This window comes from Dromiciops gliroides, chromosome 1 (assembly GCF_019393635.1).
Source record: "Dromiciops gliroides isolate mDroGli1 chromosome 1, mDroGli1.pri, whole genome shotgun sequence".
NCBI lineage: Eukaryota > Metazoa > Chordata > Mammalia > Microbiotheria > Microbiotheriidae > Dromiciops > Dromiciops gliroides.
Window position 1 is genome coordinate 427764520 of NC_057861.1, and position 144179 is coordinate 427908698.

At 40.7% G+C, this 144179-nt stretch overlaps 2 protein-coding genes across 5 annotated transcripts in view; one reads left to right on the top strand and one right to left on the bottom strand.

Annotated features, from left to right (window-relative positions):
• Positions 1-6832: 6832 nt before the first annotated feature.
• On the bottom strand, positions 6833-65597 carry THBS4 (thrombospondin 4). Of its 2 annotated transcripts, none has more exons than XM_043975244.1 (22): positions 65278-65597; positions 61260-61463; positions 44507-44754; positions 41545-41653; positions 38975-39057; positions 38411-38462; positions 36559-36743; positions 34346-34483; positions 33094-33162; positions 29836-29988; positions 24854-24958; positions 24142-24249; positions 23768-23927; positions 21017-21135; positions 20058-20110; positions 16736-16929; positions 14804-14982; positions 12576-12624; positions 12229-12425; positions 9985-10157; positions 8136-8275; positions 6833-7040 (listed from the first exon to the last, which is right to left on the bottom strand). In XM_043975244.1, the coding sequence occupies exons 1-22, from the start codon at positions 65363-65365 to the stop codon at positions 6979-6981; spliced, it is 2868 nt and encodes a 955-aa protein (XP_043831179.1). In that variant the 5' UTR covers positions 65366-65597; the 3' UTR covers positions 6833-6978. The 2 variants fall into 2 exon arrangements, with proteins under 2 accessions (XP_043831179.1, XP_043831178.1); XM_043975243.1 differs by having other exon boundaries at positions 38975-39060.
• A 66094-nt stretch (positions 65598-131691) lies between these two features.
• Positions 131692-144179, top strand: part of MTX3 (metaxin 3) — a 13499-nt gene continuing 1011 nt past the window's right edge. Inside the window, exons 1-9 of one of the 3 annotated variants that reach the window (XM_043966564.1) lie at positions 131692-131806; positions 132618-132687; positions 133198-133274; positions 135547-135639; positions 136095-136277; positions 136430-136506; positions 137167-137324; positions 138405-138493; positions 141701-144179. The exon at positions 141701-144179 is cut by the window's right edge and continues 1011 nt beyond it. In XM_043966564.1, the coding sequence (XP_043822499.1) occupies positions 131726-131806; positions 132618-132687; positions 133198-133274; positions 135547-135639; positions 136095-136277; positions 136430-136506; positions 137167-137324; positions 138405-138493; positions 141701-141811 (939 nt within the window). In that variant the 5' untranslated portion in view covers positions 131692-131725 and the 3' untranslated portion in view covers positions 141812-144179. The remainder of the gene's footprint in view (positions 131807-132617; positions 132688-133197; positions 133275-135546; positions 135640-136094; positions 136278-136429; positions 136507-137166; positions 137325-138404; positions 138494-141700) is intronic. The other 2 variants (XM_043966581.1, XM_043966572.1) reach the window with 2 other exon arrangements.

The window sequence follows — 144179 nt, forward strand, 5'->3', positions numbered from 1 at the left end:
CTTATTATAGATAGATGACTCCTCAGGAGCCATTGTGGCCCTCTGAGTTTCTATTTGTTTCCAAATCAAAATCTACAAGAAGTCTTGTGTCTGTCCATCCATAGGAGCCTTGGAGGCCTAGAAGACAGAAGAAACCACGTCAGCCCATTTACACACAACAGAGGGGCAGACTGTCTCTGTTACTTTCCCAAGGCCCAAACATAAGGAAATGTTTTCTCCATCTCCCACCAATTATCTCCAAAGCCCAGGTTAGAAAAAGGGAAGGGGGGGGGTGGGGCGGCTAGGTGGTGTAGTGGATAGAGCACTGGCCCTGGATTCAGGAGTACCTGAGTTCAAATCCAGCCTCAGACACTTGGCACTTACTAGCTGTGTGACCCTGGGCAAGTCACTTAACCCCCATTGCCCTGCAAAAAAAAAAAAAAGAAAGAAAAAAGAAAAAGGGAAGTGGGACCTTCCTTCCCCCATGCTTGGGTATTTGTGGGCTGTTTAGTCTAAAAAGGGGAATGGTTTGGTTTAGCTCAATACTTAAGGCCAGTGTTTGGACTGGAAACCAGCTGCCTAGTGACTATGAAAAGGGGAAGCCTTGTATTTGTTTGCATCAAATAATTTAGCCCTTTCACATTTGCAGTTTTGTTCTCAAATTGCTTCACCACTGTATCTTATCTTCACCAACAAGAAGTACATTTCCCAGAGGCTGTTCTTCTTTTATTTCCACAGAACCTGGGAGGGTGTTGTCATCACTATGGATTGACTGGAAATGACTTCCATTATGTCATGGACCCATTGCTTTCTCTTCCCCTAGCAGTTTCATGGTCTGCCTGCAGGAGAGAATTTCCTCCTCCATCAGGCATCATATACTGTCATGAAAGGGAGATTCAGGATCATTTGAAGGGTCTTTGGCTTGTCGAGTCTGAGGTCCTTATATAGGAAAGGGATAGATAGGGAGTGTACCTATGGTTTCCTTGATAGAGGCACTCCCAGAGGAGAGGATGGCATCTTATCTGCATCTTAGAATCTTAGAGCCTTGCCCAGAGAAGTCTGTTGGCTTGTCTAGGGGTCAAAAGCTGGCTCCAAGTCACCTCCTCCCCGCCTACATTAGATCTCTTCAAGAGGAGCCTATATGTATGTATGTATACATATATGTGTGTGTATGTATATATGTGTGTGCATATGCATATATGTGTATATGTATATGCATATATGTGTATATATGTATACACACACATATATATACATATATATACACATATATATACATATATATATATATATTCTGCTTTCTTTCTACATATCCTTAGTCTTTAGCACAGTGTGTGGCACATAACAGACACTTAACAAATGTATTGACTTTATTAACTCTTTTTTTTTTTTTAGTGAGGCAATTGGGGTTAAGTGACTTGCCCAGGGTCACACATCTAGTAAGTGTTAAGTGTCTGAGGCCGGATTTGAACTCAGGTACTCCTGTCTCCAGGGCCAGTGCTCTATCCACTGCGCCACCTAGCTGTCCCGACTTTATTAACTCTTAAGAGTTACATTTATTTATACATCTCAGACTCCCACCCATTCATCAGTGCATTTTCTTCATATGTGTGTGTGTGTGTGGTCGATGAATTCTATCTACACTAATACATGATTAACTGCCTTGTGCTCTCAAGGGGAGGGATTCATTTTCTAGCACCTGGATATATACCCTCTCTTCCCAGCAGGTCTAGTTAAGCACCGACCTTCTAGGGTTTAAGTAAATATAATTGAAACATAAAAAAGGCAGTGGGTATGTTCTTTGTAGGCACAGATGGCCCTGCTGAACCCACCACCATTTGGCAAGGTGGCCTACCTCCACTGCTGGGTACCCATCTCTAAATAGTGGAAAGTCAGAATAAGATTAATCTGTAGGACTCATGTAGGCAACTGCAGGTCAGCTCTGGCTGTAGCTTTCACTCATTTATTACTCCAATTTTGGTCCATGGTGTGAGCTGGCCTCTGGAACAATACCAGCTATCCAGACACTAGTAAATCCCTCCATTCATCTCAGTAACAACAAAGTGAGAGGTGCATGCTCACTTGTCAAGGGCACTCTGCCTGCCCGCCCTCACTCAGTCTCTCCCCTACACCCACTCCTCTCAGTCACATGCTCTTTCTTACCATCGGGTCTAGGACATTTTGACCCTTCCCGGTACTTGGCTCCCTTTCATGGAAATCAGATGCTTCTCAGTTCAGTTTTTCCCTCACAGTGCTTGTTCTGTGAGAGCATCCCAAGGGAATCTACGCTGTGTAGAACAATGCAGCTTCTGGGATTTTCTCTCCTTCTTTAGTCTTTCCACTGTACTGACAGTATCCTCCATCTAAGGACCATCCAACCCCCTTCTTTTGGAGAGGAGGGGGTGCACCTTGCTCACTTCATGCCTCAGGGAAGGAACTGGTTGAAGTGCTTTCCTCCTTAGCCCATTAAGCAGCTGCTTGTCTACTTCTCTTCTTGTCAGCTGCCCTTATAATTTGTAGTACTTTTCTGTCCAGCACTCTCTGAAACTTCTTTCTGTGGATTTTTCTTCTCTTGAAATCTGGCTTGTGCAGAGGGCTAGTGCTAATATTCCCTCTTCCTTTATTGTACCATCTGTAAAGAATTAATTGTTATTTGAGGTTTTTATGGCCCCATCTTTTGCCTAGAATTTAAAAAAACCTCGGCACTGGTCTGGGGCTCTGCAAACCACGCAGTGCTCCACCCACTGGTTGTAGCCATTGCCATGGCACTGGCACCTCACGTCATCACCACTCGCCAACCCCTACATGGGCCTGGCAAAATTATAATGATTGGAAGCCTAGTGAGGGCAGTCATGTGACTGTCAGAGTGACCAGCCAATTGGCTGGGGGCTGGGTGTGATCAGCCTGGGGTCTGCTGGGAAGAAGGGAGGTTTTTTGCCATTCTAGCTTGAAGCTGGAAGGCGGCAGGACGCTGCTGTGTGTTCTCAGCTGATTCCTGGGTGGTGGTGGTGGTGTTCAGGTTGTATTATTTCCCTTTCCCCATTTTATTTCCTTTCCCTTAATCCTACTGATCCTGTTTGTGGGGGGGGGGGTTTGTTTGTTTTGTTTGTTTGTTTTAGTGAGGCAGTTGGGGTTAAGTGACTTGCCCAGGGTCACACAGCTAGTAAGTGTTAAGTGTCTGAGGCCGGATTTGAACTCAGGTACTCCTGTCTCCAGGGTCGGTTCTCTATCCACTGCGCCACCTAGCTGCCCCATGTTTGTGGTTTTTTAAAGTTCGTTTCTGTTAAATAAATCCTGCTCTGTTTTGAGGGAGGCCGTGGGTCTCCTTCCTTGCCCCAATATTGCCTAGCTAATACTCCCCAATTAAAAATTGGTCCCTACACTTCAGAGATTTGCCTAGAAGTAAAATAGAGTGACTCCTTTTATTTTTTCTCTTCTTGAATTTTTCCAACCTGAGGCAGAAACCTGAGTTCTTAGTCACTCTCTTCTCCAACCCCTCCAATTCCCATATACAAGGCTTTTTAGATCACCCACTTCAGGGCAGAAAGAATGCTGAGCAACAGTTCTAACCCACCCACCACTGGGACCCATCTTGGTACCTTGCAGTCTCCCCTCTCCCCTCAAGAGACTATGGACTTGGTAGGGTAGAAACATGGGAAGCACCCCCCCGCCCCCTGCTGAGTCAGTCTTGGGCCAATTTCTCCTCCATGGATCCCAGAAGAAGGCAGGGATGCATGGCTGATTTTCTGAGGTGGTGAACCTTAGCTACAGAAGAAGTGATAAGGAACATGAGGGGCACAGGGCATTCCTGCTGAGCTGTCAGTCTTCATTTCTAATTGCTGTGATCACTCCCTATACTCAAGCACTTCTCCTAACAGACCGTGGGGTGACAGAACAGAGGTAGTGTGAATGACCTTAGGGTAGTGGTTGTGTGTCTCCTATACATGCTGGCACCCTTCTCTGAGGAGGGGAAAGAGTCCTGAATTTGGACTTAAAGGACCTGGGTTTGAATTCTGGCTCTGCCGACTTCCTACACATAGGACCTTTGGCAAGTCATTTTGACTTCAGTTTCCTGATTTGTAAATAAGACCAGATCATCTCTAAGGTCTATGCCCACAAAAATGTGGGATCCTATGAAATCAGGTATAAGCTCTTGCATACAGTTTCATTCTCTGTGGGCACTTTTTTTTTTTTTTTGCCGGGCAATGAGGGTTAAGTGACTTGCCCAGGGTCACACAGCTAGTAAGTGTCAAGTGTCTGAGGCTGGATTTGAACTCAGGTCCTTCTGAATCCAGGGCTGGTGCTTTATCCACTATGCTACCTAGCTGCCCCACTGTGGGCACTTTTAATTCTGGTATAGAGCCTATATGGAGCATCCTTGAATAATGGACACCTGTCATTGCCAGGACCAAATACCACCACAGACCATTGTGTCTCTTGGCCTCAATTAGCCTCAATTACTCTCTTTTGTAGCAGGGATGATTAGGAGATCCTTGATGAGTCTCCTCCAATCCACTCGATGCAATGACAAAGCATATATCTTTGTCAAAAGGGAATACTTCCCATTGATCTAGTCATGTGCCCTGGTCCCTTGCTGAGAGAATTCTGGGAACTTCAAAGTGGTCCCTGGTGTCTGAAGCTGCCTTGAGGATGGCTGGCAACGGAGAGCAAGGATGACAGACTTTTTGGTTTTTTTTTGTGGGGCAATGAGGGTTAAGTGTCTTTCCCAGGGTCACACAGCTAATAAGTGTCAAGTGTCTAAGACTGGATTTGAACTCAGGTCCTCCTGAATCCAGGGCTGGTACTTTACCGACTGTGCCACTTAGCTGCCCCCAAGGACAGCAGACTTTTGAAGGGGAAACCTTCTTCTTCTTTAGTCTATAAGAATGAACTATAGAAAAGGTTTCAACCCCATGGGACTCTTTTTTTCCCATTTCTTCTCCCTTGGATTTTTATTTATTTATTTATTTTTTGTGAGGCAATTGAGATTAAGTGACTTGCCTAGGGTCACACAGCTAGCAAGTGTAAAGTGTCTGAGGCCAGATTTGAACTCAGGTTCTCCTGAATCCAGGGCCAGTGCTCTCTCCACCGTGCCACTTAGCTGCCCCTCCCTTGGACTTTCAGATTGGAATATATAGCAAGGGGAGGGGGGGAGGGAATTTCCCCTCTTCTCCCCTTCACCCATCATCAACAGCAACTTATAGCAGAAACAGCACATGGCAGTGAGAGATACTTGCTTGCCCAGCATAGCCTAAGGTTGGAGTTTCTTGGACTTTGAGACCCTGATTTCCTTCTGTCCTTCTATTTCCTTTTCTAAACAAACACCAGCAACTAGTGATCTTGAGAAATAAACATTTACAGCCTTGGGTACTACCTCATGAGTAATCCTGATCTTGAGGGCTCCTGATTTTGACAATGAGACACCAGCGGCCCAGAGGGAGGTTTCTTGGAGAAGACCATTCCTAGAAGTACCTTGCAGAGTGGAAGACTGAAATCATGATGTAAGGGGTCGGGGGACCTGGACCTTGCCAACCTTCCAGGATAATTATTGTGAGTTGTTCTGAAAGTGCGGGTTTAGAGTGAATGGGAAAGGGTCTCTCCCTTCCAAAGTGTGAAATGAGTGGAATGGGTTGTTGGAGAGTTTTATGTTTCTGCATATGTTCATAGGTACATCTCTTAAGTCTTAGCCAGCTCTGTGGTAGAGGAAAGAAAAAGCTGTCCCATCCCTGTTACCCACGAAAGTCTGTATGGGAATTGGGGATCCTATTATTCAATTCTGGGGAAACCCTAGACCTGAGCAGCAGGTGTAAATTTTGCCTTAGACATTTTCCTGGAGAAATCCAGGAAAGGTTATTGATGAGCCAAAGCGAAACTTGAGCTCGCTGGGGTGTCAAGCCCCCAGGATGAAACCCAGGTCCATGTCAACCCAGAGTCTCCTGGACCATGGAGTACATTTTTCTTCACTCAATCTACTCATAGATTTTCTCTCACCTTTGTGTGATTGCCTGTTTTCAGGTAAGAGGCACCAGCCAGTGTGTTCCCCTTTAACTTGCTCTCCTAAGTACCTTGGTGGAAATGCCAAATTAATCCACTAATACTCAATTCAATGTTTCCTTCAGCCTTAGGAGGATTTCAGAGGAATCTCCTATGTGGAATACATGGCATCCTCTTTCACCTCCACCCCTCAATTAGACCTTTGTCTCATTTATTGCTATCCTTGAGAGGGAATAGTTTTTGTTTTCTAGTAGTAGTGAGGGGTTCGTGTAGAGTCATCCACACTCTTTGGTCTGGTTTCTCTGGGCAAGGGCTCTTAACTTGTGATTCATGAACTTGTGTCTTTTGAAAAATACATACATTTTGCTAACTGTATTTCAACATAATTTATTTCCTTTGTAATGCTATGCATTTTAAAAAGATTATTCTGAAAAGGGGTTTATAGCCTTCACCAGATTGCCAAAGGGGGTCTGTGATACACAAAAAGCTGAAGAACTCTTGTTCTAGGACCTGCTGGCATGTGTTTTTCAGATGGTAGATCCCAGCTAGAAGGCACTCTGTAGCTATGGAATAGTTTTATTCTCTGTAAATCTAAGTGGATTGACTGAGGAGCTGACTTATGATTTAGTTACTTATTATATCCAATAGAGCAACTTGCTTTAAATATAAATACACACACACATATATGTATGTATATATATGTGTCTGTGTGTATATGTATGTATGTGTATATGGAGAACACAGAGATTTGAACTTGGATCCCTGGATTCAAAGTCCAGAGTACCAATCAGAACACTATAAAAGAGCTGAGCAACTCCTAAATTATGTCTGAGACACAAGATGTTTAGAAATGACTTAATCTCCTTTTTATTATCACATTTGTAAGAGAAATCTTGACATATTTGCAGTGTTGAGAAAAAGCCATGGCAGGTACCGAGATATGTAAGGTTTAAAAATATATTGCTTTAATCTTTAGAAAAGAAATTGTGGTTTGTTTCTTCTTGCTCAATTATCTATGCGATCAAAATTCTGAGTCTGAAATTCTTGAAAGTCCTCAGGGATGGTATCTGCAGGAAGAAAATGAAGGAAAGGTTATTATGGCTCCTACAATTCTGTCCCAGGAGCTCATGGGGGAGTCTGTAGAGGTCACTGGTGGGGAGCTGGAGGCTCCAAGCCATCTTGGTAACTAATCGCTACTTGAAGTCACAGTGTGAATTGCAGGCCTATAGCCCAGGCAGGTTTTCTTCACCTTCCTGGGTCTCTGTTTCTTTATCTTTAAAATTAGATTGTTCTAAGTTATTAGTTGAATTAGATGGTTCCCAAAGTCCCTTCCTGCTCTCTAGCCTATGAGTCCCTAGGTGGGTTTTGGTTGACATATTAGGAGGAAGAGGGTGAGACTGAGAATTAATCATGTGAGACTAAAGGCTGAGACACTCACATAGGAAATTTAAATATGACTGAATTCCTCATTGATTCTTAGGCTAGAGAAGTTCTAACCAGAAGTCTAACCCAATTGGTTCTCAAAGTGTTGTCCAGAGACCCTTCAGGATTCCTGACACCCTTTTTGGGGTCCATGGGGTTCAAATTATTTTCTTAATAATACTAAGATTTCTAATGTGTTAAATACCAACAGATACAACCTACATATAGAAAAGTTCTTTGAGGAGGTGGTCCTCAAAAGTTTTTTTTTTGTTTGATTTTTTGCGGGGCAGTGGGGGTTAAGTGACTTGCCCAGGGTCACACAGCCAGTAAGTGTCAAGTGTCTGAGGCCAGACTTGAACTCAGGTACTCCCGAATCCAGGGCCAGTGCTCCATCCACTGTGCCACTCAGCTGCCCCCCTCAAAAGTTTTTAAGAATTTAAAGGGGGCCTGAGACTAAAAAATATTTGAGAACCATTGTCATAACTTAAGACCTTAGGTGAAACTCATTCATTTCTTTTTTTTTTTTTTGAAACCCATTCATTTGTAGGAGCCTTGATTTCCTCATCTATAAAGTGTGAGAAGTGAGATCAACCTTTGCTTTCCTTACAAAGAGGTTGTGAGGTTACTGTGAATTAGCATTATGTCAATATTTTGAGCTTTTTGGAGGAAGAAACAGTATCAAAATAAGTCAAGGGTCATTTGGGACAACAGCAATAACAACTTGGTAACAAGAAGTTTACCATTGCATCGGTATTTGAGGTTGGACCAGATGATGTTCTCTTGAGAGAAACAGAAGACTCCCAACCTGCCGCCACGCATGGTGGTGTCGATAGTCACCCCTGAGTCAGCCACCAGCTCAGAGCCCTCAAAGAAGCGTACCCTGTGGAGAACACAGTCATATGCTTCATGAGACTTCAGAAGGGGGAAGAGTAGCACCGACCCCTGGCCAGCAATGGTGCACTGGCGGGACCCCAGAAACAATTACAGGCACAGAATCATAGAAGCAAATGTGTCAAGAGGGGCTTGCCACCTGGGGACCTGGTGTCCCCCATCCTTGGAATGTTCTCCCTTCTTCCTTCCAGCTTTCAGGATGAGTAGTTCTTTTCAAGGCTCAGGTCAAGAGGCACCTACCTCCTTCAAGAAGTCATTCTTGATTTTCCCAGTTGTTAGTGCCTTTCTCCCACCTTCCCCTGCCCCATCACTGTCTATTTATTTTATGTATATCCTGTATTTTCTAGGAGGAATAATGGATCAGGAATCAGGATGACCTAGATTTGAATCCTCATTCATACTTAGTAGCTGTGTGTCTTTGTATGTGTCACTTAGCCTCTTTCATTCTTAGTTTTCTCATTTATAAAATCTGCAGAATGGGAATAATAGTAGCAGCTACCTCAAAGGAGTGTTGTGAGGATCAAATGAAATAATTCATGCAAAGTGTTTAACACATTTTAAAGCACCACATCACTGTTAGCTGTTATTATCATCATTATTATTATACAGGCTGTATTTCTTTAGTAGACCATAAGTTTCTTGAGAGCAGGGACTGGGTCACTTTTGTATTTGTATCCCTGGCGCTTATTAGGGTGCCTGACACATAGTAAGTACTTAATGAATACTCCAGACACCAGAATTCCTTAGTTATGGCTTTGATTGCCCCATATGGTGATTGATCAATCAGTTGGTCAACAAACAAGTGGCACCTTCAGTCAACTTGGGGATCAGTCCAAACTCATCCCAGCCTGTCATCTAGTGGCTTCTTACTTTAATTATTTGTGTCAACTAAGTGCTAAATTGTTTTTATGCTGCTGAAGGAAGACAAATGATTTCAATGCCCTCTAAATTTGACATACTGGGACAAAGCCCCAGTAACTTTAGTTATAGCTTTGGGAGCAATGTTTCCAAATGCCATGGTTTCACTGTGGCCTCAGGATATATGGAGGAACAGGGAGACAAGGTATAAATTTCAAAAAATAAGGTCCTCTACCAACTCCTCTTCAGATAAAGTCTTGTGGTAGGGACTATTTATCTATGCAGAATGATTATAAAGTCTTGATGGGATCCACCTGACCAGTCTCTACTGGTACCCCATAGATGTTATCCAGAGTCCTCTATTGTCTCATGTCCTTTTGAATAGTCTTGTAAAAATAGAATCTCATATCAAAGCACCAAGACTAGGGCCAATCTTGAAATTCAATCTGTGCTGATATTATCCCTCAGGTTATAAGAGTGAAGGGTCCGATTGGACACTGGGAGAACTTCCCATTGCCTCTTCCTTAGAATCTGTAGCTTGTATGAGAACTTTTAATCTACCAATTCAGAGGAATCTGAATATGGACAAGATCTGAGCAGTGAAGATACTAGAAATGCTGGAGAGCATTTCAACTTACTTTAAATTGAATAAACATTTATCAAGTACCTACTATGTGTAAGGAACTTTGTTAGACACAGATATAAAGACAAACCCCCCAACAGTTTCTGCCTTCAAGGAACTTACATTCTAGTAGATGGTATTTGAAGAACAGGAAGAGAGAGCCAAGTTCTGGAATTATAGCCCCTTCTCCAAGATCTTTCTATTCTTCTTCCTCTTACCTGATGTATCCAACCTGGGGCCGGTGCTGCAGGAACCATCTGTAAGACACCTTGTCTTTCCAGCCGACATTCCTGGAGTCTTTCCACAGCAGCCTCACCTGGTCACTGGTGTCCCCAGTATGCCACAGGGAGTTCCTGAGGTGTTCCCCTGGTCCTGTCTTTGACTTGACGGCCTGATTATAGACATAAGAAAATCATAAGATAGAAGGCACAGCATGCTTTTCCTGTCTTCACCCGAGAGCCTTGAGTAAGGAGAAAAACATAGGTCTAAGAGATCTGAAGTCAAGTTTATAATCAGACTATCTTGTCCTTTGGAAAACAACAACAAAACAGATACAAAAAAAAAATTCAAGCTATATGCACGACACTTGTGCAGTGTAGTGGATAGAGGGGTTGGTCTTGGAGTTAGGAAGACCTGCATTCAAAGCCTGCCTCCAATTTATACTAGCTGTGTAAGCCTAGGCGAGTCACTTAATCTCTCAGTGAATAAGGCAAGTCTCTAAGGCTCTAAGTTACAGAAGAGGGGTAGTTGCTAGTATTGCATCAGTGGATGGAGTTTCTACACTAGGTGTTCCACCACATCAATGAGGTAATAGAAAGGGAGGTGGTGGTAGAGGAAGAAATTCAAATGCTGTTTTGTCTCATGTTGTCTCAGTCCTTTTTTTTTTTTTTTTTGGTGAGGCAATTGGGATTAAGTGACTTGCCCAGGGTCACACAGCTAGTAAGTGTTAAGTGTCAGAGGCCGGATTTGAACTCAGGTCCTCCTGACTCCAGGGCCGGTGCTCTATCCACTGTGCCACCTAGCTGCCCTGTCCCAGTCCTTTTAAAATAAGCCTTGGCAGTACTAATCTATCCCATTGGGCAAGCCAGGGGGTTCAGTGGCCATAGTACCAGGTCTGGAGTCACAAAAACTTGAGTTCAAATTCAGCCTCAGACACTTACTAGCTGTGTGACCCTGGGCAAGTCACTAAACCCCTGTCTGCCTCAGTTTCCTCATTTGTAAAATAGAATAATAATAGTATCTATTACATGTTTGGAAAATGGGATAATAATAGCATCTACCTACCAGGGTTATTGTGAGAATCAAATAGGATTAAAATTGTAAATCAGTTAGCATATAGTAAACAATATATAGATGTTAATTGATATCATCCCATTCCATTCTTTTCTTCCTATTAATTACACATATATGAACCAAGGACCTTATTAAGATAAAGATTTTTTTGTTAAATGGCAACAGTGTTATATTGTATATATGTTTTAGATTTCATTGAATGCCTGTTGATACTCCCCCTTCTCCCTCCCTCTCCTGGAGAATGGAAGCTCCTGGTTTTTGCTTTTGTTTTTCTAGCCCTTGTACTTAGTACAACAGGTGGCACAGAAAGTGACCTGGCAATCCTTATGAACTGGTAGTGTTAAATGAGTCCATTTACTTCAATTCAACTTAACCAGTAATTATTAAATTCCTACTTCATACAAAAGTATTGTGCTAACAAGCTATAGCGATACAAAGACCAATACGATACAGCCATCCTCACTTTACCTTAAATGTCCCCAGATGGCTAAATTAAAGTGATTTAGATGTAATGTGAATTTGCCCAGGGAAGGGAAGGAGGGAGGTAGAAAGGGAGCTGGCCACAATTTGAGAATATGCTGGGGCTGGGACAGCCACATGGGGGCCTGGTCAGAATGGCGAAGAAGAAAAGGTTGAGGGCAGACAAGGGGTGTGTGGGGGATCCCAGACAGGAGAGGATGGGTGACATTTGGGGGCTGTGGATGGATGGATAGACAAGGGTGGGGTGAGGCAAAGGTTTCCTCTTTCCATGGGGAAGGTCTCAAGCCAAGCCCCCATCTCCCTTTTGGAGGTGGTGATCTTTCCACATCCATGTTCTTCTGCTGTCACTTGGAGGGTTTTGGGGGGCATGGGGGGAGTGGGAATGGGAGGCCAGGAGAGAGAACCATACTGTACAGCAAAGTTAACAAAGGTGTTTTTTCAGAATGTAGATTTCTTTCAGAATTATTTATGTAAAGTCAAGTTTGCAATGCTAATTTCCATAAAGCTAGAACTGCTTGTACAATCCTTTTTCTTAAGATGCTCTTAATCTAGAAGGAGAGAAGAGGCATATACACAAATAACTATGGAAAGAGGGGCATGTGCTAGGTATGTGTGTCTGAACTGGGTGTCTGGTGAGGAAATAGGAGGCCCAGGCCCAGATTCCTGGCTTGGAGGTGGAGAACTGATACCTTGAGCTGAATGCCTGGCTCTGCAACAGCCCGGAATGGCGTGGCTTGCCAATAGGTCTGTTCTGTCTGCTTCCACATGACTACGTAGAAACTGGAGCTATCTTGGTAACCAAAGATAAAGCCAGCATAGTCATCATCCGTCTGGGTATTCACATGGAAAGTGCCTTCGAAGTCAACACCATTGAAAGCTGTATACCCTGAAGAGAGAAGAAACTATTTAAAAAGATTGTGGTGAGAGGGAAGATATACATGTCTACTCAAGTGTCATTAGGGAGACATAACTAGATCATGGGCATTATTCAATGAATCTTTACTACACCTGGTAACCACTGCCCCTCTGGACTTACCAACCGCTAGGCCAGGATCACTGTTCATTGTCTGCACAATTTCCATGCCCTGTAAAAGGAAGATTCAGCCAGTTTAAAGCAATCCTAGAATTGGTGGGATGAGCTCATGGAAGTCCACAACTCCAAATGCTGTGTTGTATTGGCATGTTGAGATTTAAAATACTATGTACTACTGAGTTCACCCATAAGACCATTTCAGTGATCTCATTAGGGACTTTGCTTAGCTCAAAGAGAATGAATAAGGATGTAAAAATTTCATACAACAAACATTAAGGATTCCACAGGGCTGATGATAAAGAATGCTGTCTACCTCCTGATAGACTAATAGGGAGAAGGAGACACACGTTTTTGGACATGGTCAATATGGGGAAATTTTTTTGCTTGACTATTTGTTTCAAGAGCTTTGCTTATCTATTTTTTTTTCCAGCATGGGGGGGTGGGGAATTGCGGTAATTGGTATACCATATATCATCTACCCTTCATATGCCATTATTATTTGAATGTTGGTATATGAAAGTAAAAATATATTGTGCTATAAGAAATGATGAGATGGATGGTTTCAGAGAACACTGGGAAAATCTCTATGAATTGATTCAGAGAATTAGGAGAAGTATTTATGTAGTGACAATAACACTGTAGAGAAGGACAACACTGAAAGACTAGAATTCTGATTAATGAAATGATGAATAATTTAACTCTTGCCAGAGAGTTTAGGAACTTAAAATGCAGAAAGAGACATATATTTTTGGGGCGTGGTAAATGTTGATAGACAATATATGTTTATGATAAGGTTTTAGGTTTTTTGTTTGGTTTTTGGTTCAGTGACAGGGGCTGGGATGGGGAGAGGATATTGAAAGGGACAGATTACAAATGAATGTAAAAAATATATATTTTTTAAATGGAAGGTTTAAATTTGGGATTTGAATATGGTCCCTCTGACTCTAAGTCTATGGACTGGGAGTCTGGAAGCCTTGTTTGTAATCCTAGTTCTGCTACTTTGTAAAAAAAAAGTCAGTAAAAATCTGACAGTCAGGTCCTGTTAGGCCTGGCTGAATTCACATTAGGACCTTTATTTTTTTGCCTCCTCTCAGGGTGACAGGAGATGATGCAAACACAGAAGATACTCTGCATGTAGAATGTACATTTGACTACTGGACCAGATTTGGTGTCTGAGGCCTTGCCACTGGACAGGGTCCCAGATTAAAAGTTGAGCAGGATAAATAAAGTGGGCACCTAAGTTTGAAAGCATAAATGTTAAATTTTAAAATAACAATAATAGTAATATAGTATTTATATAGAGCTTTAAGTTTGCAAAATACTTTACAAATATTAATTCATTTAATGCTCACAATCACCCTAGGAGGTAGGTGATATTTTTATCTCCACTTTACAAGTGAGGAAACTGAGGCAGCTAGGTGGCACAGTGGATAGAGCTCTGGGCCTGGAGTCAGGAAGACTACTCTTTCTAAGTTCAAATCTAGCCTTAGACATTTACTAATTTTGTGACCTTGGGTAAGTCACTTAACCCTGTTTGCCTCAGTTTCCTCATTTGTCAAATGAGCAGGAGAAGGAAATGGCAAACCATTCCAGTAACTTTGCCAAGAAAACTCCAGATGGGGTCACAAAGAGTTGGACATGACTGAAGTGACTGAACAACAACACAAACGGAGGCAGACAGAGGTTAAGTGATTTGCTTGGGATCATACAACTAGTAAGTGAGGCCAGATTTGAATTCCTATCTTCCTGAACCAGTGCTCTACTTACCTAGCTATATGCAGGTAGGAAAATGAAAAACTGTTGTGTGACTCTGGGCATACTACTCAATCTCTCTGTGTTTCATCTTATTTATTCATTGGGAAGATTCTGCCACCTTAAATATTTTTCTTTTTTCTTCTTCTTTTTTTTTTTGGAAAGGGGGCAGGAGGGGGAGGATCATAAATGCAGTAACATTAACAATAGTAAGAGTGGGTCATGGGGTAGCTAGGTGGTGCAGTGGATAAAGCACTGGCCCTGGATTCAGAAGGACCTGAGTTCAAATCCAGCCTCGGACACTTGACACTTACTAGCTGGGCAAGTCACTTAACCCTCATTGCCCTGCCCCCCCAAAAAGAAGAGTGGGTCATTACCACAGAAACATAGGTAAAATCAGAGTACTAAGTACTCCTAGAGGGGGAAGACAAGCATGGCATTACATCACCTCCTCCCAATAAACTCAAGCACAGACCCACCTGGTTCAGAACCACCCAATTAGGATCAATCTGGGCATCGCCTTCAGGGTCCAGGACAACAGTCTGGTAGGCTCTGAAATCTGTCAGGGTGACCTCAGCATTCTCAGGGCAGACATCAATCCGATCAATGACCTGGTCTTGGTCAAAGTCTGTTTCACAGATATCCCCCACACCGTCACCTGGAAGCATCAGAGAAATAGGAGAAAGGGTTGGTGACACTAGTACCCACTTGTCTCTCCTGGACAAGGACAAAGATGAAATTAGACAATAAGAAAGAAGTCGCTTCCTGAAGGTCCATTCTCATTGTGCAGCATCCCAAGAGTTGATCTGCTTTCAACCTCCAGGCCAAGGACAATTCCTTCAGCAGAAACTGCCCCAGGTGGCACATGTTGCTATCCCACCACCCCAGTGAGGAATCAGCTGGTCTAGCTCTTGAAACAGAACTGGGGGATCACTGGCAGATCCAGCTAAACACTCATGTCCCACCCTTTATTCAGGACTTGCCTCAAACTGGCCTTAATATGAGAACCGAATGAAGAAGGGGACTCAGGTATTACATCTTGCAACCTTGGCTGGTGTACTCAAAACTCTCTGGGGCCATATTTCCTCTCCCCACTCCCTCCTTAGCTTGGTTTTGGGGACTTCCCAGTGGAGAAGATGCCAGAGCAGGCAGTGGACTCTCTCTGTCATCTCTGATCTCCTCAAGGACTTCACTGTCAACACTGCTCCCTCTTCCCTTCTACCCTCACCTCCCTTCATCAAGGCCTTGGTGATGCCCAAAGTAGCCACTCTTCTCCCTTTGTAGATGCTGTACATTATAGTATTCTGTTCCAAATTTTTTCTACATACATAGGTATGCCAATAGCCTGGACTCTTCTCTCCCCTTTCAACTGACCTTTGTGGCTCAATTCATAGGGATTCAAATGCAGGCCATGGGAATACAGAGAAATAAACTTAGTTATGAAAGCAGCATATCTGAGACAAAAACGTCACATCCAATTTATACTGAGTATCCTTGGAAGAGTGAGTGTGCTGCTATTGTAAATAGGAAAAAACTGCAAAGTAGGTAACTATTGACTGAGGAACGGATGAATAGACTGCTATGGAATCTCTTTGCTCCATAAGAAACAACGAATATGAGAAATTCATAGAAATAGAGGAAGAACTGATATATATATATATATATATATACATATATATAACTGATAATTGACATATATATAACTGATAACTGATATATAACATATGATATATATAACACATATAACTGATATACACACATGTATATATGTGTATGTATGTATGTATGTGTATATATATACATACATACATACATACACATATATATGAAAGAACCTGATAGAACAAATAAGTAGAATTTGAAAAACAATAAGTACAGTGATCACAAAAATATAAATGAAAATAAGGCTAAAATGAATGCTGTGTAACTGTAATGACCAATCTTGGTCCTGGAAAAGAAACGAGGAAATGTTCCACCTTCCTTTCATAGGGTAGGTCAGGGACTATAGGTGAAAGATACTGCTTATGCCATCAGATGCGGCTGATTTGGCTTAAATGTTTTCTTTTGTTAGAAGCCAAGGCTCACTGAGTAGGCAGGTTGGCTCATATCTAGAAATTTTTGTTTTGTTTTGTTTTGCGGGGCAATGGGGGTTAAGTGACTTGCCCAGGGTCACACAGCTAGTAAGTGTCAAGTGTCTGAGGCTGGATTTGAACTCAGGTACTCTTGAATCCAGGGCCAGTGCTTTATCCACTGCACTACCTAGCCGCCCCTAGAAATTATTTTGATGTAAAAACAAAAGGCACTGGTGAAAGTTCATTTTGAAAAACAAAGTATTGGTGTGCTGATGTGATCATGTCCATGTATCTGGGTATGTCCCTACATCATAAAGGCTGTGGACTCTGTTGTCTTACTATTGAGATCTTCCTGCGCTGGGTTTGGGACTAGTCTGCAGTTGTCAGGGCCCGGAGGGACAAGGTCTGGGATTCCATCGTTGTCATCATCATCATCACATTCATCTCCCAGTCCGTCCTTATCTGTGTCCAGCTGGGAGCTGTTAATGACGGTGGGGCAGTTGTCGGTGCTGTCCTGGTGTCCGTCTCCATCACTGTCGAGAGATGACAAGAGAGGGGGAGATAGAGTAGATCTTTCTGGCCACTGTGCCTCAATCTCCTGACCGGTCTTGAACACGTTGTCATGAGAATGTTGTCTCAGGGAGGATTGAGGGCTGGCTGTCACGGCTGAAAACTAGGGGGGGTGGGGGATATCAAAGAGATCACCATCATGTTTTTTTCTCTGGCAGTTGCCTTTTTCACTTAAAGCAAACACATCAGTTTTGCTCAGATACAAATCACTGGTATTTCCTGCTTAGAAACTCTTCTTACCTTGAAAAGGGATTCTAGGAATATGTTTATAGCTGGAAGGGACCTTAGAGGCCAAAATAATCCAACCATCTCATTTTACCAGACAAACACAGGGAGGTTCAGAGAGATTATGTAACTTGTCCAAGGTCACACACATAGTTAAATGGCAAAAGTGGTATTTAACCCTGTGCCTTCTGACTCCAAAGCCACCAAGCTTTCTTTAGTGTCATTTCTGTTGTTTTGGTTACAAGACATTTATTAGCATATGTTTAATGTGCGTTTGATCGTATCTGTTGTGACTTTGGATAAGTCACTTGGCATCTGTGAGCTTCAGTTTCCATAGTAAACTGAGGCCATCAGACTAGAGATGTTAGGAGACAGTGTGGTACAGTGGAGAGAGCACTCACAAGCTCTGGGGTCAGATAACTTGGCTTTCTATGCTGCCTTTGACATATACTACTTCTGTGACCTTGGGCAAATCAATTCACCTCCTTCAGCCCAAGTTTCCTCATCTAGAAAACAAGGGCTTTCAACTAGATGACCTCTAACATCCTTGCCAGATCTAGAGATAAGCTTCTATGTGTCTATACTTCAATTCTACTATACCAGCTAAAAATCCCATGATTTCATGCTGGATTGAGAGAAGACAAGATCCTTGGCACAGTAGATAGAACGCTGGACCTGGAGTCAGGAAGACCTGGGTTCAAATGTGGCCTCAGACACTACTAGCTGTATAATCCTGGACAAATCACTTAACTTCTATCTGTCTCAAATTTCCCATCTGTAAAATGGGTTGATAACAATAGCGCCTATCTTCCAGGGTTGTTTTAAGGATCAAATGAGATAACATAATTAAAGCACTTTGCAAACCTTAAAGTGAAATACACATACACATACACACATACATACATATATATATATACACATACATACATATATATACATACATATATGTATGTATGTATGTATGTATGTATGTGTATATATATATATGTGTGTGTGTGTGTGTATATGTATATGTATATGTATATGTATATGCCAGCCGTGTATCAAATAGGAATTCCAAGATGAATGCTGTGGGGAAAGAATGACAAAGGGAATGATGACCCTATCCCCTCCTTTAATTCTGAGGAGGTGGCTATGGGTTGGTTCTGGCCTAAAGAATTTCTTCTTTCCAAGGATGCCCAGGGTTCAGGTCCATTGCAAGGTAAGTCTGGGCTTCCTCTTTCATTCAAGAAATCCCCAAATTGACCCTGTCTTCTAGGGAGTTTTCCCGAACTGGGCCTGATCTAAGACAGCTAATGCCCATTTTGTTCCCACATTCCTAGCTTAGTCTGTCCCCCTAAACCAACCTCCAGTGTTAGAGGAAAGAGGCAGGGGAGGGGAGGGAGGGAGGGAGCCACTAGATTCCAAGATGAAGCTGCTCACTGCTAGATCCACTTAGTAAGCAAGCAGGAGATACATGGATCTGGAGAATGGAAAACCATTCTAAACAAGCATGAAGTCACATGACCTAAGTGATAGAATTTCCTGTTCTGAAGTTGTTTTAGAAAACCGTTAGGTTGGGCTATTTCCATCAACAGCCTTTCTATATCTTTGAATAGTTTTAAGCAAAAATCAAGGGATTTCATTTTCTATAGGTTTGGGGGTTTGGGGAATAAAAGTATAACTGGATGAGTCATGTTCACCATACTCAGGAGAGTGCAAAAAGATACTTTAGGAATTCAGAAAATACATGATTTGGTATTCCTGCAGCACATAACAACAACCATGACTTACTTTATATATTTCTTTATGTTTGACAAAATGTATTCCTTTCACAATTATAGTGTAAGCTGCTCTAAAAACGATAGCTTTGATGTAAGGTTTAAAAAATTTTTTTATTTTTTGAAAATTAAATTTTTTGTTTTTTTGAGGGGCAATGAAGTGATTTTGCCTAGGGTTACACAGCTAGTAAATGTCAAATATCTGAGGCCAGATTTGAACTCAAGTCCTCCTGAATCCAGGGCCAGTGCTTTATCCACTGCGCCACCTAGCTGCCCCTAATGTAAGGTTTTCTGGGCAATGACCCTGGGCCTCCTGTGTGGGCCCATGAATGCAGACAGGGAGGCTCCATTTATGAATCTCTCACTGATTGCCCCTTTCCACTCTATAGACCTAATGGAAATGAAGAATGATACACAGATGCAGAGTGGCAATATGGCCTAGCAGGGAATGTATGGAATTCATTCCCTCTCTTGTTCCTTTCCTGGCTTCTGTAAAGATTTCCTAAGGAGGTAGAAAGACTAAGACTAATAAATTATTTTAACTTCCTTTAGGGAAGAGACTGTGATATTTCTGTCTTCATCTTTCTTTCTCTGCCTCTCTCATTATGTCGGTCTCCCTCTTTCCCTCCCTCTGTTTCCTTTCATCCCTGCCTCCCTCCCTCCTTCTCTATTTTCTCTCTCCCTGTTTCTCTCTCTTCCCCTTTTCTTTCTTTCCCTAGCCAAAAAAAAATACCTCCTGATCCAAGCCCCTTTAATGAAATCCTGAGGTTAATGAAACAGCAAGTCAGACACAATCTGCATTGTTTATAGTACACTGAGACTTCCCTTGAGCAAAGAACAATATCTAAATTTCTTGCACTGGAATTCTTCTCAGATGCTCTTTGGTGCATCACTACAGGGACAAGCCTTCTCTCAGAATTTTTAGGGCTGCTTCTAAGGCATGTACTTTTCCTGACTTTGGGCTGGGCCCAGAGAGAGATTCGTTGCTGGCTCCCTGTCATCAGGAAGGATCTCAAAGCAGGGTGGTGGCAGAAAGCTTGGAAAGCTAACACATTCCTCCTGCTTTTTCCTTTCAACTATTTTTATAGCTGGGAGGTGCACCGTACCTGTCCTGATTGGTGTCACAGGAGTCCCCAACCAGGTCATTATCCACATCAGACTGCAAGTAAAACAAAATACTGTTAGCACAGGACCGTTCCATCAAGAATGTTCCTCAAATCCAAGCCTGGCCCACGAATAAGTCTGGGGGGAATATGTCCGGAATTGATACTCTGTAAAACTGCAAAAGGACAATGCCATATTTGTGTAGGCACATGGTTGGATTTTAAAAAAATCTTTGAAAATATCAAGCTATGTGGCTGGGCTACCCACACACCAGATGAGCTAATTATAAAAGGGCTGGGAGGTAGGTAGCTGGGTGGCGGCTGGGGGGTGCTGTGGAGCCAGCCACCAGCCCTGGCTCTGGGACAGACATCCAGCACCATGCAAGGGAGGACAGGGCCAACGGATTTTGCATCACTTTTGTATTTGGAAGGGATCCAAGGTGATGAGTCAATGTTCGCCCATGGCTCCCTCTTCTCTAAGCTTTAAAAATAAAATGCCGCATCGTCCCAAATTATTTAGTCAAAGAGGGGGAGTGAAAAGGAAATTTAGCAAGTAAGTAATGGTGCTTCATCAGAAAGGTCCCTGTGTGGGCCCGGCTGGGGGTGGAAAGACTCCTGGGGGTGAAATTTTCATTCTATTCAAAGGGATTCTGGTTGATAAGCAGGAAGGTCACTTCCCTGAATGAACAGGCCATTTACAGCCTACCTGTCAGGGAGGGAGTAAGGAGGACCAAATCCCAGAGGGTTTTAGGGCTAATCTAGTTCCATTTTTCCCCTTTTGAAAACATTTGTGTTTCATTGCTCAGAGTCTCCAGGAAATAGGTGAAGGGAGATGAGCTGATTCAGGCTCTTGGGTGTTTTCTTTGATGCTGGCCCTGAATGAATCTCTTTACAGAGAAGCTACACTTAGAGTCTTGGATTCCCTAGAACTGTTCATTCTCAAGAACTGGTGTCCTACCAACCTGGTTAGGGTTGCTGACATCAGGACAGCTGTCACAGGCATCCCCGACGCCATCGTTATCTCTGTCCCTTTGGTCCCGGTTGGGAACCTTTTGACAGTTGTCCAAAATGTTCTTAATTCCTGGGGAAAAGAAAGTCTCTTTGCATCAGCTGAAATGACCTCAGGGGTTTCACAGGATCACAACCAGAGCAGGAAGAAACTTCGGAGGTGATCAAATCCAGCACCCTTATTTTACAGTGGAAGAAATTGAGGCCAGGAGAAATTAACTGACTTGTCAAAGGCCACAGACAGAAAGAGACAACGGTAGGATTCAAATCCAGGTTCTCTGCCCACTGTTCCACAATGACTCTTGGTACTTTCTAAACTACTAGAGGGGGTGCGTATAGCATGATGACATTTAGACGTCACACTGACAATTGCATATATGACCCGAGTTATGCCCCGGTGCCAGAGGAACAAATAGAGTCAGATGCAGCAGGGAATGGTGGGAGGAATGCTAGATTTGAATGAGAGGCCCAGCTTTGCCACTGACCAGCTGTGTGATCTGGAGCAAGCTGAGCCTCAGTTTCCTTCCCTGTACAATGAGAGGTTTAGGTTGGTTGACCTCTACGGTCCTTTCTATCTTAGACATTCTGTAATGCTATTGAGAAATTCAGGGTAAACCACTACTCTGCAGCAGTTTGGGGTTTGGAACAAATTTGAAAAGAGAGATTTTGAGAGAATCCTAGATTTAGAGCGTCAGATGGACCTTAGAGGCCAGGAGGCCAACTCTCATTTCACAGATGAAGTGAGTGGAGAGGGCTAAGCAAACTCACCAGGGTCACACAGCTAGTAAGAGTGTCTGAGACAGAATTTGAACTCGGGTCTTTCTAAATCCAAGCCCAGCAGAATAAGCCTCTGTATTACTTAACCGCCTCAAATCACATAGTTATTATGCATCTAATCAATGATTTGAATGAAGCAACTAGATGTTGTTCTGATAGTCAAGTGAATTGGCACTGGGTTGGAGGAACTCATGGGAAACATCACAGTGCATGGGAAATACATTAGCCCAAGGGTCAGGAGAGACCTGGCCCTGGCATTAATCAGATGTGTGATTGTGAGAATTTACCTGTAAATATGTCCAGAAAAGGAGTTGTGTGATTATTTAGAGAAGTCACTTCACCTCGATGATGAATCTCAGTTTTCTCATCTGTCAAATGGGGCCATCTAACTAGGTTATCTCTAAGGTTTCTCCCAATTCTAAGGTCCAAGGGAACCAGAGTATGAGAGGTTTGAGGTCACTCTGGGTTGTCTCTTGGACATCGGAGGCATGTGGTGATAAGCAGGGTTCAAGGTGTCTATAAGGGTTCTTATGAAATCCTCTAGGGCTGCTTGAGAGATCTAAAGCATCCTGGGCCTTAAACAACCTCTTCCAGGACCTTGTGATGCAGCACTCTTGGAGAAGAAAGAGCAGGCTATATTATATGTCACCACCTTTCCTTCATGATTCACACTTTAGGCTTGTAACAAGAAAAGTATTCAGGGCAGACTACCTCCTCCACTTCCAGTGACGGACTATGTGGAAGAATGTCCACTGATGAGAGGCCCCTATTGTTTCCTCTCCATGATATTAATACAATTTCTCTTTCCTTGCTGTCTCTCTCCAATAATGTTAGAAGGTGGGTGGCAGAAGTAGTATCACCCTCACATTACAAACGACAAAAGCCAAGGTCAGAGGAAAGTGCAGTGACTTGCCTAAGGTCATAGAGATGGTAGGGGGTAGACTTGGGACTGGAACCCAGCTTTCCATTCCAAACCTGGGGCTCTTTCCATTCTATTCTCTTGCTTCTCTATGTCCCTCGAGGCCCCCTGAAAGATGCCTAATCATCCTCTGAGATACTTTAAATCCAAAGACATTGCATTAATATCATGCTCCCATTTTTGCTGAAGGAACCTGATTTTAAACTTCTTTCTCTAGCTCCTTGAGGTAAATATCTACACTACCTACTTTATATATCAGTCAAAATGGTCAATACCTTCTGTTTACCCATTGCTTGGAACATTTCTTGTAATGTCTCAAGGGTATAAACACAGTGAAAGGTGTTAAATAGAAGGATATAATATGAAGTTTTCCTCTTTAAAATAGGATTATTAGATGTGGAAGGGACATTAAATTGCTTAACAAATATCTCATTTTATCCTTACAACCCTGAGAGATTGTTAATATTATTATCCTCATTTTTTCTTTTTTTTTTTTTGTGGGGCAATGAGGGTTAAGTGACTTGCCCAGGGTCACACAGCTAGTAAGTGTCAAGTGTCAGAGGCCATATTTGAACTCAGGTCCTCCTGAATCCAGGGCCAGTGCTTTATCCACTGTGCCACCTAGCTGCCCCTACCCTCATTTTTGTTTTTGTTTTTGTTTTTTGCAGGGCAGTGGGGGTTAAGTGACTCGCCCAGGGTCACACAGCTAGTAAGTGTCAAGTGTCTGAGGCTGGATTTGAACTCAGGTACTCCTGAATCCAGGGCCGATGCTTTATCCACTGCGCCACCTAGCTGCGCCCCCATCCTCATTTTTAATGGATGAGGAAACCGAGGTAGACAGAGGTTAAGGGATTTACAGGTAGTAAGTGCCTGAACCTAGATTAGAACCCAGGATTTCCCACTTCCAGGTCCAGACTTCTATCCACAGTGCCACCTAAGTGCCACTAGGGGCTTTAAGAACAATAAGATATATAAGGTGAAAATCAAGGAACAGATAAAAATAATTAACCATCTCCATCCATGTCATCATCACAGGCGTCTCCTTTTCCATCCCCATCAGTGTCTTTCTGGTCATTATTTATGACAGTTCGACAGTTATCACAAGCATCTCCAAAGATATCTTGGTCACTGTTTCTCTGGTCAATGTTGTGGGTCAGGACACAGTTATCCTAAAAAAAAAAAAAAGAAATGCAAATTTTCTTGGCCTTGTTATGTGTGTTGGGGCTATCTGAATCTCACAGATAGTGTTTTTACATTGCATACATGCTAACCCAAGTTGTAGTTCTGTATATGAATCCTCTAAAATATTGCCATAAAACTGCAATTTCCCCCCAGAACTGCTGGGTATTGCAAATGCACATTCTCTTGGAAGAAAACCCTTACCTGTTCATTGTTGATCCCATCCCCATCAGCATCTTCATCACAAGCATCTCCAATGCCATCTCTATCTGCATCCTCTTGACCAGAGTTTGGCACATATTTACAATTATCCTAAGTGGGGAAACATGGCCTAACATTACATGTAAGATCAAGGCTGTCAGTGGTTCTTAATACTTGAGGTAAATCAAGTCTTAGGTACTGAAAATTAACTTTGAAAGTTAAACAGAGCCAGAAAGAAAGAGAGAGGGCAGGAAAATTTGGACCTTGGGACCCAAGATCCCATATGGGGAGAGACTCTAGGAGATCCAGACACCACTGCTGGGGAAGTCACCTCCAAGAGAGTAAGCAGGGTGAGGCATCACTGGGAAGGAGCTTTTTCCAGTTGTGGAAGTGCCATACAACATCTCTATGCTGATAAAAAATCACAGACCCAGTCAAAAAAAAAAATGATTACTAACTATGAGCTAAGTTTAGTAATTTCTTACATTCTATCAGTGCCTCCAGTTGTACCACCCTGGGTAAGCTCTGTTTGACATCTGTCTGAAAGACAGAAGATTGACCTACCTTGTTGTTAATGGTACATTTACTTCATTTGAGGTGGAATTATTTGGGAGTGCGTAACAGAGGGGATATTTCTGTTGAAGACCCTTCCTATCCAGGATGTGGTTGTGGTTGTATGAAAGCCAGAGGTACTTCTTCCTCCCACCCTACTTACCTTTTTGCAATTCCTTCCAGAGCATGGCAGTTCCTCGTCAGGGTAACTATCAATGTCAACATCCTTTCCACAGATGAATCCATCGCCAGCCCAACCAACACCACACTATGAAGAGAAATGCCATTAGGGATTGAAGGCTGAGTTGATCAGTGATGCTTGGTGCCAGTTGGGAAAAACTTAGTTCCTGGGTAACCCAATCCTGAAGCGCCAGGAATCCACACAGATTTATTATGTGGGAATCTCTCACCCCATTCCTAACTGCTCTTCTGACAGTGTACTGATGGGCCTTAGATCAAGTCACTCCTCAGAATATAACAATCATCTAAACTGGTTTTTACCAGAAGAAAAACTTTCTGAGGCCTGAGTACTGACTCAGTCTCTTGCTTTTAATATTAATCAAGCAAGCAACAGACATTTATTAAGCACCTATTATATACTTGACACTGGGCTATGTGCTGAGGATACAAGTTCAAAGAATGAAACAATCTTTACAGCATATTCTATGAAAAGAGACAACAAGAATATTTATGTATATAGGACAGCTGGGTGGCACAGTGGATAGGGTGATGTGCCTGGAATCAGGAAGAAGTCATCTTTTTGAGTTCAAATCTGGCCTCAGACACTTGCTAGCTCTGTGACCCTGAGCAAATCACTTAGCCTCAGTTTCTTCATCTGTAAAAATGAGCTGGAGAAAGAAATGGCAAACCACTTCAGTATCTTTGCCAAGAAAACCTCAAACAGGGTCACAAAGAGTCCATCATGACTGAAAAATGACTCAACAACAACGCAAGTATGTATACATATACACATGTGTTTGTATATATATGTATGGATTGTTTATGTATGTGTGTGTGTATATATAATAAAGTTAACATATACAAGGTATTCTGGGAGGGAGGGCAATAGCACTTGGAGTGGGGGTGGGGGTCTGAAAATGCTTCAAGCAGAGGACGGTATTTGAGCTGCATTTTGAGAAGGATTCTTTTCTTTTTTTTCTTGTAGGGCAATGAGGGTTAAGTGATTTGTCCAAGGTCACACAGCTAGTAAGTGTCAAATGTTTGAGGTCACATTTGAACTCACGTCCTCCTGTCTCCAGGGTTGGTGCTTTATCCACTGTGCCACCTAACTGCCCCCTTTTTTCTTTTTCTTTCTTCCTTCCTTCCTTCCTTCCTTTCTTTTCTTTGTTTTTTTTAGGAGGATTCTAAGAGGGAGAACATTTCAGGCCCGAGGGAGGCCAGTGCAAAGGCAGGAGACAGGAAGTGGAGTATCTGTGTGAGCAACAGAGGGAAGCTCAAGCTTGTCTGAATCAAAGGATATGGGGCGAGGAAAAAGGTCAACGAGGCTGGAAAGATGGTTGCTATGAATTCACCTGCTTCCTGGAATTTTCGATGAACCACAGTATCATAATAGTTAGGAGTCAATGTCCTGAGTTAGCAGTTGCCTCTTCTGAATATCTGCCTGTTCAGGGTCTTCCTCCCCTAGTCTCCTAGTTCTACATAGCACAGCTAAAAAAATGACAGCCAAGGGAAGAGAGGGAGGACTATCGGCTTTGGTGACCTAGCTCTAAAGAGTTCAGGGGCTCAAGCCAGGCTGCAGGAGGAGGCCCCTGGAGGGAGGAAAGGGCAGTCAAGCAAGAGAGAAGAGTGGTCAGGGTATATGATTCAGGGGTAGGAGACAAGGAAAAATAGGAGGAAAATAGTAAAACTAAGAGAAAAAAAAAAGAATTGTAGAAAGACCAGGGTCAAAGGAGAGATATGGAGGTCAAAGGAAAAATAAAGAACCCATTGAAATAGAAATGGAGTCAAAGGGAAACAATTGGAGTTTGATGATAATTTTTATGGTTCTTATTCAAATCCAGAGAAGTCAATTTGAGACCAAAGACTCTACTAGCTGGAGACTGTTTCTTCTCAGTCCCCAGAGATGGCCATTTGAAACTAGGGGATTTTGAGGTATTCGATTCTAAGAGTGACATTGCTCTCCCATCTCCCCCCCCCCCATCTGTGCTCAACTCCAGCCCAGAGTATTCCCCATAGGGGCCCCCAAAATCTCAATGGTGCTGCATGGTTGCTGATTTACTTTAATGAAGAAAGGGCCCTCTAGGAACAAATACATTTTTAATGAGCCGTTTTTTGGCAGATTAAATTATTTTAGTAGTCACATGAAGCTTATTAATCCTTTGCCATCTGCTGCTGCCTCTCATTACACATTCAAAAACACATTAAAAGTCCCACCACCCACCATCCCAGTTCATCCTCAAGTAGGGCACAGGGAAATGATTTAGCTCCAGAGGCAGGCTGCCTACCCGGTGATTCTTCTTTGGAGAGAAGGCAGCACAATGAATTAGGGACATTTTTTTTTTAGACTAATGCACTGACTCCCCCAGTGCCCTGGTCTTTCCGCAAGACCTCGGGATTAATTGCTTTAAGGGCTTCCACACCAAGTAGCTTTGCTCACCATCCTGGTGAAAAGAAATCCCCGCAGGAAGGGTACGGCAGGGAGGCGGGTGATGCTCCAAGGGGAGACATTTAAGAGGTCTGCTGACTTGGCTCCTAGAGACCCGAAAGTGCTTGTAAGCCCGAGGTTTGGAGAACTTTTAGCAAGGAGCCCGCCTCCAGGAACCCATCCCGTCACTCCTTGTGCTATTTTTGGTTTTTTCCCTTCTGCTGGGTAGGCTTGTCAGTTTGGAATGCTGTTATTCCCTGAGACTTTTCAGCTAGGAGTCATGGAGGAGGAGGTTCAGGGGTGGGGGATGTTTCTGAGCTATGATACAGCAGAAAATGAGCTCGGTTTCTAGTAAGAGGACCTGGGTTCAAATTCTGATTCTACCACTTATTATTTGAGTGACTTTGGGAGAGTCCTCATGTCACCTCTCCTGAAAGTCAGTTCCTCAACTGTAAAGTGAAAGGATTAGACTAGATGGCCTCTAAGGATCCCTTCCATCTATCTTCCATGTGTTTTTTACCTAGGATGCTGGGTGCATTTCCAAGGTTTAGCCATAAGGTGGTGCTGTGATTCTGCAAATCACCCCTCTTGTCCCGGGCAGGCACCAGATCTTACACCCCTATTCAGCAGTTTGGAGTAGCTTATGTATGTATGTATGTATGTATGTATGTATGTGTGTATGTATGTATGTATATGTGTATACGTGTATATATATTTGTATACACATCTCTGTCTCTGTATATATATATATATGGAGAGAGAGAGGTGTGTATACATACACACATAGAGAAAGAGATTTGGCTATATGGCTAAATAGATATAGACAGATAAGAAAGATAGATAGATAGATAAAATCATGGATGAACAAAAAGACTCGTCCATTGATACTGGGAGTCATTCAGAATTCCAGAAGACTCTCAGTGAATGTGTGCATATATGCATGTGCATGTGTGTGTGGAGTCATCCTAGATTAGGAGCTGAAGCTGGAGTCAGCCTGAGGAAAGGTGGAGGGGACAAGAATTTATTGAACACCTACTGCGTGCCAGGCACTGTGCTAAGCACTTGACAAACATCTTATTTGATTCTCACAGCAATCTAGGGAGATAGGTACAATTGTTATCCCCATTTTTCAGTTAAGGAAACTGAGGTAGACAGTGGTTTAAGCAACTTGCCCAGGGTCATACAGCTAGTGTCTGAGGCAGAATTTAAACTCCTGGCTCCAGGTAAATGCTTCTTGGTTGTCCTGAAAGACTTTATGTATTGGTATGCCTCCTCTGAGAAGAAGCCAATAAAAAAAAGGACTGACTTGCCCCTCAAGTGAATCAGGTCACACTCCCAGACCATCCCAGATCTCTTTAACCTCCTTCTGCAGCCATAGCCAATCAGTTATTAAGTCCTTGAATTCTTTTTTTTCTTTTTTTGGTGAGGCAATTGGGGTTAAGTGACTTGCCTAGGGTCACACAGCTAGTAATTGTTAAGTGTCTGAGGCTCAGTTCCTCCTGACTCCAGGGCCGGTGCTCTGTCCACTGCACCACCTAGCTGCCCCTCAGTTACCAAGTCTTTATTGACTCTGCTACTATAACATCTTTGGCATCTTTCTCCCAACCTCCACTCATTCAGGACGGCTTTAGCTCAGGTCCTCAGCACCTCTCACCTGGATGCTTGCCACAGCCTGTTAGGTAGCCTTCTACCTCTAGTCTCCTGCCCTGCCCATCCATCCCCCATACCTGCGAATGAATATTTCCAAAGCACAGTTCTGACGATACCACTCACCTGCTTGAGAAACTCCAATAGTTTCCCTATTGCCTCTGTGAAAAAACAAACTTCTCTGTTTGGTCTTTAAAGTCCCTCACAGTCTCATTCTGGGCTGATTCCATCTCCCATTTCTTTGTCTTTGTATCTGCTTTGTCTCCTGTGCATGGAAAGCAGTCCCTCCTTACCTCTGCTCTTAGGATCAAGGTTCAGCTTAGATGCTTCCTGCTGGGGGACCTTCCCTGACCCCACTCCCACCCCAACCCCCAGCCCAGCTGCTGATGCCTTCTGGCAAAATTACCTTGCATTTACCTTTTATATTCTTATAGGTCTTCCCCATTAAAATGTAAGCTCTTTGGGGTCAGGGGTTGTTACACTGTTGACTTTGTATTCATAATGCCTAGCACATGGAAGGGCCTTAAAAATGCATGTTGATGGGTTGGCTGCATGTTTGATTGTCTAATAGCAGGGTCTTAGGCAGATCCTCTCACATCTAAGAGGAGTAGAAGGCCTGAGGTTTGAGGACAGCTGAGGAACATTTTTGTTTTTACTGATTTAGTCACCCGTTTCCATCATTTATTATCTCAGCTGCTATTTTTGTCAACCGGCCTCCCCAAACGGGGTAGTTTCTTAAAGACTGGGTTTGAAGAACTATCATTTATTTTTCATAGCGATTGTAGTTCCCATTTCACACGCTTTGATTAATGTTTTCTTCTTGAGTGCCTGCACTCAGAGGGAGCTGGGTAAAGGAACAATCTTAGAAGCTGAAAAGCAAAGTGATAACTCACCACACAGGTCACATCTCCTTGCCTCTCCTCAATACACTGGGCATTCACACTGCACGGATTCAGTTCTGGGTTTCTGCAGTTTCGGTCTGTTTTGCATCCCCTGATCTGATCTCCAGTGAACCCAGATTTACACGGGCCACACTGATAAGATCCCTGTAAAGAAACCAACAGAATGATCAATCAATCAGCCAACAAGCATTTTGCGCCTGGGATATGTAGATAATAAATGAAACATTCCCGCCCTTCAAGGAGCCTATATTGGCCAGGATTTCACCCTGGATCCATCCATGCATCCCTCCCTTCCTTCCTTCCTTCCTTCCTTCCTTCCTTCCTTCCTTCCTTCCTTCCTTCCTTCCTTCCTTCCTTCCTTCCTTCCTTCCTTCCTTCCTTCCTTCCTTCCTTCCTTCCTTCCTTCCTTCCTTCCTTCCTTCCTTCCTTCCTTCCTTCCTCTTTCTTTCTTCACTTCTTTCCTTCTTCCTTCATTTCTTTCTTTTTTTTTGGCGGGGCAATAGCGGTTAAGTGACTTGCCCAGGGTCACACAGCTAGTAAGTGTCAAGTGTCTGAGGCCAGATTTGAACTCAGGTACTCCTGAATCCAAGGTCGGTGCTTTATCCACTGCACCACCTAGCTGCCCCCTCCTTCATTTATTTCTACATTTCTTTCTTTCTCTTCCTTCCTTTCCTTCTTTCCTTCCTTCCTTTCCTTCTTTCTTTGTTTCTCTTTCTTTGTTTCTTTGTTTCTCTCTTTCTCTTTCTTTCTTTCTTTCTTTCTTTCTTTCTTTCTTTCTTTCTTTCTTTCTTTCTTTCTTTCTTTCTTTCTTTCTTTCTTTCTTTCTTTCTTTCTTCCTTCCTTCCTTCCTTCCTTCCTTCCTTCCTTCCTTCCTTCCTTCCTTCCTTCCTTCCTTCCTTTCTTTCTTTCTTTCTTTCTTTCTTTCTTTCTTTCTTTCTTTCTTTCTTTCTTTCTTTCTTTCTTTCTTTCTTTCTTTCTTTCTTTCTTTCTTTCTTTCCTTCCTCCCCTCACCTCTTCCTTCCTTTCTTTTTTTTGAAGCAATCATGATTAAGTGACTTGCCCAGCTGTTCCTAGATCCTTAGTTTCTAAGATGAAAAAAAAAATTCCCTGGACAAGGGGTGTTATCACCATTATTAGTATTGTTTTGTATGTTTTATAATAATAATGGCTATCATTTATATAAATTGAAAAGTTGCTTTAGGGGCTGCTAGGTGGCTCAGTGGATAGAGCATCAGTCCTGGAGTCAGAAGGACCTGAGTTCAAATTTGACCTCAGACACTTGACACCTGCTAGCTGTGTGACCCTGGACAAATCATTTAACTCCAATTGCTTTAAATATATTCTCGTTTGATTTTCATAACAGGGGGATCAAGTCAATTGCATTTGCATTGAGATGAAGCTCCAGCCTTGCTGTTCCACACAGCCTCACCAGACCAGCAGTCTGTCTCCTAAGAGACTATCTGTGAAAATACCATCCAGGTGCAAGGTGCTAGAGGTCGGGAAGATTGCCATGGGAGATGGGAGGGAGAGGAACAATAGGGAACTATCTGCAGCTGCTAGTGTGGCTTTGTTCTCCATCTACCTTCCTTTCTAGCCTATACTGGGTAAGGCATAAGGAGAAGAAACACTCATGTGGTCTCTGTGGAAAGAACACTCCATGTGTAATTCGTTCTCAACTCTGCCCTTTATCTCCTGTGTGACTCTGAGCAAGTCACTTGCCTCTCCTGGTCTCAGTTTTTAGAACTGAGAAAGAGCAGGCCTGAATGGTTAGTAGGGGCTGAGAATTCCAGTGGAGTTAGAAGGCTTCCCTCCAAGGACATGATAAAAAAGTAGGTATTCCTTTGTCTAATAGACATCAGTCCAGACATTGGAAGAAACATCTGCTGCTCTGAGGAGGGACCCTGTGAGTTGGTCTGTGGTTTTAGTTAAAATGAAATAAGAAGAGCTGAATGGAATAAAGCACCTTAAGATTCACAAAATGCTTTCTCCGGTCCTCTAAACTCATCTTCACAATAGCTCTATGAGATGAGAATTATCCCCATCATACCATGCAAATGGGGGACCTGAGACTCAGAGAGTGACTTACCCATGGGCACCTGGCTAGTAAATGTCTGAGGCAGTATTTGAACCCAGTTTTCTGGTGACTCCAAGTCCAGTGGTCCTTCCACTATACCATACCACCTCCTGCCTCCCTGACAGTGCAGTGAATGAGTGATGAGGGCAGGCTGGGAAAGATGACTCTTAGTTCACAGTCATTTTATTTCATCTCCTTATAAACAATATGTCAGGGTGGAGGTAGGTCCCATAGGATATTATGCTCCCATTAGCTCTCCATTCTTGCCAACTGTTTCCCATTTATTTTTATTGCTTTTCCACAAAACCGTGTATCCTTAGGCTGATTTCACATGCAAGGAAGCTGGGGAAGTGAGAGGTTGACTAGCTGGCCTGGGGACCACATGGCAGTCAGATGATGGCTCCTCCATCCCTAGCCTGCTGTCTGGCTTGCTGACCTTACTCCCATTCATTTCTCCCTTAGAAACAGCTGACAGGAATTTTCAGAAATGTGCTGGTAAGGACTGAAATGATTAAAGCACAGCAGCTAGATGCATTTCAGAGAGTACCCCGGCATGCCAAGACATTCTCTGTAGCATGCAGGGATTCTGAAGAGTCTCCCAGAGGAGTCAGAGGTACAGCTGTGGGGACACACCGTCCTCTGGGTCCCCTCAAAAGCACTGTGCTCTGAGCATTCTGGAACTGCCATATAAACAGGAAATGCCTTTTAAATAGAACCATCTTTAAAGAATAAGTATCTTAAAGATAATGCCCTCATATGTTTGTATTTAAAAGCACGTTGATGAAAGTCAACTGGAAGCAAAAAAAAAAAGAAGGCGGCTTGTTAATTCTTTGTATAAATTTGTGTCCTTATTTGGTCTATCATTTATATGATTACATCCATGTGCTATGTTTGAGTTTTGTCGTTACAGCCTATACACACATACATGCACACAATCACTTTGGCAAATCACTGTGCTTTAAAAAATTATGGAATAAAACAAGCATTTCCATAACATAGTATAATAAAAAGATGATTGTATATGAAACTGCAAATCTATTATGTACAACTTGCTATTCTTTTTAAATATATAATAAAGTTATCATGTAAATTTCTTTTTTCCCTTTTTTTTAATTCCTTCATCCCCCCCCCAAAAAAATTATTGTGCTTTAAAAACAGCTGCAGAAAATACTTACCACAGTGTTAATACAAATAGAATTGGGGACACAGGCTCCATTTCTACATTCATCAATATCAGAGCAGATCTAGTGCAGTAACAGAAAAGAGAGCTCTTAGTTGAAAAAGAAAACACACAAACCACTCTTAGTTGTCTTGATGTCTTTGTGTGATGTGAAGTAATCCAGCATTAGGGATGAGAGGGTCACCCGAGAGGTTATCTGGGTCACCCCCTATCTTTCAGCAGGACTAAACTCATATCTCCAGTGGTTTTAAATAGCCAGAGAAGACTCCCTAACCTCCCTTGGTAATTTAGTCCCCTGCCCGGAAACCTTTCTAAGCAAAATGTTTTTTCTGATGGCTAGACTCAGATATTCCCTACAGCAATTTAAGTTCATTTCATTTTGTTCCATCCTCAGTGGAGGCAAAGATAAGCTTCTCCCCATCACTCACTCATCCATCTGATGATTGTAATTCAGCCTTATTACCTTCTGTCTCTCTCTGCTCCCTCTCCCAGTACTCCCTTCTCTTCTCTGGTCTAGCAAACAACCCCTACTGGAAATGAGGGATGGGATAACTGAGAAATAATGATGCCTCCTGCTCTGCTTCATACCTAATGATTTCCCCAAGGTACTAAAAGCCTATCTGAAGAAGATCAACCATCTAAAAATGCTGAAAACATCCCTCCCAAAGTTTCACAGTCAGTTTAATAATGACCTAGGTATTCTAGTACATTGGGAAACAAGTGGAGAATGTCATCGAATGCTCCAGTATTTTACTGCAGTTTGTGGCTTGTAAATGCTATCGGAGAGGATGTGGCTATTCTTTTACTTCTTTGACATCCTCCCTTGCTGTAGTAAACAGTACATAAATACAAGTTTATCTCCCTTTTAAAGTTCTTCTATTGCTTATATTCTTTTACCCTTTGATGCCCAAGGGATGGATCTGAATATAAAAATGTTCTACTGGTGTAAACCCATTGAGCCTTGAGTCATTCTTCAAACTCAGCACCAGGTTGCCGTCACTAAACAGCTGTTCCCTTCCTCCCTCCCTTCTTCCCTCCTAGAAATTCATGAATCAGAGGAGTGAAAAAAATAATACAGATGTGGCCTGATGTGTATCATTTATCTTCAACATGTGATTATCACCCAAGCAGGCCAAATGAATAGTTTCTGAGAAAGACACAAAAGAAACTACTTCATTCCATTTTTAGTAAGTTAGAAGGGGAGGAATACAATAGAATAGAAGTCCATTCTTGGAGTCATAGCTCACCTGTTTATGTGTCTTAGCAAAAGTGATCCCTACCCCCTGCACCATTGGTCCTGTGAAGCCAACTGGGCAGGAATCACATCTGAAACCTGGAGTCAAATTCACACAGCGTACTCCACGGAAGCAGGGGTGGTAGGTGCACTAGCAAAAAAGAAAAGATTCAAAATATTTAGATAAATAGGTTGCTCTCATTGAAATCTGGTATTCTTCCCAAATGAACAAGCACATCCTAGTTAACTTTATTTCTACTCTAATACCGAGGCGCCATGCCTTGCATAGAGGAATATATACTTGTTGAAGGGAGGAAGGAAGGAAAGAAGAAAGGAAAGAAATAAGGAAAGAAGGAAGGAAGGGAGGGAGGAAGAAGGGGGAAGGAAAGAATAAAGGAAGGAAAGAAGGAAGAAAGGGAGGAAAGAAGGAAGAAAGAAATAAGGAAGGAAGGAAGGGAGGGAGGGAGGAAGGAAGGGGGAAGGAAAGAATAAAGGAAGGAAAGAAGGAAAGAAAGAAATAAGGAAGGAAGGAAGGGAAGGAGGGAGGAAGGAAGGGGTAAGGAAAGAATAAAGGAAGGAAAGAAGGAAGAAAAGGAGGAAAGAAGGAAAGAAGGCATACTGGGAAAGGACAGAGAGTAGTTAATTTGTGATTAATTCAACAAATCTTTGTTAAGCACCATCAGACCATCATTAAAGACCATAAGGTCTTCTGCTGGGTGCTGGGGGATTAAAGAAGATGTTGTTCCTGCCTTCAAGGAGCTACTCGTCTGGTAGGTAAGAAAAGGAAATAATTGTAAAAGGAAATAGGTGCAGAAGAGAAATGTGAACAAGGTTCTATAGAAGTCTGTAGGACAGAGAAGTCATTTCAGCTGGAAGAGACGTCAGGAAAGACCTCACTGAAAGGATATTTGCTCTGGCCCTTGAAAGATGGGAGGGTGGGGGGTGTTAGATTGGTGGGGGGATGTCCTAGACTTGGGGGTCTAATAATAACAACTCCCATTTATACAATGCTTTTTTTTTTTTTGGGGCAGGGCAATGAGGGTTAAGTGACTTGCCCAGGGTCACACAGCTAGTAAATGTCAAGTGTCTGAGGCCAGATTTGAACTCAGGTCCTCCCGAATCCAGGGCTGGTGCTTTATCCACTGCACCACCTAGCTGCCCCTACAATGCTTTTAAAATATAATAAACATTTTTATTTATAGTTTGGGGTTCCAATTTTTCTCCCTTCTCCTCTCCCTCCCCTCTCCCAGAGTCAGCAAACAGTCAGATATGGGTTATATATGTATGATTGTATAGAATGCTTTATGGTTGAGAAAGTACTATCCTCATAACAACTCTATGGAGTGGGGTGGACAAGAAATAGCTGAAATTCACTGTCCTTGAGCTGAGGAATGTGTAGTGTCTGGGGGCGGTCCAGGTGACTGGGCCAAGTGCTTGTTCTCAAACTCACCACAAGGTGAGAAAACCAGCCCAATCCCTCTGCCTTTAAAGGTACAAAGACAGAATGGAGACGAAAACTTGCAAGGTCAGGTCTGGTCCTGCCATCTAGTTAAAGTGTCTTATGCTATAGTGAATCAATGGGCACATGAGGCTAGGGGGTCTAGAAGGGTTAGTCTGCCACTTTTTATTGCAGCTTCAATTAATGTAAAAAGCACAAGCAATCCTTGCCCTTTCAAAAGGGTAAAATTCCAGCTCAAAGATTAGAGAAAAAAATCCACTTTCAGCAGTTCTATAAAAATGTGTGTAGATGTTTATGAAAATGAAGGATTATTAGATTCTATCTTAAGATCTTAATTTTTTGGAGGTGGGAGGTTAGGAGAGGCAAAATATTTTTTATTTTAGACTTTCTATTACTCAGTCCAGGGAGGCACCGGGGCTTTATCCATTGCACCACCTAGCTGCCCCCTTTAATCTTCCCTTTATTCTACTACCCAGTGCCCCTAATAGTTTGTAGACATTCCTCCATCTCTGGGGATGAAGGTGCCTTTCATATGGCATAGTGAAGGGCCTAATTAACCACTTCCTGTGTCAATAGACCTTTTACCATAAACTTGTCATTATCAGGGGCTGTTTATGGTAAAAGAAGTTTTTGCCAAAGTACCTGGAAATAGTAGGCACTTAATGAATGCTTATTGACTTGACTTGAATTTATGAGGATGTGTGAGAGGGATAATAAGATGACAATAAATGAATTGCTTTTCTATCCTCTATCAGTCTATTCTTTACCTCATCAATATCAGAGCAGGTAATCCCATTTCCTGTATATCCTTCTGGGCAGGGACCACACTGAAATCCATCTCTGGTGTCAGTACATCTGACTCCTCGGAAACAGGGATTGGAGTCACACCGTCGGACCAGGGCTGCTGGAGTCGGAAGGGTGTTTGGAGTTGGAGACTGGAAGCTGAGGGGGCCTGAAAAAAAAAGTAAAAAAAACATCCAGAGCTGTTCCCTGTCCCAACCAATCAACATTTGGTGATGCTACCATATTTGTCAATGTTGGAAAATCAGTTTCTAAAGAATCCACATTGTGGCTGACCCAAGGGGCAGTAGAGCAATGCATAATGGGTATAAGTAATTTGCAACATATTTCCAGTGATGACTTTGGTAAAAGAAATGACATAAGGAATTGAAATTTGGGACTGGTCTTGTGATTTCATTGGTGTAGGGCATTGGAGTCAAACTCAGATATGTAGGGGGCCTCTAAGCCACTTAGAAGGATCCCTGTGTGCCACATATTGACTCAGAAAACCACATATTAACATTATCTATTTTTCTTGTATTTTGGTTTATTTCATTCAATCTTTCCCAATTACATTTTCATCTGGGTTGGCTGCACTCAGGAGTGTTGTGTGTGGCAATGCTTCCCCCTCACTCTCCCCCGACCTCCTCCCCACAATGTATTTCACACCTCTGGTGTAGGGGACTCTGAGAAGAATGTTTCTACTGATGCAAATTAAGACTCTGTACCTTATTTTTGGTGTCAGACTATCTGCAAAAGAACTTTGGGATGTCACAGATCCTGCAATATGCCTTATGTGGTTGTTTAATGAAATGAAAAGCCAAATTTGGCTTTTCCAGAGGACTTTCTATCTCAAAGTACATTAAAAGGCACCCAGTCTTAGAGAGTTACCTGGGGGTTTAAGTGACTTGCCCAGGATCACACAGCCAGTAAATGTCAAAAGTGAGATCTGAATCCTGACTCTGAGGCCATCTCTGTCCACTCTACAAGGTTACCTTTTTTGTTTAGGGGATATTGTTCAAGAAATGTATGACTGGAAAAGGAGGGGGGCTGGTTATGCAATAAGAGCAAGAATAACCAAGTGTATAACTGGTAAGGCAAAATGACCTAGATGAAAGCTTTTAGCACATCTATAGGAAAAAAATGGAAGAATCACAGAAGTTGCTGTCTGCACTGATGAAGGGAATATCCACATGGCATCACAGATATGTTGAAGAATTCAAGTAAGTTTGGTCCTTTTTTTGTTTGGACCTGTGATTTCATCATCGTAGGGAAGTTCCCTTCATGTGACAGGAATTCTTCTGAAATTTCTGCTGCCTTGGATTGTTGTCTAGGGAACTAAGCAGTTAAGTGACTTACCCAAGTCAAATACCTAGCATGTCTTAGAGGCAGGTTTTGAATTCAGGTCTTCCATGACTCCAAGGCTGGTCCTTTCTCCACTACTCCACACTGTTTGTTGTTGTTGTTTTTTAGTTTTTTAAGGCAATCTGGGTTAAGTGATTTGCCCAGGGTCACATAGCCAGTAAGTGTCTGAAGGCAGGATTTGAACTTAGGTCCTCCTGACTCCAGGTTGGTACTCTATCCACCCATACTGGTTTTCAAGTAAAATCCTTACTCCTCATTCTTTTGGATAATGAAGAATTTAATTCTAATCACAAAAGAGAATTTTCTTCTCGATTAACTCTTCCCCTGGACTATGTGCCAAGCCCTGGAGCTTCAGATCAATAAAGACTCCTCCAAGTCTCCAACAACAAATTCAACAAACATTTTTACTAATTGGCTCCTAGGATGCATCTTATTTATCTCATTCAATTAGCCAGTTATGAGAAAAGCACTTACCACAAGCCTGACACTCAGCGATGGTGTTTCGCAAAAAAGAGGTTTCTTTGACCTTTAGAAATAGGAAGATGATTAAAAAGCATTATGAGACATGCAGTCCAGGGACTGAAGAATCTCAGGGGAGTGGTCATAAAGATTCTGGCATTGGCTAAGCTATTGCCTGCTAGATTTGTCTTCCTGTGTTTGCTGCTTTGCTCCTCAACTTCAAGAACCATTTCAAAGGGTTATGGATTTAGAGATGGAAGAGACCTTAGAGGCCACTGAGTCCAACTCCTTCATTTTGCAGATGAGAAAACTAAGGCACAGAGAGGTTAAGTGATTTTCCCTAGGTCACACAGCCTGCAAGTGTCTGAGGCAGAATTTGAACACAGGTCTTCCTAACTTCCAGTTCAGTGCTTTATCCAACATGCCACTTAGTTGTCATAGCACCCTACAATTACGGAGCTTTAAGCGGGGAATCTTCTAGCCAGTTGGCACTAAGGTACCTCTACCATCTCTGAGCATGACACATTCCCAATGGTATTAGTAAATACCCTTTGTATTTGTCAATGTCCTGTACTATACCTGCTGTCTCAGGAGGTCTTTTACTTCTCCCAGTATTTTGTTGAGTTGTGTCATCTGGCCCAGGACTTGCCAATTTATGTCTCCTGCTGGAATACCAAGAGGAAAAACCAACAAGTCAGATTATGAATGGTCATTTTACATGGTCTCTAGATGCTCATAGGCTTGACATAGATCACAGAGTTCTCCAGAAAAATGGCAAAAGGCCAACGATTAAAACCCACAGGACTTCTGGATTGGGTCTATGCCAATTTTCTGACTTGCTCAAGCAACAGTAATGAAGAGAATGATGATATCAATTACAATAATATAACCAGATGAGAAAAAATGAGTTTGCATAAAATTCATCTAAGTTATGGAAACAAACCAATAATATTCATAATTCTAATTAAATATTTTGGACTAGCACACTCCACTCCGGTCACAGCAAAAATGGAATCACCTACCTTGATCCCACTGGGCTCCTGCACAGAATCCCTAGATATCATCGCAGGGATGGGTCAATCAATCAACAAGCATTTATTATGCACTTACTAGGTGCCAGGCACAATGTATTATGTGAATATAGTGGAATACTATCATGGAATAAGTAATGTGGAAAAACATGTTTACAAATAGCCATGGAAAGATTTGTTTGACAGAGTGATGTGAGCAGAATAAAAACAATTTATAGTATAAATAACATCAATATCATAAAAATGGACAGATTTGAATATCTGTATAAATTGATGAAGAATAAAATGAGTACAACCAGGAGAAAGCTGTAAGAACTCTAATTAATGAAATGACCATCCATAGTACAAGAAAACCAATGATGAAGCATGCTTTGTGCATCCTGGACTGAGGCTGCAGAATGAGACCCATTTTTCAGATATAACCAATTAGTGAATTTATTTTGTATAACTATGCATATTTGCTACAAGGATTTTGATTGTCTTATTTTTTTAATGGGGTAGAGAACGGGAGGGAGAGAACATAGCATTCTGTTAATATTTTTAAAAATCCTATTTAAGGGGCAGCTAGGTGGCTCAGTGGATAGAGCACTGGCCCTGGAGTCAGGAGTACCTGAGTTCAAATCCAGCCTCAGACACTTAACACTTACTAGCTGTGTGACCCTGGGCAAGTCACTTAACCCCAATTGCCTCACTAAAAAAAAAAAATTTTAAATCCTATTTTAAAAATGTTTTTAGAAGGAAGGAAATGAGTATTTATTAAGTGCCTACTATGTGCCAGACTGTGCTAAGTACTAGATAGATATTATCTCATACACAATATATACATAAATATAGATGACCCTGAGAGACTATTATCCTCACTGTACTTAAGGAAACGGTGTTTGAGGCAAACAGATGTTAAGTCACTTGCCCAGAGTCACAAAGCTAGTAAGTGTCTGAGGTCAAACACTTGAATTCAGGTCTTCTTGTCATTGAACCTAGTGTTCTATCCACTATGACACTGAGCTGCCTCCGGTAGCGATTTAAAATATACACAATATAAACATAAAGTGAATAAATACAAAGTAGTTTACTACAAGGTAGTTTGGGATAGTGTCCTATACCAAAGACACAAAGGTGGGAGATGGAGTAATGTGTATGAGGTACAGAGAGAAGGACAGTTGGACTCAATTGAAGAGTGGGAGGGGTAATCATTTTCAATGAGCCTGTAAAGCGAGTTTGGAGCAATAAAGCTAAACAGAGGAGTTTATATTTTGTACCTGAGGAAATAAGAAGCCAGTGGAACTCACTGAGTAGGAGAGTAACACAATCAGAGACATATGATTGAGGTGAGTTAAATATGGAGGATGGTGAGAGACTTGAATTAGGGAGTCCTAATGAGGAAGTTGTTTTTGTTTTTTGTTCATTGTTGTTTTTCCTTCCCTTAGAAGAGGACCATGACATTGGGGGTGATGTCATGATTTGCAGTGAAGTGGATTTAAGTGAGGGAGGGCTGTTCAAAGTCACCAGCCTCACTCTCTCCTCCAGAGCCATCTGGGTCTGTGGCAAAATATACATCAGGACAACCAGAGATGGCCCTAATGCAGTGGGAGACCTTAGCCTTTTTAAGCTAAGGTCTTTCCCAGGTCTCAGCTTGTTTGAGGCAACACCCATTCAGTGATCAGGCTAGGAAAAAATTGAGGCAAAAGATGCCCAAGTTTGCCTTCATAAAAGACTCGACCCAGAAGGGGAAGAGCCTCAGGATTTTTGGTCAGAACAGAAACAATTGCTATTTACACTCACTCTGAGCCACTGAAATCCAAATAATGACCAAGTAAGATTTGGGTGGGGACCAATCAGTGAGAGCCAGAGTGATTTGAGTTTAAAGGCATAGTATTAACCTAGATAGGAGATGATAAGGATTTGAATTTAGCTGCTAGCTTTGTGAGTGTAGAGAAGGGGGCAGATTCAAGAGATGTGGAGGTAGAAATGGCAAGATTGACAACCAGTTGGCTATGTAGTGTTTAGGGAGAATAAAGAGAGTAGCTTGCTTTGTGAAGCTGTGATTGGACTGGATCATCTCTAATGCCTTTTGCAACCTGTGATTAGAGTGAGCATGCAGAGCAGGGAGGAGCATACTTGTGCTTGATGAGGGCACGTGGTCACTCTGCTGCAGGAAACATTCTTGGAGGCTGGCGACCTGGAACAGCGAGCCTCTCACAACCAGCTTTAGTTCTTCCAAGGTATCCTGGCAGAAGAAATGCTCATGTCATTGAATCCTGATGTAATTCAAAGAGAAGCCATACGTGGTTGTGATGTGGTAGCCCAGTAACCACAGGGTGGTTTACACAGGCTATGATTAAAGTCTCATCTAGTGGGCCGGAAAAGTGGTTTAGAGAATATGCCACCATTGCAATAAAGATGGGCACATCAGGGAAAATCCCTGAGGTTTCCCATCCAATGAAAGAGGACGCTTTAAGGATATGGACCTGTGGCCAAAAAACAGTATGGTGTCCCAGTGAGTGAGGGCCCACACCCGGACTTTTTGCAGGGAACTAAGAACTTCCTCCTAGGGAAGGGAATGTAGGATGGTGGAAGGAGCAATGGAGTCAAGGAGGACCCAGATTCATTTACCAGGTGTGTGATCCTGGACGTGTTGCTTAATCACTCTGAGTCTCAAGCTTCCTCACAGGTAAAATGGGAATAATAATAGAATCTACCTATTCAGGCTTTGCTATAGCATCACCTTAATTTCCCACTCTATCTTCCTAACTCCCTTTAGGCAGCTAGCCCTTGTTGCAAAGAATGCCAAAATCACTTTGTCAAACAATAAAGGACCATAGTAACCAGCTATTATTAGAGTAATAGGAACTAATAACTATGTAGGAGGAGCTTTGATTTAGAGGAAGATTGTACAATGCAAACATTTGGAGCCATAGGATCTGGGTTCAAATCTTGACTCTGCCATTTGTTTCCTGTGTGACCTTGATCGTCACCTAAACTCTCTGGGCCTCAGTTTCTCCACCTGAAAAGTGAGAAGGATTGGCCTAGATGACCTCTAAGATCCGTTGGGTATATACATGTTGGGGACTATGTTGTTGTTGTCCAGTTATTTCAGTCACGTCCAGCTCTCATGACCCCGTTTTTGGATTTTCTTGGCAGAGGTACCAGAGTGGTTTGCCATTTCCTTCTCCAGCTCATTTGACATATGAGGAAACTGAGGCAAACAGGGCTAAGTGACCTGCTTGTCTGTCAGATTTGAACCTCAGGCCCAGCACTCTATCCACTGTATCACCTAGCTGCCCTGTTGGTGACTATGGGGAACTGCAAAAGAACAACCTGGGTAATTGCAGAAAATGCCCAAGAACCATTGAGCCAAAGAAACCTGCATACTGGGAATTGCAAGTGACTAAGAATTTGAAGTCAAATTTTGGAGAGAGTTTTTTAACAGGCAGTTTTCTTTCATCTCTCAAAGATTCTCTTTTTTTCTTTTCATTTTGTTTTCCTTGATTTTTCAATGAAGATTTCCTTTTTTAATATTGTGAACTGTATATTTGCAAATGGAGAATTGAGCTCAGTTACTGGCAATGTGGGGGAAGTCAAATGCATTAATTTTCCCTGAGTTTTTTGGGTGGGTTTATGAGCCAAAGAATCATCCAAAGTGCACTTGGGTCTTTTGTGCTTTGAGTGTCTCAAGGGTTACATTAGTTTTATTCTTTTATGTTGCCAACATGTTTAATGGAGGAAAATTATAGAATAATAGAGAAAGATATTATTGTGCTTCTACTAAAAGATAAGGATGCTCTGGTGGTCTGGAGGACTCCTCCTCCAGAATGCAGTTGGGTAAAGAAATCCTGCAGAAATTCAGTTTTCTGGGAAGAACATTCATGAGATTCTCCTTTTCCGATCCTAACTACTGACAAGGAATGTTGACATCTTTAGGCTGGTGGACATTGACCTCAGGTTTCTGCAGTGATATAATTATTGACTTCCAGGTTAAGTGATTTGGCTCATCCTGGGATTTTGAATGAGGGTTAATTTCCTACAGTTCCCATCTTCCTAAGCTTCCTCATTCAGTTGTCTATTCATAGAATCTCTTCATTTGAACTTACTTGGAGTTTTCCCTGAAAACTGTCTTCTGTTGTTCAAGAATATATTTGACCCCAGAGGTAGAGTCATAATTTTTATGCTGCTTCATAGGTTTATCAGACCATAAATTTATGGGAGAGGATCATCTAGTCTTACCATCTCATTTTACAAATAAGCAAACTGAGGCATAAAGAGATTAAATGATTTTTGTTCAAGATAGACAGCTAGAACATATATTAAATGTTTAGCATGTGTCAGGCACTATGCAAAACTGATACAATTATTACACGACACTATATATGGCAGAATTGGAATTTGAAGTTAAGCCTGTGTATCAAAGAATTCCTGAACACAGCTATAGAGCTGCAAAGAACCTCAGAAGCCACCTATGTATCCTTGTAACCTTATGAGATCTATATGAAGCTTCTATTTCTAGTCATATTTAATGCAAAGTAGAAATTAGCCAAAGTAAAATTAAGGGATAAAAAATGTGAGAGATTATTACCCCCTCTCTCTTTTAAAAATATATTTAAAATTTAATTTATTATATTTATATATTATTATGTATAATTGCATATTACACATTAGTACATAATAATTTATTTAATTTTTGAAAATGCCTTTTACATATAACTGTTTGCAGATGATTTCCTCATATGTGGTTATGGTTATGTGAAGAAACTGAGGCCCATAGAAATTAGGTTATCTGATCACAGTCACACAGATAGTAAATGGCAGGGTCACATTTGAATCCAGATCCCTTGAATCCAAATCCACTACTATACATGATACAAAGATTATGTAGCTGATTGCAAAGATACCCTAAAATAGATCTCAGGACCTCCTTGTCTGTTAAAAGTTAGAATCTCAATTGTTACTACATTTACTAAGGTGTTCCCCGCGCCCCCTCTTTGCTTTTGGTTGGCCATACATGAAAGCCATGGACAAATTACTGGGGTGTGGCTTCAGTTTATGAATCCACCTTTGAAGGAACAGAGGCCACTCTACTTACCTGTGCCTTCCTCTGGAATGTCCTCAGTTCAACAGGCTCAGAACTGTGGGAGAGCCCAGAGAATGCCCTGGGGAGATCCTGGATGGTGTCCACCTGGTTACAGTCGAGATAGAGCTCCACAGAGCTGGACCCTCGCTGAAAATTGCTCAGGCGAAGGAGCATCCTGTGGCGCTTGCCGTCAGTCAGCTGGAGGTTATTGAAGACCACCAGATGTATCTTCCCATCAGCCTTTAGGTAACGGAGGATGGCTGGAACAAAGGACAAGTTAAAGATGGGGGAGAGAAGCAAGAGAGAGTATCCAGGGGAATACTCCTACATCAGAGATGGAGGGATCATAGGGACATTGGTTAATCTCTTATATTCAATTATGACACCCAATCTTTCTCATTGACTTCTTTTTTTAAAAAATGTAAATTATTATTATTATTATTTTTTTTGCAGGGCAATGACAGTTAAGTGATTTGACCAGGGTCAAACAGCTAATAAGTGTGAAGTGTTTGAAACCAGATTTGAATTCAGGTCCTCCTGAATCCAGGGCCAGTGCTTTATCCACTATACCCTCTCTTTCTCAACCAAAAAGCCCATCCTACAAGCTAACAATCTGGTAGGTATATAATGAAACAGTTTGATTTTAGAGGGCTGAAGCATGCCTCCACCTCCTGGCAGAGAAATGATAGAATTGAGGTGGAGAATGAGGCATACATTTTCAGACAAGGTCATGGGTTTTTTTGTTTTTTGTTTGTTTTTTGTTTTTTTGCTTGACTGTACTCATTTATTACTCATTTATTCCTGTGTGGGAGGTGATGTGGGATCGAGAGAAATGATTCCTCATCCGCCGCCCCCAAAAGGAAGAAGACTGTCAATAAAACATCCAAAATGTGGAAATTCAGACAATGTAGAAACAAATAATATCAATAAATTTGTATTTGAAAGATGAAAAAATGGACAGAGGAAAACAAAAAGTTTAGGACATACAAATAGGCAACTTTGTTACTATTGTGTTAAATTTAACAGGAACTTAAAATCTGTATATAAAAGAAGCTCATGGTTTCATATGCAATCCCTTTTTTGTCCTTTGTATATTGAAATGTTTGTTGATGATTCAGTGCCTAATAAGACAAATTAAAAATAAAATAAATTCACTACTCCTTGCCCCACCCCCAATCTGATGAGGTTGCAAATTTGGAAGGGGCAAGTCTTTTATTTCTTTATACCTTCCAAACTGCCTATTATAGTACTAGTCAGGTAGGAGGTATTTTGTAAGTACCTGTTGATTTTTCCTAATGTCATTTTATAATCCATTTCACTGACAGAATCTTCTAATTTTTTCTTGATATCTCGTTTTTACATGACCATCATTTCTTTTTTTAACAATTAATTTTTCTTTTTTATTGTTAACTTAACAAACATTTCGATATACAAAGAAAAGAGGATTGTAAAAGAAAGAACTTTTGTCGTGTACAGTTTGTTTTCTTTTTTTTTTTTTAACAGTTTCTATTTATTTATTTATTTATATTTTTTTTAAGTGAGGCAATTGGGGTTAAGTGACTTGCCCAGGGTCACACAGCTAGTTAAGTGTCTGAGGCCGGATTTGAACTCAGGTACTCCTGACTCCAGGGCCGGTGCTCTATCCACTGCGCCACCTAGCTGCCCCACAGTTTGTTTTTAAAGAAATAGACATATATTAAATTTTATAATAGAGGAACAAAATTGCTCTGTTTGTTTGTGAACCTTTGGGTACTTTTTTTGTTTTCTTCAGGGTACTCCCCCTTTCCCTTACTTGGTGAGTCATTTCTTGCAACAAAGAAGAAAAAGGAAAGAAGAAAAAAAGGTAGTTCAACAAAAATAACACTTTAGCCAAGTCTAATATTCTAAGCAGTGTTCCACATGCATTGCCCACCATCTCTATAAAGAAGGTAGGGAAATACATTTTCTCATGTGTTCTTCAGAGCAAACTTGGTCATTATAACTCCTCAGCATTTATTTTTGACTTTTTTTTCCTTTCCAGTTAGATTGTTGTAGCCATTGGACATATTGTTTTCAAGGTTCTGCTTACTTCACTTTGTATCAGTTCACACTAGACTGACAGAATTTTGACTACAGAATTTCATCTCAAAATTTCTGCCAAAATTCCAGTTCTGTTTTTCCAATTGCCTAGTGGGCAACTGTTCCTGAATGTCCCAGTGGTGTCTCAAACTCAACAGGGATAGAATTGAAAGCATTATCTCCACTCTCCAAACCTGCCTGGTTCCAAATTACCTTATTTCTATCAATGGTTCCACCATCTTCTCAGTCAGCCAGGCTCAAAACCTTGCTGTGATCTTGGTGTCTTTCCTTTCCCTCACCTTCCATGTTGAATCAGCTGTCAAGTCTTAGAGATTTTACTTCCACAATTTTTCTCTTTCCTGCTCTCTATTCACATGACCATCCTAGCTCAGACTCATGTTCTTGATCTTCTGGACAACAGAAAAAAATCTGCTGACTGGTCTCTGTGCCTTCAGTCTCTCCTCTATCCTCCCTACCTTTCAATCTACTCCCAAAGTAATCTTTCTAACGCACAAAACTATTCAAAACGACTACTATTCAAAAATCTTTGGTGGTGCTGAGAATCTGGGTTTGTATCCCTCAGCTCTGCCACTTACTGTCTGGTTGACCTTGGATAAATCATTTTACCTTCTCTAGGCCTCAGCTTCCTTCTTTGTAAAATGAAGGGGAAGGTCAAATTGACCTCAAGGTTTCAGTCAACATTCCTACACTTTTTTTTTTCTTCCAGGGAAATGAGGGTTAAGTGACTTGCCCAGGGTCACATAGCTATGACCTTCCAGCTTTCAGTTTATGGTCTTATGACTTAAAAGATGAACTATAGGGGCAGCTAGGTGGCACAGTGGATAAAGCACTGGCCTTGGATTCAGGAGGACCTGAGTTCAAATCCAGTCTTAGACACTTGACACTTACTAGCTGTGTGACCCTAGGCAAGTCACTTAACCCTCATTGCCCCTAAAAAAAAAAGATAAACTATAAAGTCCTCACTCTGGCATTCAATGCCTTCCCCAATCTGGCTTTAATCTGCTTTTGTAACTTTATTTCCCCCTTTACTCTTCACTCAGTCCATGTGTCAGTCACACCAGGTCCCTGTCTATTTGCTGGTCATGTCCTGTCTCCTCCCACTTTGGTACAATTGCAGCATGATTTTTCCCAGACTGGGTTTGGACTACCCCCCACCCCAATACCAAGCTGTCAAAACTCAATTTAGATGCTGCTTCCTCCATGAAGTCTTCTCTGATTTTCCTTCTGCTTTTCTCCTCAAATCTCTAATTCCTTTTGTTTCAACCTTTCCTACACATTTATCCCATTTTAATTTGTATGATAATTGTTTATATACATGGTTCTTTCCTGCAATAGACTGTGAACAATGTGAGTACAAAGTATGCCTGCCTGCTTCCCCCCCCCCATTTCCCAGCACCTAGCACAATAATCATAGTTAACAGTGATGGAGCATTTTAAAGTTTGCAAAATATTTTATATTTATTATTACATTTTATCATCACAACAGTGCTGAGAAGCAAATGCTATTGTCATTCACATTTTATAAAGAAGGGAACTGAGGCAGACAGAAATGAAGTGACTTGCCCAGGGTCACACATTTAGTAAGTTTCTGAGGCAGAGATTTGAATTTAGGTCTTCCTGACTTTAAGTACTGTATTCTATACATTAAGCTGCCTAAATTCCTATAGATTATATATAGCAGACCCTTAATAAAGGTTTGAATTGAATTGTTCTTTCACATTTTCCAAATTTGTTCACTTTTGATTTTTCTCAAAAAGTTCATTCAACAAGGCTTTAAGTGTCTGCTGTGTACAAAGAACTATGTTAGGTGCTGGGGTAGAAACAGAGTTTAAATAAAGCAGCCTCAGCCCTCAGATCCCTCAAGATCAAGCTTCCAGGTTTTCAGGTATGGGGCCCAGCTAATGTGGACTTGAGGCCACATTATGAGGCCTGGAGAGAACAAACACCACCACAATCCCATGACATATGGTGGTAATAAAAATAATCAATAATCACATGCCCACTTGAGTCTGCATCAGGGACTCTTCAAGAACCAAGTACCTGTGTGGCAACATTGCTGAGTACTTAAACTAGATGTAAGCTGCAATTCCTTCTTCCAAGGAATAATAGTTACCACACAACCTAGCCATCCGGTGAGACTCAAGGAAGGTCACTTTCCATTCTCAGAACTGCCAGATACATTGCTCAGGACAGCTTTCTGCTGAAGCCAGGCAATGTAGTTGAAGAATAGTGTCTATCCTCATAGAGGCAATTTGACTGTGATAAGAGCCTAAATCCCGGCTGGCCTGATTGACGGTGACCAGGACAGAAGCTACGGCCCTGTGGGAATCTTTTTTATTTTTAATTTTTGCTATGTGATTTTTAAAAATTCAAAACATTATTTCTATTAATATTGATATTTCGTATTAAAATATTATGTTGAGAGTGGAATTCTGTTACAAATTCATATGCATAGTTGAGCTGAAAAAATTGCCAATATAATAGGATATTTTTTTCCCCAAATGTCATTTCTCTTCATTCAACTACTGGGCATGGTTTCTGGCACATGCTTATGCTGCAATCCATTTCAGAAGGTCACTCATATTCACATGCTTTGCAGAAGTCCATTCCAAAAATTCCAAAGGAAATGTGCTGAGTTTTTATATAATGTGGGTAACATGAGCTCAGCATCAGACAGTTAAATCAAATGCATTGACACCAAGAAAATCCTTCAAAGGGTTACTTTACTCTCCTCAGGCAAGCAGGCCTAGATGACAGCTAGAAGCTGCCAAAATGTTGTCCCTGTGGTAGCTCTTGAAAAAACAACCAGAGGGAAGGTTCACTGGGCCCTTCATTTCTTCGGCTGAAGCCCTAGCACTATCCTGGGAGGGCTTGGAATAGCAAATGAGCCAGAATGACTGGGAGGAGGAGAGTGATGTATAAAAAGTCTGGAAAATGCCATAGAGAAAAATTTATATTTCATCCTAGGGGCAACAGGGAGCCACTGGAGAGCTCTTTCCAGACTCAAAAGAACCTATATTTATACTGGTTTATGCCATTTAATTTGTACAACCCACAACCCTTTTTTTTTCTTCCAGGGCAATGAGGGTTAAGTGACTCGCCCAGGGTCACACAGCTAATAAGTGTCAAGTGTCTGAGGATGGATTTGAACTCAGGTCTTCCTGAATCCAGGGCTGGTGCTTTATCCATTGCGCCACCTAGCTGCCCCCTCCTACAATCTTTCAAAACTGGTTTCAGAGTCAAAGGACCCAGGTTCATAACCCAACTAGCTTCCTCAAAGTAGAGGAGACAATTCATAACTACATACCTTCCTTGACTAGGCCACATAGCCATTCTACCTTCAAATACTCCCAATGGGTAATGGTTCTCATCACCTGTTCCTCTTTGAGGGTAAAATGCCATCCTTGTTATAGACACCCTTAGTAAAATAGCTCACTTCCTTATGCTTGAGTTTGCATTTTGGTCAAGGATATACACCTTTAAAAAATTTCTGACAGTTCTTGACCTCAAGGAACTTACATTCTACTAAAGGGGTACACCCTGTGTATGGCTAAGATAAATGGGCTTCCTTGGGAAGTAATAAGTATCCTACATCTAGAGTTCTATAAGCAGAGATTGGGTAAGCATTTTTGGGGGATAATATAAATAAAATTCCAACTTTGGTAGATTTTATATTATGTAATTCTGAGGTCCCTTTTAGTTATGAAGCTCCAAGAAGTTCTCTCTCTTTGAGTGATATTAATAACTGACTTTACTATACTATTAATAGCAATTCACAACCATCATTTATTTTCTTTTAAAAATTTATTTATTTATTTATTTATTCCTTCCTTCCTTCCTTCATTAGTTCATTTATTTGGGGGGCAGGGCAATGAGGGTTAAGTGACTTGCCCAGGGTCACACAGCTAGTAAGTGTCAAGTGTTTGAGGTCACATTTGAACTCAGGTCCTCCTGAATCCAGGGCCAGTGCTTTATCCACTGCACCACCTAGCTGCCCCTACATTTATTTTCTTTTGATCCTTATAATACCATAAGGCCACTAGGGTAGACATTATTATCTCAATTTTATAGACAAAGAAACTGAGGCTCAGAGAACTTTATTATCCAAGGTCATACATACAATGGTAGAACCAGGATTTAAATTCTCATCTTCCTTACACCAAGGTAGATCAAGACTGATTTTAAAGGGAAAATTGTTCCTGTGTATAAGTGCATTAGAAAACAATATCTAGGCCTATCTACTCAGTGCCTTTTAAGTAACAAATTCATCAGTAAGAAACTAACCTAGTTAACCATTTTAAACCCCTCACCCCAGAAGACTTACTATGAATTGGTGCAAAGTAAAGAAGCAGAACCAGGAAACTGAATACACAACTCCAACACTCCATGTAGAAAGAATAACAACACATCAAAACCAAATACTGTGGGGTGGCTAGGTGGTGCAGTGGATAAAGCACCAGCCCTGGATTCAAGAGTACCTGAGTTCAAATCCAGCCTCAGATACTTGACACTTAGTAGCTGTGTGACCCTGGGAAAGTCACTTAACCCCCATTGCCCTGCAAAAAAAAACCCAAAACAAAACAAAACAAAAACCAAAAACTGTGTTATTATAATGACCAAGCATGTTCTCAAAAAAGGGATATGAGAATATATCTTCTCTTCTTTGCAGAGCTGGGGGACTCTGGTGTGGAACATGATGCATATTGTTAGATTCAGTTGATATGCTGGTTAATTTTGCTGAACGTTAAAAAAAAATTCTTTGTAATAAAAGATGGCTCTTCAGAGTAATCAACCACAGTAGTGGCACGCAGGGGGAAGAATAAGAATGATTCTTCTCTCTCTTCCCTTCTCCCCCCTTTAAATTTTCCACTTGGTCCCACCTCATCCCAACACGTATCCATGGATTCCTGAAAGAAATCTGAACGGGAAATAGGATTCCCTTCATCTGAATCCTTACTATTCATTGCTAACTGCTCTTCTGGAGCACTAGACCCAATAACAGATGGATCTTTGAGAGGGGGAACAGAAGAGTAAATCAACTGGGCAGATCAACAGAGGGTGGACCAGAATGGTTTCTACCCCTTTGGCAGTAGTCGAATCAAATGAAAATTGTCCAAAGAAGAACTGGAACCCTTCTCGTTGTTCCACCCCACCCTAAGCCCCGGTCTTCACTCAAGGGAGCACCATGCCTTGGAAAACAGGTACTGGGTACAAGTGTGTTTCTTCAGCTGTGGGTTAGTCAGTTCTCATTTCCTTTGTTTTGGTTCCTTACCAACCAAAGGAGCTTTATACAGCAATTTACAGCTGCTCCCCCTCAGTTAGGAGGAGGATGTAATTTACAGATTCATAAGAATAAGGATCAGATAAAATAATGTATGGGAAAGCACTTTATAAACCTTAAGTGAGGGGCAGCTAGGTGGCACAGTGGATAGAGCACTGGCCCTGGAGTCAGGAGGACCTGAGTTCAAATCCAGCCTCAGACACTTAACACTTACTAGCTGTGTGACCCTGAGCAAGTCACTTAACCCCAATTGCCTCACCAAAAAACAAAACAAAACAAACAAAAAAACCCCTTAAGTGCTATATAAATTGTAGTTATTATTATAGTAATAAATTTTAATTATAATATACTTATATGTATACATATATATATCATATGGATACCATAGAAATATCTTCTTAATACTGAATGCCAGGAAGTAGTACATTGGAAAGAGAGATGAATTTGGAGTCAGACAGCCTGAATTTTAATTCTGGCTCTGCCACTTACTATCCAGGTGCCCTTGGGTAAGTTGCTTGACTACTCTGCACCTCAGTTTCCTCATATGTAAAATGAGAGAGTTATACCAGATGATCTATAATAGCTTGTTCAGCTCTAAATTTAACATTCAGTGGTTATATAGTCATAATTATAGATTATGAGACTATGCAAACTAGAGAACTTGTATATCAGCTTTTATTAATCAGATGAGAAAATATACATAAAGTACTTTGCAAACCTCAAAGCACCACATATATTAGCTGTTATTGTCGTTATTATTTTTAAATGACCATTATTTGGCCATATTTTGCTTTTTCTCTGTATTTTTCTACTATTGCTAGGTTCCAGAGGGGAAAAAAGGAAATGTGGAGCTGAATTTTCTGGAATATTTAACCTAAAAGTAATTGCCTAAGGTTATTCTGATGTTAAAATGTAAGGAGAGAAATCGGAGGTGAGAGTCCTGAGCTTATGAAAGGGGGTGGGAAGAGAGAGGGCTTTAAGAATTGGATACATTTTTTTTTTTTGGCTTTGGGCTATGGTCCCTTTTTTGGCTTGTTTGGGGCATCTTGTTCCCCAGCCTTGCTGCAATTCTTGGGAGAACCAGAGACTGCACCCAACCTTGGAATCTCCGGTGATGAAACTATGAAAACATCTGGTGATCAGCCTAGGAAAGCAATGGATGAGAGATGAAGGTTTTTTCCTGATTTACCAGCCAAGAGCAAGATGGCTGTAGGGTGATTTTCCCCTCCTCCTTTCTCCATATGACTTTGAGACTAGGTCATTAATTTGGACCTGGGAAGCACCAGCATCAGAAGTCTGTTAGGGTGGAGGTAAGACCTCACTTGGAGTTGTGGTTGTCCATCATTCCATCATTTTAAAACTAGCATTGTTAATTTCATTATCACTGTAGTCATGAATCTGGGAAATTTCAGATTCTGCCAAGGAGTGGCCCTGCTGCTCTGGACTCCAAATTCTATATTTTGTTAGTTTTATTTCTCTTTTTTATAAAAATGGACTCATTTACATAGGAGTGGCCTCCTATATAATCCTTTCAGGTCACTTAAAGTTGGAAAGGAGATTAGAATCTCAATGGGATGGGGGCTGAGCCATGAGAGATTAATATATTATTATAGATATTCATATCTCTAGGAAGAAACCTAGGCTGCATTAAAAGGAAAGGCAAGTAGCTGTGGGATCCAGAATCAGAGCCTAACCATAGATGTGCAAAGAGAGTCATAACCAGAGTGGTTAGGTCCTGCTTGTGCCATTTCAGTTACTTGGACTGAAAAGCTATCTAGTAGCTTACCCAGACAGAGCTCTCTGAATAGATATTACAGAAACCTTAGTACCAATGTAAAATAAGGGCTTCTGTGGATGAGAGCATGCTGTGCTCCAAATAAAACATGATTTTAAAAGTTTCTATCAGCTTCCTTATTTAGCATCTTTCAAACTCTAAAAGTTTAGTATCTGTACATAGATCTTTTAACCTTGGGGCTAATTTCATGACAACAGTTCAACTTAACAAACATTTATGAAGCACCTATTGTGTGTGGGACACAGTGCTAGGCATTGGAGATATGAAAATGAAAAATTACACAGTGGCTACCCTTAAGGAGTTTACAATCTATTGGGGGTGGGGGTTAAGACATGTTTTCAGATGATTAGGAGTTAGAAAATGGCTATAAATATATTATGAAGTGTGGACCAACAGACCTTCCAAGAAATTATTGAAAAGACATAGAATGTCAAAGCAAGAGAACAGTACAGACCAGCTCTGGGGAACTGGCTGCATTATGAAAGGATAATGTTTTTGTCTGTTTGGACAGTCAATCAATGAACCTAGCATTTTTTGAGTGCCTACTATGTTCCTTGTGTGTATGGTCTATGAAGTCATGAAAAGTCAGATACAACTGAATGACTGAACAACTATGTTTTGCTCTATGTTCAAGCACTGTGCTAAGTACTGAGAGTACAAAGAAAGGCAAAAAGGAGCCCCTGGACAAAAAGAATTCAGAAAGCTCTGGTCTTTAGATATCAACCCCAGGACAGGCTTTTGGTGTTCTACTTGACATCTGACTCATGTTCCTCTTCAGTAGAATATGCATTATCATATTTACATTTCTCATCACTGTCCACCAGTCTTCTTCCTTATTTAGGACCAATGTGTGTTTTAAATAGGGTAGCAAAGTGGCACATTGGATAGAGTGCCAGCCCTGGAATCAGGAGGACCTGAGTTCAAATCTGGTCTTAGACACTTACTAGCTGTGTGACCCCGGGCAAGTCACTCACTCCTGTCTGCCTCAGTTTTCTCATCTATATAATAAGCTCGAGAAGAAAATGGCAAACCACTCTAGTATCTTTGCCAAGAAAATCCCAAATGGGGTCATGGAGACATGACTGAAACAACTCAACAATAACAAGATGTTTTTAAATGGTACATTCTTGCTTTTCTCATCCTTTGTGATGGATTTTCTTATTTGAATTTGTTAATTGATATTTCTATATCCTCTGTGCTCTGCCTTGGCAGATTTTATGCCTTCTAAACAAACATAAATGGAAAATCACAAAATTTATATCCCTGAAAGTTCTGTTAGTCTTCCAGCTCCATTCAATTATAAAAATCCTGTGCATTCAAACAATCACTTATAGTGGTCTGAGCAGATGTAAGTGCTATGTAATATAAATATGCATAATCAAAATAAAACATATGGAAAGGAAATATAGGAAGTAGTATTTAAGATAAGTACAATGTTTTATGTTTGTGATGACTAATTAATGCATTTTACAAATGAGGCTTATCATTATTACTTTGTTTTCTAGGGCCTACAATCTAGGTGAAGATTATGATGAAGGATGGATACAGAGTTAGAAATGGGAATTGAGTTTTTTCTGGAGCATGTACAAAGCTCATTAAGAAAGGGCAGAGAACTGAATCACAGAAGAGTAGATTATTAAAGGTTCTGCAGACCTCAGAGGTAGATCATCTACATCAGTGATCCTTAACCTAGGGGTCATGACCTCCTCAGGGGACTGTGGATAGATTTCAGGGGATCTGTGACTATAGAGGTTTTTTTTTTTTTCAGGGCTATGGGAGTTAAGTTACTTGCCCAGGGTCACACAGCTAGTAAGTGTCAAGTGTCTGAGGCCAGATTCGAACTCAGGTCCTCCTGAATCTAGGGCCGGTGCTTTATCTACTACACCACCTAGCTGCCCCGACTATAGAGCCTTTAATAGCTTGATAAACTACATTTCAACATAATTTATTTCTTTTGCAAATACATACATACAAATACACACATTTAAATATATAAGTATTTTATTTTATGCATTTAAAAACAAGATTCCTAGAAGGAGACCATAGGCTTCCCCACATTTTCAAAAGGGTCCATGACACAAAAGAGGTTAAGAACTCCTGATTCAGACAAACGTCCCAATCTGTTTAGGTTCCCTTTTCCCACATCCTTGCCACATATGTGGTCATAAAGCTTCTGCTTAGACACTTTCAGTGCAGAACTAGTCATGATCTCATATCATTTGGGGAAAACTTGAATAGTTAGAAAATATTTTATTAGATTGAACCCAAATCTGCTCCCTTTTGACTACAACCTATTGCTCCTAATTTTGTTCTATGAAATCACATCAACTAAATGTCTTTTTTGTTGTTGTGGGGCAATGAGGGTTAAGTGACTTGCCCAGGGTCACACAGCTGGTGAGTGTTAAGTGTCTGAGGTCAGAGGTGAACTCAGGTCCTCCTCAATCCAGGGCTGGTGCTTTATCCACTGAACCACCTAGCTGCCCCCAACTAAGTGTCTTTCAAATGAGAGCCCTTTAAATATTTGACAGCTATTATATTAGGTTCCATCTAAGTCTCTTCTCTAGGATAAATATTCCTGGTTACACAAACTGTTCCCCAAATGACACTATTTCCAGACAGGCACTGTGGTGGAGTAGAGAGAAAGACTGTCTTGAAGCCAAGGAGAATTTGGGTTCAATTCCAACTCCTGACAGATATAGGCTATGTGAGCCTGGGATAGTTGAGATGCACCATGGGTCTCTCTGAAGAACTCTGGTATTGATTGTGAGACATGGGAGTCATTGGCCAGGACTATCCAGCATAGTGTGCCTGCATTAAAGAAGGCACTGTGCTCTGTGAGCAAAGCAAAATTACAATAGTTTAAAAGAAACATGAAATGTGTCATTTAGAGACATTTCCTGCCGAAATGTTCATATGGACTCTTTGTGCCCAACATGTGGTAGAGCCTTCTGAGCTTGTGTTGGTTGGTTTGATCAGCCACCATTGGACATACTGTACATTTACCCTGACATCATAATGTCATTCTGGTTCTCTTTGATTGAGGACAACAACAAATAAATGTGAGCCTGGACAAGCCCTTAATGTGTCTTTAAGGCAATTCTAAGACTATTATATAATTACAGAGAAAGTGCTGACTTGCATTGGTACTGGGAACTCTCTCACCTGGGAATCACCTCTACCAGTGAAATCATAGTGCTGGTCCCTACCCATACATTTCGCCATGGTAGTTACTCTCTTTTACATGTCTTCAACTTTGTTAATGTCTCTCTTAAAATGTAGTGCTCAGAAAGAACTGGGAGAAAAGTTGGTGCCCATCAACTGAGAAATAGCTAAATGAATTATGGTACATGAATAGAATGGGGAATCACTGGGACATAAGAAACAGAGCTATGAAGAATTCAGAAAAGTTTGGCAAGACACGTGAACTAATGCAGAGTAAAATCAACAGAACCAGGAGAATAATACACACCATGACTGCAACAATGTAAATGGAAGAACAAAGACAAAACAAATGCTATATAATTAAACTGATAAAATTTGGCCCTAAAGAAGAGTTGGGAAATTTTTACTGACCTCACTCCTTTCATTGCACACATGAATGATGATGGGTGTGATACATTGCAAGACTGTCAGACCTAGGGGACAGCTAGGTGGCGTAGTGGATAAAGCACCAGTCCTGGATTCAGGAGGACCTGAGTTCAAATGCAGCTTCAGACACTTGATATTTACTAGCTGTGTGGCCCTGGGCAAGTCACTTAACCCTCATAGCCTCCCCCCACCCCCAAAGACTGTCAGACCTGGTGCCTGTATTAGTTACTTTTACTGAACTACTTTCTTCTTTTTAAAATCTTTGTTACAAGGGCTAGCTTAAGGGGCATATGCAGAAATGAATGCAATGTAAAAATAAAAAGCATCCATAAAAATGAGATAACATGTTTAAAATGTAGTGCTCAGAACTGGGCAAAGTATTCTAGGTGTAATTTGACCAAAGGAGTGAATAGCAGGACTACATCATGTCTCCCCTCTCATACACTCAATTCTAACCTTCAATAATTGGCTAAGGATTAGTAATTGGCATAATTACATCAGTCATGGGTCAGGCCCAGATTCTTTCAGTAAATGTTAACATAAATAGCACATGGAACCTTCCCCAAAATATTACAAAATATTTAATGCATCTCTCATGCTACATCTATTTACTTCTGGGCTCTTAGAACATGAATGGCACTTTCCACAGGCCTGAAAAATGATTTTATTTTGGAAAAAAAAAAAGCATCAGGCTGAGATTTTGTTTAGCTTTCCTCATCCAGGTCTCCCATCTAAGAGTTTCCTAATCACGTCCTGTTTCATTTCACTCAATTAAATCTCTAACATTCCTCAAATGTAACTCATTTCATAGCTATCACAATGCTTCTGACTATCTCCTCCAGGGGTACTTCAATCTGACTCTTTATACTAATAGTCACTTGATTTTCAGAGAAGAGGACCAAGAAAAGACATGCAAGTTTTCTACTTAGAATCCTGACAGAAATTCTCTTTAGAGCTCTGGAATGAGAACCACCGAGAAAGGAAGAAAAAAGGAAGGGGAGGGAGGGAGCTCTGGCAGGAAGGGGGGAGGCAAAGAATCAAGCATTTATTAAGTACTGAGGGTTGTGCTAAGGCATAGAGGCCCAGTGGTGGCCATTCAAGACTTCTCTCAGTCCATGTGATTGAAAATCTCAAGGGTTAATGTGAAGGCCTCATATGAGCCTAGAGGGTGAAATATGTGTATCCCAAGTCCTACATAAATCAGATTTACCGTGATTTTTTTTTTCTTAAGAAAATCTTAGTTCAGCTCCATGGAGTATAACAATTCAGTCTGGACTGATACAGAAAGTAAACCTGTCAGTCACTCTTGTACTTGTGGGTAGCCCATAACGGGCATGTGTATGGGGGGCAGATGTGGGGCCAGGGAGCAAAACCTCACCTTCCCTCTATAATATAAACCTATAAAAGTCTGCCTACCATAGGCTCATAGATGTAGGGCTGGAAAGGACATTAGTAATGATTTAGTCCAACTGCTTGATTACAAATGAGGAAGCTGAGCCCCCTCCCCTCAAAAAGGTGAAGCAACTTATTCAAGGTCACACAGGGAGTCAATAGCAGAGCTGAGATTTTAACTCAGAACCTGTGACTTCTGTTCCTGAGACTCTACTGTCTCCACTAAGCCTCTAGGCTATCTATGTATGTATATAATGAGGAGAAAAATTCCTTCATGTCTTCATGGGCTCACAGCTTGTAATGCTGGAAATGGACTGAGGGCCCATCTCATTTAATCTGCTCCTTTTACAAATGAGGAAACTGAGGCCCAGAGAGGTGACATGATTGGCTTAAACAGAACCTGAAACTGAACACAGGTCTCCCGATTCGAAATCCAGCATTCTTTCCTCTACTCCAGGCTGGATGGTCTTGGACCGAGAATGCAGTTACTGTATCAGTGCTTCCCTCACTTGATTGGAGTCCTAATGGTCTTAAGTTGGTTTGAGGCAGGGGAATGAACTAAATAATGTTTTTGTTGCTACTTAAGATAGAGAAAAAAGGGGCAGCTAGGTGGCGCAGTGGATAGAGCACCGGCCCTGGAGTCAGGAGTATCTGAGTTCAAATCGGGCCTCAGACACTTAACACTTAACTAGCTGTGTGACCCTGGGCAAGTCACTTAACCCCAATTGCCTCACTAAAAAAAAAAAAAGAGAGAGAGAAAAAAGGAATTGGGATAGTTCCTGACCACTAATTATGACTGTGTTCCTGAGTTCCCTATCCTCCCCCATACCCTCCCCTATTGCCCTGGACTAATCTTTGAAGTAGGGGCAGCTAGCTAGGTGGTGCGGTGGATAGAGCACTGGCCCTGGAGTCAGGAGTACCTGAGTTCAAATCTGGCCTCAGACACTTAACACTTACTAGCTGTGTGACCCTGAGCAAGTCACTTAATCCCAATTGCTTCACTAAAAAAAAAAAAATCTTTGGAGTACTGGAGTCATGGGAGTGTATGTAGAGAGAAAGGGTCCTGGAATTAAATCACTAAAAGAAATTAGTTGAGACTCACTCCCTCCTTCACCTCAAACACAGTGATCACTACAGGATCCTCTTACTTTCCCAAGCTTGGGGAATAAATCATTAAGCCATGACTAATTCTACAAGAGAATCTATAACACTGGTGATGTCTATACTATAAGAGCAAATCAAAGCAGAGTATGAAGTCTCACCAGGGTCATCCACATGAATTTTGCCTTTCTTTGTTTATGTGTGTAAAGCAGAGCATACATGTATCTGTCACATTCCCTGGTAATCAAAAACATGTGTAGTCCCGGGGGAGGGGGGGGGTGCAGTAGGGGGAAGAAATAGGAAGTCGGGTTCCTTGGTTCTATGGGAGCCATTTGGGATGGCTTGGAGCATCTCCCTTTGACAGCAAAAACCAAAATGAGAAAAATGTTTCCCGATTGGGCTCACTTACTTTATGAGTCAAATGGGTCAACAACAACAACAACAACAACAAAAAGAAAGAAAAGAAAAAAAATGAGTCAAATGGGTCTTGAGACAAACTGCACAGATCCTTGGACTGAGATTCGCTTTGTCTTTCAAGCCCAGGAAGGTGCTTTTTGCTCATTTATATGGATAAGGAGGAGAAAGGAAGAAGTTCCCTAATTGTGGAGGTGGGAGGTGGGAGGTGTGTGTGTGTGTGTGTGGGGGAGATGCTGTTTCCAGGTTACTGTAAGTACTCAGGTCCTAGGAGAGATGGGATTGGTGAATCACTTGCTTTTAAGGGAGCATAAAATCCCTCTTCTGGGAAGCCTTGGGGATAACCCTCCAGCAGTCTGTATAGCTCTGTCCTTTGGATTATCCCTTCAGGACTGAGCCCTCAGGGCAACAATTGAGTGTAATAGTCACACAGCACCTCTGTATAATGGGAAACATTTCTGCCTTCCTCCTTTTCATCTCTTGCCAAGGAGAGGGAGGCAATATAGTAAAGAGGATTTGGAGTCAGAAGTTGTTCAGTTGTTTTTCAGTCATGTGACCTTGCTTGGGATTTTCTTGGCAGAGATACTGGAGTACCATTTCCTTCTCTAGCTTATTTTCTAGATGAAGAAACTGAGGTAAACAGGGTCAAGTGACTTGTCCAAGGTCACACAGCTAGTTCATTAAATGTCCGAGGCAAAATTTGAACTCATTTGTTCCTGTCTCCAGGCCCTGCACTCAATCCACTGCGCCACCTAGGCGTCAGAAGCCTGGAGTTCAAATCCTGCCTCTGGGGCTCCCCACTTCTGTGACTGATCTCAAGCGTGGCCCTAATCTTCCTCAACTTGTTTCCTCATTGTGAAATGAGGGGGTTTAATTAGATGGTTCCTGAGGTCTCTTCCAACTTTCAATCTATGAACCCATGTACTACATATGTGCACTAGGAAAACTGGACTCAATGAATAAACGGTGGGAAATGAAATGATCCTTGGGTGAGGAGAAAATTGTAAGAAATACAATCTTCCCCCTGGGACAAGGGATATAAATCACAGTCCTAGACATTGTTTTTAAGGAGTGACTTCCCCCCCATTCCCCTCTCTCCCCCACCCAATTCTTACCTTTGTTTAAGCGTCCCATCACTGTAAATTCAAAATACTTGCTGTTATCTGAGGAAGAGTAAAGACCAAATATGGTGGCAGAACTTTTTGTCTGCAGTTTAAAGGTTGAAATCACGTAGACCTCATTCAGGGTGGGATCCATTAGGATTGGTTTCAGGAAACTCGTAACCAGTTTTTGGTTTGAAGATGAAAGGAGATCGAAGACTGTAAAGAAGTAACAGGGGAAAATTCAACAGTGAGTTAACCTGTAAGCAGTAACACTCCTACAGAATGAAACCTACCCTTTCACTACTGTGCTTTGGGGCCAGATACTGGGTGACCCTGTAACAATTAGCCCTTTGCTCACTTGCCCAGAATAAATAATGAGTCCTATTACAAGGCTGAAACGCTAGTGTTGTTTTAGAAAATAACGGTCTGGTAATTTAATGCATTAGACCAGTCCTGTAATCCCTCTTCTCCCACCTGAAAAACTTTCATAGGTCCTTCCTACCCATATCAGTGTCTCAGTGTCCCGAAAGGCTTAAGGAAGCATGGACCAGTAGCAGCAGCAGCAAAGAGAGGAGATAGGACTGATCTGAGAAACACAGAACACCAGCCCCTGCTTGGAGACTAGAGATGAAGAAGTGAAGAGGGAGAAATGAATAACTATGAGCAGAATACTTTTACTGATCATTTTCCCCATGGCTCAAAGAATGCTATTACTGCTGTGTGGTCATTTACATATTCTGGCTATCCAGAGTTAATTTCAAGTTCACAGTGACTGACCCTTCCCTAAAGCTTTACTTTAATGCCTCCTTGGAGCAGAGGTGGCTCTAGGATCCCATGCTAGAAGAATAAAAGCTTTGGTAGGAGGGGAAAAGGTTGGAATTCAGTTCTTGGGCTAAGTTTGGAGAGACTCATCACCATCTAGTGATGACTTGGGGAGGGGACGGCAACTCATGAGAATTGTTTAATCAAGGCATGGAAAGGGTTGATATCTGTGTCGGTGAAGGGACTGCCCACTCGAATGAGACCAGAGATCTAGCTCTCTGGAAAAGTCCCCTAGTGACCTGGGAAGCAGAGCAGTAGAATGATGGCTCTCATACTTAATATGAGTGTGACCTTGGACAAATGCTTTCACTTCACTAGTCCTCAGTCTGTGTATAAAATGAGAGAGTTGGATTAAATTACTTTTAAGGTCCCTTCTGGTTCAAAAATCAATAATCCTTAAAGTATTGAAGAAAACCAGCCCATCCATCTAGTGAGTCAGAAGAGATTTTACAGATACATTGCACACCCAAGGTGAGCCTTTAATTGTCTGATTCTGGGTGCCCCTGGCCTTAAATGGAAGCATCCAACAACATTTACTTTCAAAGACTGAGTTGTGTCATTGAGCCAAGTATGTTCACAGACCATGAAGCCCGAGGAAACCGCATAAATTGCACCTCTCCCAGCCTGTAGCAGTGGAGAACTTCTCTTGGTCCCTTTAAAAAATCTACTCCCTTGAGAATTAAGAGGCTCAATTATTTCTTTTTCCCCCAATTATTTCTTAAGAGAAAAAAATCAGATTTCAAATTGGCTCGATAGGATATGCCCTGAATACTGACAGAGCTCCGACAGGGTAAGGAAACACTCTGCGTGTAGTGCATGAGTGACCATTCACATCCAGACCCAGTGCCTAGAATTTCTTTTCTGTGTGGTGTGAGGGAATGTTGGCCAGAACATGAAGGCTGCTACCTAATGTGTTTTAGAAAAAGGGAATGGAATCTTTAAACCTGAGGAGGAATGGAATTTTGAGACTTCCACCTGTAGAGGCGAGGGAGAACAAGGCAATACTGTTTAAAACTTCACTACAGGAGGTTCCGTTTTCCAAAGAGAGTCTCTGTAATCTGAAAGCTCTAGGATCACCCTCAAAACTAAACACATTTGATTTATATCCTTGCTTTTCACCAGGATCCCTTCTGTGACTTACCTTGGGCAAAAATCTTAGTTCCCTTCATCTGCACCACTGATTTTTCTTCTTAGGGGGGGCATGGTGGTGATTAACTACTCCTGAGTTCCCCAAGTGTTTTGAAGAGGAAATGAGCCCCTGTACATTTATTCCATTGCTGAGGTTAGCCCTCAAGGTAAGCTTAACCTCCTGGGTTAGAGGCACAATTTCTGTTCCCAAGTGAATTCAACTAGTACATTGTGTATTTCTAGAAAGCTCAGAGGAAAAAGGAACTTTCTAGTTTCATATTTTCATCATTTTCAGAGCTGAAAGGAACCTGATAACTTTTTTCAACTGTAAATAGGAAACTTCGCATAAACAAATCTGTTTGGTGCTTGAGAGTTTACACTGATCAAAGTAAGCAGACAATTACCAATTTTTTCATTTTATGTTGGGTTGACTTTGTCTCCATTAAAATAATCCTGCCTTTATTTTGTCAAAAAGGAATAGGGGCTACCCAGACAGTGCCTTTTCAGACCGAGAATTTATAAACCATCAAACAAGAAACCTATAAACGTGTTTTAAAATATCCCTTGTGACCTGCCAAAAGATTTCTGCAGTAACGAAATCTCTTTTGAGTTATGTAAGGAGAAAAGCTTCCTCACTCAGAAGCTCAGATTGCAAAGAATGCAAGTCACTGTGCATTTCAAATAGGTTTTCCAAACATCCAGTGCCCCCTTAAACCACAACTTCTGGTTGCCTACACTGGAGCCGAACTGGTCAATTTGCTGAAACTCTGCATTTAAATAGGTGACTACAGGAATGCTGAGGTTATGGGAGGGCTAAAGAACTCTGAATATAGATGTCACTAAATCCCTTTTGGAAATATTGATATTTGGAGAGCGTCAGATGAATAAAAAAGCGTTCCCTAAAATTTTGTGTGGTTCTTTTTCCCCTTCTCCGTTTTATATCTCCAATACAGTAGTGATCTAAGCCTGGCAACAACTTCAAACAGATGAAGGCCATGACTGGATAGCACATAACTGACTATTAGCTTTTCCTATTTAAGTCATTCTATCTTTTTGAGCTTTATATTAATCTTTTAAAAGAACTCTTCACCTTCTTCATACCTATATAATCAAAAGGGTTGAGGTCTGCCTTTTCAAAGTTAACTTTGAATATTACTATCTCCCCATGAGGGGAAAAGACGACCAGTTACTCAGCTCCTCTCAAATCCCAGATGAGCTTCAGGGTTCACTCTGCTTGCCCAGGGGAGGAGACAGAGAAGCTGGCAGTGGAAAATAAGAGAGGATAGGATGGGGCAGCTAGGTGGCGCAGTGGATAGAGCACGGGCCTTGGATTCAGGAGTACCTGAGTTCAAATCCGGCCTCAGACACTTAACATTTACTAGCTGTGTGACCCTGGGCAAGTCACTTAACCCCAATTGCCTCAAAAAAAAAAAAAGATAACAAGAGGAGAGGACACTTTGGAGGGGCCAATGGGTATGGCTATCCTGCAGAGCATTTCTCAGGGCCATACCATATCTCAAAAGATCTACAAACTTTATTCGTAAAGGATATCCAAGAAGTTATGGGGGCAAGGGCTACTGGAAAGGGAAATAAAGAATACTCAAGCTTCTCTCTGAGGAGAAAAACTGATTTCAACAAACACAAAAAGTGATGTTTTTCAGTGTTATTTTTTAAAAGAAAACTTTTGAGGAAAATGCAAAGTGTTTCAATTTAGTATTTCTACTCCTGCTCCCCATGAAAACAAACACCTTCCCATTTAAAGAAAGATTATTTTATAGTCACGTTTTGAGACAATTTCAGAGATGGATGGGACCTTAGTGATCTTTGACATAATTGTGTTTACATGATTGTTGCTGCTAATATCATCTTCTTAAACTTTGACTTAAGGTAGATGGAAGAGATGGATTATTAGGAATTAAGGGGAACAAGAGGTACTTTGTCGGACTCAATTATACCCATGGCAAGCTTTAGGACAGGGTGAGCTGATTTTATATCTGCCTGTCGGTCAGAACCCACTCCTGGTTCAGTAGCAAGCTCTCGACCCAGCCCCAGCCCAGACACTGTGCCTGAGCCTACTTACCTTGAGGTGTAGCCTGGGTTCCAAAGCCTGACCAGGACTGGAGGAAGATGTGCAGGAAGAGGAAGACAGCTCTGCGTGTGGTCAACATAGTGCCTTTTTCTTATTTTGTTGGCTAGTGGGCAGAGGGCACAGCAGCCCAGTTGTTCTGTTTGTGTGCGTGTGTGCGTGTGTGCGTCTGTCTTGGAGCAGCTCAGGTGGACGATGCTCAGAATTGGGTTGTGCCCTTCCCAGTCCTGTCTCCTGTGCAGTTCAGCCCCTCCAGCGGAGGAGACTCAGCGGTGGCACGTCTAGGGTCGGCCAGACGGGCGCTCTCTGACTGGGGCTCAGCATCTAACGGGGCTGTTTATGCTCCGAGCTGCCCCTGGCCAGGCGCTGGGGGAGGGACCGAAGCCGGTTGCAGCCCCCTTGGCTGTGACTCTCTTTTCACCGGTTGGGAGGCGCTGGGGTGGGGTGGGCGGGCAGGGCGGGTCTGGATGGACCCCAGGAGGAGCCCAGAGGAAGAATGGGGCCAGAGGAAGGATGGGGGCCAGAGACCAGGGAGGGCATAGAGCGGGAAAGTGTAGGAGCAGACGGATTCTGGGAAGCAGGAGAGGCACGCCACCAGGAGAGAATCGAAGAGGGACCTAGAGATGAGGGAGAACGGGAGGACGTGGGAAATGAATGAAGAGACGGGGCAGGAGAAGGGTGATGTCAGGGAAGGAGGGGGAGAGAAAGAGGAAATTAAGTGGAAAAAAATAGAACGAGGAAAGAAAGCAGGAAAGGGCCAAGAAGGGCTTGGGGGGGGCACATAAGGGGGAAGAAGAGAAAATAAGGGAGGAGAGAGAAATGCACCCCTTCCATACTCTGCCCAGCCTGAGCTCTCTCCTTGATTTTCTCCACACTTGTTCCTTAGTGCCTGCCCCGCTGACTTTCTTATTGTCCTTTCCCAGTATAAAAGGAAGAGTAGTAAGTCGAAGGGCTTGAAACTCGCTCTTCCGATTTCCTAATTTCGGTTCAGGGAGCTTCTTTAGGTATCCCACCTAACCACAGAACTGAGTGCCATTTCTTTACACAAACACTGGTATAGTGATTCCAAGGACAGGTCACTGCTATATTAAAAACACAAAAAACAAACAACAACAACCATTCAAACAAACAAAAAAAGATTGAATGGATTGAGTAGCACTCAAAAAATCAAAGTAAAGCCACACACAGCAAAGATTTTGTCTATGGTTCCCTTTAGGTACTGCTACAGACTTGGGTTTTTATGGTGAATATAAACGTTTTTTCCTTCACAGGTGCCTAATCTAACATCAGAGGTGACACTGGGTTCTCAAAGACTATCCCAGATGAGTAGAAATTCCATCAGGTTGTACCAAGATGAAAACCTGAAGGTTTCCAGTATGGGCCCAGCAACGGATGGTGTACTGTCTGGAGATCTGCCTAGCTAAGGAGATGCTTGGCATCTGAAAGTTGGCCATAAAGGGGTTAAACTTTGGCTTATGTATCATAGGGGAAATGGAAGTAAGGCATGCTCAAGCTTAACCCTGTTTGCCTCAGTTTCCTCATCTGTTAAATGAGCTGGAGAAGGAAATGCAAACCACTCCAGTAACTCTGCCAAGAAAACCCCAAATGAGGTCACAAAGAGTCAGACATGACTGAAAAATGACATAACAACATTTTTTGACTGCCATATCATCTTATTGACTCATGTTGAACTTCCATTCCATGACAGCCCCAAATAATTATTGTCTAGCTGTGCCTCCTCCATTCTTCACTTGTCGAGCTGATTTTTAATACAAAAAATTTACATTTTAATCATTATATTTCATATTGTGAAATTTGTTCCATCTTTTGGGAACCTGCATCTGTTATCTAAAACATTATCTCTCTTAGCTTTGTGTCATATGCAAGTTTGACAAGGATGCTTTCTATGTATTCATTCAAGTCATTGATAAAAAGGTTAAACAGCATAACACCAAGGACAGATCCCAAGAGAACTTCACTAGAGATGTCCGTCCAGGTTTATATTAAATCTTTAATGATCACTTTTGGGTCTGGTCACTCAATCAATTCTAAATACAATGAACTGTACTTTCATCTAGCCCATATCCATTCATCTTTTCCCTAAGGATAGCATGAGAGACCTTTTAAAATGCTTTGCTAAAATCTAAGTATACTCCATTCAGAGCATTTCCCACTTTAGTAACTATCACTCTAGTAATGCATTCTAGAATTTTGCTGGGAATAAAAGTCAGATGGAAGAAAAAAAGGAAGGATGGGGCATCTAGGCAGCACAGTGGATAGAGCACTGGCCCTGGATTCAGGAGGACCCAAGTTCAAATCTGGCCTCAGACACTTAACAATTACTAGCTGTGTGACCCTGGGCAAGTCACTTAACCCTAATTGCCTCACCAAAAAAAAAAAAAAAAAAGAAAAAAGAAAAGAAGGAAAGAAGGGAAGGAAGAAAACAAGAGAGGAAAGGAGGGATAAAAGAAGAAAGGGACAGAGGGGAGGAAGGAAGAAAACATGTATTTCTTAGGTTTAATTATGCCACATCCTCTCCATCCAGTTTCTTCTTCTTCTTCTTCTTCCTGTCATAGGGGTTCAGGCTTTTCCTCTGAGGTCCTGGAATATTATAGGTGAGCTTTTACTTTATCCTATGTCCAATGAGGCCACTATACCACTTCCTGGTCATTTCCAAACCATGCTGCTACATGCATGCCCTTCTCACTCCATTAAAATGTAAGCTCATTGAGGACAGCAGCTGTTCTGTTTGCATGTATTTGTATGCCCAGCAACTAGTACAGAAGGTCCTATCATTGGCAATACCCTTTATTATTTCCCTTTGTTAGTCAACCTTAGGTGGGGCAGTGGATAGAGCACTGGCCTGAAGTTGGGAGGGCGGGAGTTAAAATCTCACCTCAAATACTTACTAACTGTGTGACCCTGGGCAAGTCACTTAACCCCAATTGCTGTACACATCTGGGGCCATCTCCAGCATCCTTATAATATATCTTGCCACTGGACCTAGATGGTTCTGCAGGAGAGAGTGAGACTGGTGACTTTGCATGGTTCTCCCTCACTTAAATCCAATTCATTGCAAGTTATGACATCTGTCATGGTCCTCTTTGAGAACAAAGGACAAACAACTACCTTAAGTAAATCACAGAGCATTCCACTTTTATATTTTTATCCTCCTTTATCATTTACTTTATCAAATCCCAAAGCATAGCTCTGAAAGTGAAGATAGCAGACAACACTCCACCAATCACCATCCAGGAACTCCCTCTCTGAAAAAGGAGGGAGGGGCAGCTAGATGGCGCAGTGGATAGAGCACCGGCCCTGGAGTCAGGAGTACCTGAGTTCAAATCCGGCCTCAGACACTTAACACTTACTAGCTGTGTGACCCTGGGCAAGTCACTTAACCCCAATTGCCTCACTGAAAAAAAAAAAGAAAGAAAAGATTTAAAAAAAAAAAAAAGGAGGGAGCCTCCCCAACATATTTGCCTATTCAAAAAAGAAAAGTTAGAAAGACGTCAGAGGAACTGCCGAACCACCACCCTAATTAGGATGCCGATTTCGAGGACTGCAGCATCCTGCTCTTCTCTCCAGCCCTTCTGAGGCTTTGGCTGGTCTATAGAATATCCTTAAATAAATTTACTTTGTAAGTCTTGTGCTGTGCTTCCTTTTTCTCTATCTAGTGTGGATTCTTGGGTTAGCATATAATCCCTCATTTGGAGAGCCATTCATCACCAAATTAAGGAATTTAAATGTGTAGGAGAAAATGATCAAGTTTCTTCCTCATTTAAAAATTCCCCAAACTTAAAGAGCCCTCATTCCAATTGCTGCAGTGAAAGTCCCTAGTTTAAGTAAGTAGGTAAGGCATTTAACTTCTGAGACTTAGTTTCTCCTTCTATAAAATTGGAGAGGTTGGACTAGCTGGTCTCAAAGGTACCTTCCAAATTTATAATTCTATGTAATTCATGGATATTACGAAGTCCCCTAAGTGATATCCACAAACATGCAAAGGAGACTCAATTCAAATTTTTTTTTGTTTGGTGAGGCAATTGGAGTTAAGTGACTTGCCCAGGGTCACACAGCTAGTAAGTATAAGGTATCTGAGGCTGGATTTGAACTCAGGTCCTCCTGACTCCAGGGCCGGTGCTCTATCTACTTAGACACCTAGCTGCCCCTCAATTCAATTAAAGAAAATATTGATAACTCACCTTTTATGTGTCAGGCACTGTGCTAGGCATTGGGGATACGGTGACAAAAATTAATCCCTCTTTTCCTCGAGGGGCCCAAGTCCAACCAAGGGGATACAGCTTGTACCCAGACAAGTGTAATTACAGGGCAATTCGAGGAAGCAGAAAGCACTAACAATTTGGGCCCCCAGTAAAGGCTTTGCCTAAGAGGTGACCCCTGAGTTAAGCCTTGAAATAAATGAAGGATTCTAAGAGGCAGAGCTGAGGAGGGAGTGCATTCCAGGCGGGGGAAGGGGTGGGGATCAATCTGTGCAGAGGCAGTGAGACACCACAGGTAATGCCAAGTTCAGGGAACAGCTATTGGGCCAGTTTGGCTGGTACATAAAGTACACAAAGAAGAATAATGTGAAATACATCTGGAAAGGTAGGTTGGAATCGGGTTGCAGAAGGCTTTCAATGCCAGGCTGAGGAGTGTGTATTTTAACCTTGTTACAATAGGGAGCTCCTGGAGATTTTTGATCAGGGAAATAATATGCTTAGGTTTAATTTGGTGGATAAATTAGTGGATGGATTGAAGAGCAGAAAAACTGGAGTCAGGGAGGCCAATTAGGAGCATATTGCACTGATGAGAGGTAGCAGGCTGGGGTAGTTAAGTGGAGAGAGAAGGGTGAATATGAGAGGCATTGGGAAGGCAAAAATCAACATGGCTTGATAAGTCATTGAAAAGGGGGAAGTAAGGGAAAGGAAAGGGTCAAGGAAAATCCCAGGGTTGTTAACCTGTGGGACTGGAAGCATGATGTTGACTTCAAAAGAAATGGAGGCATTTGGAGGGGCTGGGGGTGGGGTTTTGGTTTTGATATGTTGAGTTTGAGATCTCCAGGTGGCAATGTTGAACAAGTAACTGGATATGTGGCACTTGAAGTCAGGAGAGGAATATACAGGCTTGGGAGTCATCTATTTAGAGATAACTGAACCCACAGAAGATGATGTTCTCCAAGGGAAAATAGATAGAATGAAAAAGGGGACAGAGGACAAAGGGTTGGTGGGATAGCCATGTTAAGGAGGCAGGAGGTGGGTTAGGGTTAGGGTTAGGGTTAGGAGATTGAGGAGCCGTCAGACAGGCAGGAGAAGAACCAGTAGTGCCCAATACTCCTAGATGCCAAGAGAGAGCTTGTACCTAGAAAGAAAAGGTAGTTGAATGTCAGAAGCTAGGCAGGTCAGGTAGGAAGAGGAATGAAAAAAATGCCAGTAGATTTAGTAATTAAGAGATTGTTGGGGGAGGGGCATTTAGGTGGCACAGTAGATAAAGCACCAGCCCTGGATTCAGGAGGACCTAAATTCAAATCCAGCCTCAAACACTTGACACTTACTAGCTGTGTGACCCTGGGCAAGTCACTTAACTCTCATTGCCCTCCCCCCTGAAAAAAAAAAAAAGATTGTTGGAGAAATTTCAGTCAAATGGTAGGGTAGGGAGCCAAATTTCAAGAGGCTTGAGAAGTCAATGACAGATGAGAAAACTGGAGACAATGTGTTGGATGACATGTTCTAGGAGTCTGGCTCTCAGAAGAAGAGATGTAAGACAATGACTTGGAAGGATGACAGGCTCAAGGGAAAGTTTTTAAGCCATGGGGAAGATTTGGTGTTTGTAAAGTTTCAGAGAAAGAAACACTAAATTACAGCTTCTTAACTTTTTTGTGTCATGAACATGTCATTCATTCTTGACTGCTTCCAGATGGGCATTTGTGACTCAACGCTAAAGGGCTTGGGCATTCTGGGGATGACAAAGCAATCCCCTTATTAGCCATTGAGCAGGAAGAGCCTATGAGCCAATGGACCATTTCAAAATGAACAACTCTCCTTTAGATTGCTTCTTAGGCAATTGAGGAAATAGATGAACAAGTTGTGGCATATGAATGTAATAGAATATTATTGTTCTGTAAGAAATAACAAAAGAGACAATTCTAGAATATCCTGTGCCGTATGAATTTATACAAAATAAAGTGAGTAGAACTAGGGGAACAATTTATACAAGGACAACACTGTAAAGAAAAAAAAACCTTCTGAAAGACAAGAAATCTGATCAAAGCAATGACGTACCACATCTCTCTGGGGGCCCAGGATGTTACTCATCCTGATAGAAATGGTAGATACAAGGTCCAGAGATATGTTTTTGGATGCGGCCACCATGTGGATTCATTTTACATTACTATTCTTGTTACAAGGTTTTTTTATTCCTCTCCATCCTTTTTCTTGGTTAATTGGAAGGCCGAGGAGAAAGGGGAGAGATTAGCAAGAGTAGTGCCAAAAGAAGCAGAGAGATATTGAAACATTTTTTTTTTAAATGCAGAGAATAGAGTGGAAGGAAGTTCAGAAGGAAATATATATATCACAGGACAGTTTTGAAAGCAACATTATATTCATTATATCCACTATATGCTTTTAAAAAAGTAAGCAGGGGCAGCTAAGTGGCACAGTGGATAAAGCACCAGTCCTGGATTCAAGAGGACCTGAGTTCAAATCCAGCCTCAGACACTTGACATTTACTAGCTGTGTGACCCTGGGCAAGTCACTTAACCCTCATTGCCCCACTCAAAAAAAAAAAAAGTAAGCAGTGTGAAATGGAGATTCATGGTTTCATAGAATGCTTTTTTGTGTTTTGCTGTGAGTATAGAAATGCTCTCTCCTTGCCCCTTTTAGTTTAGGGTTTGTTTGTTTTGTTTTGTTTTTTTTTGGTGTGGCAATGAGGGTTAAGTGACTTGCTAGTAAGTGTCAAGTGTCTGAGGCCGGATTTGAGGCCGGATTTGGATCCTCCTGAACCCAAGGCTGGTGTTTATCCACTGCGCCCTTTTAGTTTTTGAATTTAGAATTTTTTTTGTTTGGGTTTTTTGTTTTTTTAGTGAGGCAATTGGGGTTAAGTGACTTGCTCAGGGTCACACAGCTAGTAAGTGTTAAGTGTCTGAGGCTGGATTTGAACTCAGGTACTCCTGACTCCAGGGCCGGTGCTCTATCCACTGCGCCACCTAGCTGCAGTTTAGAATTTTAAAAAAAGAATCACAGGCTTCGTCTCCTTTCAAACCAGTAGATGGCATCATGTAACTCTGGGACTTCTCATGAGAATGGAGGAAGCACAGTCCCCTTCTCTGCCCTGGTAGCCTATTGACTGTGTCCATGTGGCAATTAGATCAAAGATTTTCCTTTAGGTGACCTTGCACTGGCCTCTGGCTGCCTCATCTGCTTTATGTTTCTTGGTCTGGTCCTAGGAGCCAATCCTAATACTAGGGTACTCAATAGGGCAGCTAGGTGGTGCAGTAGATAGAGCACAGCTCAGGAGTTGTGAGGACCTGAGTTCAAATTTCACTTCAGACACTTACTAGTTGTATGATCCTGGGCAAGTCACAACCCCAACTGCCTTAAACATCTGTGCCATCTCCATTTGTCCTGTTGTATATCTTACACTGGACTCAGATGTCTGTGGAGGAGAGAGTGAGATTGGTGACCTTGCACAGCCCTCTCTCCCTTAAATACAATTCAGTGCAAGTCATGATATCACCCCCACGTCATGTCCACTTTGAGAATGAAGGACAAACAACAACAACAGGAGCCAATCCTTGATTTTGAGATGGACATCAGGTTTAGAGATGATGTTGTGAGTTTGAAATGTCCATTGATGCTGGGGCCTTGGCTTTTCAGGAGCCCTTGGCAACTACTACTCCAGCACTCATGGAAAAGATGACCAATTACTGACCAGAGAATGAGCCCAATTCCTGGCCTGACTTCCCAAGAGTTGTCCACTTCAGGAGTAGGGGTGGGGGTGGAGAGAGGGGGCTGTGAAGAACCCAGCTAAAGAGTAAAATGCCTACTCAGCAATCACAGCAGATACTTTACATTTTGATTGTTTTAATAATAATGACACCTAGCACTTTACAAATATAATCTGATTTAATTCTCACAACAAACTTAGGAAGTAAGTGCTATTATTATTTCTACTTTACAGATGAGGAAACTGAGGCAGATAGAAGTTAAGGGATTTGCCTAGGGACATAAAATAAGTGTGAGTCTGGATTTGAACTCAGGACTTCCTGACTTCAGGCTCAGCATGCTATACAATACCCAAACTCCTAGTAGAGTGTAACAATTTGGGGGGAGGTGGCAATGTAGGGTAAGTGACTTGCTCAGGGTCACACAGCTAGTAAGTGTCAAGTATCTGAGGCTGGATTTGAACTCAGGTCATTCTGACTCCAGCACTGGTGCTCTATCCATTGTACCACTTAGCTGCCCCCTAACAATAGTTTTTATTGCTGCTTGTTTGCGTTTCTATCAATGTAGTTTGTGAGAGCTAAGAATATTTTTTGTGTGTAAGAGATCAATATGTATCCAACACCTGATTTATACTATATATTAAATACCTTTTTATTCCTCCTTTTGGGAAGACCCTACACATGATTTACAAGTAAGGCTTTAAACTAATTTCCCCTAGGACATACTTACATGTTTGGTGTAGTGGATAGAGCATCAAGCCTGAAGTCAGGAAGACTCATCTTTCTGAGTTCAATTCTGGCCTCAGACACTTACTAGCTGTGTGACCCTGGGCAAGTCACTTAACCTTAGCCTCAGTTGCTCATCTATAAAATGAGCTGGAGAAGGAACTGGAAAACCACTCCAGTATTTCTGCCAAGAAAACCCCAAAATTGGGTCATAAAGAGTCAGACACAATTGAAAAATGATTGAACAACAACAAAGTGTATGTATCATTACAGAAATCCATACATAATTATATACAGAATACCTAATAATTAAGACCCACTTCTGTGCTCACAGAGGCTGCAGCCCTGCACTGTCTCCATCTGCCCTGAACACATGGTCTGGACTGGTTTAAGCCCTGCAGGAATCAAATCACTTACAGGAAGGGTCAGAGTCCTTTTCTCACACTCTGGCTCATTACCTCAACTGTAAAATGAAGGGACTGGGCCTGGTGCACTCCAAGGTCCCATCCAGCTCTAATTGTATGATCCTATGATTCATACCCATAAGGACAGAACTAGGAACAATAAGTAAAAGTGATAGAGAGGCAGATGCAGGCTTCAGCTAGTAATCACTAACATTAACATGGTGCTTCAAGGTTCACAAAACACTGTGCAAATCTTACCTTATCCTCACAACAGCCCTAGGAGGTAGGTGCTATTATTATCCCCATTTTAGAGATGAGGAAACTGAGAGAGAGGTTAAGTGACTTGCCCAGGCTCACACAGCTAATGTGTCTGAGGCCAAATCTGAACCACAATCTTCCAGACTCTAGGTCCAGCGCTCTGTCTACTGCACCACCTAGCTATGGAAAAACTTTCAAATAGTTAAAGCTATACAAAACTGGAAGGGGATCCCTCAGGAGGTAAGGAATTTCCTCTCACAAGGAATTCTGGTTCAGTTATGGGTTGGACCAGATAGATGGCCTCCGAGGTCACTTCCAACTCTGAGATTCTGTGATTCTTCAGATGACCTGATCAGCTGGAGAATCTAGAAGGTGAATTCTTTTCTTTTCTTTTTTTTTGGTGGGGCAATGAGGGTTAAGTGACTTGCTCAGGGTCACACAGCTAGTAAGTGTCAAGTGTCTGAGGCCACATTTGAACTCAGGTCCTCTTGAATCCAGGACCAGTGCTTTATCCACTGCATTACCTAGCTGCCCCCTAGATGGCGAATTTCTGATACAAATCAATGCAGCTAGCTGGTACAGTGGATAGAACACTTTGCTTAGAGTCAGGAAGACCCGAGTTCAAATCCTGCCTTAGACACTTCCTAGATATGTGTCTGGGCAAGTCACTTTATCTCTGTCTACTTCTGTTTTCTCAACTGTAAAAAAAGGGGGAAACAATCACTAGCACTTAGAGGATCAAATGAGATAATATTTGTAAAATGCTTCGCAAACCTTGAAGTGTTATACAAACAATAGCTATCTCAGTGCTAAGTAGAATGCCCGTCACATAATAGCTGCCTAACATATGCTCGTTAACTTAAAAGGTGACACTGAAGCTATACAGGGTAATGATGGAGAATTTCAGTTATCTGAAGTCTCTTTGCCTTGAAAGCAGAACATCTCAAACATTTCTGACCTGTTGACTGAGAGATGCCTTGGAGGGCAGAGGAAAGGCAGTAAGCTCCCGAACTCATGACATGATCGCTCCAAAAAACATCCAAATAATGCCATAGGAAAATGCCCAGAGCAGCAAAACTCACAGAAGAATGTGCTGAAATCATCTTCTAACCAAGAATGGTTTAGAAGGTCAGAAGGAGGGAGCTGCTGTGCTGATACAGGAGTCAGACCCAACCCCACAATCACCCTGACACAGATCCAGTCCCAGGAAGGCCTCACCAGAGAAGCAGACCCCCAGAGCCTCTGAATCAGCTGAAGCACCAGTGTTATCTGGAACTAAGCTCACAGTCTGGTGAGTGGGCTGAACCCGTGGCAGGGGGAGACTACAGGGGTCTATGCTGGTGCTAAGGAAGAACTTGGATTTTACATTCCTGCTGAGAACCAGGAGGTAGGCTTGAGTAGCAGTGGCCCAGGTAGGGGAGGGGCACAGGCTCGTTGGAGCTAACAACCACAACACACAAAGCTGATTGATCAGCAAGTTGGTCTGGGGTCATCTATGAACCAGGAAACAGGCCAGGCAAGTGAAGAACCTGATCCTCCTTAAATCATACCTCCTGGGACTTCTTAAGCTTGGGATACTGCAGCCTGGAAACAGTGCCCCACTTTAAGGAGCTAAAAGTCTAGTAAAAGAAAGGCAAGATGAGCAGACAGAGAAAGGTTAGGACCATAGAAAGTTTCTTCAGTAACAAGGAAGACCAAGGGGCACCCTCAGAGGAAGATGTCAACATCAGGGCCCCTATATCTAAAGCTTCCAAGAAAAATACGAATTGGTCTCAGGCCATAGAGGTGCTCAAAAAGGACTTTGAAGATAAAGTTAGAGAGGTAGAGGAAAAAATGGAAAGAGAAATGAGGGTGATGCAGGAAAGACATGAGAAAAAAGTCAACAGTTTGAAAAGTCAAATTGGCCAAATGGAAAGGGAGGTACAAAAGCTCTCTGATGAAAATAATTGCCTAAGAATTAGGATTGAACAAATGGAAACCAGTGACTTTATGAGAAACCAAGACACAATAAAGCAAATCCAAATAAATAAAAAAATAGAGGGCAATGTGAAATATCTTCTGGGAAAAACTGCTGATCTGGAAAATAGGTCCAGGAGAGATAATTTGAAAATTATTAGTCTCTCTGAAAACCATGATCAAGGAAAGAGCTTAGACACCATTTTCCAAGATGTCCTCAGGGAAAATTGCCCTGAAATTCTAGAAGAAGAAGCTCAAATAGAAACTGAAAGAATCAACCGATCACCTCCAGAAAGAGATCCCAAAAGGAAAACTCCTAGGAATATTATAGCCAAATTCCAGAGCTCTCAGGTCAAGTAGAAAATATTGCAAGCTGCCAAAAAGGAAGAATTCAAGTACTGTGGAGCCCCAGTCAGGATAGCACAAGATCTAGCAGCTTCTACATTAAAGGACTGGAGGGCATGGAATATGACATTCCAGAGGGCAAAGGAAATGGGATTACAACCAAGAATCACCTACCCAGCAAAACTCAGCATTATCTTTCAGTGGAAAAAATGGGACTTTAATGAAAAAGAAGACTTTCAGATATTTGTGATGAAAAGACCTGAACTGAATGGCAAATCTGACTTTCAAATACAAGACCCTAGAGAACCATAAAAATTTGAAGCTGGAAGACATACCTGGGGTCATACAGAGGGCGACTGTCTTGTGTCTGAGGCTGGGTTTTAGCTGGGATCCCTCTGGGTTCAGGGGTGGTGCTTTGTCCACTTAGCTAGGTACATCTTTAGGGTTAAATTGAGGGGTGAAGGGAATTCACTGGGGGAGGGGGAAGGGCAGAGGTGAAATCCTACATGAAAGAAACAGGAAAAGGCTTATGGGGTTGGGGAAGAGATGGGAGATGATCAGGGCAGTAAATTAATTTTACACTCATCAGAAAAGGCTCAAAGACCTTAACCTCATCAGAGCTGCCTCAAGGAGGGACTAACAGACATACCCAACTGGGTGGAGTAATCTATTTAATCTGGGCAGTAAATGAGCCTAACCCTCATCAGAATTGGGTCAAAGACCTCAATCTCATCAGAATTGGGTCAAAGACCTCAATCTCATTAGAATTGGCTCAAGGGAGTGGCTAGGTGGCACAGTGGATAGAGCACCAGCCCTGGATTCAGGAGTACCTGAGTTCAAATCCGGCCTCAGACACTTGACACTTACTAGCTGTGTGACCCTGGGCAAGTCACTTAACCCCCATTGCCCCGTTTAAAAAAATATATAAAAAATTTAAAAAAAGAATTGGCTCAAGGAGGGAATAATGTACACACTCAATTGGGTGGAGTAATCTCTCTAACCCTTCAGGAAAATAGGAGGGGAAGGGGATAAAGAGAGGGGCAAAAGAAGTAAGGGCAGAGTGGGGGAGAGGACAGAGAGAAGAAAATCCCTTTTGAAGAGTGATAGGATGAAAGAAGATGGATAATAGAATAAATATCATGGGGAAGGGAATAGAATGGAAGGAAACAGTTTACAATAGTAATCATGAAAAAGAGAAAAGTGGGAAAATTTGTACAAGAAATATTTATAGCAACTCTTGGTGGAGGCTAAGAATTGAGAATCAAGGGAATGTCCATCAATTGAGGAATGATGGAAAAAGCTGTGTTATATGATTGTAGTGGAATGGTCTTGTGCTACAGGAAATGAAAAACAGGATGATCCCTGAAAAACCTGGAAAGACTAATGAACATCGATGTATAGTGAAGTGAGCAGAGCTGGGAGGACATTGTGCATAGTGACAGCAGTATTGTTCAATGAGCAATTGTGAATGACTTAACTACTCTCAGCAGTGCAATGATCCAAGACAATCCCAAGGAACTAATGAGGAAGCTTACTATGCACCCCCATAGAAAGAACTGATAAAAAGAACACTTGTGGATTGTACATATATAACCTGGTTGCAATCTTGTGGAGGGGGGAGGAAAGGGAGGGAGGGAGGGAGAAAAATTTGGAACTGTAAATCTTATTAAAATGAATGTTGAAAAGTACCCTTACATGTAACTGGACAATAAAATAAATAAAGAGTAAAGAGTAAAAAGAAACAAACAACAACAAAAAAAAAGAGATGCCTTGGAAAGGAGGGGAAGTGACATGGGGGGCCTACTGTTTTGGACCTAATTCTCAACAACAAGGGGGAAATGGTTGATAAAGTGAAAGTTACAAGAATCTTGGGGGACAGTGAACCAAGTGCTCAGTCAATTATTCAATCAACAAGCATAGATTAAGTACTTGTTATGTGCTAGTCTCTGTGTTAAATGCTGGGAACAGAGAGACAAGAGTGAAACTGTCACAGGTGGGCTGGTTCTTGGATATCCTCAGTTAAAGAATTGAACTCACACACTAAGATATTAGATAAAAGTAGGATTTGGTTTATTGCAATAGAGCAACCCATCGGGAAGAGAGCTGCTGTCTCAAACTCCCCAAAGACACTGCTGGCTTTTTATAGGACAGAGTAAACAAAAAGAATCATGCAATGGGTCTTCCCTACTTCCTGGGGCTCCCCCCTTGTGACACCTCAGAGGAATATTTTGTCTTGTGAATGTCATGATGCCCCAGAGGCTCTAACTGCATCCTTATCCCCCCCCCCCCCACACAGAGGTTTACATAATTCAGCTCTTCCTTACTAGGGGAGAGGGGGCCCTTTCCTGCTAGGAACTGAAAACCAAACAAGCAGGCCAGCCAGGCCAAAACAGGGCTCTCTCAGTGTCATTCTGCTATTTCTGATCCTGTCCCCTGCCTCCAAATAGTCCCTGCCCTCAAGGAGCTCATATTAGATGTAGGGAGACAAAATGAACATATATAAATTTATATAGTGTTTATAAAAATGAATACTTGTAGATTGGGGAGGAATTGTGCTATCATGTAGGGGGAAGGGATGAATCAGGAAAGGTTCCAAGCTTAGGCTTGACGGGAACCAGGGATTCCAAGAGGTGGAGGTGAAGAAGGAATGAATTCTAGGCATAAGGGACACCTAGTGTAATGACATGGAGATGGGAGGTAGAGTGTTCTGGGAGTTAATGAGCCCTGCTTACTGCCTTTCATCCCTGGCTGCCTTTTGTCAAGTACCTGATGGACATACTGACCAACATCATTTTCTTCTTCTCCTGTATTGTACTTTTCCCTCAAGTCTATTTGTGAAAGAAATTCCTTGGCTTCACAGTATTCCACGTCACATCAACTCTGGTCACAGTCCCCAGTTTGTCTTTCATTTTTGCATTTGTGGGACTTTGGCTGGAGTCAACTTTCCATGGCTAATGTGTAATTTAAATTTCTAAATGTAAGTTCTAATCTGTCCCCCCCAGTTTTGGGGGGAAACTGACTAAAATCACTGATAAACGAGTCTAGGTTTGTAAGGGTTTATTGAAAGATAGTAAAAGAAAAGAGAAAGATTGAGAACAGAATTCCTATAACCTGGCAATTCTAGCTTTCCTAATCTCCTCCTTCTGAAGTCTTGTCTCCACCACAGCGATGTCTCAAAGCCAAAGAGGCTGAGCTCCCTCTGTAGCCTCAGCTTCCTCCTTCCTGTTCTCCTCCCAGAAATGGGAGGTCCTTCAAGCTAATTGGTTGACTAGGCCCAAAGGTGGTCAAAGTTCAAAGTTGTTAGCTTCTGAGAACTACGCTTTCTTAAGTACCCTTAAGTACCAGCCAGATGTGCTTAGAATCTAGTTAACTAGAAGTCAGCCAGTAATCCAGTCAAGTCAGCCAGTAATTCAGTCACTTATCCAATTCAATCAGTTTAAATTAATCTCCAGGTGGGCTCCTGAGTATCTGCTAAATCTCATCTATCACATTCCATTATTTTGACACACTAAGCCCTTATCAGCAGTCTTATTATGGGCAGAGTACAAGAGGAATGGGCCATCCTACTTTCCACTATATTTTGTCCTAACAACTCAGTTTGGAAAGCCTAGAATTTTGTGAACAATGGTTTCCACCTTTGCTTCTGCCCATTGGGTTTTTGCAACCAGTGGTTAACTTGGAGGAGATCAGGTATGACCTTGACTGACTTTTTGCATACTTTACAAGCTTCCAAGGTGGCTAAAAGGCAGGGGGGCGACCACCATTCTGCCCTCAGGGAATACTTGGGTATCAAGGACCAGCTCTGGCTACCCTTCCATGATATCCACATCAGAATCAAACCTCCCTAGAAAATGATGGTATCACTCAGTTCTGGAATTCCATCAGTCTCATCATCAAGTGGGATCAGCAATTTTATATCACGTCCACTTTGTATACTATTTGTTAAGATGGTCTGGCCTCAACCCTGAATTATGCCTCATAGACTAAATTATGCAGAAGAGTCTTGATTCATGGAGATAATAAAACAGTACTTAGTGGGTTGTCAGAAGCATGGACTTGAGGAGAAACATAAGTTATAGCACAATGTGTATGCTCCAAACTAATCAAGATCTATCACCAATATGATTCTACCATTCTGACAGCTGTGAGGGATAAGGGGATATGTTAGGAGGGTGAGATAGTGTTCAAAGATATCTTCCGTAGCACAGTTTAATCAGGAGGGGGCAAGGCACATTCAAGGAACGTAGACTATGCTTATGTATCCGTGTGAAGTGTGAGTGAAGAACACATATTTCTTTTAACTTTTTTTTTTTAGGACAATAAGGGTTAAGTGACTTGCCCAGGGTCACACAGCTAGTAAGTGTTAAGTATCTGGGGCTGGATTTGAACTCAGGTACTACTGAATCCAGGGCCAGTGCTTTATCCACTGCGCCACCTAGCTGCCCCCAAGAACACATATTTCTGCATAAAATGAGGAGGCAAATTGAGTCTGACAGATGTGCATAGGATGTGGATCCCGTATACTAGCATACTCTAGGAATTGTCTTTTTCACTGAGGGGACGGCGTAGGTCCAGGGGTGAGACAGCACATTGCTCTATGCATAACTAAGAAACCAGAGAATAAGGTCTACGGACCTTTCTGGTAGAGTTTCTCTTGATCTCTATGACTTGGAACCAGCTTTCAGTTTCCTTCTCAGGCCTCTAGATTTAATAATCTCAAGAAATTCTTATGACTGACCTGGCCTGACTTTTAATTTACATTTTAAACTTAAATCTCTCTTCCTAGGGGTTGGGGGGTAACCAGCCTTTTGGAGATGAATTCCCAACTTACTAGACAAATCTTGCATTTTACAGACACCAGGCCTGTACTTGGAACCTTTCTCACTTGGTAACATTTTCCAGAATTCTGTGGGCAAAACCTTGAAGGCCCTAGAGTGAAGACTGCTCCAGCTGTATGTGGCCTTGGAAGAAGAATTTAGTAGGGCATTGATTAAGGTTATAAAACTGATTAGTAAAATTTACATCCTTTTCTATTTGAGTACAAAGGGATACCATAAATGTAAAATCATTATCAACATTAAAAAGGTGATTTAAAGGGAAACATTAATATTATATGACATGATAATATTTCAATCTCGATCCTGAGAAATATGGATTTTCACCTTCAATTAATTTTCTTCTTCATAGTAAAGTATATTGCTTGACTCAGGGAAAGAAAAAAGTACAGGAAGAAACTATTCTAGGTCTCAATAAATTAAAGGAAGAACAACTTTTGATCAGTTTGTAATTGTGAGTCAAAACCCTCTTTTTCAGAATTGGGAAGATATTTTGCCTTAGCAATTAGGTACTTAAATAAATGAGTCTAGCAAGTGAACTATATAATCTCTCATTTTGAATTGTACAAAGGAATTAGATAAACGCTATGAAAAAGCACTTAGCAGGGTGCTTGAATACACTTTAATAACAGCAACAGATATTTCCATAGCACTTTAAAATATGCCAGGCACTTTGAATATATTTTCTCATTTGAGCCTTACAAATGAGGCTTATAAATATCATGGTTGGTTTTTTTAAATTTTTTGGTGAGGCAACTGGGGTCAAGTGACTTGCCCAGGATCACACAGCTAGTAAGTGTCAAGTGTTTGAGGCCAGATTTGAACTCAGGTCCTCCTTACTCCAGGGCTGGTACTCTATCCACTAGAGCCAGACTGAAGCTGAGACTGAGTTGCCCAGCACCTCACAATTAATAAATGCCCCAGGATGATGGTCTTAGTTCTTCTGCCTTATAGGTGGGTCATCGTGATAGGGCCAGGGTTCCCATTTCCCATGATTAGAGATTAGCTTTCCCTTAAAGGCAACAGAGCTGTCTCTGGGACCTGGTTAGCCCCCTGCCTCCCCTGCCTCACTTAAGGAGATAAAATGTCCCACCCACATAGTTTCTTGCCCTCCCACTCAGTGGATGTTTGAAAACCATCCAAGTCACCACATGTTGCTGAACAATTTTCCGTATGGAGAAGGGGGCAGGGGTTACATCTAGTGAAGCCCCTGGATCCTTGTTGCATATCCTTGCTGTGTTAGTGCAAAGTAAACCTGCTTTAGTAACTTGTGAATGCCTCACTAAGCTCCAACATGAGACCAGAACTAACAGAATCCTGGAGTTAGGCCTACCCCAACAGCCACAAAAATGTCTGGTCCCTTTTGAACTTGACCACCCTACAGTCTGGCATCACGCCCCCTCTGTTTTATGCCTTCTCTTTTCTAGCGTCAACTATCTCTGGATCTTCTTGAGTCCTAGACAATTGCCCTGAACTGAGCTACCTCCTCAACTGAGTTGTCTGTAAAATACAAAGCAAGGAGATTCACAGCCAAATGTTTGTAGTGATCGTCTATCCTACAGGAAACCCAGATAGTGTTTGACAACAAATATTTATTACAGTAGCTGTTCAGCTCCATTAAACAATGAATTAATCCATCCACATGGGTGGTTCCTGCAGTGTCTATTGATAGCAATGGATTCCATGCCAGGAAAATTACATATCTGATGCCAAATATCTGAAAGTATTTTCTAAGAAAATATGATGAACACAGGAAAAAGGTAAGAAATGGGGCAAAATGATGCAGTTCAGTTAGAACTTACTAGGAGGCACAGTGGACAGAGTGCTGGCCCTGGAGTCAAGAAGACCTGAGTTCAAATAGGGCCTCACACTCTTACTAGCTATGTGATCACTTAACCTCTGTTTGCCTGTTTCCTCATCTGTGAAATGGGGATGATAATAGCACCTACCTCCCAGAATTGTTGTGAGGAGCAAATGAGATAATAATTGTAAAGCACATAGTACAGTTCTCAGCACATAGTAAGCACTTTATAAATGTTAGTTGTCATTGTTCTAATTAGTTTGGAATCTTGAAAAATTTGCCTTGGGCTACAGGAAAAGAAAGATCATAGATCTAGAACTGGAAGGGACTTTAGGGCCCAGCTAATTTTCATTTTACAGGTAGAAAAACCGTGGCTCAGAAAAGTTAAAGTGACCTTTCTCAAGGTCATATAGCTCATAAGTAGGAGAGCCAAGATTTGAATAAAGGTAATATGATGCCAGACCTAGCAGTCTTTCCCCTATACAACATTGCGTCTCACTTAGGATTATCTTTGTGCTATCCTTGAAAACAAAGTTTTTCAAATCAAATGATGAAAGGCAATAAATCTTAGGGCCATTTTTAACCTAAATAAGAGAATTAGTCTGTCAAGGAGGTTAGGGAATTGACATAATAAGGAACTAATTGGTTGCTGAAAAAGAAATGATGGGAATTTGGGGAGGAAGTGACCATTTTTTATCTTACTTTATTTAATTTTTATTTAAATAGAGAGGGAAGCTCAGCATAGTTTGACATATGTAGCAAGTATTCTCTGGCCCCCTGTCCCTGAGCCAGGATGCTATATCTCCTCCTTAGGATTCTAGGGTGTCCTGATGGGTCTATGGGGTCCGCTGTCATCAGCTTGCCACCAACTGTGTTCTCTCCATTATTAGGCTCCAGAGATTAGCCTTAGTTTCATTTAAACACTAAACATCAATTAGTTTTTACAAAGAGATATTTACTTCAAAGATACAGCATGAAAAACGTGAAAACAGTATCCCCATTACCTTGAGGGCATATTCTCCCCTATACCACCAAGGTCTCTGGGGGAAAGAGGGTAGGTTCATCTTAGCTCAGTTCCTACAAAGCATTGGTCCCACCAAGTTCATGTCCGGATACAGCACAGATTTCCCAGTGATCCTCCTCTCATCCCATCTTCCCTTGGTATATGTCCAAAGGGTCACTCCTGGAGACAACTCAGTCACCAATGAGGCATTGCCTCTGGAAACCCAGAATGCTGGCATATCTCCTTCACCTTTGGAATTCAGGATATCAGAGGCTCCAACCACCCTCCTTTCACTACAACAGAAAAGACCAAATTCAGGAGCCACGGACCAACTGCCTGGTCTCAGAGAGGAAAAAAGTCCTGATGCCACTCTCCCTTCCCTCCCGCCTCCTGAGGCCCAGCAAGCAATTTGATATAGCTTATACATTACAATCATGTTAAACACATTTCCACATTAGTCATGTTGGAAGAGAAAAATTAGAACAAAAGGAAAAAATGAAAGAATAAATAACAACAACAAAAAAGTAACAACAGAAATGAAAATAGTATGCTTCAATCTGCATTCTGACTCCATAGTTCTTTTTTTGAATGTGGAGAGCATTTTTCACCATAAGTCTTTTGGCATTTTCTTGGATCATTGTATTGCTGAGAAGAGTTGTCTATCACAGTTGATCCTCACACTATGTTGTTGATACTGAGTACAATGTTCTTTTGGTTCTGCTCATTTCATTCAGCATCGATTCATGTAAGTCTTTCCAGGTTTTTCTGAAATCCATCTGCTTATCATTTTAGATTTTTAAAGAGCAGATTTTAAAAGGGTTCAGAAGAGGGAATGTAGGATCTGACAGCTAAAATTCCATATCAAAATTGGCCTACAGCAAAGGGAAGCTCTCTAAAATGTAATTCCATCAGTGTAAACACATATGATTCCAATGAAGAAGAAAAGAGGGGATCAACTAGAAGAGCCGGATGTGGCACACTGACAAGCTTAGACTTTGTAAAGATATGCAAAAAACATGGAAGGTAATGAAGGATGAATACAGAAGTGCTAACATTGTCTTGTAAGATGTCATGAGGACATCTAGAGGATGTTAGACAGGATGGTGTGGGGGCTTGAAACCAAGACATAAATGAACTAGTTAAAGGAAAAGATGTTTTGCATTGAGAAGAAAAGACTTAGAACATGATAATCTCTAGATATTTGAAGAATAGTTATATAAAAGAGTGAAGACATTGGTTCTTCTTGGTCTTAGGACCAGCATGTGAAAGTTTCAGGGAAGCATCTTTTGGCTTAACCCAAGGAAAACTTCCTAATACACAGATTTTTAAAAAAATAAAATGGGCTAAATCAGGAAATAGTTCCAGCTCTATATATTCAATCCTCACCTCTCTCCTGAGTCCCAGTCCTGTTTCACCAAGTGCTTTTGAGACATCTCAAATTTGATGTCCTGTGAACGCCTCCACCTCAACATGTTTAAAACAAAACACTTTATCTCTTGAAACACTCCCCTCTTCTAAACTTCCATATTATTGTCAAGGTCATTGCTATTCTCCTAGTGTCATTCTCAACTCCTCACAGTCACTCACCCTACTTATCCAACAATCCAGTTGTCAAATCTTGCCATTTCTAACTTTTCACCATCTTTTGTACCTTCTCTCTACTCATTACTTCCCACCTGAACCTTTGTGATAGTTTTCTGATTGCTCTGCCAGCCCACTCCAATCTGTGCTCTATTAAGATGCCAATGATTTTATTTAATTTTTTTTTAGTGACGCAATTGGGGTTAAGTGACTTGCCCAGGGTCACACAGCTGGTAAGCGTTAAGTGTCTGAGGCCGGATTTGAACTCAGGTACTCCTGACTCCAGGGCCGGTGCTCTATCCACTGCGCCACTGAGCTGCCCCAATGCCAATGATTTTCCTAAAGTTCAGGTTGGATCATCTTCCACATTCCTCCCCCCTTACTCAATAGACTTCAGAGGCTCCCTATTATCTTCATCATCAAATGTAAAGTTCTCCACTTGGCATTTAAAACCCTATTGAAGATGGTCCCTTGCTATCTTTTCTATCTCCATGCATTTTATGTCTCTCCACATACTTTATGCTTCAGCTACACCTGTCTCCTTGCTAGTCTTCACACAACTGCTTACTCTGTTCCTTTCACTCTCTCCTCCATCCTTGGAATACTCTCCCTCCTCACCTCTGCCTGTTAGCTACCCTGGCTCCCTTTAAAATGAAGCGAAATGAGCAGAACTGATACTATTGTATACTGCAACAGTAATATTTTTATAAGAAGAGCTTCAAGCAAATAACTCATTTTGACTATTATAGACACCCAAATTAACTACAAAGGACATATGAAGACACTATCTGAATCCAGAGAAAGAACTGATAGAATATATGTAGAATGAGTTTACAATGCACACATACATATGTACACATGCGTACATATGTATATGTATACATATAATTACACACATTTATGTCTAATGGTAGTCATCTCTAGGGAGGTCAGGGGGAGGGGGAAAATTTACATGATAATTTTATTATATATTTTTGTTTTGTTGTTTTTTTTTTTTTGCAGGGCAATGGGGGTTAAATGACTTGCCCAGGGTCACACAGCTAGTAAGTGTCAAGTGTCTGAGATCAGATTTGAACTCAGGTACTCCTGAATCCAGGGCCTGTGCTTTATCTACAGTGCCACCTAGCACAGTATATATTTAAAAAGGAGTAGGAAGTTGTACATAATAGATTTGAAGTTTCATGTGCATCTTTTTTATTACATTATGGAAATGCTTGTTTTATTCCAAAATTTTAAAAAATGAAACTCAAGTACCAGATTCTATAGGAGATCATTTCTGATCCTATGTCTCCCCACCCTCACCCCTCAGTGCCATCCACTATTACCTTCTGTTTATAATATACAAACATATATACATACACACAGATATATGAACATATGTGTGTGATGCATCTTGTAGCTACATAATTATTTACATGTTGTTTCCACTATTGGAATGTGAGCTCCCTGAGGGAAGAGACTGTTTTTGCCTTTCTTTGTATCCCAGAACTTAGCACAATGCCTGTCACATTAAAAGCCCTTAACAAATGCTTTTGACTTACTGATTGACTCACCCCATCAAAGATTCTTAAGTGGAAGCTGGTGATGTATGTAGGACTAAAAATTTGGGTAGGTGTTGGATTAAATGACCTCTGATATCCCTCCCATATTGAAGGTATTTTAAAATTTTGGGGCTGGGAAGGATAGAACAGAAATAATTAACAGGAAGTTAAAACCTAAAATAAATAAGGAGACAGTGAATGGCTGTGAAATAGTAAGAGTAGCTGCCTTCACCGAGTTAAAAGTCCCCAATCTACATGAACTAATCCCAGGAAACCAATGAAGGAATTGTCAGATATGATTATGGAGCAGCTGTTAGTGATCCTTGAAAAATAATGAAGACAGGAGAAAAGCCTAGAAACAGGCAAGTGCCTTGATTTTTAAAAAGGAAGAGAGTAAGGGCAGTAGGTGGCAAGGGCAGCCAGGTGGCACAGAGGATAGAGCACCAGCCCTGGAGTCAGAAGGACCTGAGTTCAAATCTGGCCTGAAACACTCAACAGTTCCTAGCTGTGTGACCCTGGGCAAGTCATTTAACCCCAATTGCCTCACTCACACAAAAAATATTGACCCTGGGCAAGTCACTTAACCCTCATTGCCCCACCAATAAATAAATAAATAAATAAATAAAATGAAAAATAAATAAAAATAAAAAGGAAGAGAGTATACCCAGCAAACTATAAGCTGGTGATTGACAGATCCCTGACAATATGGGATCTATTGTTAAAGGAACCATCTGTAAGCAGACTGCCTTTATCAAGAATAGGTCATGTTCGACTAACCTCATTTCCTTTTTTGACAGTGACTAGACTGGAAGACCAGGGGAACTTTGTAGCGAAGTGGTTCCCCAGGTTCTTGAGTATGAAGACCCCCTTTGCAACATCAAAATTGTTACAGTACCTTTCTCCTCATAATGATGATGATGATGATTGAACTATGAATATTGAGTGTTGAATCAATATTAATTCATTGGTTATTATACACAAGTATAAAAAAGTATTATGAAGCCAGAAAAGTCTTTGAAGGAATTATTTTATTGATCATAACTTGTGTACATATAAGGAATAGTACATTGAGAAGTTGATGTGCATCCACATCAGGAATATGGGAATTAGTGTGGTATAGTGGAAAGAACACTAGCTTTTGAGTCAGAGGCCCTGAGTTCAAATTCTGCCTCAGATGCTTACTGTGTGACTTTGGGTAAGTCACTTAACTTCTATGGTCTTCAGTTTTCTCATTTATAAAATTAGAGCTCTGAGGTTCTTTCCAGTTCTAGATCTGTGATTCATGTTTTTTGTTTGTTTGTTTTTACAGGGCAATGAGGGTTAAGTGACTTCCCCAGGGTCATATAGCTAGTAAGTATCAAGTGTCTGAGGCCAGATTTGAACTCAGGTCCTCCTAAGTCCAGGGCCAGTGCTTTATCCAGTGCGCTACCTAGCTGCCTCCTATGACTCATGTTATAGGAGGAGTGGTTGAAAGATAGCACATGTGGACTCTAGAAATTTTTATCCTGACTCATATACACACTGACAAGTCAGGTATTCATTATAGAACTGACTACATCTCTCCTCCATGTTCCAAAAGTAGTTCTGAGGGCTTGGGTGTTGTCTCTCTGATGTTATAGTTCATGAGCTCCTACCAGTGTGTTTGCCTATAATTATCAGTTGATATGTCAACTAGATTTAGATTTTAGAAAGGGGATATTTACTAATTTACTATAAAATGTTCTCTGGAACACATTGTCTCACCAGTACATAGAGTTCAGGGAAAAAATGCACCCAAGTTTGGAGAGCATGTATAGTAAAGAGGTAACACTTCTCTTGGAAGTCTTTTTACCATGGACCTCAAAATATTCCCCTTATATATGAGATAGTTTTTTCTGCTGGACTCTTTATAGAGTCTTAAATCTGTATTCAGTGTGTCTTTGGTTCTTGATGTAGACACTGCTGTCAGCTGTTCTGGGAATACTCCTAGGATGACAATGGGAAGTCCAAAATTTTCCTACCCTTCACAGCTTCAGATATCCTTCTCCAACCATGATGGAAATGTTCTTTTCCTCATCCACAGCCCTAAAATTCCTTCTTAAGGGGAACTCTCCTCTCCACCACCAGGCACTCAAATCTCTTCTGTTGCACCTAGCCAAAATGTCTTTGATTGATTTTATGGTGTCTAGGTCTTATTCACATCTAGTTTTGATCTGATTGATTCAATCAAGAAGTGCTCTCATCTGACAAAAGTAATTATTTTGAAGTCATTAAAATGGAGCCCTCCCCAGCACTTAGCCAAGAGAAGAGAGTACATGCGTTGGGGAGGGTCATGAAACTGTCTTGCATGATTTGAGAGGCTTTCTTTTAGAAGAGAGATTAGAATTGTTCTATTTGGCCTCAGATAGCAAAACTAGGAGCAGTGGGTGAAATCTGCATAGCAGATTTAAGCTTGACTTAAGGGAAAACTTCTTAATAATTAGAGGTATTCAAAAGTGGAATGGGCTGCCCCTGGAGGTAGTGGGTAGGTGAGTTTTTTCCTCCCCAAAAATATTCAAGGGAAAGCTTTAAGACTGATTCTTTGACATGTAAATAGATACTCTTAATTATGAATAGGCCTGGGGCAGCTAGGTGGTACAGTGGATAAAGCACCCAGCCCTGGATTCAAGAGGACCTGAGTTCAAATCCAACCCCAGACACTTGACACTTAACAGCTGTGTGACCCTGGGCAAGTCACTTAACCCTCATTGCCCTGCCCCACCCAAATTATGAATAGATCTAATCTGGTATTTCAGAAGGAACACTGGATTTAGAATTAGAGATCATTGGTTTGAATCCTGGATTTTATAGTTACTTATGGACCACAGAAGCAAGTACTATATTACAAGCACTGAATTGAGAATCAGAGGACCTGGGTTCGAATTCCACTTTTGTCACATAACTGTCATTTAACCTCCCCCTTTAGTTTTCTCATCTGTAAAATAGAAGTGAACTGGAGGGCCATTAAGATCTCTTCTGTCTCTAAATCTGTGATCCTGTGATCAAGAGCAAATCCATTAATCTCTCTGGGTCTCAGTTTTTTTTCATCCATAAGTGCAGAAGTTGAATTTTGTTGTTGTTCAGTCATTTCTGACTTTCCATGACCCCATTTGGGATTTTCTTGGTAAAGGTACTAGAGTGGTTTTGCCATTTCCTTTTTCAGCTCATTTTATAGATAAGGAAACTGAGGCAAACAAGATAAGTGACTTGTCCAGGGTCACACAGCTAGTCAGTGTCTAAGGCTAGATTTGGAATTACAAAGCTAAGTCTTACTGATTCTGGGCCCATCATTATCCACTGTGCCATCTAGCTACCTTTAGAAATTGGATTAACTCTTCTCTAAGGTTTTTTTCTACAGCTAAATACTCTGATCCTAAATGCAGAAATCTTTCTATATGATCTGCAGATAATTATTCTACCCTACGAAAGAACAGGGAACCAACTGGGGCTATTCAGAACTATTAGTACTATAATTCTTACTTAAACTAAGCAGAATAAGGAACAATGAGAACCAAATGAGATAACTTATGTACAGTGCTTTGTGAAACTCAAAGAACTACATAAATTCTGTTATTATTATTATCATATTGTTATTATTAAACTATTTCGTGTCCACCCAACTTGTTTTGTTGCCTTTCAAAATTTCCCAAATCTTAAGTATCTTTCATAGACTAGGAAGAAATAAAATTTCATTTTTTAAAAAATGCTATCATTATTATCATTATTATTAAACTATAGTTTGTCCTCCCAACTTGGTTTGTTGCCTTTCAAAATTTCCCAAAGCCTGAGTATCTTTCATAGATTTTCTAATGGACTCATTGCTTTATTTATTCTTCTTACATCCGAAAAAGCTGTCATTTAAATATCTTGATGTGTTGGTTTTGAATAGTCCTAAAAATTTCCTTGAATCTGGGCCAGCCCACCTGACTCCTTGTTCCTTCTCTGTGGCAAGCCTGGCAGGATATTTCTTTGAAACATTTATTTAGCAGCTAAGGTTACTGAATGTACATGGGAGAAATAAAATTGCATCTCTTAAAAAAATCTAGAATTCAGATTTGTCACAAGTATAGACAAATCGTTTGCCAGTGTGTATAGATTATCAAAGCTTTACTATATTTAGATTTTTAAAAGCTAAACTGTTTGAATTCATGTGCAGTGTTAGAAACACAAAACATCACTCCATGTTTTGGAACTTACAGAGTTTTACATTTGTTTGATTGGGAATTTATATTACAATGAGTTTTTGTTCTTTATTCAGTCTTTATTGCTGAGTGTTTTAATATCTTTTCTTAGCAAAATTCTTCTCTGATTTGAAATTTCATTTCTTTTCAGATGAGACAAATGTAAGGCAAATTCCCATTCTTTATGTTCACATATTTTCTGAACTCTCTTTTTGTGTCAAAGATTAACATCTTGAACAAAAAGCAGGTTTCCAAATAGATGTGAATGGGGAGTAGTGTGGTATAATGGAAAGAGCACTGGATCTTGTTTCAGTGGTCTTTGGTTCTTTGCCTCTGATAATTATTCCCTGTGTGAACCTAAGCCAGTCACCTCTATGGGCCTCAGTTTCCTCATCTGTAAAATGAGAGGGTTAGGCTAGATAAATGTCCTCTGAGGTCCTTCTGAGTTCTCAATCTTTTAAAATAAATTTCATGACTTATTTTAAAGAAAAACTAGGAAGCATTTAAGAAAGTCCTTCAAATAGAATTCTTTCTTATTTAACAGAAAAATCAAGTAATTTAGTAGAAAACCTTTTTCTTTCAACTCCTGCTAAAGAAATGATAGAGAATGAATATTGAGCCATATTTTTTTTGGCTAATGGCTGATGTTGGAATTTTTTTTTAGCTTGACTATACTATACATGTTTGAGACAGAAGTTTTGTTTTTCTTGCTTCACATGGGTAGAAAGAGGAAAAGTGGGAGGGATAGATTGCAGATGTTCCCCAGAACAAAATAAAATTGAAGAAGAAAAAAGAAATATTTGTTTTTTCCCTTAAATTAAGCAAACTAATTTGAGGACTGCACCTTTAAGAATCACAGCTGAACTAGGCCTATGAAATTAGTGCAGGTGTCCCAGTCATTCCTTGGGGCTGCGCTGGCACACCAGGCTCAGATCTCCACAAACTCTGACAGGGACTCCAGTTATCCCACCTCTGATGACTCTCCCAGCCTTTCCTAGCTCACAAATTTACCTAAGAACTCAGAATCTGCTCTAGCAGGCCTCCTCTTTTCCCTCATTGGAGGTTTACAGCAGTCCTTGCCTCCTCACTTGGAATGCAGCCAGATAAGGAAGAGTAAGTGAGGCAGTGGTCATTTAGTGCCTTTTGAATGCACACCAAGTTCTGGCATAGCAGTCAATTAAGAGTCCTTTTCTTTACCACCTGCTAATCAGACCAGAGGCAGTTACTGAATATATAGGCTCTGAGGTGCATAGCAGGGCTCTCCATTACACACCTGCCTTCCAAAAGTAGACTCACCAAGGCTTTCAACATGGGTAAACATCAAGCAGAGTATACCGTATTTGCTCTGAGGATGGAGCTTCCATTGTCCAGTCATCCATTATTATTTCAAGGGAAGGCTCTTTGTTAGTCAGTGGGGAAGTGCACAGAGCATGCTCAAAATAGTCATTCCTTATTCTGTTCAATCATATAAGAATTTTGGGGCATGCTTTGGTGATCTAGCCATGAATGGCATGAGGCAGCAAGCCCTCAGGCCTTTGTTGGTCTTCCCCAGCTTTGTGACTGCAGCAATGCCCTGTGACTGCAGCAGTGTTCTGCCTGGCACTGTATCAGCTAAAAGGAGAAGCATGCTCTGGCTCAGTCTTTTCTTTCAACTCTCCAGGTGGGAGAGACTTCTAGTGAAACAGGAGGAGCGTTGACCTTTCTCCATGGCAGCATCATGGTGACCACACCCGCATGGCAGCTAGTTAGTGCAGGGGAGACTCAATGAGGTGAGATATTGCTTGGGTCATTGGCTAACATTTCCCTATTTTGTGTTTGTTCTTCTCTGATCATGGGAAAATAAGTATTTTGAGATGAATGTGTTCAGGCTTGGTGGCAACCCTGTAAGTTGGACAGGTCTGAAGGACCCATTAAGACCAAACTGAATGGCAGTAGGGGAGGAGTCCCTAGCAACGACTCCAGAATTCTTGGAGAAGATGGCTACCAACAAGTGGCTGGACCCAAAGCTTGCCATTTTACCATCAGACATTTATGTAGAGTGGTTTGGACGGTGCACAGCAGAGGTTAAATGTAAAAGACCTAATTGAGAGTCCAAGAAAATGCTTTCTGTTCATCTAAAGTATAAGTATCAGCTCCCCCCGCCCCCCCCCCCCCCCCGTCCCCCCCCCCCCCCGCCCCGTTTCAGGATCACTGGCTTATCATGGCAGAGAGACTTGCATAGCCCAATGAAACTATGAGCTTTGCTGTACAGGATTACCCAAGATGGACAGGTCATAGTGGAGAGTTCTGACAAAATATAATCCACTGTAGAAGGAAATGGCAGACCACTCCAGTATCTTTGCCAAGAAAAACCCATGCATAGGTCCATGGAGACAAAAAGAATTAGACACAACTGAACAACAATGACAAAATCAGCTTCCCAGCAGAATGTAATAGTACTAATATAACCAGATAGGATGCTAGACTTGGAGTCAGGAAGACCTGAATTCAAATCCCACCTTAAAATTCTTTGTGATCCCAACCATTTAACTTCTTGAAACCTTAATGGCTCCATTTGTGAAATGGAAATAATAATAGCATCTACTTCAGGAGATTATTGTGAGGATAAAATGAGAAAATAGATGCAAAACAAAATACCTTGCAAACTAAAGCACTATAGAAATATTAGCTTTTATTAAGTCAAGTTGCTGAATTCCATTTTAAGTTTTGTTCAATGAATACGGGGAATCTTATACTTGGCACTTCTTTCAAGGCTATAAATAAGTCATATGTATTGTATTTGATTCATATTGTCCACTGGATTCCTTATTTTCCTCTTTTTGATAAAACCCTAAATATGAGCTATAATCTAAGCTATAAGTATATTTGTCCCAATGTGGAGGTTTAGTGAGCTAAAGAGTGTGAGAACAGGGACCACGCCCCACTCTCAGGACTGAACCAAGTCCAAATCACATGCCTGATTACAGAAAAAGAAGTTGATGCTGTACTCCAGTCCCTGTAGATCCAGTATTGGTTCCTCAAGATTAGACCACATTCACATCAACCCTTTTTTCCAACTTTTATCATGTTAGTCTTCATGATGTCTGTGTTACTTTTCTTTCAGTAACTAGTTTGATTCACTTTTATGTTATACTACACTCCTCACTTTCTTTTTTCCCATTAACTAATTCATATGCTTTCTACATTCTCCCTCCCAACCTCTAGGCATTCTTCCTTACCATTCTCTGAGACCCTCAACAAGAAGAAACATTTACTGAGGACAATCTATATCCTAGGAGTTGATAGATAGTGGGCACCATGAGCTGGATTGGGTTATCATGTGAACCTCAAAGGAGAGGTTGCTAGTGGGGAATGTCTGGAAGTGGAAATAGGGATCAAGGAATAGTCTGACTTGCCTACCCTGACCAGTGAGGCATAGAGTACGAGAGTAAGAGTAGCTAATATTAGTAAGGGTGGTGAGGGAAGCAGTGTCTTCAGGAAAGAGTCATGTTCAGTGATGGGTAGAAGACAGATGGAATGAGAAAGATGTTTAAGATGAAAGGAAGTTTGTTAATTATGGAGCAGGCATCCAAAGGGCACGGTGGGAGGGATGGGCAGATTTGGAGTAGGATATGGTAGAGGGAGGTGTTGAGGTGGTGGCTAGATAAGAATGGGGAACTGGGTTTGCATATTGGTTATCAGGAGTTTAGGATCACTGGGATGGGATGAGTATAAGGAGAGAGGAAAGTGCTAAACACTGAGTAGCGAGTCTCAGTAAGAGCATCAATAATTGAAGACAAATTTGTTGAAAGACAAATGAGATCAGACTCTTTGGGGTCTTCCCTGGGTATAGCCTCTCAGAGATGGAAATATTGCTTCCTAGGATACTCAAGGAGGCTCAGCACACAACAAACAGGAGAAGAGGAGGCATAGGAGCCTGATGAGGAGAACAAGGTGCCTCATTTGTCCTGGGGGAGAAAAAAAAGGGCAGCCCTGAGCTAGAGATGATCCTGGGGCACACAATCTGAAAATATATGAGAGGGCTTTATTTTGCTTACAACACTCTTTTACAGATTGAAGAAGGAGGACAGAAAGCAAGAAGAAAAAAACCTAAAGTAGAAAAATTTGAGATTAGCAAACATGGGAGGAAAGGGGATTTGTAGTTAGACTGAGGGGCGGGGAGGGGCAGATTCAATGAGGAACCAGAAGAACAAATGTCCTGATGCTCATTAAATCTTCCTTCCCACTCTGATACTTTTTGGTTACCATTAGCCCTTTTCCCCCCCTTTTCTACCCTTTAATAACAGCTGAAAAAGAATTCAGGTCACAAATCCAGCAGATCATAAAAAGAGAACAGCAAAAAGGCACTGACTCCAGCACTTTCCTTATTACGCAGGCAAATCTAAACAAATGAAAAGGAATATAAAAAGGGAATTTACTGCACCTGTCAGCTGGGCCATTCCCAGGGTTATTATAGAAAGTATTTATGACTTACTGAGGATGAGTACTGCCACAACCCAACTTCTCTGGCTACCTTGTACAGAATGCATAGAATTACAACTTTGCTGCAGACTGAGTCTATGGGCTTCATAAATAAGGAAAGAAGACTCGTTTGAGAGATTACTTGTTTATGGAGAAACAACTTTGAGAAAAATACAGAGCAGCTGAAAGGTAAATACTAAAGATTTAGGCTTTAATACGAAAACCATTTGGTGAAACGTTGGGTCTTTTCTTCTCAAATATCCTTGGGGCTATTGCCAACATTTAGATTTCCTACAAAGGCAGCAGTTGGTCAATACTTGCGATAGATTTTCTCCTTTAATAGTCTATCAAAGTGGATGTGATGATAGTGGATGGAAGAAGGGATAAAATGACATTTTTCTCTCCCAGCTGCATGCTCCTAACAGCCAAAAGGGTAGAAAAGCAGGCAGAGCTTGGTCTGATCCCCTCCCCTTGGAAGTGCTGAGCATCAGAAGTTTTCAGTAAAGCTTTTAATGGATCTCCCTAGGACTTGAAGTTCCATTCTTTTTTTTTTTTTTTTTTTTTGTAGGGCGATGAGGGTTGTGACTTGCCCAGGGTCATACAGCTAGCAAGTGTCAAGTGTCTAAGGCTGGATTTGAACTCAGGTCCTCCTGAATCCAGGGCAGGTTCTTTATCCACTGTGCCACCTAGCTGCTCCCTGAAGCTCAATCTTCTGCCCCCAAAACATAAAGGGAGTCCACTGCATTACTATTGGAAAGGGAGCCAGAGGTCCTTGGCAGGACTCGGAGTCATAGAGGCTAAAATATAGGTATTACTGTCTCTATCCCTTGGCTCCAGGGGGAAGGAGGAAGCAGGACAAGTTAAAATACAGCCTCGGACACTAGCAGTGTGACCCTGGGCAAGTCATTTCACCCTGTTTATCTCAGTTTTTTTATTTTTATTTTTATTTTTATTTTTATTTTTTTTAGTGAGGCAATTGGGGTTAAGTGACTTGCCCAGGGTCACACAGCTAGTAAGTGTTAAGTGTCTGAGGCCGGATTTGAACTCAGGTACTCCTGACTCCAGGGCCGGTGCTCTATCCACTGCGCCACCTAGCTGCCCCTATCTCAGTTTTCTCATCTGTAAAATGAGCTAGAGAAGGACATGGCAAATCACTCCAGTATCTTTGCTAAGAAAACCCCAAATGGGGTCACACAGAGTTGGCCATGATTGAAATGACAGAATAACCACAAAAATATGTGTGTATATACATATATACCAGACACAGACACATACAAGCACACATATATACGTGTACATGCATATGTATAGATCTATATATCTATCTCTCACAATTCAGAGAAGTAAATCCAAAATCTATGCAAACATTTAGTGATAATGATACAATCCCCAGTCAACTCTATTTTGTGTAGAATTGAATTTCACAGAGTGTCAAAGGATAAAACCCAGTTCTTATGCTTATGTAGCTCCGTGGAAGCAGACCTGTACTAGATCAACCATCTATCTCTTTTTCTCTAAGGTAACTTGATTATGCTAAAAGTCCAAATACCAGGAGAGAGTGATAAATATTAATCCAGTGTGTTTTGTTCAAATACTATTGCTTCATTCTCAGTAGGGACAGGACCAAATGTGTTTACTACATTATGTACAAAGGAGGAAACTAAATCAAACATTAATGACTTTCCCAGATACATGGCAAGACTTCGATTAATATCTAGATTTTCATTCTGCCCATGGTTTGAAGTAAGGGAAAAAAGGAACCAGGACAATTTTCCCTATCAGGCATAACCATGTCCCCTACAACTCTGCCCACACTACCCCCTCTCCCTTGTCCATTGTCTTTAAAAGTTCAGCTCACATTATAGTCAACAAAGCTCAGTTTTACAGTCCGTGTGGTACTTCAACCTTTCCAAAGGCTACAGAGTGGAAGTGGGCATCTAGCAGTCTCTATCACTAGAACTTTTGATTACAGTCTCAGTCCCAAGTAGGATCAGGCTGAGATGTTCCCACCATTGCTCAAAGGATGACCAACTAGGCAACTGCCTACCTCCCCCTTCTCCACTTGAAGTTCTTGTGCTGGCATTGTATTCAGAGAGTGAGTGGCTAGGAATCTACTTATGTCATGTCCCCACCCCTATAATGGAATCTCAGGAATTTCAAGTTAGCAGGGACCTCATCATCACTGCCTCCCAAGTTATCCATCATTTCTTCTTTGCCAACTCAGTTCTCCTTATCCATCAGAATCAGGTATAGGATAAATGTTCTGGTGCTGCAAATGGGACTCTTAGTTCTCCTGTTGCTCAGCATCTAGATGGCTGATTAACCACACACTCCTCCTCCTGAACAACTTGTTCTCCTCATTGGCATCCCCCATACTCAGTTCATTCTTGATCTGTCCCTAGTAGAAGAGAAAGGAATTTTCTAGAAGTGACACCGGTACCAGTACTATCTACCCAGAAGTAAAAGAAAACAATTGATGTCATCTAAGGACAAAGCACTACCCTTATTCTTGATTATTGATCTTCCTCCCTATGTTTGTTTCAGGGTTGAACAATGTTAAAAATGTTTTTAAAAATTAATTTAAAAAATTTTTTTAAAAGTTTAAAAAAACATCCCATTCACTTTCATGGAGTGGAAAACACAATAGACAACAACAGATGCATGTATACAAACATCTGCAGATCTAGACTAAATAGTCAAAAAACTAATTAGCAAATTAATGAATTATGGTCCTATTTACATTTATCTTGTTGACTCTAATCAGTTGTTTATTCCAGTTAAAGCCTTCTACCTTTTCTAGTGATTATAAGCAAAGAGCAGCTTGTTGGAATTGTCATGTGTATTTAAATTTCCTATACCTTGTATTATCAGAACTCAACCAAAATTCTTTTTGGTTTTTTTTTGTGGGGCAATGAGGGTCACACAGCTAGTAAGTGTCAAGTGTCTGAGGCCGGATTTGAACTCAGGTCCTCCTGAATCCAGGACCAGTGCTTTATCCACTGCTCCACCTAGCTGCCCCTCAACCAAAATTCTTAATGCTATTAGTTGTTATTGGGCCTGTGATCTGACAAGTTACTTTCCTTCACATTGGACTAGAATCAGTGCTCTAATGGAATTGACTCTTTCTTACTGTAGACATAAGTCTTTGTAGTCTCTTTAGTCATAGCATGACTAACTATAGACCCGAAGGGAAATGGTATCTCACCGAAAGGATAGTTTAGATTTGATCAAAAGTTTTACATTATTGGGGACATTATATCCCATATCCCACCTTATTCCTTAAACTCAGCTAGAATGATTAAAAGATTTCTCCTCTAGTTATTTTGTTGTTATCTTTTGTTAGTTGTATTTATGCCTTTTATTTTTATTCTTTGATTTATTTATTCATTCTAAAAATGAAATGAAATTTATTTTTTATTACATTTTAAATTCCAAACTGTTCCCCTCCCTCCCCACTGTGATATTTAAAACTAAATGTGTGGTCACCCTAAATTAGAAGTTTTAGCACCAGTCTTTGGGCATTAAGCATTTATTAAAGCATACCAGGTATTAGTAAAAAGACAGAAAGTTAAGAAAAGGCCTATCTAGCCTAGAGTTCCAGCCTGGTCTGGCTCTTCCTCAAGTCTTCTACCTTGAGCCTGCTTCAGCCATGATGTGCTAGAGCAAACTGCATGTGGAAGCTTTTTATAGGTCCGTAGGAGAGGCGGTTCTTACACACTGCTTCAAGCTGATTGGTTAGTGTCATCCAAATCTATTGGTTCATTGGACTTGAGGGTGGTCTTGTGTTGATGTCATAGTCCACAGCCTCTGAGAACACTCCCTCTTGGGAGTCAGGCAGGTGTGGTTTTAATCAAGTCAACTTTAAGTGAATTAATCAGCAGAGTCTGGTCAGTCTCACTTAATTTAATCAGTCTAGATTAATCTTCTCTGGTTGGGGCCTTTGGGAGTTGACAAAAAGCCCATTATATCTTACACCACCTCACACCACAGAAGACCACCATTTGACACATACACACACATATGTAAATCCATACTATGCATACTTGTGTTTATCAGTTCTTTTTCTGGAGGTGGATAGCATCTTCCATCATAGGTCCTTTGGAGATGATTTAAGTATTTATAATACTCAGAATAACTTAGTTGTTCATAGTTGTTCTTTGAACAATATTGCTGTTACTGTATACAACACTCTCTTGGTTCCACTCATTTTACTATTCATTATTTCATATAAGTCTTTCCATATTTTTCTAAAATCAACCAGCACATAATTTCTTACAGCACGGTAATATTCCATCACAATCATATACCACAATTTGTTTAGCCATTCCCCACTTGATGGGCATCCCCTTATTTTTTATTTTTATTTTTTTGCAGGGCAATGGGGGTTAAGTGACTTGCCCAGGGTCACACAGCTAGGAAGTGTCAAGTGTCTGAAGCCGGATTTGAACTCAGGTCCTCCTGACTCCAGGGCTGGTGCTCTATCCACTGTGTCACCTAGCTGCCCCTGTATCCCCTTAATTTCCAGTCATTTATGGATACTTTTTCCACCTCACCCCTCTGCCAATGTGAGCCTTCTCTTATAACAAAGAAAAATTGTTGAGCAAAAACCAGTGACACAATGAACAAGTCTGACAATAAGCACAACATTCTTCATCCACAGTTCACTAACTCTCCAAGGAAAGGAAGAAAATGCATTTCTTCATTTCTTTCCAGAGCCAATCTTGGTCATTATAATTACAAGATTGTGGTCACTATTTATATTGTATTCCTGGTTCCACTTACTTCATTCTATATCAGTTCCTACAAGTCTTCAGATTTTTATCAAATACCTCATAGGTATCACCAAAGGAAAGATTTTGAATTTTCTTCTGAATAGTTTTAATAGTTCAGAATTATTGATTTCAACTTAATAATTTCAACTTAAAGGGTCAGAAAAACATATACATACAGTCTTTCTATAGTGAAAGACTTGGTAATGGTTTAACTAGAAACAGATGAAATTTTCTGACTCAACCCAGGAAACTTATAATCAATCAACAAGCATTTATTGAGTGCGTCTTATGTGCCAGGTACTGTATGTAACGATTGGAATGACGCCACCTGCTAGAGACTTACTGTAGAAGAGTTCCGACCATGAAGTGAAGGTCTTTGAGGGCAAGACCAGGAGTCTTTTCTTTGGCGTCAGGAAGTGACGCGGGCTAGTGGGAGGAGGAAGGAAGACACTGGTGCTCACTCTGGGGCTCTTTCCTTTGGACTCTGGTGGAGAGTGGAGCTAGAAATGTGCTCTCCCTTTAATAGATAGGAATCTAGGCCTTTCTCTCTCTTTACCAAATTCTTATTCTCCTTGATAAATGCTTAAAAGTCTAACTCTTGCTAAAGCTTATAATTTATTGGCGACCACTCATTAGATATTTTAGACAGACTAGCTAGAATTTTAGCCCTTAACATGTAGTAGGCATTGGGGATACCAAAAATAAAACAATTCCTATCCCCATTGGGTAAGTGAATGAAGAGAAAGGGCTACTAGATGAGAGAGATGTTGTGGCCACAGAATAAATAAGACTTGTAATTGCCTGGATATTGGTAGGAAATGTGAAGGAGAGGGAAGGGTAGACTTCAGAGTCACAACTCAACTGTGAATCTACCCAGTTAGAGAAGAGTGATTTGATTATAATACTATTATATACTATTATATACTATTATATTGCACCAGCGATCAATGAGTTAAGAATGTTTTTCACATTTTAAAATAAAGTTTTATTTAAAATGTAAAAATACCATTCTTAGCTCAAGGCCATGCAAAAACAGGCAGGCTAAATTTGGGCCTTGGGCTAAATCTTGATGAATCCTGCACTAAGTTAAAAATAAAACCCATACCATTCTGGGTCCAGTTTAGGGTGGCGCCTTATACAGAAACAGGGAAGTTAGGAGGAGGGATGGGTTTTAGGCAAAGATAATACCTTCTGTTTTGGACATGTTGAGTTAGAGATACCTGCAGGTCATCCAATGGAACATGGAAATGTGCTAGGCCTCCTGGGATCCCTGAAAGTAGGATGAGTGGTAATAAAAATAAAGAGTGGTACTAGGCCAGATAAGATGAAGGAATGTAGCCATACTGAGATATTTCCGTCTAGACAAACAAAACACGAGATTCATATTGTGTCTTTGGGGAAACAAAAACAATAAGACTTTATCTGGCAAAATTTCTTGCAAGTATTTTCTGAACGCTAAACAGTATGCAGTTTGTAGGCCTTCACTACACTCCCCACCCATCTCTTGGTGCTTTGTTGTTTTTGGACACACACACACACACACACACACACACACACAGAGTCAGAGTTAGAAATCTAGGTGGTCCAGGTTGGAATGTTAATTTACTGGATTCCAAATAAAACACTACCTACTCTGGAATGGAACAAAAGCTGCACTGACCATTCCTCTGGAGCCTGGTGAAATCTAGATTTGGAGCTTGGAAACTGCTTCCAAATACTTGCTATTGTTGTCTTTTCTCAGATGACCTTGGAGCAAATACAATGCTATATAGTATACTTGGATTGCAAAATAATACCATGTGCACAGGCTCATCAATGATTTAACTATTTCTTGTTAATCTTTCCTTACTATAACTCTCCCAAGGAAATTTGTCCCCAGGACAAAATAAAATTATACTTTTTCTTTTTTCTTTTTGTTACAACTTAGCTAGAAAGTTGATTCTCCCCTTTCTCCACCCTCCCCCACCCCCATTCCTGTGCAGGATCAGTATTATAAAATGGTGGCTATTTATAAATGAAAGAGCTGTCCAGATATATTTTGGATTTTACTTTGATTTGAAGACTTTTAAAAAAATTAACAATCACTGAAGCAGTTTGCTATTCTGCTTTCCTACCAGGAGCAAGCTTTCTTAAGTTACTGATTATAGTTGGAAGATGCCCAATATTCTTTTTTGGGGGGGGCAATGAGGGTTAAGTGACTTGCCCAGGGTCACACAGCTAGTGTGACCAGATTTGAACTTAGGTCCTCCTGAATCTAAGGCCAGTGCTTTATCTACTGTGCCACCTAGTTTGCCCCTAATTATTTTAAAATAGTATTTTATTTTTTCCAATTACATGTAAAGATAGTTTTCAACATTAATTTTTGTAAAATTTTGAGTTCCAAATTTTTCTCCCTCACTCCCTTCCCTCCCCCCTCCCAAAGCCAGCAAGCAATCTGATATATAGGTTATACATTGCAGTCATATTAAACATATTTCCACATTAATCAAATTGTGAGAGAAGAATCAGAACAAAAGGAAAAAACAAGAAAGAAAACAACAACAAAAAAAATGAAAATAGTATGCTTCAATCTGCATTCAGACTCCATAATTCTTTTTCTGGATGTGGAAAGTATTTTCCATCATGAGTCTTTTGGCATTATCTTAGATCATTGTATTTCGGAGAAAAATTAAGTTGATTATCACAGTTGATCATCACACAATGTTGTTGATTCTGTATACAATGTTCTCTTGGTTCTGCTCCTTTCACTCAGCATCGATTCATGTAAATCTTTCCAGATTTTTCTGAAATCTGCCTGCTCAACATTTCTTATAGCACAATAGTATTCCATTACATTCATAAACCACAACTTGTTTTGCCATTCCCCAATTGATGGATGCCCTTTATTCTTGAAAAAGCTGATACTTAAATAAAACACCTAATTTTATTTCAGAAAACTAGTTATAACTATTTTTAAACACAGTCTAAGAGGTCACCATTTTTCTCTTTAAAAGTTATAATAGTTGGGGCAGCTAGGTGTCACAGTGGATAGAGTACCAGTCCTGGAGTCAGGATGACCTGAGTTCAAATCCAGCCTCAGACACTTAACACTTACTAGCTGTGTGACCCTAGGCAAGTCACTTAACCCCAATTGCCTCACCAAAAAAAAAAGTTATAACAGTCTATTTTATTATATTTATTAAATATTTATCTATACCATCATCTAGGTCATTGATAAAAATATTGGACAGAATGGAACAAAGAATTGAATTCTTATAATATAGCAGAGTTTCCCCCCTAAGCTTGCTGATCAACATTCTGGATTGGTCATTCAACTATTTCAAAACTATCTAATGGTGATATCCCATAGTCCACATCTTTCCATCATGTCTATAAGGAGATTATGAAAGACTTAGTCAAGGTTAATGGCTACTATTCCCCCCTGCCCCCCATTCTTTTTCTATGTTGTGAATTATTTTCTGTCTGTCTAATCTCAGACACTTAGCTGTTTGATCCTGGGCAAGTCACTTAACCCCATTTGCCTCAGTTTCCTTATCTGTCAATTGAGCTGGAGAAAGAAATGGCAAACCACTACACTGTCTTTGCCAAGAAAACCTCACACAACTGAAACAACTAAACAAAGCTCTTTCTAGAACTCACTTTATTCCAAGATCTTCCTTTTAGGAGTGAACAAGTTGTAGTCTCAACTTTTTTTTTCTCTTGGGGGGCAATTAATGATCCCTTCTGTATCCAAAATAATCATAATCATAGTTAGATAAAGTATTAAGTACTTACTACAAGTCAAGCACTGTTCTAAATGCTAGGGATACAAGTACAAATTAGCAAAATAGTTCTTGTCCTCAGAGAGCTTACACTATTTTTTTTCTTTTCTTTTTTCTTTTTGGTGAGGCAATTGGGGTTAAGTGACTTGCCTAGGGTCACACAGCTAGTAATTGTTAAGTGTCTGAAGCCGGATTTGAACTCAGGTCCTCCTGAATCCAAGGCCAGTGCTCTATCCACCACCTAGCTGCCCCCGAGCTTACACTCTAATAGGAGAAGGCAACACATAAAGGAGAGCTGGAAATCAGGAAGGGAGTAGTGCATGAACTTGATGGCACAATAAGGAGATGGCCTAGAATTGGTTGGCTGGCCTGATTCCAGGCAAGATGGTTGGCAATAGCTTCCCTGTCAGTGCCTGGCCTCACAGGGGACAGAGCATAACATTCTGGGATGGGAGAGATGAAGATGTTCCCCATAATATAGGCAACATGGTGAAAACTGACCTTTAAATTATACTATAAGGCTTCACAAAGCATTCCATTTATTCAATCAATCAAACATTTATTAAGTGCCTAGGATGTGCCATACGAGACTATCTCATTTGAATGTCACCCCAACCCTGTCAGGAAGATAAACAGGGATTGTTAGTCTGAGATGTGGTTTAGAAAAATTTGAAAATGATTATTGAATCAAATTCTTAGCCTTTGTATCATTCATTCCCACACAGCCAGAAAAAAAAGTAGATGATTAAGGCTCAAAACAACAAGTTTACTCTGAGTAATGAAAAAACCAGTGAAGGTCAGGTTGAATAGATAATGAAACGTAGCTCCTGCTGGGTGACTTGAGAGGTGACAGACTACTGTGACAGAATGCTGGAGTCATTGTCAGGTAGATTCTGTTTGGGATGGTTTTTAAAAATTGTTTTTCTTTGTCACAAAGCAGGGTTAAGTCTGTAGGAGGATGTATGGGAAATGACTATTAGAAAGACAAAAGGTTTCAATAAAATATAGAAATGTATTTAAATATATAAAAATTAGGAAGATCTTAGGACAAAATCTAGATGGGGATCTAGATAAAACTTTTACCAAAAATTCACAGCATAGCAAAAGAACTGGAAAAAAATAGCAGCCATTTACTTGTCTTTTATGTTCTCCTCATAGATGAGGTAGAGAAATGTGAATGGTAAGATGGTTTTGGAACGGCTGAACGACCCATACAATTTTCAACTACTTCCAAAACATGTGTAATCTTCCCATATAAGATTATTGCCTCGGGATCAGGAGAACTGGGTCTTGGCCCTGGTACTGGGTCTGCCGATTAGTTGCATTTAGAGAAATAATTTCATTTTCTGGGGTCTCAGCTTCATGATCTTTAAAATAAGGATGCTGGGCTTGTCCTCTAAAGTCCTCTTGACTTCTAAATATATGACCCAATGGATCCAAACCAAGGTTCTCGTGCTAGTTCTGTGACCTTGGAAAAAATCCTTTAACTTGCTTGCACATATTTCTTCTTCTATAAAATAAGGGGCAGTGGATGAGCTGATCTTTTAGGTTCTTTTCAGCTCTCCTATTCTATTATGGTTTTTTTCCTCCAAGAACTTCCTGTCTCCTACTACAACTCTCCCCCTGCCCCAGGAAAGGAAGGTCCCCACATACCATACCTAAAATTCCACATTGCCACATGCTTTAGAAAACTGAAAGGATTAGTTAAGGAATGTTTAAAGCACACAAAATATATGAACAGCTACTCCAGAAATCTTAGTCAATCTGTTTCTGATAATGATAACTACCAGATGTTTTATAGGAACATTAAACTTCCATATAACTCACCTAGAATTTGTGTAGTAATGATTTAGAAAAGGGGAACAGATGGATATTTCTTCTGGAGCCTGGCTTTCCACCTGTTTGTTTTGACCCTAATGTGGGAATACTGTGAAGCCCCATCTTTTCCATCATGTGAAGAGTTCATTCATATATATTGCTTTAGGGGCAGCTAGGTGGTGCAGTGGATAAAGCACCAGCCCTGGAGTCAGGAGGACCTGAGTTCAAATATGGCCTCAGACACTTAACACTTATTAGCTGTGTGACCCTGGGCAAGTCACTTAACCCCAATTGCCTCACCAAAAAAAAAATCCCCAAAACAAACAAAAACATATATATTGCTTTAAAAAATTCTTCTCCATATATTTTCTTGGTTATCAGTTCATGGTAAGGAACTATTGAAATTCATTTCCATTCAATTTGGTAAGCATTTTTTTTTTGTGGGGCAATGAGGGTTAAGTGACTTGCCCAGGGTCACACAGCTGGTAAATGTCAAGTGTCTGAGGCTGGATTTAAACTCAGGTCCTCCCGAATCCAGGGCCAGTGTTTTATCCACTGTGCCACTTAGCTGCCCCAAAGCATTTGTTTTTTAAGCACCTATTATGTTCCAGGCACTGTGTGAGGCATTTGGAATATAAAGACCAAAATAAAACAGTACCTGCCCATTCAACAAGGGAGAAAGTAAACTCAAGTAAAAATGTGTGTGTGTATATACATATATATAGTACATGTATATATGCATATGTATATATACACATATACATACATATGCATATGTGTATATATATACACATATGTGCGTATATATGTATGTATGTGGAGTTAGATGGCACAATGGAATAGAGCACTGGATATGGAGTCAGGAGGACCTGAATTCAAATCTAGCCTCAGATACTTACTGGCTGTATAACCATAGGCAAGTCACTTAACACTGTTTGCCTCAGATCCTCATCTGTAAAATGAACTGGAGATGGAAATGACAAATTACTCCACGATTTTTGCCAAGAAAAACCAAAAGTGATCATGGGAAGTTGGAAATGACTGAAACAACTCATCAAAATATATGTATGTAAGTACACACACACACACAGAGAAATTTCAGTGGGAAAAGAGCGTGAATAGCAGGGACATTCAGGCAGATCCGTTTTAGGAAGTAGTACCTAAGCTGTCCTTTGAAGGAAGCTAGGGGGTCCACAAGGCAGAGGTGGGAAAGAAGTGTGTTCCAGGTACAGGGGATTGAGGTCAGAGAGAGAAAAAGCAACAAGGTCTATTTGCCAGGAACGTAGAGTGTGGGAAGGGTAATAATGTGATCAGTCTGGAAAGATACATTGAAACCACATTGTGAGGGTCTTTAAATGCTTAGAGAAGTATCTATTTTATTTTAGAAGAAATGGGTAGCTATTGATGCTCAAGTTGGGGGAGTGACATATTCAGATTTGTGCTTTAGGAATATCAACTTAATGGATGTATGGAAGATTGGTTGTAGAAGGGAGAGACTGGATGCTGGGCTGGGGCAAACCAATTTGTAGGCTACTATAATAGTCCAGGGGACAGGTAATAAAAGACTAGGGTGGAGGCTGTGTGAGTGAAGAGAAAGGGACAGAGATAAGAAATGTAGAGGAAGAATCAATAGGACTTAGCTATTTATTGTATGTGGATGGTGAGGGAGACTAAAGAGTTGAAGGTGACTCCAAAGTTGTAGACCTGGGGACTAGAAAGATGGAAGTGACCTTGACAGGAAGGAGAGAATTTAGGACAATACGGGGTTTTGGAGAGAATAAAATGAGTGGTGCAGTGGATAGAGCTCTGTGTCTGGAATCAAGAAGACCTGAGTTCAAATGCAGCCTCAGATACTTACTAGCTATGTGACCTTGGGCAAGTCACTTCACCTGTCTGCTTCAGTTTCCTCATCTGTAAAATGAGCTGTAGAAGGAAATGGCAAACCGCTCCAGTATCTTTGCCAAGACAATCCCAATGAGGTCACAAAGAGCTGGAGATGACTGAAAATGACTGAAAAACAACAAAAATGAGTTGGCCTGAAATGCCTTATGCCAGGATCAGAGAGAAAGAATGGGGCATATTTGATTAAAGTTCCTCTTGTGAGGCTAAGATCATAGACTTAAGTTTAATTTCATCTGACCATGAGGGTGATATTGCTTATGTCACTGAGACTGAAAAATGAGGATTAATTTCTAAGCTGATTGAGTATCCCATTATTTCATTCAGAGCAGAGCCTATAAAGTTAAGGTTGAGAACAGTTGTAATTATGTTGCATTTATCGTTAATATATTTTGTATGGGCTCAGAGGCATACACATCATCTTTTCTAAGAAAATGTAAGATCTTTGAGAGGCAAAGCATGGTTTCATTTTTTGGCACAATATCTGGCTCATAATAGGTTCTTAATAAATGCTTCTTGACTGATGGAATAGTTGTAATCAATAGTCATTTATTTGACTGATAAATAATTCAGAGAGAAATAGATACTGCTTTGATAATGTTCTGATGCCCATGTTCTAAATAAACATTGGAGTGTGACTTCTGACTTCTGTTTCTCTTTCCCTGTCTTTATATTCTTGTATTTTCATCTCTTCTCTCCTTTCATCATGGCCTATTTCATCCTCTTCCCTCACCCCCCGACTTACATCTCGCCTTTTCTCTACCCACTTACAGGTCGTTAACATAGAGCCGGGGTGTATTTTTTAGTGCCTGCCACACTTATTGAAAAGAATTTTATGTTCCCTGTTCTTAATAGAAAAAGCAGATAACTTCAGTGCTTTAGATATCTCTAAGAAAAAAAATGAAGTTTTTTACACATGGTCCTAAAATTATTTTATGTGGGTCGGCAACCCTTGATAGAACAGGTGCTCAACTCATGCTATAAAGACAGCAGTTGAACCTGCCAACACTTTGATATTACCTGCGTGTTCAAAGGCCCTTTATTAAGCCATTCTAAATTTACTGCCTTTAGGTTTTGCTGACATTCTCTTGTTCTTTTATTTTTCTTCCTCGATTTTTCTCAACTGCTAAGCATTTCTTTGTCTTATCGTCCATGACAGACCTCTTAGCAAAATGACATTTACTGCTTTTGAATTTTTGTTCTTGAACGTAAAGGACTCTCTGCCCTCCGATGCTTTTGCCCTGGGTAATTACAGTCATTGGTTTGCTCCCCCTTCCCCCACCTTTTAGCCAGTGTCTTTGTGAATATGGGGAGCGGTGTTTCAAGTTTGGATGGTTGTCAGCAGCCTCTGAAAGGGCATTTTGTGACCCCGCTGAAGCATCTCTAAAGCAAAGAAAGGCAGAGGGGAAATGACAAGTTAACCCCATCGTGGGGCTGTCAGATTGCAAAAAGAGAAGGAGAAGAGACCTCTGATCCTACCTATTCTCGGCAGCTGTGTATTTCTAGTGAAGTGCTTCTCTGCCTCTGGCAGTCATCGTCAGTTGGAATGCTTATGTTTGTAACAGGCAGATGTGCCTGAGGACAAAAGGCAAAATGCGCCAACAAGGTGAACAACAGCATCCAATTTGTGGCTATTTTTAATAGCAATAATAATTGCTCCAAAACCTTCAAAAGTGCTATAATTTTGTCAGTGGAAGCATTCACTTCACTGATCCAGCCCATGACCCTGATAAGGCTTGGGAGGGGGCCAGCAAGAGTCGTTGGGCCTGCTCTGAAAGCCAGGCTGGACCTCGGATGACAGACGGCTAGCCAGCCCATCTCCCAGCTGGTAATGGAACCCTTTGCAGCTTGGCAGGGCCTGTCCCAGCTAGCATTCCTCTGCTGTAGCCAAGGAGAACCCAGCATCACCTTCCCAGCACAAGGAGGCAGGAGGTAGAAGAATTATATCTATCAAATGCAAACTGGGTGCAGTTCAAAGGAGAGGAAATACATTTTGCAAACAATGGGGTTCAGATTCAAAAGAGATGGCCATACCTCGGATGTGTAGTTAGTAGCAGCACTTAAACATTTGCTGCATTAATGCTGTTTGAGATTTCCTTAGCACAGCCCTGACTGAGTTATTCTTTTGGTAACTAACCAAGAGCAGGAAAGCCTGAAAGCCACCTTGCTGCTACCAATCCTTTATAGAGTATTTATTTCTAAGACATTGCTCTGAAAACAGCATTTGAAGAGAAACTCATACAGAGACTCACCTCTAGGTGTCGTTTTGCACTCATTATAACGTTTTCTTAGCAGGATGGCAGCTGTACTCTGCCCAATTTAAGCTACCATTTGGTTCATGAAATGCAAACAGGAGGAATAATGCTCATATGCCAGATCAACAGTTTAATTGAGAACCAATTAGTTTCATAAATTGTTGGGCATACCCAGAGCTAGAAAGATGGTCTGGAAAGAGAATATAAGCATAAATGCACTGCTTTGTAAACAGGTTCTATAAATAATGAAGGAGCCAATGAAATAAAAATATGTAGGAAAGAAGGCAATGTTCTGAGGGGAAGGAAAAATGGAGAATTATTAATTGATAAGTATAATACCATTAGCACCCTGCCTGGCACATAATAAGCACTTCATAAATGCTTTGTTGACTGATTCTTCCCAACTGTTCTCTCATTTGAGCCCTAAGAGAACCCCATGAGGTAGGTAGGATGTGTATAATTTCTATATTAAGAAAAAAAGAGCTTTATTGATACCTTTTTTGATATTGTAATTATTTTTTGAACTCCCCTCCACTGAACTCTTCTTTTTAATAAAGAAAAACTATTTACCTCAATTTTGTACCCCCAAAGCCCTAGTTTTCAGATATATAACCTGATACCTCCTCCCTAAGGAAATGGACATTTCATGGACTTAGCTTGGAACTGGAAAGGAATTTAGAGCCGATCTAGTCAAAGCCTCTTCATTTTACATAATAAGGAAACTGAGACCCAAATGATTGAAGTTACTTGTCCAAGTTACATAGCTAGTTAGTGGTAAAGCTAGGATTAAAATTTCACCCTCTATGATAATCCCTGGATTTACTCCCTCCCATGTGATTTAATAAAGTTCATCAGTCAGTAACTAAACATTCATTATGTGTCAAGAGTTGGAAGTAATACAAAGTAACTGATGTTCAAAATTATTTATCTTTGGCTTTGTAATAAAGACAGAACCCAACCCTCCATCACACATTAGACATCTCAGTTATACTTCTTTGTGGTGGGCCAAGGTCCACCCTTGCCTTGACCCTATTGTTAGTGGGCTAGGACCTAGCTTTGTACTAGAATCAAAGAAACCCAAATTACTGTATATAATCCAGAGAAAAAGAGAACTGGAATCAAAGATTCTTTCAGCTTCAGTCCCAATGATCACTTTTAAAATAATAAACATTTTTATTTAGAATTTCAAATTTTATCCTTCCTTCCCTCCTTCCCCACACCCCTCCCTGAGTCAGTAAGCAATCAGATATAGGTTATATACTTGCAATTGTGTAAAACATTACCTTATTAGCTATTTTGCATAAGAAAACTTGAATAAAAGGAAAAAAATGAGAGAAAGTGAAAAATAGCATGCATCACTCTGTGTTCAGTCAATACCAGTTCTTTCTCTGAAGGTGGATAGTATGCTTTATCATTAGTCCTTTGGGATTGTCTTGGATCATTGTATTGCTGAGAATAGTTAATTCATTCACAGTTCTTCATCAAACAATATTGCTATCACTGTGTACAATGTTTTGCTGGTTCTTGCATATACCTTTTTTTTTTTTTTTTTTGGCGGGGCAATGAGGATTAAGTGACTTGCCCAGGGTCACACAGCTAGTAAGTGTCAAGTGTCTGAGGCTGGATTTGAACTCAGCTACTCCTGAATCCAGGGCTGGGTGCTCTATCCACTGCGCCACCTAGCTGTCCCACATGTATATACTTTTAACATACAGTTATCCCTTCCACATTGTGGGGGTTAGGAGTAAGGTATCCCCACAATCTGGAAAATCCATGTACCAGAGAAGAAGTCTGAATTATTATGGTATGAAAAGATAAAATATGTTGATATTACACAATACTATAGATATATTTTAGACATGTCTAAATTTCTAAACTTTTTCTGTTTTGTCTTCTGACTTTCTCATGCTCTCTGAGGCTTCCACAAAACTACCCCCAAATTCCCATTTGATTTCTTATGCCGGCCTGAGATATATTGAAACCACAATGGGGAAAGTAGTGATGTAGAAGGGATACATGTTGTTTCCCTCAATAAACTATAAGCTAATCAATCCTTTTTTGATTGATCAATCTCAGGCACACCCATTTACTTCTCTATGTCTAAGTTTCCTCATCTGTAAAATGATATGGTTGTATAAGATTTGCTAATATGACAAAAAATGAAACTGTTGGATAAGGAAGTGGGAAAGCTGGAACACTAATGTACTGTTGGTGGAGTTTGTGAACTGATCCAACCATTCTGGAGAGCAATTTGGAACTATTCCAAAAGACCTATAAAGCTGTGCATACCCTTTGATGCAGCAATGTCACTGCTAGGTCTATATCCCAAAGACATACAAAAAAGGGGAAAGGACCTATTTGTACCAAAATATTTATAGCAGCTCTTTGTGGTAACTATGAATTGGAAATCATAGGGATGTCCACCAACTGGGGAATGGCTAAACAAACTGTGGCATATGATTGTAATGGAATAGCGTTGTGCTATAAGAAATGACAAGCAGGATGAATTCACAAAAACCTGGAAAGACTTATATGAACTGATGCACAGTGAAGTGAACAGAACCAAGAGAGCACTGTACATAGTAACAGCAATATTGTCCAATGAAGGATTGTGAATGACTTAGCTATTCTCAGCAATGCAGTGATCCAAGACCATCCCAAAGGACTAATGATGAAGCATACTGTCTGCCTCCAAAGAAAGAACTGATATTGTTTGAATACAGACTGAAGCATGCTATTTTTCACTCTTTCATTTTTCCTTTTATTCCAGTCTTCTTGTATAAAATGATTAATATGGAAATGTCTTACACAATTGCACATGTATAACCTATATCAGATTGCTTACTGGCTCAGGGAAGGGAACTTTAAATAAAAATGTTAAATTTTTTTTTAAATGATAGGGTTGAAGTAGATGATTTCTAAAGTCCCTTCTAGATCTAATTAAACCATAGAAAAATAAAGATATTTGTAAAAGCACGAGTTGGTTTTATTTCCAATGCCTGGATTGGATTGGATTGGATTCTTTCTGGTACCCAAAGCACTCTCTATCACTAAGTAAACCAGGCGGTGAATTATCTTTGTCTTTCAATCTTAGGGGCCCCAATTTACTATACTTACTGCAGAAGTATAGTTTACCTATTGAGAGGGTGCTTCTATAAAGCTGGGAACAGTAAAACTATGCTTCAATTTACACAACAGATATAATTCTGAAAAATTGTTCCGGTAGCTGATTTTTTCATGGAGAATATTTTATATTTGCACAGGGAATAAATACAGAGAACCACAAAATCATCCAATCCCCGAATTAGAACTAACTCCAAAGTTTCACTCCCACTCCAAAAGTAAATCTGTCCATAAAGCAAAGAATTCTTCTGCAAAACAAGTCATCACCTATACTTTATCTATTTCTCAAATCTAGAATTATGCAAATCAAGTTTTCATGAAGGAGGATATATACATGTAATCCACTAATTGGCACTTCAGCAATCTGAAAAAGTTAGTAACAGGTGACATTTATATAGCAAAGCAGGATATGTCCGAGATGGGACTTGAACCCAGGTCTTCCTAGCTCTAAGGCTGACTTTCTATATCTGCTATGCCATGTTGTCCCATAAAGAATAGCAGAGATGCTGGAAATAACTTGACTCATGACACATAATCAAGTTTTAGAAAAACCCTCGACTATTGTTAAAATAAAGTACATGAAGCAAGCAATATTTTCAGTTTTTCCTTATAGATTGGGCCAAGTCAGTGTAGAAAACAGTACTGTATTTATACATTCAACAAGGGCAATTTTCCAGACATAATTCCTTCCTCCCTAGAACAAAGCATATGAAATATATTTTTAGCCCAAAGAGCTTTCCATTCTGGATTATGCAGTATATTGTTCAGAATGAATTACTATTGAAGACTGCAGTAACTTCCATGAATGACTCACTCCTCACTGGTCCCTGAAGAAGATGAGGGCAGAGCTATCCAATGGAGACTATTTACAGAGAAACTGTTCCATGGTGTTGGCCTGCTTCCCTTAATTGGGGCTAACAAGTGGTCAATGAGGATTTGTTTGAAAACCTCCAGTGAGAGAGGGCCCACTACTCCTGAGTCAGCCCTGTTCTACTTTTAGATATCATTAATTGTCAAGACAGGTAGCTAGGTGGTGTAGTGGGTAGTGTGCAGGGTCTGGAGTCAGGAAGACTCATCTTCCTGAGTTCAAATCTAGCCTCAGAGTTGTGATTGTGTAACCCTGGGCAAGTCACTTAACCCTGTTTGCCTCAGTTTCTTCATCTGTAAAATGAACTGGAGAAGGAAATAGCAAACCACTCCAGTATCTTTGCCAAGAAAACCCCCAAAATGGGATTATGAAGAGTCAGACATGATTGAACAACAAGAAATTGTCAAGAAGTGTTTCTTTATACTAAGCCTAAATGTATGTCTTTCAAACTTCTACCCATTGCTTCTAGTTCTGGTCCTCTGGGCCCAAGCAGAACAACCCTTCCAACACTTAGAGCTATTCTGTCTCCCTCATTGAGTCTTCTTGGGACAGGTATGTGGTTCAGTGGATAGAGCCATGGACTTGGAGTCAGGAAGACATTTACTAGCTGTGTGACCCTGGGAAAATCATTCAATTTCTGTTTGTTTCCCTGAAATGGGGATAATAATGGCACCTGACTCTCAAGGTTTTTGTGAGGATCAAATGAAATAACTGTAAAGCTCTTAGCACAGTACCTGGCACATAGCAAGCACTACATAATTATAAGTATTATTAATTATTATTATTATTAATCTCTCATCCAGGTTAACCATTCCCAGTTCCTTCAACTGGCCCTTATATGGCATGGGCTAGAAACCTATTAACTAACTAGTTACCCTTCCATGGACACTGTCCCACTTATCAATATCCTTCCTAACTTGTGGGGAACAGAACTTCACGCAGCAATCCAGATGTGATCTCACCAAGATAGGTTCTAATGGACTGTGACCTTCTTATTCCTGGAATAAGCTTTGCTTCTCTTAATGCAGCATAAGATCAGCTTAGCTTTTTTGGCTGCCATATTGGTGATCCATATTGGTCCACTAATTGCTCCTGGTGGAAGATGCATATTTGTTCATCCTTTGTCCAATGAAAGTTCATGCTGACTTCAGTCTGTCCCTTGTTACCCTCAGTATTCCTTTCTTTCATCCTTCACTAACTTTCTAATGTACTCCCCATGTGGCAACTGTTCCAGATGGTTTCCTCTCACCTTGGGCTGCTAATACCTCCTATAACTTTACTGAGAAGAGTGTGGCCATCTGGCATGAGATCCCTCCTGAATGAATCTTCTCTTTAACATGCCTTTATGAGTCTACCCTTTTCTCCTTCCTTCCTCCAGTGTGGGTAGGAGTAGAGGTCGTATTTTCTGAAGGTAACCTTGCTGCCTCTCCCATGGATTCTGTCTCATCTTGATTCCTGAAGGCTCTTGCCTTAAAACTTATTCACTGCTTCTCTAGCATTTTAAATTTCTTTCTGATTAGCCCTATTTGCCTTAAGTGATACACAGATCTACCTTAACTATTCACACACAGACATGTCTTATATTCTATTGATCCATTTTCCCCCATACCAAACTCCTTGAATCAGCACAGTTTCCACTTCCTAATCACTGTTTTCTTCCTTCAACCTTTGTGGTGTGGCTTCCATGTCCATCTTGCTGCTGAAAATGTTCAGCGGTCACAATAAATTCCTCCTAACTGAATTCTCATTTCTCATTCTCTTTGACCCCTCTGTTTCACTTGACTATGAACTATTCTCTTCTTCATAAAAGTGACTTCTAACAGGGAAGTACTAGTAAATGCTTAACAACCAGCCTCAAAAAAAAAAAAAAGTACACAACACACATTTAAGTTAATCTGCATTATTCACATGTTCTCCATCATTTTGTTAATTCTAGACAGTCAACAAAGCAATAGATGAAGCCCTCATTTGTAATATCCACCAATTTCTGAAGTGTAAATACTCACAATGAAAATTTGACAATGACTCTCAAGAGCCAGTTAGGGATAGCTCCAGCATATTCCTGTTTCCAGGGTGCTCTACTACCTTAGTTCTACTACCTCTCTGAATGCTCCATATCTGTCTCCTTCATTGACTCTTTTTCCTTTTATCATGCCCTAACTGCAAGGTGTCCTCCAAAGTTTATTCTCTGGTTTTCTACTCTTCCTATTTTCTGTTCTTAAATTAAAGCCACTCATCAATCAATCAATCAATCAACATTTATTAAGCTCCTCCTATATGCCAGGCATTATGTTAAGTTCCAGGGATACAAAAAGAGACAAAAGACAGTACCTCTCCTCACAGCCTAGTGGAGGAAACAGCAAATTAATATGCACAAGCAAGGTAAATACAGGATAAATATGAAAAATAAATAGAGGGGAGACATTAGAATGAAAAGGGATTGGGAAAGGCTTCCTGTAGAAGATAGGATTTGAGTTGGAACTTAAAGGAAGCCAGGGAAGCCAGAATGCAGGGATAAGGAGAGAGAGAGGGAGAGCATTCCAGACATGAGAGACAGACAGAGAAAATGCCCAGAGCCAAGATGTTTCTAATCTGAATTGCAGCAATCTGAATGAAGGCTTATTTCTGTGAGTTTGAGGAGCTTCAAAATAAGGGGACAATTTCTTCTGTCCACTTTAATTCCTATGCTTTGTGGTAAAATAGCCTCTTCAAATGAGTGATTATGTGATGTCAGCATCCACACCAGGCAAGATAAAAGGAGAAAAAACAAACACACACATGCATAATAGATATATGTCCAAATGAGATTTATTAAAGGATATTTTTTACAGCTGACTGGACACAGCACAGGTGTGGTGCTCCTCCAAATATGCAACCAGATTGGGGTGGTGGTGTGTCAGCTCCCAAGATGGCTTCCTACCTTTCCTCTTTTTTTTTTTTGGCTGTGCAATGAGGGTTAAATGACTTGCCCAGGGTCAAATCCAGCGTCTGAGGCTGGATTTGAACTCAGGTCCTCCTGAATCCAGGACCAGTGCTTTATCCACTGCACCACCTAGCTGCCCCCACCTTTCCTCTTTTTGTATTAAGTCCCATCTCTGATTTATGTTAGGGATGTTTCCTTGCTTTTGGGGGGCTCTATGGCGATAACTGGTGGGGAAGCCAAGGGTTACCTGTTAACTCCATTTCTGGATCTATGTTTTGGAATCTTTGAACATGTTAGCTAGTAACATGAAGAAGGTGTGGGACAAAAATATCCACACAGTCCTCTGCATTTTAGGCACAAGCTTGCAGAAATTATTTTTTAAAATTAATTTAGCCTTATCCTAAATCTAAGTATTTCTAACTTAGAGAAGAGATGTCTAAACCAACATAGTCCCTCAAACCCCTGCATATCTCAAACATACCAAGACAATTTGATACAATATTTATAGGAAGTTTGAAGAAGGAAAAGGTCAGATACGATATGTCAAAATACCATTTTTGTGTGTGTGCGTGGGGTAATGAGGGTTAAGTGACTTTCCCAAGGCCACACAGCTAGTAAGTGTCAAGTGTCTGAGGCCGGATTTGAACTCAGGTATTCCTGAATCCAGGGCCAGTGCTTTATCCACTGTGCCACCTAACTGCCCCCCTAAAATACCATTTTGAGTTAATATTCTGCCCCATCAGATAGAACCAATCACTTAATATCTTCCTAAAGTTACTTAGTTCCCTCTTTGATGACTCAAGGACTGAGAACAAACCTTGATCCCTTCTGAATGGGAAAGAAAGTACTGCCCTTTGTTAGGTCAGGATCCCTTCAAAAGGGTGGGGGAAGGAAATGATCTTAATTAGACCAGAGGTATTTTTTTATTCTAAGTCTGGTTACTGCCATTAATTCATTTCCCAGGAACTTCAGTTTTTGTTCTTGACCTTTTACACACTTTCCTAAAGGGAAAAGTCTGGAAAGGACTTTAGGCTGGAGAAATATTTATTTCTTAATATTTTCAGTTGAACTAAAAATGGAGGTTTTTAATATGCTTCTGCAGAAGAAAAAAGGGAAGGGGGAAGAGAGTCTGACTCACCCCATGGCTGACTTTAGGTATGTTCTTATAGAAAAGAAATTGCTCTTCATGGCCTTGGCTGGACTTTGAGAAACTTTCCCTTGCATAGGTGGTTATGAGCTCATACAAGGAACAAAGGTTCCAACGATTGTTCATGCCCAGAGTTTCTTATTTAATTCTTGACTCTTTTGAGCCAGCCTTGGGACTTGAGAGCATGCTAGGAGTACAGGGAATAAATGAACATTCATTTCATTCAGTTCAGGTGTATTGCTTCTAAGAGATGGGCCCCCAGAAAATATCTGAAGGCTAGAGTAAGCCCTAAAACAGATCTCTAAGAAAATTCATCCATTCTCTTCCCCCTCCAACTATTTACCTCTAGGCTGATGGCTCTGAAATCAATCAAATGATGATCTCACTCTGTGTACCAGAGCTGTATCTCAAATTTCCTATGGGACATACTGCAGTCACCCAATTAAACATTTAAAATAACTCATCACCTTCAACTCTACGCTTCAAATTCTCATCAATTCCAAAAATCTCATTCCTGTCAATGACTTCACCATATTCCACTTACTACTCATGAAACCTCAGGGTTATCTTTGACTTACTTAGAGGGGAACCTCTCTCTGATCCATCACAAACACTAGTTGAATCTTCTTTCAATAGTATCTCTCAGACTCATTTCTTTTTTTTCCCCCTTGCCCACTGCTATCAACTTGTTCTAGACCCCTGTTACTTACCACCTAGATTACTAAAAGTAGCCTTCAGCCTTGTCGCTCTGCCTCTATCCTCTCCCCTCTGACCCCAATCCATCTCACACATTGCTTGCTACCAGATTAATATACCTAAAACACTACTTTCATATGATTCTTCTCAAGAATTTATTGAAGTTGGGGGCAGCTAGGTGGCACAGTGGATAAAGCACTGGCCCTGGATTCAGGAGGACCTGAGTTCAAATCCGGCCTCAGACACTGGATACTTACTAGCTGTGTGACCCTGGGCAAGTCACTTAACCCTCATTGCCCTGCCCCCCCAAAATGAATTTATTGAAGTTTATTATCAAGTTCAAATTCTTCAGTCTGACTTTGGAAACCTCCATGGTGTGTTCCCATCTTGCCTACCAAATCTTATTTTTGTTCCTCTTATAGACCAATGCTCCAGTGCAGCCTCTTTGTTGTCTTCCAGACATACCATACTTACTGGGACCTGTGAACCTTTGCTTCTGCTCTTATGTCCTCTCTGTCAGGCTTCACCTAATTATCCTTCCAAGTCCAACTCAAGACTCACCTCCTCCATTAAGTCTTCCCCAAATGTCTCTGGCCAGTTGACTTCCATCTTCTAAATTCTTACCATGATGATACAATCTTTTTTGACACAACTGAGTCCTCGGTTATATGTTACCTTATGTAATTCTCAAACTGCTTCAGGCCTTTAAATCTTATTCCCTTAACAAGACTTTGAGGTTAGGGGCAGCTAGGTGGTGCAGTGGATAAAGCACTGGCCCTGGAGTCAGGAAGACCTGAGTTCAAGTCTGGCCTCAGACACTTGACACTAGCTGTGTGACCCTGGGCAAGTCACTTAACCCTCATTGCCCCACAAAAAAAAAAAGACTTTGAGGTCAGGAACCAGTTTTGTGATCCCATAAACTTTATCCTCAACATACTAGCACAGTGCTGGATTCATAGGGATAAGGACTATGCTTGTGATTTCATTGGTAGAAGGAATTCCTGGGTGAGGAAACTTGGTGCCTTCTCTGAAACTTATAGTCTTAATGAGTCATCTAGAGCGGCAACTCTCAAAGTGTGGTGTACGGACCCATGGAGGTCTATAAGACCCTTTTAAGGGATCTACAAGGTCAAAACTATTTTCATAATAATACTAAGGTGTTTTAATTTCTAATATGGTAAATACTAGCAGATATAATCCACATAAACAAAAGTTCATTGTGGGGAGGCCCTCAGTAATTTTTAAGAGTGTAAGGGGGGGGCGGAGCCAAGATGGCGGAGAGGAAGCAGCAAGCTGCCTGAGCTCTCCTTCTGTTCCCTCAAAACGAACATTAAATCAAGCCTCTGGACGGATTCTGAAACTACAGAACCTGCAAAGAGACAGAGAGACACAGTCCTCCAACCAGAGATAATTTAGAAGACTTCAGGAAAAGGTCGGTCTGACTCGGGCAAAAGGGAGGCCCAGCGCAGGGCAGCAACCCAGCGCCGAGGGGGTCGGGGCAAGTCAGCAGGAGCTGCGGGCCACAGCCAGACAACTGAGGCTCCCGGAACCTGGTTCAAAAATCTGGTGGCCAAGAAGGACAGTGGAAAAACCTACCTGCACCGGCTGGGAGGGAGACGAATGGGCCAGGCGGGATCAGACGCCGGGGTCTGGCCAAACAAGAGATAGAGTATATTATAAAATGCAAAATGGATGATTTTGATTATATTAAATTAAAAAATTTTTGTACAAACAGAAGCAATGCATCCAAAATTGGAAGGGAGGGAGAAAACTGGGAAACAATTTTTGAGGCCAGTGCTTCTGATAAAGGCCTCATCTCTAAAATATATAGGGAATTAAATCAAATTTATAAGAATCCAAGTCATTCCCCAATTGAGAAATGGTCAAAGGATATGAACAGGCAGTTTTCTGATGAAGAAACCAAAGCTATCTATTCCCATATGAAAAAATGCTCTAAATCTCTAATGATTAGAGAGATGCAAATAAAAACTACACCTGACACCTATCAGATTGGCTAAAATGACAAAAAAGGAAGATAATAAATGTTGGAGAGGCTGTGGAAAAATTGGAACACTAATGCATTGTTGATGGAGCTGTGAGCTGATCCAACCATTCTGGAGAGCAATTTGGAATTATGCCCAAAGGGCAATAAAGCTGTGCATACCCTTTGACCCAGCAATTCTACTTTTAGGTCTTTTGCCCAAAGAGATCATGGAAGGGGGAAAGGGACCCACATGTACAAAAATATTTATAGTTGCTCTTTACGTGGTAGCAAGGAATTGGAAGTTGAGGGGGTGCCCATCAATTGGGGAATGGCTGGACAAGTTGTGGTATATGAATACAATGGAATACTATTGTGCTGTAAGAAATGATGAGCAGGAAGAGTTCAGAGAGACCTGGAGGGTCTTGCATGAGCTGATGATGAGTGAGATGAGTAGAACCAGAAGAACATTGTACACAGTATCATCAACATTGAGTGTTGACCTACTGTGATGGACTATATTCTTCTCACCAATGCAATGGTACAGAAAAGTTCCAGGGAACTCATGATAGAAGAGGATCTCCAAATCCAGGAAAAAAAAAAAAAAGAAAGAACTGTGGAGTATAGATGCTGATTGAACCATATTATTTCTTTTGTTTCGGGTGCTGTTGTTTTTTTTTTTTCTATTTTGAGGTTTTGCATCACTGCTCTGATTTTTTCTCTTGTAACAGGATTAATGCAGAAATAGGATTAATGTTATTATGTGTATATATGTGTGTGTATATATCTATATCTATATCTATATCTATATGTATAGAGATATATAGATATAACCTATATCAGATTACCTGCTGTCTAGGGGAGGGGGGAGGGAGGGGAGGGAGGGAGAAAAATCTGAAATTGGAAAGCTTGTATAAACAAAAGTTGAGAACTAAAAAAAAAAAAAAAGACTGTAAGAGGGTACTGAGCAAGAAGTTTGAGAACTGCTGCTCTGACAAGTTAAATGAACTGTCCAGGTTCTCAGACAGCATGTGCCAGAGGTAACACCTGAACTCAGCTCTTCCTAGATTCAAGGCCAGTTCTCTCTGTAACTATGTACATTGCCTCTCTGTGGGATATTTGCTAAGTAAGCTTGCTGACTGATTTAATTTAAAAAATCATTCACTTCAATACTGAGTATGATGACATATGGTTGACAGTGCTACATTTGACTGAGACCAGACTTGATAATGAGAAGATCATAGGGGTAAGTGCTGGTAGCTTCACTTTGAATCATACAATTTTAGAGCTAGAAGGAATCTTAGAGGTCACATTTCAACCCTCTCATTTTAACAATGGAGAAGCTGAGGCTTCAAAAGGTTAAACAAATTGCCAGTCACACATCAGCCAAGTGTCAGAGTTGGCATGTTAGGTCTGTGGACCAGTGATCATCCCCCACCATATGATTGATCAGAGGAGAGAGCTTTATCCTTCAACGTTTTAAGTCACTCAATGTTGTCTGTTATCATAGCTTCCATTCGTGCCTGAAACAGGGTTGCATAATAAAGTATTTTTTAATGATAGAGAAGAAAAAAAAATAACCCAACCTTATAAAAGCCAGCATCATGGTAGGCAGATCAAGTTAAGAAATGCAAGGGGCCAAGCTGTAGGGGAATGCCAAGGCCAGAGTCCCAGAGTTATGCAGAACATCATGAAGTGAAATGATAATCCATCTTTCGAATGACCTTTTCGGGAAAACATCGCCTGGAATACCCATTATGATGTTTTGCTTCAGGTCATCCCACACGTACATGAGTGTTTTGCAGATAGAATTCTTCCTGGTAGGACTGAGGGGCCATTGAAATTTATGATTCCAATTCAGTGAGCAATAATAGGTCATCAGGAAAATGTGCAAGGTGCCAAGCAGGCATACGAACCCTGATTCCGAGAGGCTTAAGTCTTATGTTGCTTTCAGGAATTTGCCTCACTCTGGCTGTAGAAGAGGCTGCCCTAGTGACTCCACATTTCACAGAATTCGAGAGGTGGAATGAAGCTCAGCAGCAATTGAGTTCAATCTATACTCAAAAGGAGTGCCTACTATCACATTCTTAACAAGTGGGCATCCAACATCTGCTTGGAGACTTCCAAGGAAGGTGAATGCATCCCCTGGAGGCAGCCCGGTTCACCTATGGACAGCTCTACTTGTTAAGTGTGGCCTGACATCTGTCTGTCTTTCAGTTTCCATCCCTGGCTCTTCTTCTGCCCTCAGGGGCCAAACAGAACCTGGCTAATTAATCCCTCTTTCATGTGACACCCCTTCAAAGACTTGAACTAAGATATCATGAACCTGTGGAGTCTTCTCTCTTTCAGGCTAAACATTGTCAGTTCCTCAAATGTCATTGACTCGCCAACCTTCACCATCTCTGATGCCCTATGAGCACTCTCATACAAATTATAGAGAGGAGTGAGAACACAGTAGGAAAAAAAATATTATTAAAAAGGGCAAATGAATCTTTTCTGTGAGAGGATCTTCTCATTAGATGCAGGACGACTCCAGTCCCTCTGCCATCTGGGTGTCCAAATGTGGGAGATTAAATGTTTCTTTAATTCTCAGGGAACTAGCTATGTGGCAGTAGCAGGAGATATCTGGGAAACTTGCCATCAACCAGACCCTCCTCCTTCTCTCTTCCCATCATAAAAGCAAACCAAAAGGAAACTTTGTCCTTTGTTTAAGATGACTTTTTATGTCTGATTATGGGTTAGGGAATCATAACTGAACTGTCTAAGCTTTTGTTCATGGTATATGGGTATTAGCAGTGCACTCCAGATAAATCTGATTATGATGAACCAATTCAAAACAAAAAAGACCTTGCCCTGAATAGCTTAAATATGAAAACTCATACTTCTTTGCTCTGCAAACAGAAGACTCCTAAGATGATTTCTATCACCTTAACCTCTGACAGAAGGTTCAACTTTTATTTAGATTTTTATAGCATATTTACATTATATTTTCTGGAAATCTCAGGTTTGACCACTTCTATTACAGGCTCCATATTAATTTGCATTTATATGTCAAAGTGGGCAGCTAGGTAGTACAGTGGAAAGAGTAAGGGGGCCTGGAGTCAGGAAGACTCATCTTCATGAGTTCAAATCTGGCTTTAGACACTCATTAACTTTGTAACCTTGGGTAAGTCACTTAACCCTGTTGGCCTTAGTTTCCTTATCTGTAAAATGAGCTGGAGAAGGAAATGGCAAACCATTCCAGTATTTTTGCCAAGAAAACCCCAAATAGGAGCATGAAAAGTTGGACACTACTGAAAAATGACAACATATGTCAAATTAATAAGAAACACTCTTCTTCATAACCATATAGGTTGTGAATATTTCAAGTAGTTTTATCCCAGATTTATAGATGAGGAAGCTGACCTTCAGATAAGTGACTTATCAAAGGTGGCACAAGTAACAATAACAACAGCAATAATCATTACATGCATTTGGATAGTTCCTTAAGGTTTACAAAGTGCTGTACAAATATCTCACTTGATCATCCCAACCACTTGTAATATAGTTGCTAAGGTGCGTTCCTGACTTAAAACCTAGTGCTCCACTGTGAACTGATCCAACCATTCTGGAGAGCAATTTGGAATTATGCCCAAAGGGCTATAAAGCTGTACATACCCTTTGATCCAGCAATACCACTTTTGGGTCTTTTTCCCAAAGAGATCATGGAAAGGGGAGAGGGACCCACATGTACAAAAATATTTATAGCTGCTCTTTACATGGTAGCAAGGAATTGGAAGTTGAGGGGTTGCCCATCAATTGGGGAATGGCTGGACAAGTTGTGGTATATGAATATAATGGAATACTATTGTGCTGTAAGAAACGATGAGCAGGAGGAGTTCAGAGAGACCTGGAGGGTCTTGCATGAGCTGATGATGAGTGAGATGAGCAGAACCAGAAGAACATTGTACACAGTATCATCAACATTGAGTGTTGATCTACTGTGATGGACTATATTCTTCTCACCAATGCAATGGTACAGAAGAGTTCCAGGGGACTCATGATAGAAGAGGATCTCCAAATCCAAGAAAAAAAAAAGAACTGTGGAGTATAGATGCTGAATGAACCATGCTATTTCTTTTTTTTTTGGTGCTGTTGTTTTTCTGTTTTGAGGTTTTTAGTCATTGCTCTGATTTTTCTCTTATAACATGACTAATGCAGAAATGTGTTTAATGTTATTATGTATATATATATATATACATGTGTATATATATATATATATATATATATAAAACCTATATCAGATTACCTGCTGTCTAGGGGAGGGGGGAGGGAGGGGAGGGAGGGAGAAAAATCTGAAATTGGAAAGCTTGTATAAACAAAAGTTGAGAACTATCTTTACATGTAACAGGAAAAAATAAAATACTTTATTAAAAAAACAAAACAACCTAGTGCTCCATCCACAGTGCTACCTGGTAAATGTCAGAGGTGGTATTTGAGCTCACATCTCTATGTATTCCAGATCCATTATTTTTCCCACTACCACAAGCTACATCCCATATATTGTCCTCACAGCAGCCCTTTGAGGTATGTAATATAAATGATTATCATTCTCATTTTATACATGAAGCAACAGAAATTAAGAAAGGTTTAAGGACTTGTGTATTCAGACTACAAGCATCGATGAAGCCATTGCTGTTGTCAGGAATTGTATTAAGAACTGAGGATACAAAGAAAGGGAAAAACATTAAATTTGCCTATAAGGGTCTCACATTAATTACAATGGGAGACAACATGAAAACAGTTGTACATTCAGCACACAAACAATGTAAATGGTATTCAATCTCAGATGGAAAGAACTAGCAGTGGACAGACCATGAAAGGAGGGCTTCAGAAGGTGGGATTTGGGCTGAGTATTGAGGAAAGCCTATTTGACATGCCTATATACCCAGGATCACATAACAATTTCTTGGGTGAAAAATGGGTCACAAGTGGAAAAAGTTTAAGAAGCCCTGCCCTTGACTATAACAAGAAAATCTGGAAGAGAGGTTTGTGGGGGAAATATGAGTTCTATTTTGGGATGTCCAATAACCAGTTGGTGCTTTGAGAGTAGAGGTCAGGAAAAAGTTTATGGTTGTATATACAGATCTGGAAATTGTTGCTAGTGACATGGTTTCAGTCATGTCCGATTCTTCATGACCCCATTTGGCTTTTCTTGATAAAGATACTGGAGTGGTTTGCCATCTCCTTCTCTAGATCGTTTGACAGATGAGGAAACTGAAGCAAACAGGATTAAGTGACTTGCCCAAGGTCACACAGCTGCTAAGAGTCTGAGGTCAAATTTGAACTGAGGAAGATGAGTCTTCCTGACTCCAGGCACAGCACTCTTATCTGCTGCAACAATGAGCTGCACCATCTGGGAATCATCTGTATAGAAATGATAACTGACCTCATAAGATATGATCAGATCATCAAGTAAAATACTGTAGAGGGGGACAGCTAGGTGGTGCAGTGGATAGAGCACTGGCCCTAGATTCAGGAGGACCTGAGTTCAAATCCAGCCTCAGACACTTAACACTTACTAGCTGTGTGACCCTGGGCAAGTCACTTAACCCCAATTGCCTCACCAAAAAAAAAAATAGTGTAGATGGAGAAGAGAAAAAGAGGACCTAGGACAGAGCCTCGGCCGGGGAGTGGTGGGGGGAGGCCCTCAAATTTAGTGCGTGTTACCTGGATAAAGACATGGCAAAGGAGAAAGAGGAAGAGTCAGACAGGTGGGAGGAAGACCTGGAGATAGCAGTGTCATGAAAGTCTAGTGAAGAGAGGAGCTAAGATTTACAACATGACAAAAATGGATATATGTTTTTCATAACTACACATGTATAACCTATACCAAATTGCTTGCCTTCTCAATGTGGGGGGCAAGGAAGGAGGGACAGAATTTGAAACACAAAATTTTAAAAATGAATGTTAAAATTGTTTTTACATGTCATTGTAGAAAAATAAAATAATAAATAAGTAATTTTTTAAAAAAAGGATTAGCTAAGATTATTGACAGAGGTTGTAGAAGTCATGAAGTGAAGGATAAAGATTAAGAGAAGGCCATTAGCCTTGGATTCAGGAGTACCTGAGTTCAAATCTGGCCTCAGACACTTGACACTTACTAGCTGTGTGACTCTGGGCAAGTCACTTTGTGACTCATTGTCCTGCAAAAAAAAAAAAAAGAGAGAAGGCCATTAGACTTGGCAAATAAGAGATCAGTGGTGACTGGAGAGAGTATGTTCAATTGATTGAGGAGATCAGAAGCCAGTGTTGAAGTGCTGAAGCCTGGACTCTATCTAGCCCAAAGACTGAAAGGTTTCTTAATATTTAACCTGAAATTGTTTGATATAGTAGAAGTGGTGTTTCATGGTGTAAGGAACATTGAATAACTGAAATAAGCACAGTTCTTTCTCCTCTCTGATACAGCCACTGCCTTGGTGCAAGCCCTCATCACCTCACGACTGGACTGTGGCAATAGTTGGTCTCTCTGTCACAAGTCTTTCCCCACTCAGTCTATCTTTATTTTTTTTTAATCATAAAAGTATTTTATTTTCCAGTCACATGTAAAGATAGTTTTCAACATTTGTTTTTTATAACATTTTGAGTCCCACATTTTTCTTCCTCTCTCCCCTCCCTTCCCCTTCTCTATTCATTTAATCCCAATTGGCCTTAAACATCTGGGGCCATCTCTAGTTGTCCTTATATATATCTTGCCACTGGACCCAGATGAATTGCTAAGGGTCACACAGCTAGTGTCAGAGGCGAGATTTGAACTCGGGTCCTCCTGGCTTCAGGACCAGGGCTCTATCCACTGTGCTACCTGTGCTTTAGAAGGATTACTTTGACAGCTGAGTGAGAGATAGACTGCAGTGGAAATATGTTTAATGTGATTGTACATGTATAACCTATATCAGATTGCTTTCTGTCTTAGAGACACTTGACACTCTCTCCAGTGGCAAGATATATATCAGGACAACTAGAGATGGCCCCAGATATTTAAGGCCAATTGGGATTAAATGAGGAGAGAGTGAGGTTAGTGACCATGCATAGCCCAGCCTTACTTACTTACTTATTCATTCATTCATTCGTTCGTTTGTTCATTCATCCAACATCTCTCTCTCTCTCTCTCTCTCTCTCTCTCTCTCTCTCTCTCTCTCTCTCTCTCTCTTTCTTTGCAGGGAAATGAGGGTTAGGTGACTTGCCTAGGGTCACATAGCTAGTAAATGTCAAGTGTCTGAGGCTGGATTTGAACTCAGGTCCTCCTGAATCCAGGGCAGGTGTTTTATCCACTGTGCCACCTAGTTGCCGCCTGCCCTGCCTCACTTAAATCCAATTCAGTACAAGTCATGACATCACTCTGATGTCCTCTTCAAGAAGGAGGGACAAACAACAATGACCATGCCACTCCTTTACAGTGGCACCCTATCGCTTTCAGGATCAAATATAAAATCCTCGTTTGGTATTCAAAGTTCTTCATCACCTGGTCTCCCCCTACCTTTCCAATCTTCTTAGACCTTGTGCTCTATCACATACTGTTTGATGCAGTGACAGTGGCTTCCTTGTGAGAAGATTAAAACTGATGCTCTAGCACTTTTTTACTGAAAGTAATTTATTTTGCCCTTTAACTGCTTAAATCATGGTTCTTTGTCTTTGAACTTAGTTCACAGTTCAACTGGCCTGTAGTGAGTTAAATTTTAAAATCCATCTATTCTTGCTGCAAGGAATGTAACTGACCTTGGAGAATGCGTGAGAAAGCAAGGGAGTTTGGACCTGAAGTCTTCATTTCGTCAAAATAACCTTCAAGGACGTCTGGTGTGCCGTCCAAAAGTCTGGGCCGCTATCTCACTCCTGGACTCCAACAAAGAGTACTAGCCTCATGAGATATGAAGGGCAGGGCATCATTGTTAGCCCCAGTGACCAAACTTCCAACTGAGCATATTGCCCATAATCCCATGATGTCATTTACCCTGCTCTGTTCTTTGCTCTGTACTCCCCGAAACCTCTAAAAGAGGAACTGTCTTTTTGCTTGGGGTCTTTGGCATTAATGGAGGTAGTCCATTGACCCATTTAGTGGCATGCCCCTCCTAATAAATGTTACGAGTTCTGCCTCAGTTTACCCATTTGTTACAATTCAAACTTGCTGTTCTCCAAATAAGACATTGCACCTTCAGATTGCTGGCATTTTCACTGGTTGTCCCTTATGCCTGGAATTCTCTCCTTCCTCATCTTCACTTCTTGCATCCCTGGCTTTTTTTGGGTCCCGGCTAAACCCAATCCCTCTTAATTCTAGTGCCTTCCCCTGTTGAGTATTTCCAATCTATCCTAAATATAGCTTGTTTGTACATGTTTTTTATGTTGTGCCCATCATTAGACAGTGAACTCCTTGAAAGCAGGGACTGTCTTGAGCCTTCCTTTGGATCCCCAGCACTTAGCGCAGTGCCTGGCATGGAGAAGGGGCTTAATAAATATTTATTGATGGTGATCTCTTTCCACCTCAAATCACAGAATCCTGGTATGCCCCTGGTAATCCTTATAATAAAAAACCATGGACAGATGTCATTAGTAGTTGAACTTAGTAAAAATAAGCCTTTTAATGTTCTGCCTGGCACATGGTCAATGTTTAATAAATCCTTGCTGAAGTACTGATTTTAGTCAATAGGTATATTGAGAACTATCATAAAGGACAACAATAAAATCCAAATGTCTTAGCAATGGGAAATTCTTCATAGGATCATGGATTTAGAGCTGGAAGGGACTTAGATTAGTCCAACCACCTCATTTTACAGATGAAGAAACTGAGGGCCAGAATAGTTAAGTGACTTTCCAATGTTACACAGACAATGTATATAATTCCATATTTACTTTCAGAAAATTATAGCACAATTAATTTTACATTCATATGGCATAATTCACTTACAGTACTACTGAAAGTAACATTTTGACATCAGAGATGTTTCAAGAGCTTTTTTTTCCAGTTCTTTTTTATGTAATAAACATTTTTATTCATAGTTTTGGATTCCAATTTTTATCCCTCCTTCCCCCTCCCTGAGGTGGCAAGTAATCAGATATGGGTTATACATGTATGATTATGCAAAGTATTACCATGTTCGTTACTTTGTACAAGAAAACTTGATTAAACAAAAAAAAATGAATGAAAGTAAAAAATAGCATACTTCAGTCTGTTCCATCAATATCAGTTCTTTCTTTGGAAGTAGATAATATGTTTCATCAATAGTCCTTTGGGATTGTTTTGGATAATTATATTGTTAAGAATAGTCAAGTCATTCATAGTTTTTCATCAAACAGTATTGTGGTCTCTGTGCAATGTTCTCTTGGTTCTGCTCAATAAGTCAAGTTCTGCTTTGCTCTTTTAATATGAAGTGCATCAGAAGGCTGGCCTGAATACAGAATGACCAGAATATTCGGATCCATTCTGGGACCAGTAGCATCAAAATATCCAACTCTCCTTATAACTTCTTTGAACTGGATGATAGCCTGAAAACTGTATTTCATTAATCCTGAGTCTCTCTGCCCCTTATTAGCTTTGTGCCAGTAGGCAGAGTTGAGAAGGGAGAGTGTTCCAGGCTTAGAGGACAGTCGGAGAAAATGCCTAGAGGGGACATATGAGTGTCTTGTTCTTGGAAGAGCCAACGTCACTAGATTGAAGGAGTAAGAAAACATTCATGGTTTTTTGATGGTCAGGTTTAATCTTCTTCATTGGTCAATCAATTAATAACAAATTAATAATAATAAAAGTGAGTGACTACTATGTGCCAGCTAATGGGCTAAGCACTGGGACTACAAAGAAGTAAGACAGTCCCGGCCCTCAGGAACAAGGAGACAAGCAAACAAATATACAGAAACCAAGTTATACAGGATAAGTAAGTTGTTCGTGGTATGGAACTCTAAAGTGACATCCTGTCTGATCATGACGCTCTGTTCTCCTTCAGCTTTGCCATTCACTGACTACACGGGTTGGAGCGGGGGTTTCCTCGGCTCTCTCCCCACGCCGGGGATTCCTTCCCAGACACTTGCACGCCATGTGGTGCTCTCCAGCTCTCACGTGCCGGAAACGGACAGGAGAGGGGGCGGGCACTTCCGGGGCGCCAGAGGTCGCGGCGGTGGCAAGATGGCGGCCCCCTTAGAGCTCAGGTGCTGGGGCGGCGGTTGGGGGCTCCCGTCTGTCCACAGCGAGTCCCTGGTGGTTCTGGTAAGGGGCCCGTCCCTCGGGGAGGGTGGGGTGAGGGGGGTTGCGGGTGCGGAGCCGCTGACGCGAAGCCAGGGCCCTGCCTGCCTCCGCTTTCCAACCCCGCCACCCCCGGGAGCTATCCGCCTCCTCCGCTGCGGGCCCGGGGGCGGGGGGGAGGGGCCGGAGTGTCAGGCGGGAGGCGGGGGTCCAGGCCCATGAGTCTGGGCTCGGCTCCTTCGGGAGCCTGGGCTCGAATCCCAGCTCTGCATCTTCTTGGCGCTGTGACCTTGGTCCAGTCATTGCCTGTCTCTGGGCTTCAGGTTCCTCGTCCCCTAGGTAAAAAGGGAGGGACTGGCCGGTGGGGAGGACACGCCCCCTCCTCCCCCTATGTAAAACTAGGGGAGTTATACTTAGTGACCCTCAGGGCCCTTCGGCAACTCTTAGAACTTGAGGGAAATGGGGTTTGGGGTTGCCCCGCCCCCACACTAGCTGTCAAAGTTGTGCCCCAAAGGTCAGCCCCGCACCCCAGGTCCTGCGAGCACGGGGTCGTCTGGGCAAAGCCGCCTAGAAGGAAATAAAGCCCCCCCCCCATCCCGTCCTGCACCCTCCTCCTCATCCTACCCAGCAACCTGTCCTGCCCCCCCCCCCAATCCAATTCTGCCCCCTACTCTCCTGTCCTGTCCCCTCCTCCGCTGCCTCGGGGAGTGCAGCGGGGCCGGCTCACATCTGCCCAGCTGGTCTCACAGAGAGGATGGTTTTGAAATTCTCCAGTGGTTTGGGTTAATGTGTCCGCACCTGGACTGAAATGTTTTACCGCACGCTCTATTTTCAGGCTTATGCCAAGTTTTCTGGTGCGCCCCTGAAAGTCAGTGTTATAGATAACACCTGGAGAGGTTCAAGAGGTAATAGTGGAACATTTTAAACCTTTTCTTCCGCCTTGATCTTCCAAGTATTTCAGGTTAGAGTGGTGACATTGTCATTGATGAACTTGACAAAGGGAGGAGAGTCTTTAAAAAAGAAGTCCTATGCATGTTGCTTTTAGCTCAGTGGAAGTTGTGTTTGGGGGAAATAAACATTTAAAATCTTTTCTTCTGCCTTGATCTCCCAAATATTTCAGGTTAAAGTGGTGTCATCGATGAACTTTACCAAGGGAAGAGTGTCCTTCTAAAAAAAAAAAGTCTTATGTATGTTGCTTTTAGCTCAGTGGAAGTTGTTTGGGATATTTCAGTTCTTGGTATAAGCCAAGTCAGGGTTCCAATATTTTCTTTTGCAAATTAAAAAATATATGTGCTTACTCATATTTTGTCCCTATAAATGTGAAACTGGGATAAATTTAAAGCATTGGTCAAGATAAGTGAAATGTTTTGTTGTATGTAAACTGTTCTTCAATTACTTATAGTTCTGATTTGTAGGAGATGTACCTATTTTGACATCAGAAGACAATATTGTATCTCAACCGGCAAAAATACTTAATTTTTTGAGAAAACAGGTGGGTGGTCACTTTATTACAAAAAGACTGTTACCCTGCTCATTTTGCTCAGTTTGAGTTTGCTATTTACTTTTCTTCCCCTGGTGCTTTTTATGGTTAAAAAATTTTTCTTAAAGAAAAATTATTTTCATTGGGTACATCTGCCCTTTACTAGTAATTTCCTAGTATATTTAAAGTATATCTCTAAATAGCAAATTATCAACCTTTAGAAACTATTCTTTATCATTATTTGACTTTGAAACACATGTACGCACACATATAATATACATGTTTTATACATATGCAATATATAGAATACATTTCACATATTTGTAATGTATCCATTTTATAGTTTTATACACTGAGTTTGCTTAGCATTTTATTGAATTTCTAAAACATATTAAAGAAAAGTTCTCACATTCACTGATACTAGACTTGGAGTGAGGAATACCTGGGTTCAGATCCCATCTCAGACACTTACTGGTTGTGACCTTGAGCAAGTCATCTAACTTCTAACTCAGTTCTCTGATTTATAAAATGAGGGCCTTAGACTAGGTGTCCTCTAAGGTCTCTTCTAGCTATAAATCTATGATCCTGTAAGTTCCAAGTTGGAAGAGGTCATTTAGTTCAACACTGAGTCTGATGCAGGAATACCCTCAGTAAGTGGTCATTTTTTTTCTTGAACTACTCCTGGGGTGGGGTACTCACTACCTCCTGAAGCAGACCATTGCATTTAAAAAAAAAATAGTTACCAGGAAATTTCTGTGTATATTGGGCTGAAATCTGACTGTTTGTAACTTCTACTTTCCACCTAATGGTCCTGGTTCTCCCTTAGACGATGCAAAATTGTCCAAGTCTTTATTTTTCCTTTCAGGTATTAAGGCAGCTATCATGTCTCCCCAATTTGTCTTTTTAACCATAAAATTAAGGTATGATTGATTGATAATTGCAATTAGGTATATAGTTATATCAATAGACTTAGTATTTTTTCCTTAAATGAGATGAGTGGTGTGGCATAGTGGATAAAGAGATGGCCTTTAGGGTCCAGGAAGACATGAATTCAATTCCTGCTTCTGACATATACTGGCTGTGTGACTCTGGGCAAATCATTTAACCTCTCAGTGCTCTCTAGGCAAGGGCTTCTTAGATGTTTTTCCACTCATGACCACTTTTTGTCTGAGAAATTGTTACACGACCTGGGGTATGTAGGTATATAAAATAGGTATACATAACTTTTTACTCTCACCAAATTTTTCATGACTCCCACATTTAGTTACGGGCCCCATATGGGGTCAAGACCCACAGTTTAAGAAGCTTTACTCTAGGCAACTCACTAAGACTATAAAGAGAAAGGAGTCTCTATATTAGTGAAATCTTAGAAGTCTCTTTGTTCTACACTAATCCATTAATCATGAAAGTACTTGAGTGCCTATCATGTTTATGGTATTATAATAAGCACACAACCAAATTGTTGTGCTTGGCAATCCCCAAACTTGCCCTACATTTCCCCAACAGCATGTGTATTTGCTTGAGTAGTCAAGTCCCCAGTGTTTGAAGCATACTTCTTCCTCCCCCCAATTTTTTTTCTTACCAAAAATTGAAATGCTTTTGAGATATAGACACTTTTGTTTTGGTGGATATTAATTAAATAAGTCTTACATTATGAAAGCTAGGGATAGTCATATATATAATTAGATAAATAAGAGATTGGGAGTCATTTCCTAATAGATATTTCTGTACCACAACAATTGCAGGCTGATTACCTGTGTCTTGCAGCTTCAGCAGAAAGGCCAGGGAATGGCTATGTGTCTCCTTGGTATGATTCTTTTATGTAAGAATGAATCATATTTATAGAGAGAAATGTGAACATTTTTTAAAAGCCCATTCAGAGGCACTTATTTTGTTCTAAAGTTAATATCTATAGTGATTTCTATACAATAACTGAAGTATAGTTCTGTTACTAGGCATAAAGAATGAAAGCCAGAGAACTTAATTTGAATTAAATGGAGATAGCTTTCTGATTTTGATTTAGAAGTATTACAGGAAAGATTTTTATATATTAGTTATATGCTAACTAGTTGTAGTATTAAATACTTTATCTGGTTGATTGCTTTAAAAAATCCATGGGAGTTGCTACTGTATACTAGTAACAACATTTTTATTTCTCTCCTGTGCTCTTTTAATAAGTGTTTGTCTTATGAATCATTGTGAGGGAGAGTAGGATTCCTAATTTGCTCTGATTTATTACCTTTGAGAAGGACCTTGACTGTCTCTGCGTTTTGTTTTTTAATAGAAATATAATGCTGATTATCAACTCTCTGCAAAACAAGGTGCAGATACACTTGCTTACATTGCTCTCCTTGAAGAGAAGCTTCTTCCTGCAGTGGTAAGAGGAGTCAACCAATATTATAATTTAATGGTCTAGGTGAAAACATAGTAATTGTCTTATAAGTTACATATTATTAAGCTTATGTTAGGAAGGGGGAAACCCCCATTTTAAAACAAATATATTTACTTAGAGTCCACAATGTGATAGATCCTCAATGCGTTCTTAACAAAGTTGGCTGTCATTATCTTTTAGGACCTTAGATGCATTATTTAAATATTATTAAAATATAGTGACATACAATGTTCATTTTGTAGGCAACAAATTGTACTGCCAGAAGACTGGATAGTAATTAACACTCCCTGGCATAGAATTAAATGAACTATAATAACAATAAATCTTATAATCGGTCTAGCATTCTGTTCGAGTGCCATTCGGCTCAGAGGTTTATGAAAAATTGTAACATTCTCTTTTTAAAAGAAGGATTCTTTTTCATTTGCCTTTCTTTCGTGGAGCTCCATACGTTCTGGGTGGAACATGACAATTACTTTACTGTGACAAAGCCATGGTTTGCCTCAAGGATCCCATTTCCATTGAGCTTGATTCTGCCTGGAAGAATGTCTAAAAGAGCGCTGAACAGGATCCTCCTTACTAAAGGGGAGCCTCCTCACTTCCACCTCAAAGAAGTAGAAGCCCAGGTACAGTCTGAATGAGTTAAGAAGGCACATACATCAGGAGAAGAGATGGGGGGATAGCAAAGAACAGCTTGTTACCTAAGGTTGCCTTGCTAAAGCATTGAAAGAGTGTAGGATGCTTTTTCTATTGTTGAGATGAAATTTCTCCCTATTAGATATATAGAGATGCCAAGGTGTGCCTAAATCTTCTATCAAACAGATTGGGAACATCTCAGTTTTTCTTTGGAGATACGTGAGTGACATTTCTTTTTAAAATACCACTTTAATAATGCATTTACAAGTGTAAAATTGGAGATTATTCACTGAACAAAACAAAGTTTTTTGTAAAAATGTTCCTCACTGTTTCTGTGTTAGCTTAAGGGCATTTCAGTATAAAACTTTTTTCCTCATTCTTTGTGTCAGTTGAAGATTTATCTGTTTTTTCCTAAGAAGCTGGTGTACAGAGTTCAAATCCAGCCTCAGACACTTGACACTTAGTAGCCATGTGACTCTGGGCAAGTCACTTAACCCTCATTGCCCCTGAAAAAAAAAAAAAAGAAGCTGGTGTACAAAGGATTGCTTTGTTAGCATACCATCTCTAATTTTGGGCTAACCCCCTTGTGACCACAAATGTATATTTGCATAATTTATGGACTCACTGAGTTTGTAAATAACCATAAGTTAGGTAATTGATTAAAGGATTGGTGGATACTTAATGAGTAAAAGCCTGTTTGACCTTCTATAATGAAATGGAAGGTCTATAATGAAATGGAAGGTACTTCTTGCTCCACAGCACTACCTGATACCACTTAGAATGAAGAGTCCTTTGGGTATAATTTCCTTTTTAACAGCATTCCAAATGAATCCTTTCCTATTTTGTGTAGTTTAAAAGTAATTTCTTAATTTCCTGTAGGCCTACTACCTTGGATGCCTATGTATTTGGTTTCCTTGCACCTCTTTACAAAGTACACTTTCCTAAGGTCCAGTTACAAGAGCACTTGAAACAACTCTCCAATCTGTGTCGCTTCTGTGATGAAATCCTGAGTTGTTACTTTAGGCTTAGCTTCACAGGTAAGTGATCTTTTGGCTTGGTCTATCTTTGTGTATAACTAAGGGAATTCTTTTCCCCCTATGAAGATCTAATAGAAACTTTTTGAAAACTACTATGATTGTATCATTTTAATGGAGATTTGCATTTTTTAAAAGACTTGTCTGCTCATTGTTTTATAGAACATCTAAAAAATGGCATTTTTCACACCCCACATTTTACTCGTGTATGTTGTTGATTCAACTGTAATCAAAGAAAAGAGATTTTGTTTTTTTAAGCTATTCTCACATTCTGTAAATTTCTTGTTTTTAAGATATTGAACCTTGTGAATAGATTCTCCTTTCTTATTCTAGACAACTAGAAAACCAATATATACTGAATATCTTCTAATGGGAGAGAGGCAGCTTTTTTCTGTAAAGGATATAGACAGTGCTTGCCTGTCACCCACAGCATTTGCTTGCTGCCCCCAGTCAGCATTGGATAGATTTAGGTGAGGGATACTGCATTGGTTATTATCTTACTCCCCAAATGATTGTGGCAGATTGGAAACAGTGATTTTGGTGAATTTGGTGGCTTGTGCTTGGAAGGCCTAGTATATTTGATGAACATGAGTAGAAAATATATCTGACACCTTACTTATCCTTATAAAAGCTATAAGCTATCCAGCAGAATGAATGTATATTATTGGTGGGGAAAAGAGGGTGATTTTGGAATAATTAAAGTAGCAAGTAATGCTACTACTGCTAATGAAGGAAGACCACGCAGACACTTTGATAAATGACCCAATCAGAATGAGTGGGGAAGCATCTGACAGTTTAAATTTCAGGGGAAAATGTTCACTCCTGCCTACCTTTCACTAATGACTCTAACTACAGCATGAAACTTCAGCTGAAATGGCCTAAATTGCCCCTCAGTTCCTCTATAATCCTTCTTTGATGCCACATTTGGAGTTTTCTGTTTGGAGCATGAATTAACTTTGCATTTAGGCACAAAATGCTTTTTTTCTTTGTTCTGGTGCTCATACAGCAAGTGGTCTAAATGGGCTTTGCAAATGGCTTTTCAAAATTTCTTGTCATTTTCTGATTTCTATCTTGGCTTTTTAGGCTTCTCTCCAGCGGGGCAAGATACAGTAGATGCAAATCTACAGAAACTCACCCAACTTGTAAATAAGGAATCCAACTTGATCGAAAAGGTCATGTTTGCTTTATCTCTGCTGTCTGATAATTCTCTTATTTCCACTTTTGCAGTTAATGTTGCAGTTTTGGTATACGTTAGCACAATATTTAGCAAATTACATCTACCATTATGGAGCCTTTGGGTAATAATTTTGAAAAGGGGGTTTCAATAATTATTTATTGACAACTGAATGCAATTTAGTGCGTTGAAGTAAGTAATAAACTAATAACTCTGAGGAAAGATGGCTAAATCATTGGTAATTCTGTTAATAATCTAGTGAAGCAGATCTAATAGCTGCTAGGTTGGAATCTCATTTCATGGTCAATTATTTGCATACTGGCAATGCTGGGTGTTTTGCAAAGCACACACCTGTATACTTTGCCTTTGTAATTAATGCTTCCCAAACTGAGGAATCCAGAAGAATAGCAAATAAAAGTAAACTAAACTCCTAATTCATTAGCTACCTCTCCCCTTTATTGAAGATTGACAGATATTGGACAGGAAAGTACTTGTTGCTTATTTCTTCTCATTAAGATAGCTTCATCACATCATATTCCTCCCTGTGCACAAAGCTCTTTTTCTCCCTCATCCTAACCTTTCCTAGACGAAACCAAGGGAAGATATCCCAAGTGTTCTCCAGTTTTCCAGTAGGACAAATATTTTGCCATTGTTTGGGGAGGGGTTATACATTTGAGAGAATGAAGATGGTGGGCACCCTCAGGGTAAGTTGAGTTGCAAGTCCTTCATAGAACAAAATTTGAAAATGATACTCTCAGGGGGGGCAGCTAGGTGGCACAGTGGATAAAACACCAGCCCTGGATTCAGGAGGACCTGAGTTCAAATCCGGCCTCAGACACTTGATACTTACTAGCTGTGTGACCTTGGGCAAGTCACTTAACCCTCATTTTCCCACAAAACAAAACACCAGAAAATGACACTCTCAGTATTGATGCCCTTTTGAGAACAAAGACTCTTCACCTTTGTTGTCCATGGACCCCTCTGGCTGTTTGGTGGAACAGGTGGATGCCTCTCACAATAAGGTTTTTAAATGCACAAAATACAATTCATAGGATTGCAAAGGAAACCCAATTGTATTGAAAGCTAGTTACCAACATAAAAAAAAAAGTCTTGGACCTCAGGTTAAGAACCCATATGTTAGAAAATTTTTTTCTTTTTAAATGAATATTCCTGAATTCATGTATAATGCTTTGTATCTTAGGCTCTCCTACTTCAAAACTTTTGCAGTTCTGTTAGCTCTTACCATTGTATGATGAATGATAAGAGTTGTCTCCATTTTATAGATGGAAGAAATAAAGACCTGTTTCTGAGGTCACATGTAAAGTAGGGTCATGTCTAATATTTATTCTGTTGCCTTACCCATCCATTATATTCAGAAATCATGGGGAAGTATTATTTTAAGTGTGTGACAATTATTAGAAAAGAGAACAAAATACAAAAATCAGGTGATTTACTAACTTTGATCCAGAGCCTTCTGTGACTTGAGATGTTAAGATATTAAAGATAATTCATGATCCCTTTAGATACTCAGCTGTTAAATTAGAATTGTCCCTAATACTCCCCATATGTGGCACTTAGGAGACAGAACTATGGTAAATTAGTGCTATGGAAGAAAACAGAGAAGTCTTTTTTTTTTTTTTTTTTTGGTGGGGCAATGGGGGTTAAGTGACTTGCCCAGGGTCACACAGCTAGTAAGTGTCAAGTGTCTGAGGCCGGATTTGAACTCAGGTACTCCTGAATCCAGGGTCGGTGCTTTATCCACTGCGCCACCTAAGCCGCCCCAAACAGAGAAGTCTTGATGTGAGGCCATCGTATAAGCCAGTGGTCTTACTGACCAGCATGTTAAAGGTTTCAACACCCAGACATCCTGATGGAGCTCACTCCGACTACCCCTTGACCCAACATCTGATTTGACTCTTCCCTTCCAGCACATACGCCTCTCCTCCCTTCCTATGGACAGATGTGGTGAATCATTCACCATGCATCTTTTGTAATACCATTGCCCAGATTATTGGCAGAAAAAGGTCAAAGGAGATTTATAAGATAATTCTTGTAAGGAAAAGATACAAATTAGTGCACAAATGATTAAAACAGCTTACCAACAAAACTTCTTTTAATTTAAAAAAAAATAGGTATTTAACCTATTTTACTAAAAGGCCTTTGTAACAAGGGTCACTGTACACAATTGTGTCATACCTTTGCATCTATAAAGATGAGGTGTAGATGCCTTTCTCTTCTTTAACTTGTGACTGGGTTATGGAGCTAGTGGATGTCTGTGAAGACCTTGAGCTCTGTTGGGAAATCAGCCCGTTAAGAGGGTAAAAAGATGCTGTTTGCATGAATTCTCTTGTCTGGATGACAACTGCTTTAGGAGCTGTTTTGAAACTGAGTCAAATGCCAAAGACTAAATAGCATCCTAAGTTCCCATGAAAGAGAAATCCTATCCCAAGTAGAATTAAGAAGTTGGGTACCGTCCCTAATCATGAGTCTTGGTTTGGGGATCCAGGAATCCAGCAGACTGCATGGATCTGAGAATTCACTAAACCGTCTTTCATCAAGCCAGGGGTCTTGTTTTTCTAAATTGCATGTCTCCTTTAGTACTTCACTCAGTGCTCTGCATATAGAAGGGACTTAATTGTACAGTTGTTAGATTAAGTTGATGCTAATTTGCTCTGGGAACAATGCGCTTTTCTCCACTTTAGAGTAAGTCATTTTATCCTGGGCCTTCCTTTATATTATAAGTCTGTGTCTCTAGGCTATCTTTGAGACCAATCCATTTTCGGAGAAAATCTTTATAGAATAAGTTGGGTCTGAAATGACTCTTCCCTGACATTTTTTGCCTCCTCTCTCTGGTGGGCTTCTGTGGGTCAGGTATCATTGCTACCTGCTAGTGCAGCTTGATAAAAACACTTGGCCTGGTTCCAATTCAAGTTCTATGGAATAGAAAGAATCAAAGGCATTACCTGTTATGTGTGTGTCCATTAATGAGTGAGTTCAATTAATGTGTCAGAGATGAGCCATTTGGCCTTTTTCAGCTATTTTGCCCTTTTAACTACAAATTGAGGGCTCTGTTAGAAGCCATGTGAACATACGGGCTCAAGAAACGCTACAAACAAGAGAGTTGGGGTGTGGAGACCACAACCTGCCCTAATGATGCTACAAACATGAGTTGGATGATCAGATGTGTCTTTTGTACTTTCTGCAGATGGATGACAATCTTCGCCAAAGCCCTCAGCTTCCTCCTCGGAAACTGCCGACTCTCAAATTAACTACAGCAGATGATGAAAGTAATTCATTTCAGCCCCTTTCACCCTGACAGCCATCATTTTCTGTGCATGTGCTTCAGCTGCCTTCAGATCATTTGAATGCCACAGTAATCTTACAAACCAGTGTGGTCAGGCAAAGGAAAGCTAGTGTAATAGGTACAAGGAAGACATTAAGACTATAAGTAGATCCTTTCCATGTTGCTTGTTGCTCTATTAAGAAGCTTGTAGTCCAGCCTGATCATGCGCTAAAATGCCATTAGGGTGAATTTTTAAAAAGAAAATATATTGTACTGTATGAAACCATCTTAACCGTGGCAAATTTTTGCCTTTGGTTCACACGTTGTCAATCAAAAGCTATAATTTTATTGTTCTCAGTGTGTACTCTTAATTTATTCAAGTGTATTAATTTACTCTTCAAATAATGTATGTAAAACTGTATAACTATTTGGCTAAGGCTTTTTCCTCTGTTAAGAAATCTGTGGTCTCCTTTAGTATTAGGAAAAGTGTAAAACTTTTATTATTAATGGAAAATCCTGTCTTTAAATATGCAGGAAAAATGTCCTTTTAATTAGGTTTTCATGAATCCAATCTTTTTGATTTGGGTACTGTATACACCAAATATAAATGATGGTTTCACGTTGTATTGCCTGACCTAGTGTCCTTCAGGATAATTTTATCACATGCTGATGTGTGTGTACCTTGTGGGCTAGCAAGGGCCCTGATTAGTGGAATGAGCAGTATGCTAGCTTTATACACCTATACTTTTGTCTTATCTCTACATCTGGTTGGGGCCTAATTTGAATTCCAAGAGACTTGAGTCTGTTGGTATTGAGATGCCATACCACCTCTAACTTTGCCAGGTTATTAATAATCGCTTGGGAGAAGCTCGGGGCTAGAGTAACGAGGGTACTGCATGTCAGACTCTGTAGCTATCCCATGCTTTGCTCTATCTAAACCATTATACACAAGAAGTGTATAGTGTACTTAAATCCTTTACAACAACCAACTTGGCTGTTTCTTAGACAGCGGTTGAAAAACCCAAAGGTATAGCTTAGAAAGCAGCTTTAGATAGTTTAAGAATCTATTTTATCATTATCGGTAACTAAAGTGCTTAAGGAATTCAGCCATGGAGGCCATTTTGTTTTCAAGTAGAAACTTGTGAATTCTCATGACTAACAAGCTTCTTTTATCTTAGAACTACACCTGGGGTTTTAAAAATATAGCAACATGTTTTTCGATCAGTGTCTTAAAGATTATTAACGGTGCTCAGCTCATCTGGTCCAGTTCTAATTCAGAGACCCATATGTCCAGAAACAGGTTTCATATCTAAGAGACCACTTCGTTCATTTCATGTTGATTTGAACTCAGCAGTTTCTTAAATCCGTCCTTCCTAAACTATTTAATTTATTCTGTCTTTAAGTAAATATTTATGTAAGAATCCATGGGTTCTTGTAAATATTCTATCTTGAATGTTTTAACTAAGATGAGAAATGCTGTTATCTTTAAAATTTCCTTTATTTCTTCAATTACTTTGGGAAAAGTATATTAACTAGTTTTCATGTTACTTTTTAAATGTTTGTTTCTGTTTCATTTATAAGTATAGGTTTAGCTATAACAGCAGGCAAATCTACATGAATGTTTTGAAAATCATGAACTTAGGAATTTAATGTTTGGGGAGCAAATGTGTAACAGAAACAGTGAGCAAATTTATGAATCACACTTTCTTATGCTTTGTTTAAAATGAACTATTTTAGCAAGATGGTCAGCTTTGCTTAAAGATTAAATGTTTATAAGTAAATGAAAATGTTTAAATTTCTACAAATATGTAGGATAATATTAGCAATGGCTTATATTTACATGGCTTTAGTGCTTACAACACACTTTACTTTCATCTCCTTTGATAGCATACTTTTTTATATTTCATAGGTGGGATCAGGCTCAGATACTACTTTTATGCTCTAAATCCATAAATATGATCTTTAACAAATTATTCACAGTAAACAAGTAAACATAAGTGTGATTCATTTGCTAATTGTTCTTTCTAGCTTTGAGAATGTCTATACCTTATAACATGTGTTAAACTGCTGTTCCAAAATCCTTTTGCTAAGAGCAGGACCTAATATTGACAAGCGAGGATTACTGTACTACAGTTGTATTTATACATATTTTTTTCTCTTCAATACATAACCTTTGGCTTTAAGGAACTTTTAGTTACTTCTTTTTGCTTATCTTTCTGTATGAATAAATTTTATCATTTGAAGCTAGACCTAGTAGAAAGTATTATAGGGATCACATACCAGAAGGAAAGGGACCAAAAATATGCCGATTAATAAACGCTTGTAATCAGTCTAAGTCAGTATATGTTTTAGACCAAATTTGAGTTTTGGAGAAGCTAGTCTAAGAACAAATACTGAAGGC

What these genes read in the sequence shown, in the direction of transcription:
- THBS4 (XM_043975243.1), bottom strand. Translation starts at nt 65,365, where the DNA reads ATGTTGACCACACGCAGAGCTGTCTTCCTCTTCCTGCACATCTTCCTC. An exon ending in AACCCAGGCTACACCTCAAG is followed by an intron (nt 61,464 to 65,277) that starts GTAAGTAGGCTC and finishes ACTTCTTTACAG; the next exon opens with TCTTCGATCTCCTTTCATCT. An exon ending in TGTGACACCAATCAGGACAG is followed by an intron (nt 16,930 to 20,057) that starts GTACGGTGCACC and finishes ATCTCTCGACAG; the next exon opens with TGATGGAGACGGACACCAGG.